The 144179-nt window shown below is 41.8% G+C and overlaps 2 protein-coding genes across 2 annotated transcripts in view; both read left to right on the plus strand.

The window, feature by feature from the left end:
* The first annotated feature begins 26908 nt into the window (after positions 1 to 26908).
* Positions 26909 to 72248, plus strand: LOC139219238 (regulator of G-protein signaling 3-like). Its single transcript, XM_070851047.1, has 11 exons — positions 26909 to 26987; positions 34861 to 34911; positions 36995 to 37053; positions 37157 to 37251; positions 37623 to 37691; positions 40835 to 40895; positions 44255 to 44345; positions 65736 to 65995; positions 69013 to 69094; positions 69897 to 70002; positions 70503 to 72248. Exons 1-11 carry the CDS (start codon positions 26909 to 26911, stop codon positions 71059 to 71061), a joined length of 1512 nt encoding a protein of 503 aa, XP_070707148.1. The 3' UTR covers positions 71062 to 72248.
* Positions 72249 to 143747: 71499 nt separating this feature from the next.
* rgs3a (regulator of G protein signaling 3a) overlaps positions 143748 to 144179 on the plus strand; it is a 15255-nt gene continuing 14823 nt past the window's right edge. Inside the window, exon 1 of the mRNA XM_070850038.1 lies at positions 143748 to 144179. This exon is cut by the window's right edge and continues 26 nt beyond it. Coding sequence (XP_070706139.1) covers positions 144099 to 144179 — 81 coding nt within the window. The 5' untranslated portion in view covers positions 143748 to 144098.

A 144179-nucleotide genomic window follows, 5' to 3' on the forward strand; every position in this document is an offset into this window, starting at 1 on the left:
AGTTGAGAAGATATACACTTTATTTATCAAGAATAAATCACATTATCAGGTAAAAGGTAAGAGGTAAAAAACATTTTATTCCAACATTATGGGCAACAGTGTATATAACAGGCCTAGATGTCATATTGTAGAAGGATTTGAAGAAAAGCTGATGTGAATATTCATTTAGATCCTCTGAAATGGCTAAAAGAGATTTTATTTTTCTCATCAGTAGAATTAATCCAAGAGAAATTCAAACATTCATTCATTAAACATTATAGCCTGTATTTTAAGCAAAATATCTTGAAAATAAATGTGACAAAGGGAAGATTAGGTCTATTTTCTAGCACATATTCACAAATGAAATTGAGATGCAGACACAGGTGCAGATTTACAACTTCCATTCTATCTTTCATGTGTTTTTGTGCTGGTTTTCACTCACGCTGTGAAATCAATTGACCCATTTTGCTGTTTTTCTGCATCTCCCTTTCTTTTCAAATGTTTCTATGTTGTTTTCAAAAACTGTCAAATTTAAAATTGCTCTGCTGGTAAAAGAGAAATCTTTATGGAGCTTATTACAACTTCCATGTGTTGTTCTGCTGGTTTTCACTCACGCTGTGATATGAACGGTCATGTTTTGCTGTTTCTCTGCGTCTCAGTCTTTTCAAGTTACTTCATTTTTGTAAAAAAAAAAAATGCCAGATTTAAAATTGGTTTATTGCCAGGACTGTATTTCACAGATGTACACCTGGCTTTTTCTTCTAGAGTTGAATTTATGTCTCATCTCTGATCTCTGAGATTCCTGTCAGCGTGTAATGATCAGCCTGTCTGCAATGACACGACTGCAGTTACTGTATTCTAGTTACTGTATTTTAGCACTTAATACCTCTACCTAGGTACCTATATTTTATTCTATATATTTATTGTGGCTTAAACTGGGACCTGAGAGCGTAACTTCGTACCACCCCATGTGTAAATGTTTGTTGGTATGACAAAGTTCCTTGAATCCTTGACTCCTTCTTCCACTAAAGGTCTAATAATAAGTTCTTTCATTATCACTGTTGCTATAATGTGTTATTTTAATAAAACATGTAGGTTGTGACTGTATTTCAGAGATGTGTACATGGCTGATTTTACACCTTATTCTGTTCAATGCTTTGGTTTAACACAAGTTACCAAAAAGCAGAAAGAAGCTGTGACAAGTCAAAATGTCTGCCGCGAATACAGCATACGGGGCTGGAATCTATCCTCCCCAACATGATGTTGATGTTTCACTTGAGCCAAAACCTCAGAACCCACGTGAAAAAAAGCACAAAAACTGAAAATCTAACAGCGTTAAAATAGTTAGATGATGTGCAATCATATATCAATAATAAGCAATCAATAAATATCATTTAGTAGTAGTAGTAGTGTTAGTAATAGTCACAGTGTTAGTAATAGTAGTAGTTGTAGTGTTAGTAGTAGTATAAGTAGTAGTAGTTTTAAGTAATGGTAAGTCATATGAACTGTGATTTTTGTTTAAATCTGTAAATATTGTCACTCATAACAAACTCTCTCCTCAGACTCCACCACCAGCCAGGACACCTCTGAATGACCACCTTGAGCACCATCTTCCCCCATCCACCACCTTCACCACCACCTATTTCCTCTCTCACTCTGTTGCAGATTCAAATGTGACCACCAGCCTGCAGCAGCCACCCACTGTTTCCAGCTTCTGCCAGCAGTTTTTACCATCCACCTGCTGCCCCTCGCTCCACCTGCAGAACCTGGAAGACATCTATAGACACAACTCACCCTCCGTCAAGACCATCTTACAGCCACCTTCACACCACAGCAGCTGTCTGCTGATCTAGCCTCCACCTGCAGACAGCAGACAGCTGCAGACAAGTACCCTGCAACCTCCTCCACTAAACCTCATCCTCCAAGTCACATCCTCCACCTGCAAACGAGAGCCTCCACCTACAACTTCAGCCACCCACCACCGATTTCCTGTCAATCTGCTGCAAATTGAAACACCAAAAGCCTCCACCTGCAGAATCTGACAGAAAGTTGCAGCTTAAACCCCCACCTAGCTTCTGCAAGAACAGTCACATCCTCCACCTGCAAACGAGAGCCTCCACCTACAACTTCAGCCACCCACCACCGATTTCCTGTCAATCTGCTGCAAATTGAAACACCAAAAGCCTCCACCTGCAGAATCTGACAGAAAGTTGCAACTTAAACCTCCACCTATAACCTCTGCCGGGCACATGCAGCCACAGCCTCCAACTGCAGAATCTGACAGAAGGTTGCAGCTTAAACCTCCACCTGTAACCTCTGCCCGACATCTGCAACCACAGCCTCCACCTGCAGAATCTGACAGAAAGTTGCAGCTTAAACCCCCACCTGTAACCTCAGACAGACACCTGCAGCCACAGCCTCCACCTGCAGAATCTGAAAGAAAGTTGCAGCTTAAACCTCCACCTGCAACCTCTGCCCGACATCTGCAACCACAGCCTCCACCTGCAGAATCTGACAGAGAGTTGCAGCTTAAACCTCCACCTGTAACCTCTGCCCGACATCTGCAGCCACAGCCTCCACCTGCAGAATCTGACAGAAAGTTGCAGCTTAAACCCCCACCTAGCTTCTGCAAGAACAGTCACATCCTCCACCTGCAAACGAGAGCCTCCACCTACAACTTCAGCCACCCACCACCGATTTCCTGTCAATCTGCTGCAAATTGAAACACCAAAAGCCTCCACCTGTAACCTCTGCCCGACATCTGCAGCCATAGCCTCCACCTGCAGAATCTGACAGAAAGTTGCAGCTTAAACCCCCACCTGCAACCTCAGACAGACACCTGCAGCCACAGCCTCCACCTGTAACTTCTGCCCAAAAAACATGAAGCCACAGCCTCCACCTGCAGAATCTGACAGAAAGTTGCAGCTTAAACCTCCACCTGTAACTTCTGCCCGACATCTGCAACCACAGCCTCCACCTGCAGAATCTGACAGAACGTTGCAACTTAAGCCCCCACCTGTAACCTCAAACAGACTCCTGCAGCCACAGCCTCCACCTGCAGAATCTGATAGAAAGTTGCAGCTTAAACCTCCACCTGTAACCTCAGACAGAAACATGCAGCCACAGCCTCCACCTGCAGAATCTGACAGAAGGTTGCAGCCACAGCCCCCACCTGTAACCTCAGACAGACTCCTGAAGCCACAGCCTCCACCTGCAGAATCTGACAGAAAGTTGCAGCTTAAACCCCCACCTGTAACCTCAGACAGACACCTGCAGCCACAGCCTCCACCTGCAGAATCTGAAAGAAAGTTGCAGCTTAAACCTCCACCTGCAACCTCTGCCCGACATCTGCAGCCACAGCCTCCACCTGCAGAATCTGACAGAAGGTTGCAGCTAAAGCCCCCACCTGTAACCTCAGACAGACTCCTGCAGCCACAGCCTCCACCTGCAGAATCTGACAGAAAGTTGCAGCTTAAACCTCCACCTGTAACCTCTGCCCGACATCTGCAGCCACAGCCTCCACCTGCAGAATCTGACAGAAAGTTGCAGCTTAAACCCCCACCTAGCTTCTGCAAGAACAGTCACATCCTCCACCTGCAAACGAGAGCCTCCACCTACAACTTCAGCCACCCACCACCGATTTCCTGTCAAACTGCTGCAAATTGAAACACCAAAAGCCTCCACCTGTAACCTCTGCCCGACATCTGCAGCCACAGCCTCCAACTGCAGAATCTGACAGGAGGTTGCAGCTTAAACCCCCACCTGTAACCTCAGAAAGACACCTGCAGCCACAGCCTTCACCTGTAACTTCTGCCAAAAAAACATGCAGCCACAGCCTCCAACTGCAGAATCTGACAGAAAGTTGCAGCTTAAACCTCCACCTGTAACCTCAGACAGACTCCTGCAGCCACAGCCTCCACCTGCAGAATCTGACAGAAGGTTGCAGCTTAAACCTCCACCTGTAACATCAGACAGAAACATGCAGCCACAGCCTCCACCTGCAGAATCTGACAGGAGGTTGCAGCTTAAACCCCCACCTGTAACCTCAGAAAGACACCTGCAGCCACAGCCTTCACCTGCAGAATCTGACAGAAAGTTGCAGCTTAAACCTCCACCTGTAACCTCAGACAGACTCCTGCAGCCACAGCCTCCACCTGCAGAATCTGACAGAAAGTTGCAGCTTAAACCTCCACCTATAACCTCTGCCCGACATCTGCAGCCACAGCCTCCACCTGCAGAATCTGACAGAAAGTTGCAGCTTAAACCCCCACCTAGCTTCTGCAAGAACAGTCACATCCTCCACCGGCAAACGAGAGCCTCCACCTACAACTTCAGCCACCCACCACCGATTTCCTGTCAATCTGCTGCAAATTGAAACACCAAAAGCCTCCACCTGTAACCTCTGCCCGACATCTGCAGCCACAGCCTCCACCTGCAGAATCTGACAGAAAGTTGCAGCTTAAACCTCCACCTATAACCTCTGCCAGGCACATGCAGCCACAGCCTCCAACTGCAGAATCTGACAGAAGGTTGCAGCTTAAACCCCCACCTGCAACCTCAGACAGACACCTGCAGCCACAGCCTCCACCTGTAACTTCTGCCCAAAAAACATGCAGCCACAGCCTCCACCTGCAGAATCTGATAGAAAGTTGTAGCTTAAACCTCCAGCTGTAACATCAGACAGAAACATGCAGCCACAGCCTCCACCTGCAGAATCTGACAGAAGGTTGCAGCTTAAACCCCCACCTGTAACCTGAAACAGACTCCTGCAGCCACAGCCTCCACCTGCAGAATCTGACAGGAGGTTGCAGCTTAAACCCCCACCTGTAACCTCAGAAAGACACCTGCAGCCACAGCCTCCACCTGCAGAATCTGACAGAAAGTTGCAGCTTAAACCTCCACCTGTAACCTCAGACAGACTCCTGCAGCCACAGCCTCCACCTGCAGAATCTGAAAGAAAGTTGCAGCTTAAACCTCCACCTGTAACCTCAGACAGACTCCTGCAGCCACAGCCTCCACCTGCAGAATCTGACAGAAGGTTGCAGCTTAAGCCCCCACCTGTAACCTCAGACAGACTCCTGAAGCCACAGCCTCCACCTGCAGAATCTGACAGAAAGTTGCACATTAAACCTCCACCTATAACCTCTGCCCGACATCTGCAGCCACAGCCTCCACCTGCAGAATCTGACAGAAAGTTGCAGCTTAAACCCCCACCTAGCTTCTGCAAGAACAGTCACATCCTCCACCTGCAAACGAGAGCCTCCACCTACAACTTCAGCCACCCACCACCGATTTCCTGTCAATCTGCTGCAAGTTGAAACACCAAAAGCCTCCACCTGTAACCTCTGCCCGACATCTGCAGCCACAGCCTCCACCTGCAGAATCTGACAGAAAGTTGCAGCTTAAACCTCCACCTATAACCTTTGCCGGGCACATGCAGCCACAGCCTCCAACTGCAGAATCTGACAGAAGGTTGCAGCTTAAACCCCCACCTGTAACCTCAGACAGACACCTGCAGCCACAGCCTCCACCTGCAGAATCTGAAAGAAGGTTACAGCTTAAGCCCCCACCTGTAACCTCAGACAGACACCTGCAGCCACAGCCTCCACCTGCAGAATCTGAAAGAAAGTTGCAGCTTAAACCTCCACCTGTAACCTCTGCCCGACATCTGCAGCCACAGCCTCCACCTGCAGAATCTGACAGAAAGTTGCAGCTTAAACCCCCACCTAGCTTCTGCAAGAACAGTCACATCCTCCACCTGCAAACGAGAGCCTCCACCTACAACTTCAGCCACCCACCACCGATTTCCTGTCAATCTGCTGCAAATTGAAACACCAAAAGCCTCCACCTGTAACCTCTGCCCGACATCTGCAGCCACAGCCTCCACCTGCAGAATCTGACAGAAAGTTGCAGCTTAAACCTCCACCTAGCTTCTGCAAGAACAGTCACATCCTCCACCTGCAAACGAGAGCCTCCACCTACAACTTCAGCCACCCACCACCGATTTCCTGTCAATTTGCTGCAAATTGAAACACCAAAAGCCTCCACCTGTAACCTCTGCCCGACATCTGCAGCCACAGCCTCCACCTGCAGAATCTGACAGAAAGTTGCAGCTTAAACCTCCACCTATAACCTCTGCCCGACATCTGCAGCCACAGCCTCCACCTGCAGAATCTGACAGAAAGTTGCAGCTTAAACCTCCACCTATAACCTCTGCCAGACACATGCAGCCACAGCCTCCAACTGCAGAATCTGACAGAAGGTTGCAGCTCAAACCCCCACCTGCAACCTCAGACAGACACCTGCAGCCACAGCCTCCACCTGTAACTTCTGCCCAAAAAACATGCAGCCACAGCCTCCACCTGCAGAATCTGATAGAAAGTTGCAGCTTAAACCTCCAGCTGTAACATCAGACAGAAACATGCAGCCACAGCCTCCACCTGCAGAATCTGACAGGTTGCAGCTTAAGCCCCCACCTGTAACCTCAGACAGACTCCTGAAGCCACAGCCTCCACCTGCAGAATCTGACAGAAAGTTGCAGCTTAAACCCCCACCTAGCTTCTGCAAGAACAGTCACATCCTCTACCTGCAAACGAGAGCCTCCACCTACAACTTCAGCCACCCACCACCGATTTCCTGTCAATCTGCTGCAAATTGAAACACCAAAAGCCTCCACCTGTAACCTCTGCCCGACATCTGCAGCCACAGCCTCCACCTGCAGAATCTGACAGAAAGTTGCAGCTTAAACCCCCACCTGTAACCTCAGACAGACACCTGCAGCCACAGCCTCCACCTGCAGAATCTGAAAGAAAGTTGCAGCTTAAACCTCCACCTGTAACCTCTGCCCGACATCTGCAGCGAGAGCCTCCACCTGCAGAATCTGACAGAAGGTTGCAGCTAAAGCCCCCACCTGTAACCTCTGCCGGGCACATGCAGCCACAGCCTCCACCTGCAGAATCTGACAGAAAGTTGCGGCTTAAACCTCCACCTATAACCTCTGCCGGGCACATGCAGCCACAGCCTCCACCTGCAGAATCTGACAGAAAGTTGCAGCTTAAACCTCCACCTATAACCTCTGCCGGGCACATGCAGCCACAGCCTTCAACTGCAGAATCTGACAGAAGGTTGCAGCTTAAACCCCCACCTGTAACCTCAGGCAGACACCTGCAGCCACAGCCTCCACCTGCAGAATCTGAAAGAAAGTTGCAGCTTAAACCTCCACCTGTAACCTCTGCCCGACATCTGAAGCCACAGCCTCCACCTGCAGAATCTGACAGAAAGTTGCAGCTTAAACCCCCACCTAGCTTCTGCAAGAACAGTCACATCCTCCACCTGCAAACGAGAGCCTCCACCTACAACTTCAGCCACCCACCACCAATTTCCTGTCAATCTGCTGCAAATTGAAACACCAAAAGCCTCCACCTATAACCTCTGCCAGGCACATGTAGCCACAGCCTCCAACTGCAGAATCTGACAGAAGGTTGCAGCTTAAACCCCCACCTGCAACCTCAGACAGACACCTGCAGCCACAGCCTCCACCTGTAACTTCTGCCCAAAAAACATGCAGCCACAGCCTCCACCTGCAGAATCTGATAGAAAGTTGCAGCTTAAACCTCCAGCTGTAACATCAGACAGAAACATGCAGCCACAGCCTCCACCTGCAGAATCTGACAGGTTGCAGCTTAAGCCCCCACCTGTAACCTCAGACAGACTCCTGAAGCCACAGCCTCCACCTGCAGAATCTGACAGAAAGTTGCAGATTAAACCCCCACCTAGCTTCTGCAAGAACAGTCACATCCTCTACCTGCAAACGAGAGCCTCCACCTACAACTTCAGCCACCCACCACCGATTTCCTGTCAATCTGCTGCAAATTGAAACACCAAAAGCCTCCACCTGTAACCTCTGCCCGACATCTGCAGCCACAGCCTCCACCTGCAGAATCTGACAGAAAGTTGCAGCTTAAACCCCCACCTGTAACCTCAGACAGACACCTGCAGCCACAGCCTCCACCTGCAGAATCTGACAGAAAGTTGCAGCTTAAACCCCCACCTATAACCTCTGCCGGGCACATGCAGCCACAGCCTCCAACTGCAGAATCTGACAGAAGGTTGCAGCTTAAACCCCCACCTGCAACCTCAGACAGACACCTGCAGCCACAGCCTCCACCTGTAACTTCTGCCCAAAAAACATGCAGCCACAGCCTCCACCTGCAGAATCTGATAGAAAGTTGCAGCTTAAACCTCCAGCTGTAACATCAGACAGAAACATGCAGCCACAGCCTCCACCTGCAGAATCTGACAGAAGGTTGCAGCTTAAGCCCCCACCTGTAACCTCAGACAGACTCCTGAAGCCACAGCCTCCACCTGCAGAATCTGACAGAAAGTTGCAGCTTAAACCCCCACCTAGCTTCTGCAAGAACAGTCACATCCTCCACCTGCAAACGAGAGCCTCCACCTACAACTTCAGCCACCCACCACCGATTTCCTGTCAATCTGCTGCAAATTGAAACACCAAAAGCCTCCACCTGTAACCTCTGCCCGACATCTGCAGCCACAGCCTCCACCTGCAGAATCTGACAGAAAGTTGCAGCTTAAACCCCCACCTATAACCTCTGCCGGGCACATGCAGCCACAGCCTCCAACTGCAGAATCTGACAGAAGGTTGCAGCTTAAACCCCCACCTGCAACCTCAGACAGACACCTGCAGCCACAGCCTCCACCTGTAACTTCTGCCCAATAAACATGCAGCCACAGCCTCCACCTGCAGAATCTGATAGAAAGTTGCAGCTTAAACCTCCAGCTGTAACATCAGACAGAAACATGCAGCCACAGCCTCCACCTGCAGAATCTGACAGAAGGTTGCAGCTTAAGCCTCCACCTGTAACCTCAGACAGACTCCTGAAGCCACAGCCTCCACCTGCAGAATCTGACAGAAAGTTGCAGCTTAAACCCCCACCTAGCTTCTGCAAGAACAGTCACATCCTCCACCTGCAAACGAGAGCCTCCACCTACAACTTCAGCCACCCACCACCGATTTCCTGTCAATCTGCTGCAAATTGAAACACCAAAAGCCTCCACCTATAACCTCTGCCAGGCACATGCAGCCACAGCCTCCACCTGCAGAATCTGATAGAAAGTTGCAGCTTAAACCTCCAGCTGTAACATCAGACAGAAACATGCAGCCACAGCCTCCACCTGCAGAATCTGACAGAAGGTTGCAGCTTAAGCCCCCACCTGTAACCTCAGACAGACTCCTGAAGCCACAGCCTCCACCTGCAGAATCTGACAGAGGGTTGCAGCTTAAACCTCCACCTGTAACCTCTGCCCGACCAGCTTAAACCCCCACCTAGCTTCTGCAAGAACAGTCACATCCTCCACCTGCAAACGAGAGCCTCCACCTACAACTTCAGCCACCCACCACCGATTTCCTGTCAATCTGCTGCAAATTGAAACACCAAAAGCCTCCACCTGTAACCTCTGCCCGACATCTGCAGCCACAGCCTCCACCTGCAGAATCTGACAGAAGGTTGCAGCTTAAACCCCCACCTGCAACCTCAGACAGACACCTGCAGCCACAGCCTCCACCTGTAACTTCTGCCCAAAAAACATGCAGCCACAGCCTCCACCTGCAGAATCTGATAGAAAGTTGCAGCTTAAACCTCCAGCTGTAACATCAGACAGAAACATGCAGCCACAGCCTCCACCTGCAGAATCTGAGAGAAGGTTGCAGCTTAAGCCCCCACCTGTAACCTCAGACAGACTCCTGAAGCCACAGCCTCCACCTGCAGAATCTGACAGAAAGTTGCAGCTTAAACCTCCACCTGTAACCTCTGCCCGACATCTGCAGCCACAGCCTCCACCTGCAGAATCTGACAGAAAGTTGCAGCTTAAACCCCCACCTAGCTTCTGCAAGAACAGTCACATCCTCCACCTGCAAACGAGAGCCTCCACCTACAACTTCAGCCACCCACCACCGATTTCCTGTCAATCTGCTGCAAATTGAAACACCAAAAGCCTCCACCTATAACCTCTGCCAGGCACATGCAGCCACAGCCTCCAACTGCAGAATCTGACAGAAGGTTGCAGCTTAAACCCCCACCTGCAACCTCAGACAGACACCTGCAGCCACAGCCTCCACCTGTAACTTCTGCCCAAAAAACATGCAGCCACAGCCTCCACCTGCAGAATCTGATAGAAAGTTGCAGCTTAAACCTCCAGCTGTAACATCAGACAGAAACATGCAGCCACAGCCTCCACCTGCAGAATCTGACAGAAGGTTGCAGCTTAAGCCCCCACCTGTAACCTCAGACAGACTCCTGAAGCCACAGCCTCCACCTGCAGAATCTGACAGAAAGTTGCAGCTTAAACCTCCACCTGTAACCTCTGCCCGACATCTGCAGCCACAGCCTCCACCTGCAGAATCTGACAGAAAGTTGCATCTTAAACCCCCACCTAGCTTCTGCAAGAACAGTCACATCCTCCACCTGCAAACGAGAGCCTCCACCTACAACTTCAGCCACCCACCACCGATTTCCTGTCAATCTGCTGCAAATTGAAACACCAAAAGCCTCCACCTATAACCTCTGCCAGGCACATGCAGCCACAGCCTCCAACTGCAGAATCTGACAGAAGGTTGCAGCTTAAACCCCCACCTGCAACCTCAGACAGACACCTGCAGCCACAGCCTCCACCTGTAACTTCTGCCCAAAAAACATGCAGCCACAGCCTCCACCTGCAGAATCTGATAGAAAGTTGCAGCTTAAACCTCCAGCTGTAACATCAGACAGAAACATGCAGCCACAGCCTCCACCTGCAGAATCTGACAGAAAGTTGCAGCTTAAACCCCCACCTAGCTTCTGCAAGAACAGTCACATCCTCTACCTGCAAACGAGAGCCTCCACCTACAACTTCAGCCACCCACCACCGATTTCCTGTCAATCTACTGCAAATTGAAACACCAAAAGCCTCCACCTGTAACCTCTGCCCGACATCTGCAGCCACAGCCTCCACCTGCAGAATCTGACAGAAAGTTGCAGCTTAAACCCCCACCTAGCTTCTGCAAGAACAGTCACATCCTCCACCTGCAAACGAGAGCCTCCACCTACAACTTCAGCCACCCACCACCGATTTCCTGTCAATCTGCTGCAAATTGAAACACCAAAAGCCTCCACCTGTAACCTCTGCCCGACATCTGCAGCCACAGCCTCCACCTGCAGAATCTGACAGAAAGTTGCAGCTTAAACCTCCACCTGTAACCTCTGCCCGACATCTGCAGCCACAGCCTCCACCTGCAGAATCTGACAGAAAGTTGCACCTTAAACCTCCACCTAGCTTCTGCAAGAACAGTCACATCCTCCACCTGCAAACGAGAGCCTCCACCTACAACTTCAGCCACCCACCACCGATTTCCTGTCAATCTGCTGCAAATTGAAACACCAAAAGCCTCCACCTGTAACCTCTGCCCGACATCTGCAGCCACAGCCTCCACCTGCAGAATCTGACAGAAAGTTGCAGCTTAAACCCCCACCTGTAACCTCAGACAGACACCTGCAGCCACAGCCTCCACCTGCAGAATCTGAAAGAAAGTTGCAGCTTAAACCTCCACCTGTAACCTCTGCCCGACATCTGCAGCGAGAGCCTCCACCTGCAGAATCTGACAGAAGGTTGCAGCTAAAGCCCCCACCTGTAACCTCTGCCGGGCACATGCAGCCACAGCCTCCACCTGCAGAATCTGACAGAAAGTTGCAGCTTAAACCTCCACCTATAACCTCTGCCGGGCACATGCAGCCACAGCCTCCAACTGCAGAATCTGACAGAAGGTTGCAGCTTAAACCCCCACCTGTAACCTCAGACAGACACCTGCAGCCACAGCCTCCACCTGCAGAATCTGAAAGAAAGTTGCAGCTTAAACCTCCACCTGTAACCTCTGCCCGACATCTGCAGCCACAGCCTCCACCTGCAGAATCTGACAGAAAGTTGCAGCTTAAACCCCCACCTAGCTTCTGCAAGAACAGTCACATCCTCCACCTGCAAACGAGAGCCTCCACCTACAACTTCAGCCACCCACCACCGATTTCCTGTCAATCTGCTGCAAATTGAAACACCAAAAGCCTCCACCTGTAACCTCTGCCCGACATCTGTAGCCACAGCCTCCACCTGCAGAATCTGACAGAAAGTTGCAGCTTAAACCCCCACCTAGCTTCTGCAAGAACAGTCACATCCTCCACCTGCAAACGAGAGCCTCCACCTACAACTTCAGCCACCCACCACCGATTTCCTGTCAATCTGCTGCAAATTGAAACACCAAAAGCCTCCACCTATAACCTCTGCCAGGCACATGCAGCCACAGCCTCCAACTGCAGAATCTGACAGAAGGTAGCAGCTTAAACCCCCACCTGCAACCTCAGACAGACACCTGCAGCCACAGCCTCCACCTGTAACTTCTGCCCAAAAAACATGCAGCCACAGCCTCCACCTGCAGAATCTGATAGAAAGTTGCAGCTTAAACCTCCAGCTGTAACATCAGACAGAAACATGCAGCCACAGCCTCCACCTGCAGAATCTGACAGAAGGTTGCAGCTTAAGCCCCCACCTGTAACCTCAGACAGACTCCTGAAGCCACAGCCTCCACCTGCAGAATCTGACAGAAGGTTGCAGCTTAAACCTCCACCTGTAACCTCTGCCCGACCATCTTAAACCCCCACCTAGCTTCTGCAAGAACAGTCACATCCTCCACCTGCAAACGAGAGCCTCCACCTACAACTTCAGCCACCCACCACCGATTTCCTGTCAATCTGCTGCAAATTGAAACACCAAAAGCCTCCACCTGTAACCTCTGCCCGACATCTGCAGCCACAGCCTCCACCTGCAGAATCTGACAGAAAGTTGCAGCTTAAACCCCCACCTGTAACCTCAGACAGACACCTGCAGCCACAGCCTCCACCTGCAGAATCTGAAAGAAAGTTGCAGCTTAAACCTCCACCTGTAACCTCTGCCCGACATCTGCAGCGAGAGCCTCCACCTGCAGAATCTGACAGAAGGTTGCAGCTAAAGCCCCCACCTGTAACCTCAGACAGACTCCTGCAGCCACAGCCTCCACCTGCAGAATCTGACAGAAAGTTGCAGCTTAAACCTCCACCTATAACCTCTGCCGGGCACATGCAGCCACAGCCTCCAAATGCAGAATCTGACAGAAGGTTGCAGCTTAAACCCCCACCTGTAACCTCAGACAGACACCTGCAGCCACAGCCTCCACCTGCAGAATCTGAAAGAAAGTTGCAGCTTAAACCTCCACCTGTAACCTCTGCCCGACATCTGCAGCCACAGCCTCCACCTGCAGAATCTGACAGAAAGTTGCAGCTTAAACCCCCACCTAGCTTCTGCAAGAACAGTCACATCCTCCACCTGCAAACGAGAGCCTCCACCTACAACTTCAGCCACCCACCACCGATTTCCTGTCAATCTGCTGCAAATTGAAACAGCAAAAGCCTCCACCTGTAACCTCTGCCCGACATCTGCAGCCACAGCCTCCAACTGCAGAATCTGACAGAAAGTTGCAGCTTAAACCCCCACCTGTAACCTCAGACAGACACCTGCAGCCACAGCCTCCACCTGCAGAATCTGAAAGAAAGTTGCAGCTTAAACCTCCACCTGTAACCTCTGCCCGACATCTGCAGCCACAGCCTCCACCTGCAGAATCTGACAGAAAGTTGCAGCTTAAACCCCCACCTAGCTTCTGCAAGAACAGTCACATCCTCCACCTGCAAACGAGAGCCTCCACCTACAACTTCAGCCACCCACCACCGATTTCCTGTCAATCTGCTGCAAATTGAAACACCAAAAGCCTCCACCTGTAACCTCTGCCCGACATCTGCAGCCACAGCCTCCACCTGCAGAATCTGACAGAAAGTTGCAGCTTAAACCCCCACCTAGCTTCTGCAAGAACAGTCACATCCTCCACCTGCAAACGAGAGCCTCCAGCTACAACTTCAGCCACCCACCACCGATTTCCTGTCAATCTGCTGCAAATTGAAACACCAAAAGCCTCCACCTATAACCTCTGCCAGGCACATGCAGCCACAGCCTCCAACTGCAGAATCTGACAGAAGGTTGCAGCTTAAACCCCCACCTGCAACCTCAGACAGACACCTGCAGCCACAGCCTCCACCTGTAACTTCTGCCCACAAAACATGCAGCCACAGCCTCCACCTGCAGAATCTGACAGAAGGTTGCAGCTTAAGCCCCCACCTCTAACCTCAGACAGACTCCTGAAGCCACAGCCTCCACCTGCAGAATCTGACAGAAAGTTGCAGCTTAAACATCAGACAGAAACATGCAGCCACAGCCTCCACCTGCAGAATCTGACAGAAGGTTGCAGCTTAAGCCCCCACCTCTAACCTCAGACAGACTCCTGAAGCCACAGCCTCCACCTGCAGAATCTGACAGAAAGTTGCAGCTTAAACATCAGACAGAAATATGCAGCCACAGCCTCCACCTGCAGAATCTGACAGAAGGTTGCAGCTTAAGCCCCCACCTCTAACCTCAGACAGACTCCTGAAGCCACAGCCTCCACCTGCAGAATCTGACAGAAAGTTGCAGCTTAAACCCCCACCTAGCTTCTGCAAGAACAGTCACATCCTCCACCTGCAAACGAGAGCCTCCAGCTACAACTTCAGCCACCCACCACCGATTTCCTGTCAATCTGCTGCAAATTGAAACACCAAAAGCCTCCACCTATAACCTCTGCCAGGCACATGCAGCCACAGCCTCCAACTGCAGAATCTGACAGAAGGTTGCAGCTTAAACCCCCACCTGCAACCTCAGACAGACACCTGCAGCCACAGCCTCCACCTGTAACTTCTGCCCACAAAACATGCAGCCACAGCCTCCACCTGCAGAATCTGATAGAAAGTTGCAGCTTAAACATCAGACAGAAACATGCAGCCACAGCCTCCACCTGCAGAATCTGACAGAAAGTTGCAGCTTAAACCCCCACCTAGCTTCTGCAAGAACAGTCACATCCTCCACCTGCAAACGAGAGCCTCCACCTACAACTTCAGCCACCCACCACCGATTTCCTGTCAATCTGCTGCAAATTGAAACACCAAAAGCCTCCACCTGTAACCTCTGCCCGACATCTGCAGCCACAGCCTCCACCTGCAGAATCTGACAGAAAGTTGCAGCTTAAACCCCCACCTGTAACCTCAGACAGACACCTGCAGCCACAGCCTCCACCTGCAGAATCTGAAAGAAAGTTGCATCTTAAACCTCCATCTGTAACCTCTGCCCGACATCTGCAGCGAGAGCCTCCACCTGCAGAATCTGACAGAAGGTTGCAGCTTAAGCCCCCACCTGTAACCTCAGACAGACTCCTGAAGCCACAGCCTCCACCTGCAGAATCTGACAGAAAGTTGCAGCTTAAACCTCCACCTGTAACCTCTGCCCGACATCTGCAGCCACAGCCTCCACCTGCAGAATCTGACAGAAAGTTGCAGCTTAAACCCCCACCTAGCTTCTGCAAGAACAGTCACATCCTCCACCTGCAAACGAGAGCGTCCACCTACAACTTCAGCCACCCACCACCGATTTCCTGTCAATCTGCTGCAAATTGAAACACCAAAAGCCTCCACCTATAACCTCTGCCAGGCACATGCAGCCACAGCCTCCAACTGCAGAATCTGACAGAAGGTTGCAGCTTAAACCCCCACCTGCAACCTCAGACAGACACCTGCAGCCACAGCCTCCACCTGTAACTTCTGCCCAAAAAACATGCAGCCACAGCCTCCACCTGCAGAATCTGATAGAAAGTTGCAGCTTAAACCTCCAGCTGTAACATCAGACAGAAACATGCAGCCACAGCCTCCACCTGCAGAATCTGACAGAAGGTTGCAGCTTAAGCCCCCACCTGTAACCTCAGACAGACTCCTGAAGCCACAGCCTCCACCTGCAGAATCTGACAGAAAGTTGCAGCTTAAACCTCCACCTGTAACCTCTGCCCGACATCTGCAGCCACAGCCTCCACCTGCAGAATCTGACAGAAAGTTGCAGCTTAAACCCCCACCTAGCTTCTGCAAGAACAGTCACATCCTCCACCTGCAAACGAGAGCCTCCACCTACAACTTCAGCCACCCACCACCGATTTCCTGTCAATCTGCTGCAAATTGAAACACCAAAAGCCTCCACCTGTAACCTCTGCCAGGCACAAGCAGCCACAGCCTCCAACTGCAGAATCTGACAGAAGGTTGCAGCTTAAACCCCCACCTGCAACCTCAGACAGACACCTGCAGCCACAGCCTCCACCTGTAACTTCTGCCCAAAAAACATGCAGCCACAGCCTCCACCTGCAGAATCTGATAGAAAGTTGCAGCTTAAACCTCCAGCTGTAACATCAGACAGAAACATGCAGCCACAGCCTCCACCTGCAGAATCTGACAGAAGGTTGCAGCTTAAGCCCCCACCTGTAACCTCAGACAGACTCCTGAAGCCACAGCCTCCACCTGCAGAATCTGACAGAAAGTTGCAGCTTAAACCCCCACCTAGCTTCTGCAAGAACAGTCACATCCTCCACCTGCAAACGAGAGCCTCCACCTACAACTTCAGCCACCCACCACCGATTTCCTGTCAATCTGCTGCAAATTGAAACAGCAAAAGCCTCCACCTGTAACCTCTGCCCGACATCTGCAGCCACAGCCTCCACCTGCAGAATCTGACAGAAAGTTGCAGCTTAAACCCCCACCTAGCTTCTGCAAGAACAGTCACATCCTCCACCTGCAAACGAGAGCCTCCACCTACAACTTCAGCCACCCACCACCGATTTCCTGTCAATCTGCTGCAAATTGAAACACCAAAAGCCTCCACCTATAACCTCTGCCAGACACATGCAGCCACAGCCTCCAACTGCAGAATCTGACAGAAGGTTGCAGCTTAAACCCCCACCTGCAACCTCAGACAGACACCTGCAGCCACAGCCTCCACCTGTAACTTCTGCCCAAAAAACATGCAGCCACAGCCTCCACCTGCAGAATCTGATAGAAAGTTGCAGCTTAAACCTCCAGCTGTAACCTCTGCCCGACATCTGCAGCCACAGCCTCCACCTGCAGAATCTGACAGAAAGTTGCAGCTTAAACCTCCACCTGTAACCTCTGCCCGACATCTGCAGCCACAGCCTCCACCTGCAGAATCTGACAGAAAGTTGCAGCTTAAACCCCCACCTAGCTTCTGCAAGAACAGTCACATCCTCCACCTGCAAACGAGAGCGTCCACCTACAACTTCAGCCACCCACCACCGATTTCCTGTCAATCTGCTGCAAATTGAAACACCAAAAGCCTCCACCTATAACCTCTGCCAGGCACATGCAGCCACAGCCTCCAACTGCAGAATCTGACAGAAGGTTGCAGCTTAAACCCCCACCTGCAACCTCAGACAGACACCTGCAGCCACAGCCTCCACCTGTAACTTCTGCCCAAAAAACATGCAGCCACAGCCTCCACCTGCAGAATCTGATAGAAAGTTGCAGCTTAAACCTCCAGCTGTAACATCAGACAGAAACATGCAGCCACAGCCTCCACCTGCAGAATCTGACAGAAGGTTGCAGCTTAAGCCCCCACCTGTAACCTCAGACAGACTCCTGAAGCCACAGCCTCCAACTGCAGAATCTGACAGAAAGTTGCAGCTTAAACCTCCACCTGTAACCTCTGCCCGACATCTGCAGCCACAGCCTCCACCTACAGAATCTGACAGAAAGTTGCAGCTTAAACCCCCACCTAGCTTCTGCAAGAACAGTCACATCCTCCACCTGCAAACGAGAGCCTCCACCTACAACTTCAGCCACCCACCACCGATTTCCTGTCAATCTGCTGCAAATTGAAACACCAAAAGCCTCCACCTGTAACCTCTGCCAGGCACATGCAGCCACAGCCTCCACCTGCAGAATCTGACAGAAGGTTGCAGCTTAAGCCCCCACCTGTAACCTCAGACAGACTCCTGAAGCCACAGCCTCCACCTGCAGAATCTGACAGAAAGTTGCAGCTTAAACCCCCACCTAGCTTCTGCAAGAACAGTCACATCCTCCACCTGCAAACGAGAGCCTCCACCTACAACTTCAGCCACCCACCACCGATTTCCTGTCAATCTGCTGCAAATTGAAACAGCAAAAGCCTCCACCTGTAACCTCTGCCCGACATCTGCAGCCACAGCCTCCACCTGCAGAATCTGACAGAAAGTTGCAGCTTAAACCTCCACCTGTAACCTCTGCCCGACATCTGCAGTCACAGCCTCCACCTGCAGAATCTGACAGAAAGTTGCAGCTTAAACCCCCACCTAGCTTCTGCAAGAACAGTCACATCCTCCACCTGCAAACGAGAGCCTCCACCTACAACTTCAGCCACCCACCACCGATTTCCTGTCAATCTGCTGCAAATTGAAACACCAAAAGCCTCCACCTATAACCTCTGCCAGACACATGCAGCCACAGCCTCCAACTGCAGAATCTGACAGAAGGTTGCAGCTTAAACCCCCACCTGCAACCTCAGACAGACACCTGCAGCCACAGCCTCCACCTGTAACTTCTGCCCAAAAAACATGCAGCCACAGCCTCCACCTGCAGAATCTGATAGAAAGTTGCAGCTTAAACCTCCAGCTGTAACATCAGACAGAAACATGCAGCCACAGCCTCCACCTGCAGAATCTGACAGAAGGTTGCAGCTTAAGCCCCCACCTGTAACCTCAGACAGACACCTGCAGCCACAGCCTCCACCTGCAGAATCTGAAAGAAAGTTGCAGCTTAAACCTCCACCTGTAACCTCTGCCCGACATCTGCAGCCACAGCCTCCACCTACAGAATCTGACAGAAAGTTGCAGCTTAAACCTCCACCTGTAACCTCTGCCCGACATCTGCAGCCACAGCCTCCACCTGCATAATCTGACAGAAAGTTGCAGCTTAAACCTCCACCTGTAACCTCTGCCCGACATCTGCAGCCACAGCCTCCACCTGCAGAATCTGACAGAAGGTTGCAGCTTAAACCCCCACCTGCAACCTCAGACAGACACCTGCAGCCACAGCCTCCACCTGTAACTTCTGCCCAAAAAACATGCAGCCACAGCCTCCACCTGCAGAATCTGATAGAAAGTTGCAGCTTAAACCTCCAGCTGTAACATCAGACAGAAACATGCAGCCACAGCCTCCACCTGCAGAATCTGACAGAAGGTTGCAGCTTAAGCCCCCACCTGTAACCTCAGACAGACTCCTGAAGCCACAGCCTCCACCTGCAGAATCTGAAAGAAAGTTGCAGCTTAAACCTCCACCTGTAACCTCTGCCCGACATCTGCAGCCACAGCCTCCACCTGCAGAATCTGACAGAAAGTTGCAGCTTAAACCCCCACCTAGCTTCTGCAAGAACAGTCACATCCTCCACCTGCAAACGAGAGCCTCCACCTACAACTTCAGCCACCCACCACCGATTTCCTGTCAATCTGCTGCAAATTGAAACACCTAAAGCCTCCACCTGTAACCTTTGCCCGACATCTGCAGCCACAGCCTCCACCTGCAGAATCTGACAGAAAGTTGCAGCTTAAACCTCCACCTGTAACCTCAGACAGAAACATGCAGCCACAGCCTCCACCTGCAGAATCTGACAGAAAGTTGCAGCTTAAACCTCCACCTGTAACCTCTGCTAGACACCTGCAGCCACAGCCTCCACCTGCAGGATCTGACAGAAAGTTGCAGCTTAAACCTCCACCTGTAACTTCTGTCAGACACATGCAGCCACAGCCTCCACCTTCTGAATTTACCATAGAACTGCAGCCCAAACTCCAGCAACCTACACCTCTGCCTCCCCTTAGAGAGCATGGCAGCATCACCCTGAGCACCCACCTCTGCCTCTGATAGCTAGGTGAAAACTTCACCTGCAACCCCTGGCATCGTCCCCTTGTAGGTAAGTACAGTTCCATTCCTGTCTTCCTGCCTACATTAGGCATGTTTTACTCTAGCAGCCTCTGCCTGCAGCCTGCAGCCCCTTTCATTCACTTCTCCATTCTGCCAGGTAGCTGCAAACAACAGTTCCTGTCCAGAGACACGACGTCAGCCGCCATCCATCAACTCCAGCACCAGCCTAAAACTCTAGCTCCTGCCAGATGTCCTGCAACCTCCAGACTTTTAAACATGTTTTTATTTTTTATTTTATTTTATTTCTTTCTTTTTATTGCTTTTATTTATGCTGTGTGAGCTGTGCTTGTTCTATTAACCATTTGCTATTGGTTAATAAATCCCTTTCTGCTGCTGTCAGATGAGTCATGAGTACATCATATATGATAAGTGTATTAGTATATAAGAGATACCTTAAAGGTCCCCTATTTTGCTTATTTTCAGGTTCATACTTGTATTTGGAGGTCCTCCTAAAAACAGGTTTACATGGTTTAATGTTCAGAAAGCATTTGATGTGCACGATGCAGTGTGTAGGATTTAATTTAATCTTGTGGTAAAGTTGCAGATTGCAACCATGGTTTATGGTGATTATACATTACTGAGAACATGATTATGAATTATATTACATTTCATTCCCAATAGACCTCTCAAATCCTGCATACTAAACCTTTAATATTTGAGATTCTCATGAATTTATATAATTTTGAACTTTTTGCTAGCAGAGATAACTCATCATCTAACTGTCTTATCTAATTGCGTATTAATACTCATGTGTCTCGAGGAATCATGAGAAAGTTTGATTTTAGACCTTTCTTTTCTGAACAGTGAAAATGTAAAGTACCTTAGAAATGGCCACATGGTGGTGCTGCATGCTCTGAACCAGGGCTGGGCAATTCATTTCTACAGGGGGCCACATGAAAAACCTGAACTGTTTTGGAGGGCCGAACCAACGATAACTTGAACTTAATTCTGCTCAATATTAATTTTCTCCCATTGTAAAAGGCAGTAAATTATATACTTTGATTAGCTGCTACTGGTAATCAGAAGTATAAGAACATTCTGTAAATATTTATGTAAATTTATGAATTGTGGAGTAGGTCGAAGAGGAAAACAATCCTATAAAAGTATTAAACAGTTTAAAACAAAAACAATCATTACATCACTGTTTCATTCTATTTGTAACTTGTTAATCTTCACAAATACTGAAAAGGTGTTTTGCAGTATGTTAAAGATAAGCAACTGATCAACTTCATACAAAAAGCAATAAGGGCCTTTGATGTTTTCAGTTCAGTTTACTTGTTCAATGAGAAAAATCCAGTCTGTCTTGGGCTTGAACAAGTGCATTGAAATCTGACTGAATGTCTGAATGTTTGTCCCATTTCAGTCGATTTACCTCCGTTAAGAAATCACTCCCTGTTGTTGTCCCTTTCATTGACTGCATGGCTGCCAGCTCCTCCGTGATTTTGAAGTCTGTAGTTGAAGTCTGTATGACAGTAATATTCAAATTCATGATTTTTTTCTATAGCTTCAATGTTATGTAATAGGCTGACTTCAGAGTGAATTTGAGAAACACACACACACACTCATCGGCCACTTTATTAGGTACACCTGTTCAACTGCTCATTAATGCAAATATCTAATCAGCCAATCACATGGCAGAAACTCAATGCATTTAGGCATGTAGACATGGTCAAGACGACCTGCTGAAGTTCAAACCGAGCATCAGAATGGGTAAGAAAGGTGATTTAAGTGACTTTGAACATGGCATGGTTGTTGGTGCCAGACGGGCTGGTCTGAGTATTTCAGAAACTGCTGATCTACTGGGATTTTCCCACACAACCATCTCCAGGGTTTACAGAGGATGGTCCAAAAAAAGAGAAAATATACAGTGATATATATATATATTTTTTTTTCTTTCAATAGCTTCCAGGTAGCGTGAAGCAGTTGCTCTAAATCAACATCAAAAGTGTACCATTAAACTGGACAGATAGAGCACAGCTTCTCATACTAGATTCCAGTGCTTCTTCCATAATTTATAAATATGTTTATGGAAAATTCATGAGCCTTTTTTTTAATAGCTTCCATACAATGTGAGGTAGAGACTCCGAATCAGTACCAGAAAGGATTATGACACAGGCCACATAGGACACAGCTCTTCATATTGTATTTTAGTGCTTCTTCTTTTTTATATTAACACTGTATTTACATAATGTGAGACAGGACTGTTGTGATTCAGGTTGACTGAAATCCTGAGTAACAGTGGGTGGCGATTACGCACCTGAAGTTGGAAGAAGAGAAGGGAGATAGAAGATGTTTCGCAGAAATGGCACGTGGGGAAGCAGCCTGTGGTTTACAGTGTATTGCTAAGGTACAGCAGAACCTTTAGTTGTGTAGGCTAAACCTGTCAAATCATAGAGATAACAGCGCTCACACAGTCCTGCTTGTGAATATGTTTTACAGGGCAGTCTCAGTGTCTCTAAATGACACTGACCATAACCCACGTAACCAGTGAACTTTGTGTTAAAGATACAATACTGTGCAAAGTGCAGAGGATGACATGGTCGTAAAACAGTGGCCCACATCAACTCTTCAGTGCATATATACTCAAAGGGACTACAGCTGTGTTGCGGTGGAGTATTGGGTGTAGTTGTGGCATCTTGTGGTTACATGTAGACATTGCAGAAATGGCAGTCCTAAACATTTTCCAGAAAAGCACACCTAACAGGATAGGCCTTTACCAGTGATGTAAAAAAAACCCTGACATACATTTTTAGCAGTTCTATAATCCATCTGAAATATAAAATGCATTATCCATTCATAGAATGCATCAGAAATAGATGATAGACGTGCACATTGCTGCATTTGAAATAAGCCAGCATTTAAAATTCATGCATCTAATGCATTTTATTTCTAGTTATGAGGGAATGTAAATGTAAAAGTGTTTTCTCTCCACGAGGGACTACAATTGGGAGGTATATTTCTCTAAGAAGGTAGGGGATGATAATTTGCTGAGCATTTTGCTGGCAACACACACTAAATTGCATTTCATAACATGCCCAATAGGTTGTGCCATTGTCCTTTTTGTTAAAACTTAATATTTTGTACTAAATGTTGGTTGAACTGCAACAGGCTGAACATACAGGCCGTATGTTTCAGTTTACGATCTATCAGCACAACATGCAGCACAAATGTCACATGTCACATGTGACATTTCACACACACAATGTCACACACACAATGCACATCATTACTAATAATCCAGCAATGGATTATTAGTAATGATGTATCTAAATATTAGCATTTTAATGTTGTGGCAGGTCAAATGTGAGCTTATGTCATATTTTATAAGGTAATCACAGTTTTTGTCTATAAAATCTTAATTTGCAACGTAACCTGCGACTATAGAAGTAAAATAAATGCATTGGAATAGAAAATGTTGTCCTATGAAATGTGGTGGAATAGAGCTACTACAATGTACCTGAGAGGTATTTAAGGATAGTATCTGCATGTGAAATAAACAGAACAGGAAAACCACATGCTAAAGGAAATAAAATACTGCTTAAAGAAATGTTGGTGTCAAAAGGCCATGATGAATACTTACCTTCAATATAACATTATTTATATGGTAGACTCTGCCAACTGGATTCTGCAAGTTATTATTTTGATTCGTTAATCATTTAGTTTCTTAAATATCCAAAAATAGCAAAAAAGACCTGCCAAAAAGGAGCCCTAGGTCACATCTTCTGATTACTTCGTAATCTTTGTGTGATAATTGACTTAAACATATATCGATTTTAAAAAAAAAAAAAAAAAAATCATAATTAAGCATTTGCTCTGCATCCAGTCTGTCATTGGCTCACATCCTGATCTTTATTGATTGTCACTAGCTTAACTGATTAAGCAATCATGTTCGCCAGTCTTCTACCACCAGGTGCTCAGCTGATCCCTGTGGTAATCTGGACATCTCTGTGCAGAGCCTTCCCTGTGCTCCTTCCATAGTTCACCTCCAGTCAAAACTGCACAGTCATCTCCAATCTTCCAGCGCAAATTGAAAATTCATGTCTTCGAGGAACATGTCCTGCTCTCTTATCTCTACTATCTTAATTAAGTCTCCCTCTCCTCTACCTTCCTCGTACAGTTGCACCTGATGTTGCCTCTTCCCCACACGTCCCTGCTTTGCACAAACCGTATGCCTTTACCGAGCATGTCCTTATCATGTCTGAGTCTATTAGGGACAATATTTGCTGTATACATCTCTTCAGAGCAGTGTGGTTTTGATACTCCAGCAAAACTGCTTGTGGTGGCCCCTTGGGCCAAATATAGATGTCCAACAAAGATGTAGATTTGCTTCTTTTTTTTTTTTTTTAATAAATCAACTGTTGATAAGATAAATACAAGGTTCATGTGAATGTAATAATCATTGCCCATGTGGAATTAAACTGGGAGACCACTGGGCAGATCAGAGACTCAAATACAGAGAAAGACTCAGGACAGAAGGTGAAGTTCAAAAGGGAAAGTGTTTTGCCAGGCAGTCATACAGTCTGACACAAGCAAATAAACCCAGGCAGGGAGTAGCAAAAATCCAAAAACCAAAGAGCAAGGCTAAGTCAAAAATCAAATAGGCAAACAATAGGAGTAATGCTGTAAGGGGACGAACATACTATGGTGAACAAAGACAGTCTGGCAGGCGAACAAAGGAGGTGGAGGTGTAAGTAGAGAATGACTGATTAGGAGACTGAAAGGCAGGTGAGTGATAGAGAGAAGGTGTAGAGGAGCGGGAGGCACATGAGGGTGGGAAATGAAACGACAAGACATGTTAGCATTTCAAAATAAAACAGGAAACACCGCAGGCAATGGTTCATGGGACGTTACAGAAAGAGGCAGCAACTGTTCCCCATCATGCACTGGGCTGTTACTTGCCAGATGAATAACAGAACATGTGTGGATAACTTCATTAACTTCAATTAATTCAATCGCAAGTGTTGAGGTGCAACGCAGCACTTTTAAATAAATAAGTTGCCAAAATGTTCCAAGTGTTAACATAGGTTGCTTTAACTTATTTGGCCCAAACTAATCAGTGGAAATTCCATCTAACAATCTATTCTATATTTTCCAAGACATGCTGAGAAGATGGGCATGCATTGTCCCCGTGCTTCCAAAATGACTCCCCAATGAGCAATGCTGAAAAAGCTTGTCTGTAGTCGAGCCTATGTGCAACACCACTACACTGCTGCTAAGTGTAAACGTAGAATGGCATATTGGAGAGGAGCAGTGTGGCAAAAACCTTGTCCAAAATGTGTGTATTTAGAGTCTCTGCGTGGGTGACTGACATGTGGAAGTCCAGTTCTGTCCCCTAACACAGACCATGCCGTGCCACAGTAGCATTATCTGCCCAATTTCCCCTTCAGGGAAGCGGAGCACGAGTTTCAGAGAACTCCTTTGTTTTCCCTTCACTGTAACTGATAAGGACCAAATGAATCGGGTGCTTTTTGTGGAGAGATAGAATGAAAGGAAAATGATTATTACTGTTTAAATTTCTGAGGAAGGGACAAGAGGCACACACACAGCAAGAGATAAATGAAGATATATTTTTTTGACAGCTCAAAATAGTTTCCGCGAGCGCGTGCTATTGTTGTGAGCATGCTGTGTGTACACTACTCACTGATTTGAATTAGGATTTTCTTTCCCATCTCCCTTTAAATAAAGCTTGATTCGGGAGCCTCCATGGTGGGTGGGTGGTTTGATAATCAGGATTAGCAGTGAAGTTCATCTCTGGGTTACTGGTACACTGCCACTGGGCAATATGTCAAAATAATGTGCCGCTGCTATTGCTGTTGTGCCACATTTCACCCAGAGGTGTGTTAAGTCATGCTGTAAAGTAATCTGGATTATTGCCACACAGCCATAACACCATTTTAATTATATTCTACAGCTCACAATCAGATGATTTAATCTGTGTATTAAAAACATCTTTTAATTCTTTTATTTTGTTGTTTGCTCTGGAGGCAACTGTAGTCTGAATGATAAGAATGTCTTTAATATTTCATAAAAAAAATGTTACCACTTAATTAATGAATAACAAATAAATGGCCTTTAAAATAATGGTGAAATAGTTTATTTTTCTCTGGAAACCACCAGATAAAATCTTGGAAACCGAGCAGGCATTGTTAAGTTAACCTTGGGCTCTCACATGTTATTAATACTCTTGTCTGTGGACATTTGTCAAATGACTGCAAATTCATCTGACAGCTGCCAAGTACAGTTGTAAACAGCGTATTGAATGTAGACCATATTGTTTTTTGGTCGGCTCCAAATGGTGCTAAACCAACCAGCCCATAGAAAACCAGGAAACTGCTGTATATAATAGAAAGCAGTCTTTTCTGCAACAATATAATACAGAACAGTTTGACCTCAAATTCAAAGCCATATCTCACCAGTAGGTGGCTCATCACTAACAACAAACAACAAGCAGAATGAACAGAATTAATCAAAATATTCAAATAAAACCCGCAAAACAGACCTTTGTGCAGCTATGATTCATTTAATAATGAGCTTTTTGCTGCTCAATGGATGGAGCTGCACTCAGTGGCGTCACTATTACTGTATGTCCCTTACAAGCTACGTTTCTGAACAAAGTGTTTAGAATATGATTATTGGGCACACGCACATTCACATTTATGGGTGACAGAATATATCTGTGATCTCAAATCAGTGTGATCTAGCGTTGACCCCTAGATATCAACGGGATGCTTGGAAAACAAAAAAGTTGAGCCCTGTAAAAAGGGTGACCTGAAAAACTTCAAAGATATACCCAGAACATTTTTAGCTTTTTAAAAAAAATCTCTTCTCTTTCTGTTACCTTTCTCTGACGTTAACTGCAGACACACACACACACACACACACACACACACACACACACACACAAACAAGCATCAAGTTTCGTTTCTCCTCTCTGTAGTTCCTGAAACCTTCTCGTCTGCAGTGGCTGTGAGCATGTTCTCTCCAAGATGACCTGTCTTAGAGTCTACCTGCGGAAGCCCCCTGCCAACTCCCCTGAGGCGTCGTCCTTCCCCCTCAGCACCCACGGTGAGATTGACTCCTTTTCACTTTTTGCTGAGGAAAACATTTTTAGACTGCAGTGCGTGATACTTTTACAAGCATGCATCCGTAACAGCATCAACTGCAAAGTACAAAAGAGTGTCTGTCTGTGTGTCCGTCTGTTTTAATCCATCATGGTGACAGTAAAGGAATTTTTCTATGTTGTATAAAGGGCCGTGTCGCATAGGTCTACCAGTACAGACATTTAATCTTGCAGCGTGTCTAACATGAGAAGCATATTATCCACAGCAACAAGAGGGCTCAGATGTTGCAACAAGTCCTTTAGTCTGGTAATGAGGCTGCTCCTCCTTATCTGGTGACACCCTGAATCATTTATGGAAGGTAGTAGCCAGACTGGAGGAGGGCGGACCTGCACTGTTTACTGTCAGACTAAAGCCTCATCCATTATCCAGCAGTTACCTGTTCACACAAACGAATATAGATAAGGTATTACAGGGGTGCGGTTACAGTTGTTGGGGTAGCTTTTGTATTTTATGCATGCGTGGGTGTGTCAGGATGAGCTTGGAGGGTGGGGTGGGAGTTCTGACTGTGGCTGACTTTAAAGGCTTATTCAGAGGATTAATTTCCACACAGCTTTGTAGTTAAACATCAGTGAAATATATATTTATATTGTGAAATTGCCATGTTGTTCCAGCACAAACAAGAATAGCTTTAATATGCAAGAAAACTGATATTTCAAATGAATGGACGATAGCAAGCTCTCCTAATTTGTTTCTGTTGCTAACTGTAGTGTCATAATGTTGTGGTTTCTCAACATATCCCATCGCTTTTATGGAAATACAAAACAGGTGTTTATGGAGGTACCCAGAGTAGCCAAGGAAATCTTGGGAGCTTGCTTCGGCTACACCCAGATCTGACCCATATGGCACAGTTAAGCCTCTTGGGTTCAGCTCCACAATTTGCTCAGCCACACTTCTTCCCTCTCATGTCGTAGACCACAGTCGTATGCCTGACCCCTTCGGTCCTCACATATGATATTTAGCTTTTGGAGACTGGTCAAAATGAGAGATCACACTCTTTCCTCTGTGGACCATTCTGATTGATTTGTGATGTCTGTGTGCGTGGTCCATTTTAACTGCGTGGCATCTGGCATTCCATCTAAAACAATGAAGTTCCACTTGATGACTCACTGAGTTCATTCTGATGACGTGCCTTTTGGGAACTAGGTCAAACGTTGCCATGAGCTTGACTTCTTCCAGAGAGCTTCTATTGTTTGGTGGAGTGTGTCTCCACCAAAACTTCCCCTCAGGCATTTGTGTCTTACCTACAATTGTCCCTTCTGCAAATCAAATCTGCAGGTCTTTGCATGATACGGTATGCGTAGAGTGTTGTGGAGTGTTCCTGTGCTTAGAGTATCTGACTGCAGTTTTATTTTCCTCACTGACTTTCTACACATATTGCACTGTAAATCTGCAGGTGGTTGCAATTTCTACCACCCTTTTCCACCAATTATTCTTATGAGTGGTCGCTCAGTAAGACAAAAACACCAGCAACAAGCCAATCAACAAAAAAAGGCATCTAAACAACTTGCACACACTGAGGCTAATGGGAACTGGGACACAAGTCTATGTTTTCAGCTGCCAAACAGTAACAGAAAATGTCCCAGTTTGCTGCTTGGAAAATCTTAAAGTGACTCAAGTTTTGACTTGAGTGGTTTGAGCTAAGTTTTTTCTCTGTTCAGCTTTTGTGCCTTCCACTACCTTTTCTTTGACAGTCAAACTCACACTGTAGAGGTGATTACTGCACCACTGACTGGAGATTGAGGCTATGCCTGAGTCAGGCAAAGATGGGATGAGACAGGGAAAAGTAACAAATGAAGGGTGGAAGGGGAGAGAAGAGAGGAATGAGAGAAAACACATTGGAGAGCAGATAGAGAGACACTGAAAGATGACATGCCATCTTTTTAAAAGCTTTTAAGGGATATTGATTTGAGACCAGCCTCATTTAAGGAATTACTGTACTTTATTCTTACTTGTCTTTCTTGTCAGTCTTTATCAGGAATATTAATGATTGTCCAACCCAGAAATCACAGAACCAGGTCTCAAATTTGCAATGAAGATGAGAGTTTCTACAGAAAATGAGAAAGAAGGTACATCTCTCCTCTCCTCCTCCTCTTTTTTGAGGTAACATCATTATCTCTAAATTAGCTCTCAGAAATAACAATGTGACCAAAAGAGCAAAGATCATTTGGTTATAAAGTATCAAACACTATGTGGATCTCAAAATCTTTTCATCGTTTAATGGCTCCAGACTTCACATTTTGAGAGGCAATTTCATATTCTTTAATGTTATTCCAATTTAATGGGGGGGAAATGGTAAAAATGCTGAATGGCAAGTTTGCAAGTCAAGCTGAGTAACAACAAACAAAACAAATGGAACAAATGAATCGTTTGTCAGTGTCCAAGATGTAAGTCTGCTTTTTTACATTCACGTTTGTCAGAGATGGATGTTTTTTACATGATCACAACACATTTCTCTGACTGTTTAAGTAAACTACTGAACCCATCAGCTACTATGTATGTCAGCATTTTACCAGTAAAATGGATCAGGTCTCTGTGTTTACCATATTTGTATTATTATTCCATGTTGTTCCTTGAGTATGGAGCATGTATATCTCTAGTCATCCTCAGAATGGATAAGCCTGCCAATGATTATGTGTAACTGATGGAAGTTCCTTATCATCATGATTAAAGTGCACAGAGTATTTCAGATGATTGAATATTACACACAGGCTAAGGCCTTTTAGAGATATGAAATGTGCAGCCTTGCAGAGACCGAATTCTCCCAGACCTTTCTCTTTAAAGCCATCATATAATGCCCTACTGTTCAGTAGTCTGTCAAAGCATATTGGCATCTGCCATATAGGTGTCTCCCTCTATGAATTCAATGGACACAATAAGTTTGATCTACTCCTCCGATTAGCGCTCCCTCTCACAGGTTTTGGCAGCTAACACGGAAGAAGATGGGTTTTGGGAGGTTATATAACAAGCCTGTTAAAAGAAATTTAACAAGGAAAAGAGAGGACACCTTCTGTGGCTCTCATCAAATCTGCTCTTTGTTCCCCCTTTGGATCAAATAGGATGAATTGGCATTCGCCCCAAATGAAAACTTTGAATCCTATACACAGCAGTTTCCCAACTTTTCAAAACCCTCCCATTCTCACAGAAAATGTTACAGCACACAGATTAACTCCAGTCTCTCTTCCTGCTCCTTTCTGCTGATAATGGCTACTTTAACTGTCACATAAAGACCAACAGTGTCCCCTGGCTTGGCCTTATTGGATGCTGGTGGGGCTCGGGTTTTCAAATGTTAATGTGACAAATAAGCAGCAAAGCCCATTAAAGCAGAGAGAGGAGGAATGGGAGGTACAGGATAACGAAAGAGCCACAACCACACAGATGCTCTACATAACCTTCTCAGCGAGAGTATGGCCTTCTCTCCCTTTTTTTTGGTAATTTAATTGAAGATGTATTTTGGGGTCACATTCTCTACTTTTGAGAGAATATCTTTCATTCCATTGCTGAATTGATTGCTTCTATGAGTGGAAGAACTGCAAATAGGCCTTAAGAAAGAAGAAGACATGACCTATTTGTCCTCTTTAGTTATGGCCCCGAGTTAGTATCAGCACTGAATCAGGACTAAAGCCTTGCTGTATAACAGCATTCTCTTGAGTGACAGCATCAGTGGCAGGGCCATTGTTGCCCTGACAAAGTAGGACAACATCTTAAACATGTTGTTGTCAGGCAGAATGTGGCAAAAATGGATGCTGTTATTTTCATTTCTCAACATAAAGTAAAGTTCACCCTTAATATCTGACATATGCCATGACAGCATGTTTGATTTCTCTTATAATAAGTACAGTATGCTGTCATATATGTATGTTTATATGTACCGTGTGCTTGTGCCAGCTTGGGTGCTTTGCTGTGTGTAAGGTTTGCATTAAAAATCACATTAATGCTATCTGAACCTGTACAAAATTCATGGTAGATTAGTGCTGACTTGGCTCTACTTCATGTCCAGTTACTGCACAGGTAACAACACTTTGTAGCCTAATTGAAATGGCAAGCACAGGCCCAGCATCAGGGAGGGAGGTGCATATCTTTCAGTCTCTTTCTCCTTGTCTCATTAGTATGCTCTACAATATTTTGCAAGTCCAGTGTAAAATGTAGGTTGTTCAATTTTTGTACTTATACCTATGAAAAGTAATGTGCTAAAATTCCTATATAACCCATGTAATTGTGAATGGCGGATGTTCCTTTTATACATTACTTTTAAGATTTTAAGGCTTTCTAGTGAGGAATGTGCATTTTGTTTTCATAAATTTGGTTCAGTATATGCGTGTGATCTTTAGTTTGCTGCTGTTATTAAGAGAATTCTGCAATTTTTCTATCGTTGCTACGGTGGTTGCTATGTATGCTGCTATCGCTGAAAAAACGAAGCTTGCATGTTGTTTAAATCACATCATTAACGCTTCTCGACACAAAAACTTGGACGCGTTCCTGTCAACTCAACAATGCAACACGACACGCGAATACATTGCGTAATGCCATGCATTTGTTTTGTTTTTGTTTTTTTTCCCTGCATACAATTTCCCAAATTTCTTATGAACGGTGTAGTTTGAAGTCTTTTGATTGAGACAGGATTTAATGACTTGATTTCACAGTCACTTTTGATTTCACAGTCACTTCTCTGAAATTAAGTCTGAAGTAAACAGACAAACCAAACAGAAGAGGAAAATTGCTCATGCATACAAAGGAGGAATGAACACAGACCATCCAGGGAAATGGCGACACGGAGAAAAGGAAATGAAACAAGTATGAATCTGCTTTATGTTGGAGTTTGAGGACAATAACATGCTTAATTAGGATTTTAACTTTGTTCATTCACAACAACATCAATAACACATCTGTGCTGTTTTTATGACACCTACATGAAAACTGAAGGTTATTGCTTTAGTCCAAGTCTGCCAAGTCAGGCACCAGTCACAGCTGAGACCAATTATATTTGCAAAGTGACGGTGGAGACTGGTGACAATGTTTTTATCGTTTGAATGGAAGTGGAGCAAATAATAGGAGCTGCACAAGGATTCAAAGGAAGTTATCTTTCCATGTACTGTACATGGAAGGTGTTTGCAGCTTTGTGACTCTTCCCAAACACTAGAAAATTAAATTGTGCTTTGTCCTTTGGAGTCAGAGTTATTAATTTAATTCAAAATATAAGCACCAAAGTTGAATGCATCCTTTTTAATGTTTTCTGTGTTTCAGTACAACCTGTTTGCCAAAGTGCAGTATACTCTTGTTGTTGGGGGGGACTCATAATTTTTTTTTTACTGCTGCTATAAAAAGTCTCATTGTAGACCTTTTACCATGCTGTTCATTTTGATTATACACTCTGTCTTATAGTCTCTTTCTTTCTGTAAAGGTTTTAAGGTTTGTGTCTTACTAACATGAAGGCTTGTTTGCCCTTGACCTTCTTGCATCTGGACAAACCTTGCATTTTGAATTCTCTCCTGCTCTGCCATACACATCAGTTTGATTTAATAAGTTCTTATCATATCTGAACTTTAGTCCTTGATGTATCTGATTAGAGTAGATCATCAGGCAAGTAAGTGAGTAATTAGCTACACAGAGTTGCAAAATTAGTTTTGAAAGTTGTATTTTTTTTAATTTGGGATGGAGACAACTTAGATGTGAGATGTCTGATCAAACTAATGTGAATCTAAGCGGCTGCACTTTGTGTACACGTGAACATGAAATGTTCAGCTATTTTGTATTAGCCAATACTTTTTTGAAGGAATAGTAGTTGCTCTCTAGATGACCTTTACTGTAGGAAGCAGAGTAACATTCAAATAACAAGGAAAAAATGAGTAGGGCCTGGGTTGTGGTGGAAAGTGTGGTTTACAAAGCACGATATTAGCAGTGGAAACAGTGCTTCTGGTTTTGAAGCACGGGACATATTTAGTGAGGCAAGCTTGGCTCCATGGCAAGAACTGTCCCTTCTAAACCTCAACCTGTGTTTTAAAAATGCATTTTTCCTCCTTGGCCTTCAGCCCAATTTGAGAATTGCGTGGTCCCTGGTTTTATTTATTGTTCCTTATTTTTATTCTGCAGCACTTTGGTAACCTTGTGTTTTTTGGATTGGGTACTCCAGTATCATAAAATACAACATTTTTGTATATGAACATAATTTGTTGGAGATAGGGATTAGTTTGATGGCTGCACAGTAGACATATATCCATACTGTAGTTGTGCTGGAGTGTGTTTGCATGTGTGTTGATGCGTTGCGGGTGTGTTTTCATTTGTGCATGTATTGACCCACACTGCTGTCTCGTCTGCCATGCCCTATTAATTCACTCCTACTCTCGCAGGCTGTAACCTCTGCTTTCCACAACATCGGTGTTCCACTCTTACAAGGCCATCTGCTCTCTTCTCTTTTGTGCCTCCGTCTCCGTCTCCTTCCCTTCATCTCTTGTCTTTGGATGTTTATCTTCCATCATTACAACCTGATATTTATCCCATTCTAGCCCATTGTTCTTTTGAAAGGCATAGCCTCTTACAGTGCTTTACTGCGATGTCATTCTATTGGTCCTGGGGAGCACAACTGGTGTTTGAGAACATGACATGTATTTCTAAACTGCAAAACCAGGAAGGACAGTAACACTTATCTATATGACAGCCTGTCGGTGTCTGATCAGATTTGCTTTTACTGTTCTATCTTCTGCATAAAATGTACCACACTGTATGTTAGAATAGTATGGAACTTTCCTATAGTGTTGGATTGACTGCACAGGAGGCAGTATTCACTTTTGTTGTCTCCATTGCATTTCTAAAGCCGGTTTGTCAGTCTGTTTTTACCGTTATCCATCTGGTTTGTCTCACACCTGCAGTGTGACTGTGTTTGGTATTCTTGAGACTGCTCCATAACTACTTTCAGGTTCAGACGTACCAGGAAGATATTTCAAACAGTGTTTTCGCTTTGTTCTTCTACCTCGGCCAGCAGCACAAAACCATGCCAAGTTCAGTGTGGGAACGACAAACATCCCTTGTACCCAAGCTCTGAAGTGCCAACAGCGTTATCACACAACGAGGCTCCCACATTTTAGCTTTAGACTGTGCTCTTATGAGCAGGATTAATTTAGGGTAGCACAAAGCCAATGTTAGCAGTGGCCATGTCAACACGGCTAACAAGTGCTAGGAGACTTACAGGAGAGGAGAGAAAGGGAGAAAACGGCAGTGGTGTGTTTAAGGGATAGAAAAAGTGACAGATGATAGACAGTAGACAAAGACACACACACACAGGCGACCGACCCTAGAGGCTATTTGACCTTTTTTGGGTTGCACTTTAAAAACTGTTAACTTGTGTTTCCTCTTCTCCCGATTCTTTAAATGTGTCAAATTCAATTTCAGTTGTTTTGATTTTTAAAAGTGGAACGAGATGTAGTCAAAATATTAAGTCTGAAAGCCGAGTTTACGTTAATGCAACTATGCCCTATTATCAAATGTGACGAGGGAATAGTTTGACATTTTGGGGAATATGATTCGCTTCCGTGTTGAGAGTTGGATGAGAAGACTGATACCTCTCTCATACAGTATCTGTCAAATATGAAGCTACAGCCAGGAGATGGCTATTTTAGCGTAGCATAAATACTGGAAACAGGTGGAAACTGCCAGCCTGACTGGTAGCTTCACATTTTGCGGACAGACATGACACGATGGATTTCACAAGAAATCAAAAAACTGCTTTTCCCTCACGTCAAATCATTCCTTAACGATAAAATAATATGTTTACTATTACAATACATGTCGCCCTGTCGTAATCTTCCCTCTGTTGTTCCCAATAGGTCAACTGAAGCTGTCAATCTTCCAAGAGCATGAAGTGCTTGTCGTAAGCGGTGAGTCCTGTCATCCAGAGAAACACTGCTGTGGAGAAACATTTTGGTCCGTGTTCATTTTAATGAGCGCTACATAATATGTGCTAGCATGAGGCTGGTGGAGTATTGATAAAATGTGTAAAATATTGAAAAATTACATAGCATGGCAACTTCATCTGTATAGCACATATGACTTGTAATATATGACGTAAAGTGTTAAACGGCACAATGCAGATCACCTCTCAAACCACGACAGGCGACCACTAATACATGAGAGGAACAGAATATTAAAAGTACCACGCAACTAAGTACAACACCATCATTAACTATGTCCTCAAAAACTACTGTAGAGTTTGATCAACAGAAGTGTGGTAAGGAAACTGGGAAGTAGTGTAGTAGTGTATTTATTTCAGGGACAGCGGCTGATGTTTGCTCATATAAAGATCCGTGTGTGAAACCAACACCCAATGTTGTATTTATGTTTCATCCATTTTTTGTCACCATGGAAAAAAAAATTCATGGGATTTTGCATTTGTCATCAGGTGTTATTGAAGAGTCTGAGGTCACTAGGTGTAATGGTGGCTTATTACAGAAAATAAAGAATTCTTGGACATTGGGAGATGGACATTCTTTATATTTCTCACAGAATCACAAACCATACTATACACCATGTGGTTAAACAAGATAGCTTTAGTGATTTTAGTCTTGTGTGTTGTAATATCACGAGAAAGGTATGGAGATCAAAGCATTGCACTCGGTCTAGCTCCCTGTCTCGTGGGGAGCAGCATGGGGAAGCTTGTAAAGCCCTGTCATGCATTTTCTTCGCCAAGCAAACACATGTAGGATGGAATCTCATTCGATTGCTCTGTGTCAGGGACCAAACAGCAAAGGCAGGGACACAAGAGTAAATTTCCAACAAATAGGCTTTATTTTGCCAAAACAAAAGGAAAATCAATATTGCAAACTGATTTAAAATACATAAACAAGAAAAAGTATCAACCAAATATTTAACTAAGGGCCCTTTAAAGAAACTGAGGTCAACAAACCCATAATACAACAGAAATCCAAAATGAACAAACCTGACCTGACGAGAGACTGGAGAAAGGGGTATATATACAGAGATGGGCTAGCCGACAGACAAACGAGGGGGGAAGTTCCAACTTACAATTAACACCTCAAAATAAACCCAACTGCCATCTAAATACATAACACAAATAATACCAATATACATACCTAAACTAACCAAAACCCAAAGAAACACTAACCACTACATAATACAACATGTTAGTAATAGAATTCTGCAACTCTGAGCACCCCTGCCCAGCACTGGGAGTTGAGACTGTCCCGTTCCTGGTTCCAGCATAAAAGGGCACCTTAAATGCCGCCTCCCCCTTTTCCAGGAACTCAGGCACATGTGAGGAAAGAAAGAGAAGGTAATATTAACTCAAACTAACTTGATAACCTTATGATAAATGTTAACCAAAATGCGTGCACTCAAATTGGAAACTAATATCATAATGCAAATCAAGGAAAATAAACTCTTAAACCAAAAATGTGTTGTGATTATTTGCAAACAAACTTTACCGCATGGCGTTAACTGTTGATGAGTCCATCACACTCTGCTAGGGCACAGCATGAAACGCCCCAAAGTACAATATACGGTATACAGATTTCCCTTTTGGGGTTTTCAGTCACTGGAAATACTTCTTGCAAGGCTTCTTACAAATCATTTTCACAACTTGTTATTTCAGTATCAAACATGGCAGCCTATTTTTTTTTTTTTTTTTTTTTTTTTTTTACCACCAAAAGCAGTTTGCCCATATCTGATGTGCTCCTACATTTTATACTCTCTGGACTCAAAACACATTCACACATCATCTACATGAGCAAACCTGATTGATTTTTTTTTTTTGTAGCAACAATGTGTTCTTTCAGAAATATTGTACAGATACAGAGCAGGAGCCACACTAAGCTTTACAGTGGAGCACAGCATTTGTAAGTTATGGTAATATTTTGACCCAGCACCTGAAAATGATGTGCATATACATAATGAATGTGACTCCAAAATCATGTTTTATTCAGTTCTATTTGCATGTGTTCACAGTTTTGGAGGCAAGGGCCACGGTGGAAGAGTGCCAGGGGCCATGTGACTCCTATGTTAAGGTATGTACCACTGAACAGAAGTATGCAAAAAAGCCCTTGTTGGAACTATAAAACAATGATGGAGACTAGATTGTCTGATTGTTTGTTTTGCTCTCCTCCTCAGGTTGGCATGTTCCCAGACAGCGATCCTAGAAACAGACAGAAGACTCGAATGGTTCCTCAATGTCGGAACCCCATCTTCTTACAAACCTTTTACTTGTGAGCATTCAATCAGTTTCTACCACAATTACGTTTCCCATAAATGTGGCATGCTATTTGTTTTGAAAGTAATTATTTGGCATAGTTTCATGTAACTCTAAGTTGAGACCTTAGAGTACCACAATTTTGCTTAACCCAGATTTTATGTTTCCTTCCCAGTCCCTCATTTTCACCTGACATTATGTGCAGTAAAGATAAGCACGAACATGTCAATAAACGCATACCTACTTTAGCATTACACATACACTCTTTTGACTCTCGTCCTATTTGATGTTTGTGCAAAGTTTCAGTTGGAGCAGTTCATGTTAGTTGCTAGTTGCAAATACTATAGAGTGAGACCAGTTGACTTATTTTCTTGTCTTCGTTTTCAGTAGTGTCAGTGAGGGAGACTTTCACAAGAGACTGCTCTTCACAATGTGGAACTCTGACTCCACAAAAAGGTACCTACTGGGAATGCTGATGATGTTGTTGGTGAAGGTGATGATAATCGTGACAACAAAGAAAATCATTTAATGAGGATTTAATTTTAAATGAAATTCCTATTTAAAGCCTGCTAGGGCAGTGAATACCGTTTTATAAGCGGTGCCTCTGCATGCTGCTGCGTGTTTTGTTTATGTGTGTGTCTGTTTCTTTGTATGGCTTTTTCTGAATCTGGCAGCGTGAATGTGTTACTCTCGCCTCCCTGCCTCACCAGACTTAGGCTGAAACAGGGTCATTTGCTGGGGATGGAAGACATATGGTCGAATGAGTCACAATGTTTTCTGCTATGCTGTAATGAGAGTACAGATGAAAAGCATTGCTACTGTATGTGCAAGAAATACTGAAGAACGCGATGTTAAACATGTTCATATGCGTTAAAGCTCTTTGCCTTTAACACGGAGCGCTGTGATTTTCTTTGAATGATCGTTCTCTGTTGATTAGAGACAAAATATCACATACGGTTTGTATTTGAAGCAATGTATACAGATGTACTGTATACAGGGACAGGCTTACATGAGTGGTTGATGGAATGATTATGAAGATAAAGCCCTTTTGGGCCAGTTTCTGGGACACAGATTAAGAGCGATTTACTCATCTTTGGCAAGCAATTAAGCCTCATTCACACCAAATATCCCCTGGTATTAATTGAGAAAAGCCAGTAGGAACAAATGTTTCCAATAATAATGATAAACATTCGATAAAGCAACATTCTTCTATTTGCTAGATACAGTGTATGCCTCTTTGTTTGATAATTAGTTTGGTCCCTTTATTTTGCTGATAAAATTCCCAGCGTAGCTTGTCCAAGAACCTGATTTATTGGAAGCTTTGGGCACTCTGCTCTTCTTCTGGCAAGAAGTATCAATTAACAACAAGACGAAAGAGGTAGACTCTCCCCTGCTCCCATTTTCCTTGTGCAGAAAAGTTATGGTGCATAGTTGTATGTAGCAGGCTTTGTTCACGTTCTTTAAATCCACACAGAGCCTTTTCACACATAGCCATGGATTCTCTTAATGCTCTGTAAAGCAAGGACAATATTTGCAGTCTTCTACAATAAACCAGGGCAGCATCTGTTCAGCACTCCCAGTCTGTTACTTCAGACCAACTCCATCCACAGCTTTGTTGTGGAGTTGCTCAGGGAAAATACCTTGAAATCTCAACCTGTTGAATAAGTCCACTCTCATACACCTAAGGACACGTTCATAGCCTTCAAAGCAATGTTCACATTGTTGCAACATGAAATGACTGTGCTGAATAGCTGTGAATCTCTGTCTTATTTGTAAAACTGTGAATCTGCTATCCCAGAGAGAAAAGGGAGTAAGAGGAAAGAACAGCACGGAAAAATTTGGGCATCTTGGAACTTTTAGGACATCTATCACAATTCAAGTAACCCTGAATGTCCACTGTGAGATAGAACTGCCAAGTCTGTTAATAGTTAGGTGGAGACCAGACACTGGACGAGGATTTTGCTCTGAAGACAAAATTTTAATTTAATTTTACTGCCAACATGGAAACACCACAGCCAGCAACTGAAACAGTGGCATCTGCGGGGGTGATCTTTACCCCTGTGCCACCCATGTTTTTCTCCAAAGCTAAAATATACATGCAGTATTTACTTAAACAGTCAGACATTGGGCACACAAATTATTACTTATGTTTGGAGTTTGGGATTGATGATGAGACCAACACTACATTTAAATGAACACTGCCCCCCTGCACCACCACCACCACCACCAACAATAATAAACTTTATTTGTGTATCACTTTTAATACACAAAATGCAGAAGCGCTTCACATAAAACAGACAAAATTAACATAAAAACTAATTAGAATAGAAAATGGTCTGTGCTTGTATATCATCTTTCTAGTCTTTGGAGTTAGCAATGTAGCTTGGTCCTAGCCTAACTCTGTATACGAGCAGCAGGACCTTGAAGTCAATCCTGAATGTTACAGGAAGCCAGTGCAGGGCAGCTGAGACTGGACTAATGTACTCTTTCTTCTTGGTTTTGGTCACTAGCCAAGTTGCAGAGTTTTGAATGAGCTGTTTTTTGTTTGTTTTGTTTTTTTGATCCATAGAAGATCATACTTTGGTGATGTTATTAAGACTTGTAACCACACATTTAATCGCCAGATTACTAAACAGCGTTTCTCTTTTTGTTTTGGACTGACTAGTGGGATTTTAGCTTTGTCCTCATTTAAATATAAGAAATTATTGCTCATCCATTTATCTATTGCCAAAAGACAGGAAGTCATGGGTGTAAGAAGCATCGAAAATGTGGGTAGGACAATTTAACGGGGGGGTGCCCCCCACAACGTTTTTAAAGAAAAGATAATCTTTAAAAGAAGCAGTTGTCCTCTCCTGTGGTGGTCATGTTTACCGAACCTCCTGTTGTGTTCTGTTGTGATGCACATAAACACTGTTGGCTGACTAATCTGGTGGAAAAACTTTCACTGAGCTGAGTCTGGATTCACAGGAGGTTCTCGCAGAGCGGGCTAATATTAATTCAACATGGTCTTCACGATATTCTGTCAATGCAGCCGAGCTTTTTTCGGTCACTGAGCCAAGACACATTTCAGGTGTTCATTTTTGCTGACGGCCAGTTTGCCCTCAAAACAGCATCAGCAGCTGCATTAGTCCTGTCCAGCTGGGAGGTTGTCGAGAACCGTTTTTCTCATGTATGCGTAATTAAATACCCCCACTCCCTCTGCCGCCGCCACACACAGACTCCCATAACTGATAATAATTTTACTGCTTTAAACTTTTTATTGTTTTGTTTATTTTCATTATGGTTAATTTTGCCTCTAACAACACAGATTTCACCCACAGCATCAACCATATCTTTATTGTAAGAAGTAATAACTCTGAGTGGTATTGTGGGACAGGGTTATGTTTGACAAAATCTGACACCAAGTAGGAAAACACATAAACCATCATTGCACTGCTTAATTCGCATTTGTAGTTAGGTTTGTCAGATTTAATGGATAAAAAACACATTTCAGATGTCAGACCTGAGTTAGATGACACATCGGCTTTACTCAGGGGTATTAATTGATTTTTATGCTACTCACTTATTATCTCTGTCTGTCTGTCTCTCTGTATTAACAGGATGAGTGTGCTGCTAGGTTGCATGAGCTTTGGTGTGTGCTCCCTTATGGACCCAGACAAGGTACGTTTTAACAGAGAGATTATAAGTATAAAGACATTCTGTAAAACATGTCCTTAGTTCCCTTTTCAACTTTGACTCTTTCTATTCGTGTGTGTGTGTGTGCATCCATTAGACCATGAACCTAAGAGTTTAGTTCAGTGTGAATGAATTCCAGTGACCTCGATAGTTCAGAAGAAACACTTTGGGGTTACCAGTGTTACAGCGCAGCAATGTTGCCTCCAGATACTGGAGTAAAACCGAGTTTGAGTCACTCTCTCTACTGAAATGTTAAGGGTAACACACATAAGCATGCATGTGTCCCTTATTCAAGTCTCACAGAATCTCATGTCTTGCTTGTACTGAATTAAGGTTAAATTGAGGATGATGCAGATCATGTTGCATATTGAGACTTTTGGAATGCAACATTACATACTGTAAATCTTTAATGAAATAAAAGTGAATCTTTTTTTAAAGGTTGTGTACCCTATGGTCAAAATATGAACAACAAGTGCGCCTCATTAGAAAATCTTATCTCGGGAGACTTTTGATATCACTGGTAGTGCAATTACACTCAGACCCACTTGGTTGTTTTCTGTCACAAGACAACAAAGCCCAGAGTCGATTCCTTTTGTCAGCCTGTGCTTGAGCTGTCAAAACCACAGCACACCCTGTTCTCATCACACATCATGTACCGAGTGCTGGTCTGGCCTCTGTGCTTGGCTGGCTAGCTAGAAACCAGTAAGAGTCTACAGCTGTTTTAGAGGCTCACCCATAATGCTTACCATGTTCACTGTCGTAGTTAGGATTGGCTAACTTAGCACTAAACAGACAGGACAACTGAGGTTGCTGGGAATGTCATTAGTTTTGCAAGTATTTAGCCATAAAGCAAAATATTAGTAAAATAAAAAAAATATATATGGTGGTGATGGATTAAAAGGTAAGGGATCACCAAAGTGATTACAATTTAGGTGGACATGAATGTCTGTGCAGACTTTCGTGGCAGTCTATCCAACAGTTGTTGAGATGTTCAGTCTGGAGTGTGGAGCGACTAACTGGCAGGCTACTAACATGGCTGAAACACAGCAGACAGACCATACAAGGTGAAACTAGCTAAAAGCGGAGACGAAACATTCTTTGCAAGATGAAGCATTTCAGATTCAGACCCTTATACCTGACTACTTGCCAGGCAATGTGGAGAGGACAACTACTCAAAGAAAACATGACGGCTAGCACCACTTCATCTCACATACCTACAGTACGTCATAGTATTGAAGAACACCGGCCTTTAGGCTGTCTTCCCAAACTGTCCCAGGTGATGGCAGATAAATGTGAGGTCCAAGAGTTCAGCGTTGCTCTCTCGCTTAGAATAGGTTCTCCTCAGCTGTACAGTATATCCCCATAACTGCTTTTCTTAGCTATTCCCCTTCACTGTTTAATTATTCAACTCTAATTTATCCACCTGTCTTTCTTCTGCCTTTGCAGATGTTCATATTTTCTTCCTGCAGCATCCCACACACTCACATTTAAAGAAGAAACTCCATGTTTTAGTGGTTAGTGCAGCAACACCTGTAAATGTCTGGTATGTAATGCATCAGCACTTTCTGTTGTTACATTTAGTATGCATTTATGTGCCACATAAGGTGATGGGTGATCACCTATAGTAAAATTAAACCTTCTCTCTTGGCCTCTGTTTTGACTGTAATACCAGTTAGATGAAAAAAAAAAAAAGCTTCTTGTGTTGGACATCATCAGTAGGCTACTTGCCTTTAATGTCGACTGTTTGACCCAAGCCTTAAAATAACCCTGTAAGACACTAAAGCTAAATTTGCTAGTTATAATGACACAGAAGATGTTTGCGGCATTCACTAAAAATGCCTTAAATTAGTTGGCATTTTTATTACCACTTTAATTATTGTTGTTTTCTCTCAGGCTGACTGAGAAGTCGACATAAAACTTCTAATTTGGTGTGTAGAAATAAAACGAGGAAAACAAGCTTGAACACAGCTGCAAATTTAAAACCTCGTGCTTGCTCTTAAACTCACCCCAGTAATCCTTTTTTTTGTAGTTTCAATTAACATCAGCACGGAAAACAAACAGCGGAAAGAAATTATGTTTTAGTCAGGCTTGTGGCTTCCTTCCTCTAACATTTATACCTATGAATATTTAATTGGCTTAATATGCTAATGAAGGAGATTTAGCTTTGAGTCTCACAGAGTTACGGCTCTTCATCCCCCCGACCACATCCGTTATTCTCTTGTTGTTGTTTTTTTTTTTCATTCAATCTTTTAAACCCACCCCTTTCGGTTTCCCTCCACTGTGTTCTTGTTTTAGTTCAGAAGCTTTTGGAGCTCATCAGTGTTCACTGTTATTTTTGCTACCTGCTTTGCTTGCCTGTCACATCTCGTCAATTGTTTGCGCCCTTTTGCCACTTTGTGCTTTTTACTCCTCTCCGTCTCCTGCTTTCTCTTTTCATCTTTCTCATCTGTCTCCCCTCTGACTAACTGCTCTCTCTGCACGACTCTTCCCCCCCTTTGTCACATGTGCAGGGTAATATTGAATGATGGCGTAAATCCCTCCCTGACTTTCAGGACATATGCCCTCCCCTCCCCCATCTTCTATACAAGTCCCCCGCCTGTCCTCCCCCCTTGTCCCACAGCCCGCAGAAATCTGTCCACTCAGATAAGATGCTTTTAAAACGGAGATTATTGTCACTGTCCATGGCATCACAGTATTTAGTACAAAAGGGGAGGCTGGCACTCTGTGTGTGTGTGTGTGTGTGTGTGTGCTGTAATAAATGTGTGACATAGAGGAAAATAATGGCACAGCTTACAACAGTGTTGTCATGCCCCTGTTTGGAAGACTGTGTCCACATCATCAGGATTACAAATCAGGCCCTCTCTGCCACAGCCTGCATGGCTTTATGTAACGCATATACAGTAGTTGTAAACACATAACACACATGTACACACATACATACATACACACACACATATACATCTACACACACACCATCTGGCTCACAAAGCAGAAGTGCACATGTGGGGGCATCAGCTGCTGGAATAAGCTAAAGCATTGTGAGTGGTGAGTTTGTGTGTTCAGTGTTTGCAAGCCTGCAGGAGCAAGCAAATTGAGTCTGAGTGTGTGTGTGTGTGTGTGTGTGTGTGTGTGTGTGTGTGTGTGTGTGTGTGTGTGTGTGTGTGCGCGTGCGTGCGTGCGTGCGCGCGTTTCTGTACAGCATGTTTATGCTCTCAAATAGGGAATTCATTTTAAATTTAGTTCTCATTAGTTGAATCCTCAAGCTTGAAGTCATGCATGCACGTACATGAACTTGACACACACATACAGTACACCCAGTCATTCTGTGTGTGTACTGCTTGCAGGAGGTTCAAGGATGGTACTACCTACTTGGCGAAGAGCTGGGGAGGAAGAAGCATCTTAAAGTGCCAACACAACACAACTACCACTCCACTGGTAAGGCAACTTAATCATTAATGATTGTTGATTTATCATTCAGCACACTAATTTGATCTGAAATGATCTGAAATGTCGTAATGAATACGGAAATGTGTGCAGTATTGAAAACTGGCTTTGAGTACTTGGTCAGATTCTGAAGCCTGTTTGCTTGTTCTTTGATCAGATTTTTCCTCATTTAACAAAGAATGTATTATTTTGGTACTGATATCAAATGGCACCCAGTCCTATTGAATTTAGATAGACATGGTTTCCCATGTCTATGTCTATGATGAAAATAAAAACTACAAAGGACATAAAACAGTTAATAAAGGAATTAAATAACATTTGCATAAAAAGGTAAAAGGGCACTGAAATAAAAATAGTAATCTTATGGCCAATCAGTGTCCTACGTACTGGAAGTACATGCTATCTACATATTCTCAAATGTTTTTCTGTGCCTGGAGCGTGCCAGGTTTGCATCTCTAAATCTTCATCAGTCTTTGAGTCGGGAGGTCGGGGGACTGGGGAAGTCAGGGATTAAGAGAGGGAAAGAGAGAGGGATTGGGAGAGTGAATGAGGGAAAGACAGAGAGAGTGGGAGGGAGGGGTCTGGATGAAGCCCTGACACGTCACAGTTGCCAGAGAGAGACGGAGAGAGAGAGACACAGAGCTCTCCCATTCCGTTCACTGCTGGAGTGGATCTCCCCTCACACAGACACACACCCACCCAACTCACACACATACACACACACACACACACACACACCCCCCGCACACACTCAGACACATTTGTTGGGAAATCTATTTTTTCTTCTCTGCACCTCCGAGGGCTCCTCTTCTTCCTACTTATGTTTGCACTCACTCGTAGTTTCATGTTGGTGGTGGTGGTGTGTGTTTGTTGGAGTTATGCTACTCTGTGCCAGCCATAAGGGCAGCCTAGACTAGGTGAGTACTGTGTTTGCATTATCATACTTGACGGTGCTCACTGCACATGGGTATATTTTGGAAGTTGCATGTTGCATTGCAAAGCAGCTAATTTGCAACTCAGAAGTGGTTTGTTTCCTTTTGAGGATGCTGATGCTGCTTGAATGATTCCGTTTTGTCTGTTGCACTCTGCTTCTCCACTGTTTCACCTTTATTTCTTTCCCTCTTGTTGCTTCTTTCTCCTCCCCTATCTTCATCTGTCTGCATATTTCTCATCAGTGTGCTTTTATCATTGCTGACATTACTTTAACTCCCTCATTGTCACTCTGTGTGTGCTGCTAATCAGCTAATTCTCATCTAATTTTCTCTTGCTGAGCTAAATTGGTCACAATTACTTTGCATGGAAGACCCCTGAAGCTAACCCTTTCAGTGGATTACTTACAGTATGAAGCCATCTTGTCTTGTTATGCCTTTGCACAAACGTTTCACATCAGCACACAGTGACATGCACATCTTCCCCCCTCCACTTTTTTTACACCCTCCACAACCCCAACTCTCCCCATGCTCAGTGCCATCGACTTTTCTTCGCTCACTCACATTGTTCCATTCTGGGCTAGGAGACTGACGGTGACATCATAGGACGTTAGCTAACCCATCCCAATTTACACTGCTTGGCTGAACTAGGCTAATCTGCCTCATGCAACTTTAAAATTAGTTTTATGCTTCTGTGGATGGAAGTGGGACAGGGGTATCAGATTGGACTCGAGACTCAGCCAGCAGGAAACCATTACAGTACTCGCATGAGGGAATCCTGACTTATAATCAAGGGTTACATAGGCAAGCACTTGTTTTAGCTGTGAGCTGATTGGCTGAAAGGTGTTTGACTGCAACGCACATTTAATAATTTTAGCCACAGTTGCAGAGAAAGCGCAATAAAAGAAGTTTTAGGATCATTAATTTCACAGGATGTCACAGCATGCTTGGCTGTATTAATGGATGTAGAATGTTTTCATCTTTCCCAGTGGCAATACTGCCCCACTACTGTCTCATCTGATCCATGCGTGTGTGTGTGTGTGTGTGTGTGTGGGGTGGTGCATACTCATGCATGTACTTGTGTGTTGCCAGCTGGCAGAATGTAGGCCATGGAGGCTGCACCATGACATGCACTAACATGGAAATGACCAAAATCCCATTCATTACGATATCACTGTGTGTGCCCATCATCTCTCTCTCTCTCTCTCTTTATGTGTATTTGTCTGACAGTCCCTTTATATTTTGTGGAAATCTTCCATACTGATGTGTTTGCCTTTTCCGTGTCTTTTCCATTTCACGCCTCCTCCTCTCACCTGCATTTTTATTTATATTCACTCCCCTGTCTCTGTTTTCTCAGACATCACTGTTTCTTATTGGCTTTGGCATCTTTGTCATTTGCCTGTTAGTCCTCTTATATAATCTAGCACTTTTGCAGAATGCAAAACGGCTTTTACCAAATAAAATAGTTTGATGTAACACTAGCTGATGGCTTGGAGAAGTCCATGATTTGCAATATGTACAGTATATCATTAAGGGAAATCACCATGGTCTTGTAATGCTTCAAGTTCAAGTTGCTCCATAAATGAACAAGCATATGATGAGAAAAGTCTACTACTATGTTTTAAGTGAGTTGAAAGTTGAGTGTGTTTGCTAGTTATTATGATTATAACTACGTTTTTCTCGCAAAAAATTATAATTTCTATATTTTCTTTGCTGCAAAACATTAGGTGACTGCAAAGAGTTGTGCTCAGGAGGAGCTGCCCATGCATGTTTGTTGGTTGGTTGGTTTGTTTGTGTTTTCGGTTTTTATGCAGCACTTAAGGGATTTATGGTATGTGCTGTTTAGGCAGAAACTCAGAGCTCTGGGTGAAGCATGCATTCTTTCACCAGGCAAGCACAGTAGATGTTATGCAAGGGTGAGACTACTAAATCCAATAACATGAACCCAGAAATGATCACCAATAATGTATTGTACATGCAAACTATGTAAATATTTTATTTGCAGAGGCACACATGAAAGATTTATATTATATTCATTATTTATTAGTTAATCCTGAGAAACCATTACCCAAGTGTTAAGTTTAAGAAAGTGAAGGTTTAGGATTTAATAGTTGAACGTGCTGTCATGTGGTAATGAGATCATTTTGATTTTAATTACTTCAGCTTCAACTTCAGCTAAAACTTCCAAGCATTGCTCACAGTCAACAACATTCATGAGTTTAGCTCAACTTGAGCCATCTTGGAAAACAAGAAAAAATCCCCATCTCCACGCTTTACTTTCCACTTTACAACTAATTGCTACGGTACCTATTTATAATGAGCCTTTATGTAATTCTTCTGCAATGGGAAAATGTACACACAAAGAGCATGTACTACCTTTTATATTTGCATTGTAAGACGGGATTTTCTTTTCATGTAAGATTAACAAACCGGGCTGATACTGCTACTGTTTGAATAATCTATCTGACCAGAATAAAAAATAATGGCAGCTTTTGCTGACCTTGAAGACGATGAATGTGAGCAGTCAAATGGCTTTAATCCTATGATGTCATTTGCACCTTGAAAGAAAGCCTAACTTTATAATCCTACATCATCTGTTGAAACTAGTCTTTTACTGGTCTGCTAGATGAAGCCATGTTAACGTGCACAGACTCTCACCAGAGATGCGCTATTTGGATCAGTGTGTCTGACTAATCCTCACTCAGAGACCTGTGCTAGTTTAGAGCCAGGTGCCTGACCAAAAACCCTGGGGACAGAACTATGTTAGACTGTGAAGCAAGCAGCACATCTGTACATGATGTAGTGCCATCCGTACCTAATGGTTGCCTTGGGACATTCAGTATTTACAAAGACAACAATCTGATGGAAATTCTAATATGAACACGGCAGAATGAAATGCAAAACATCTACAGAACCATTAAATGTATTTTGGCCAGAGCAGCAGATACATTCACAAACAAAAATGCACTTGTACAAATGAGGCAGGATACATTCAAGGAAATCACATATGCAGAGCGCAACGAGAAAAATGAAGTCTAAATATCAGATTGCCCTTGAAGTCATGCCTCTCTTAATGAAGTTATTCCCTCTCTTGTACTGTTGTAGCTCAGACAGACTTTCCTCTTGCACTGCTCAAACTCTTTGCTTCCATAACAAAACCAAATCTGCTGAGCGTTGACAGCTAATTACACTGTAGGGCCACAATAAAAAGGCTGCCATCAAAACTTTGCTTAACACGAGTTGAGAGACTGAAACGGAAAGGCTGTGCATGAGTGGCAGCCAAACAAACTATCGCAGATATGGAGTGACAGGGCAATTAATGTTGATTTTCAGGACAGATTTTTGCATTATACAGTGGTAGAAGCTTTTTTTAAACTACAGTTATATTGTGTACAGTTCTTTAAATGCAGTTCTGCCAGTAGTAATGCTAAAAATACAGGATATAGATATAGATATATATAGATAGATATAGATATGTGTAGACTGTTAAAATAGAAATAATAAGAAGAGAAATTGCCTCAAATGTTTCAAGCAGCAGAAGAAATCTGTTTGGACAAACAGTGCTTAGTCTTGTGATTAATTAATTACATATCAGTGGTGATTAAAAAGTGATTCAGGATTAATTTCTAAATAACTAATTAGTCTAGATGGACCCAGTGGGGTTGGTGGGATATTTTTTGGAGATTAGGTATTTTATTGTCCATCTGTGCTTGCTTGTGCATAAGCAAATGCGTATTTTTTCTAAGTCTGTGCATTTATCACTGATGGGGGAAAAAAAAACATGTTTGAGAAACTCCCTCAGCTCTGCTTTTTTGGCATGTGTAGTGTGTCAGTGGAGACAACTGACCCACAGTGACATGTACGTGTGTGTGTTTTTGACCATGGCTAATGCATTTCCCTCCAACAAGCTTCCAATGTGGGTCAGGTGGTTTGTATATGCGTGAAAGCAGAAATAGCAGCGCATCCACTGCTCTTGTGCTTAAAAAGTGTGTCATCTGAATTGTAGAGACACATTTCACCTTTCCTAATAGGTGAGTATCGTCCAGACATACTGTACTCGCACACATACACGTTGCCAGACTTTTCCAGATGACAAGCTACGCCTTTAAATCAGCAGATTAAAATGTCCACTATGTGATTAACTTATATGGAAGCAGTTGGACGTGGACATTGAGGTGGGAGGGGTTGTTTTTATATAATTGTTTTTCTGGCTGTGCATTTGTGCGTGTGAGTTAGTGATTATGTGAGATAATGTGTTGATGAGTATGTATCTGACATGCCATGCTTCTGATACTTTGACCCCAGGCTCATATCCACTTGACCTGACGTGAAACGTTTGACCCGGCAGCTTACACTGTCAGCTCCGTGCTACTGTGTTGCACTTTGGCTTCGACATTGACCTTTGACATTGTCAGCTACGCAAATTTGACATCTTATGACAAAAATACACACACCTGGATAACATTATTTGCAGTATTTGAAACAACAGTACATTTTGTATGAAAATCATTGTCACAGAATTCACCAGTTCTGCTGCTTAGGGGGACACTGGGCAAGCTATTAAGGGAATTGCATAATCTCTCATACTCTTTGTCTTATTTGGGCATAATAAGTCTAAATACATGTGAGTGTATTATGGGTGTGTGCAACCTTTAAAGAAGTGCTGGTGGACCTTATGTTTCATGTCATTAACAGAATAAAATTGCAACTGCATACAAATGAATGACATGAATGCAGACTGAGACCAAGCTCAGCTTATTAGGAACAAGAAGTAGTAAATTGTAAATGTATCTGTTGATAGTTTCTGCAGTAAACTCTTAACATAAAATAAGAAACAAAAAACAATGTATCAGCGTGTCGCTGTGAATGCTCAAAATACGTAGGAAATATTTCACTGGTTATTCGGGATGACCTGAACAAGAAGGTGGTGGCAGACAGCAGGGACATTCTTACCACTTGAGGGTCGGGGGTGAAGGCAAGGGGGGGGATGCTGCTACCTCTACGAGCCAAACTCACCACCACAAGCATGAATCTCTGCAGGCTGCAAAACTCTGAGCAGCATAGTCTTTAATCTCCAGTAGGCGGACACTGCCATGTGTTAGGGTCAGAGGCAATGAACCTAGACGGCTGAAAGTCGCTATGGACACGAAGTAAATTAGATTTAATTTCCTGATGGGCAGACACGTAGAGCCTGCAGAAGGTAGGCGGAACTAAGTGGGCACGACTGGAGGGAGTGTGACTGCCAATAAGGGGCCCACTCATGGAGAACAAACATGTTCCCATCCTGCCCATTTCAAGCATCTGTGCTCTGCAGATACATTATATTCTCATCATGTGTCACAGCACATGCTGACAGTTCTGGGCTGGATGACACATCATTCTCACGTCAAGAACATAGGCTGAGCACCGTAGTAAATCTTATTTTTATACTTTCATACTAGGGTATTCTACCATAATCAAATTGTCACTGTTATTTAAAGTTACATTCAGGTTTAACATTGATGATTATGTGAAATGATGATTGTGATTTCTTAGTCTGTTGGTTTAAAATAAAGCTGCACCAGATGCATAATATTGCAGCTATTTCTGCTGTTTTTATCAAATGATGAACCTGATGAAGTAGTGGTGGTTGAAGTTGATGATTTAATGGATCTGAGGTTCAGGTTGGATATGAAATTTCATCCCACTCTGAGCATTTCTGTGTGTTTGTTCTCTTAAAATCCTTTTTACAAATTTTTATCAGGGACAATCATTCAGCACTTTGAGTCACAGACAGCAGACATAATCCTCTCTGGCTGTTCTGTCTTGCTCAGGACAGAAGCAGGAAATGAAATGCGTCAGTCACAACTGTCTTGCTATCCAGAGTGGCCAAAAGTCATCACATTGTCTTGTTACATGTGACATCGTGCAATATAATGAAACCGTCACTAAACGTTGCCGAGGTCAGTTGGAACCAGGGCCTAAAACGTCTCACTTACTTATTCTGTATTGTAAATTTGAATGCCAGTCTTGTGTCATATTTGAAATGTATTCAGTGTTGGGCTGGTAGTGTGCAGATAACTCATACATGAACAAAACGCATTCCTTTTCGGGATCAACTTGTGTGCGGAACACGTACAGTACCTGTGCATCCATTTACAAGCCAGATGTTTGTTTCAGAATATGCATGCATGTCCTACAGTCCCGCTCTTCTTTTCATCACATCGAAGAGATGGACAAAACAAAAGGAACACCTCATAATACAAAGAGTAACTGTTGAATAAAAACTACCTAACTGATGCTTATGATATTCAGGTTTTTGTTGAGACTGTGTCAGAGCTTTGTTGATTCATCTACAGTAATTGAGGCTGTAGATTGTGGTAGTGTTGGAATTAGATTGTAATATGTATATGATATATATATATATATATAGAGCTGTGGTGAGTTCCTCTAAAACAGAAGAAACAACAGGAGACATTTGTAAGGGATGAGCATCATTCCCAGTGTTTCTCACTGGACATTTGTGGACATTACTTGAAATATGGCAAAATGGCAACATAGGATTTAATAAACATGTCAACAAATCTTAAAAATGGTTCATTGGTAGTTTTATTGCAACTACTGATTGGTTGGCATGGTGGATTTAGCGGATTATTCTGAAGGCCTACAAGGATCATCTTCATCCTCCAGTATTTCCATGAAGCAAACAAACGTTGTGGAGTTTGACCTCTGAGAATAGATGAAAAATAGATTAGCACTGTGGTCGCCACACAGTTATCCCGATGGAATAGTGGAGCTCTGAGATGATCCCCATAGAACATTTAGAACACATGAAATATGTTCTAAATGTGAGGCAGCGTTCAAAAAAATCCCCTCTGGAGATGAAATGCACAGATGTCACCCAGTTAAATGAAATGAACAAAATTCAAATGGAATCAAGGTGATGACGGAACAGGATGTGTCCACAAATTGTTATAGAAATAGCCTGCAGACATACGTTTTCTCCAGTCCAACAGTTTTGACACAAAACATAATTGTAACACACTGCACAATAATGGCCAACATGATCAAAGAAAATATATAAAAGACCTGAGCTGGATTCAACATTTTACGCTGCAATACCCATTTCTTACCTTTTCTTTTCTTTAAGATCAATTTTTTCATTGACCCACAAAAACACCCTCAGGCACAAGACTGCATTCAATCTTTCAGCCTAGTGACGAGCCTTTCATTTACTGATATATTTTTATTTTTCAAAAACACCTACAAGGCTAAAGATTTTGCCAACTGTAAAAGTACTCTTGTTGTTCATACTGAAGTATTAATGTGTTCGCTCATACAGAACATCAGAAGAGCAATACTCGGATACTGCTGTCTAGCTCAGATCGCTGTCCGCACGATTGTAAAACAATCCAAAAAACAATATTAAGAAATTTTAGATGTTTGCCACAGACTGTAGAAAAACACAGAGGTAACATTTTTAAATCATAAAACATCCATTTCTTTTGAAAGCCTAATTTCTGTGTTACCACTTTATTTTTTGCCAAATTTGGGTAAATGGGTGGATACTCAGCAAGCAGTAATCACAAAAGCTGAATGGTAGTCTGAGACACCTATCCACCAACAATCAAGGCACCACACTTATCTCTTAAAAGACCTTAATATCTCAATAAAGGAGTAATACAATACAAAAAAGTGTCACCATACCACAAGTTAATGCTGCTGAGCTTGGATACGACTAACTATGTGGTTAATTTATTTAGGCAGCGGTAGCCCAGTAAACTCCTGTGTTCTGCGAGGTAAAATGACTGTTTTGGCAATAGAGTCTGGTGGCCTTGGAGTGACCAAAGACAAATATGTGCTGTTTGATATTGGTTGTTTTAGGTGGGCCTTTATTTAGCAGACTAAAATATAGTTTTCTACACCCTGGTAGTATATAGTTTTCTGATTACCCCCCCATACATTGCTTTTACATCTGTGCTGGGACTCCTGTCTGCTCCTTGAAACTGGGGATGTCCTGACCACAATCTATTGTAGGTAATGCACTAACTACGAATAAGTGCCTCATACAGCCCCACTTCAAAAATCTGAACTATCTCTTTAAGCCCAGTTCAAAGATTTGCCCCGAGTCGAAACTCCTTGCAACTACTTGCCACTAGTCAACGTGGTGGTCCATAGCAACGACTCTGTACTTCCATTCCAACAACTGACATTTTGAGCTTTTTTTGTAGCTGTGTGTATTTTATAATGCCTTAGAATATGAGCGAGGATAGTGATAGTGAGTTACTTACAAAAGTTCTATTTCTAGTATTGATGAAATGGTGAAAATGAGAAGTTAGAGAATTTGGAGCTGTCCATGGGCGCTTCAACGTAATACCCAGGGGGTTTATGCAAATTGCTGCCGTGCACTTAAGATTGGTGATCTCCCCTCTTTTGTCAGTTCGTCCATTCTATTCCCGGAGCCGTACCGTTGTTTCTGGGAATTTTCCTCCTTCCAAAAACCCAAGCTGATTTTGCTAAGAGCCAATTGGTTGTTGAAACAGGTGACCTTCCTTATGTTCGAAAACCAACCGCTGGGGATTTTGAAAGCTAATTCCCAGGCAATGCCATCAGCCAGCTTGAGTTGAGCTGAGACGGGCCAGTTTACTTCACTACAACTTTCCCTAAGACATTCTAAAACAGTTTCGTTTCGCTTTGCAGATGTTCAGTCATGCCGCATTATTCAGACCTCCAGTGGTTCGTTCGTGTGTACCTGTTCGGTCTCTGTTACTCTGATCTCTGCATCAACTCCTCTGTTGTGTTCGTCTGATCGTAGGTCTGCTTGTGCACCACCCTGTTTTCAAACCTTTCCACTCTAGTTGTTCAATGAATCGAAGCCTTTGTGCAGGCATTGCCAAAAACCTCTCTAATTGCCTGTATAACTTTCTAAACGAATCAGTGAGTGGTCAAAAGAGATACAGCAGCTAGAGTAGTAGGACCTCTGACTCACACCACATACCTTAAATACCACAAAATTTCATGTTTAAAACAGGATCTAGAGATATTTTTTATTGAGAAAAACTGGAGTAATTATTTACATTCAGTTTTTGAATATACTTTTTACTTGCAATTTTTTTTTTTTAGTAATTCAGCTACTTCAGTGAGATTTTACCGAATTATGCTGCTTTGCTAAATCTCATTCATTACTAAATACCAATGTTGTCAGCTCAAATTAAGCATAAACAACTTTGGAGAAGAGTAATACGGCTTTATTTTGTGTGTTCATGGCAATCTGTCATCCAGTCATTGTGTTGGTGTCACAGACACTGTCAGTGTCACCGCCATCTTGGACTAGGCAAAACTGGCCTGCAAACACATACAATTAAACAGTGGCGCTACAGTTTTTCTGCAATAAAAGCCCATACAATTTAGATTTCCCAACAGATGTCAGTGAATCATTTTTAAATTTAAGGGTTTATGATTCATGCGAAATAGCAATAAAAATGAATTATCTATAATCTACAAACTATAATTTATAGTGCATATTTACTGCTAGATGCTCATTACAGGAGTGTGGATCAACGTTAGGGTTACTGAATTACTTAATGTGACATAATGGAAAATAATTTATTGTCATAATATACTGATACAACACCTTAAGTTCAAATGGTGGGGAATTGGACAGAAAAAGTAATTTCCACATTATAAAATCCTTTCTGCACATTTCATATACTTCTACGTCTCCACAGCTACTACTATAAGGCCAATCCCTGGTTGACAAATGTGAGTTCTCACAATTTTGTATGAAAATAGATTATTTTCCCACCATCCTGATGCTAAGTGATTCAGTTCATGTAAGCTTAATGTTGATACACACTCCTCTCTTGAGTGTCTGGAAGTGATTATAGCTTAACTATCGAGATTTTAAGTGAGTTGAATAATTTTTTTCCCTTCTCCACCTACATCACAAGTCATTGCATGTAAAAATAACTCATTGAAATTGGCTGAGAAATGTAAATGTTAAAGTGCATCTCACCCGTTTACTGTTACTGGTTCACATTCTGTCTTGCCCGGTCCAAAATGGTTGATATATGCCAACAATGGGCCGAAGCAATCGATTCAGTCTGACGCAGGCTACGTCTGCACGCCGTTGGTACCTGTGTTAGTTCTTGATGTTACCAATTAAAACAATAAATTCTTGATGCTTGACGTGATCTTAAGAGACCCAAACAGTGAAGTAGGGCAATCTCCTCCCATCTTGGCTTTTCCACTCTCTCCATCAAGTGTTTATTTGTTTGTAGGTGACAAGAGGTGAAAGAGGGTGTCAAGTGAGCGAATGGTGCAATGAAGGACTTGGGCAGAGTCAAGGGCTTTCTATGTTCTGGCAGATCTGAGACTGGCTGACTCAACTGCACTAGACTGCTAACGCCTTTTGATTTCCTTTCTTTACTCTTGCCGTTTGCATGTTTTCATTTTCCAGCGCTCTTTGTTTTTCCATATCTAGTTTCATTGTCCACGGTTAATCTTCTCAGTTTCTTGCTCTCTTATTCTAACTTCATTTCCTTTTGTTCATTCCCTGATTTTCTCTTATGTAGACTTTTCCCACTGTCCACTATTCCTGTCTGTTGTCTGTCTTTCTTTCCCCTACTTTCATGTCAGTCATGCTGGATGTTTCTCGTTGCCAGCTGCCCCATGCTTCTCCCCTCATATGCCCTGTGTCACTGTCTTACTAGCACAAAAGCCTTCTCTCCTGGGCTTGACGCCAGACAGGTTAGCCCCTCTGTCTGTCTGGACCCCTGGAGGTTTCAGATTCACAAGTGACAGAATCACTCTTTTTTTTTAAAGAAGCCTCTGGGTTAGCATGGCAACTGCAACTACGGGACTGGACCCTTCACTCCGGGGTTAAACTGTCAGATTACAGAGGGAAGTAGAGACGGTGTCCAAAGTGTTGACAGATGCTTAATTTTCTTTTTTGCTTGGGGAGTGTCTTTAGTAAATTACAGATGTATTCTAAAGTCCCCATCCTACCCTCTGGGATGTTTTCACATTCAAATCTGAGGTGAGGAGCACATCCACATACAGGATTTTGTGACATGACAGCTAGTTTGGAAGCCAACAATGATTGGCAGTGGTGGCTATGTTGATGATGGGGAACCTTTTTCATATGGTTACAATATAATTTCATGGTTAAGGTTGATCTTGGTCATGGTTAAAAGAAACTAAAGTTGACTGCAGCTTTGAAACAGGAAATAAACAACAGTCTCTCCTGTGGCTCTCTTGTAACATCACCCAACTTCCTCCTTTGTGCCCAATGGACAAGAGACAAGAATCATAATTACTATGGCTGCTAGAGGACTTTGTTACTTGAGTGTAAACTTCTATTACTTTTGGGCATTTGTGAAATGACTGATGCTGCTCTGTCAACTACAAATGCACATTGTACTATCAAGCTGCTACTGAAAAGATTAATATATTTTTGCATGACAGAGCTTCCATTTCAGGCAGCGATAAAGTCATAGTAGATGGTGTCTGGGATTTACTTTATATCTTTACTCAGATTATTTATATATATATATATATATATATATATATATATATATATATATATATAGATATATATATATATCTATATATATAGATATATATATATATCTATATATATATATATATAAAACTATACTTTTGCTTACTTTAAAGCTACGTAAATGGACATTTCAAGGTTTCTGTAATGCGATTATTCCAACTTTTCATGAGACTAACAGAAAGGTTCTTATCCACTTACACTCTTTGACTTGTGTTGGGACTGTTTCAACTTGGTTGCCGGTGTTTGGAAAATAACATTTCACAGTCTGGAGTAGGATAATTTCTTTCCTCTGGTGATGGAGGTTGGGGTGTGATGGAAGAGTATAGAAAAGGGGATAAAAGGAAGGATGGAAACACCAGACAGAAGAAAGGGGTACCAGTTGGAGAGGGGACAGCGGGTAGCTGCGTGTGAAGTTTGAGAGCCAGAGAAGAAGGGCAGAAAATGGGAGGGAAAGATGTATATATTAAATAAAAGATATAGGCAGATGTAAGCAGAGGGAACTGTAGAAAGAAAGAAAGAGACAGAGAGAGAGAGAAAGAGAGAGGGAGATCTGCATTGTGGCCCAAAGCTGAATGCCGCCTTTATGAGCAATAGTTAAAGGGACACTGAGGCGTGAGTCCCTGTAACCATAGCAACCTCCCAGGAGCCCTGTGACGAACGGATAATAGAGTGAGAGAGGAGTTCCTTTTCTCTTCTTCACCCCTCCCTCCTTCCCTCCCTCTCACTTGTTCTCACTTCCACTCCTCTCTTGGGCAGTTTGTTGGATCCTTGCATCTTACGGGATTTTCCTTGACTCGACTGGCCTGTTTTTTGCCTTTTATGTGCGCTCTGAAGTTTGAATCCCAGCCCAGCGAAGGCTGCTCCAGACAACTGTTGCCATAATTGCTTGTTGTTATCTTTCTGAGTCACTTTTATGGACTCTCAGAACTATTTGAGGACTTTATTTTTGTGCATCCAGAAGGCTGTTTTGCGTTGGCACAGAGAGAAATGTGCTCCAAAGGCACTGTCTCAGCCCGTGATTCCTTTGTCTACATTTCAGAGGCTGTGCTGTCAAACCATGGTGCTGCCCCCGAGTCCAATCGCCCCGAGAATATGCAATGCTTAACAGTAAGTATGATCAAACCTTTTTTACTTTCTGTGTGGACTTCTGCATGTAAATCTTGCTTACATCTTTGGATTTGTCACCTTAATGTGCATGTGAACTTCAGCAACAGAAATATTTTGGATGTATGTGGATGTGTGAATGTACAATAAATATCTATTAACTATCACTGTAATTGTTAGATGGAAGTTTTAGTGAGTATTTTTCTGTGCAGGTACAGAACTTATTCATTTCTTTTTTTGGTAGCTTATGGTTTTATTTATTGCTTTTGTATTTGCGTGCATAATGAATGGATAGGCCTGTTTGATATATACAAAGTAGTTGACCCGTGACATTGCACCATGTCCAACAAACTCATCATGCATAAACATGCCTTCAAAGAGATATTTATTGCATGCATTCCATGTTACACATTCTCAGCAACCATAGCAACTAATTGAATCATGCGTTTGAGCTTCGAGCAGTGAATGAAGCAAGATGTCATTTCTTGAAAGACAATATTTGTCAAAAAGCTCACTTGCGTGTGAGTCACATATGGAGCAGAATGATGGTTTGTCATGAGAAAGGGGGAAAGAGAACTGTCCACATTGTTGGTGGAAGCATCGTAGCCAAGGATTAATTAAGAATGAATGAGAAAGACCACTTAAACTGTTTTAGAAGACACTGGAGCATGACTGATGATACTTTTACCTGGTTTACAACTGGGGAATAGTAAAAGATTATTTAAGTCAGTGCTTGGAAACAGTAGCAATAATGACAGCAACAACAGAAACCAAGACATATTTAAATGTGAAGACCTCAGTGGCCAACTGTATTAATGTATGGTTTTGACCACATAATTGACCCACAGATGGACAAAATGAATATGTTTTTATTGTTTGTGGACTTTTTTTTTTTTTTTTTGTCCTGTTTGGATTGCTCAATCCCCAATACACCGCAGTCCTTATCTCTGCTTACTGTACTACTGGCCGTGGGACAGGTACAGACAATCACGTGCTACCTTCTTAACACATGGTTTTGCAAGCAGTTTCTTTGCTCTCGCTACTTACGTAGAGATTCTTTTTTTTGTGATAAATCCAATCAAAACAGTTCATATACAGCAAAGGCTGTAGAAAGTCCATTGAGGAAAAGTGCACTCACTAACACCGTTTTGCAGGCTACATAGCTATTTACCAAATTAGCTCTAGCTATTTGAACAGCGTAATGTTTTACTTTGATGCATAATGGTGGTATCATTCTTCTATCTGTATCTTAGCTCTTAAGCTAAGCTAAGCTAGTTGATAGAGCATGATGCTTGTAATCACATCACTGTCCCCCTGCCAGCAATACAAACCCTCACAAGGCCCTGAAAGACTTGAAAGCTAAACAAGTCTTCTTGAAACATGTCGAATGCATTTTTGCTTCTTCTTTCTTGAAATTAAGTTTTGAATTCTAGACATTAGCTTCTTTTCTCATCAGTATGATTTTTAAAGTGGTGTACTTGCTGAAATGCAAAGTGGCACTACCACAATATTGTTAAGGTCACACACAGAAGAACATGTCTTGATACTCACTTATTACTGCTGGCAGAGGAGCGCCTCCGTCTTTGTTCCCTGAGTCATTTGACCCTTCCTCCAGAGTCACACCAGAGATAGGATTGCCTTGCTGGCTGTGAATGCTGCATCTTTTTTGCATACTTTTGTTCACGCTACAGCTGTGGAGGGAGATTAATTCCATCATGGCTTACTAATCTTAGTGGGCCCTGAGTTGGCAAATTTCCAGAGTGACTTTCGTGGAAAATTGACTCTGGCTCCTTTTCCCACACGATGCTAACATAGATAATACTTTAGCAAATTCACTTTTACTAGTCATGATACATGTGCGACAGTGGCTATATTTAGATGGGTCATCCTTTATTGAAAATCAGAGGGGAAAAGTTAACTGCAACAGATACAATAAGTCATATAGTATCTTCTGTTCATGGGCCGTTCTGTGATGCATCACCTGTCTGTAACGCCACGTATTTGCAATAGATGGTACTTTAGTGAAGGTGCTATAATCTAAGGAGGCCATATGAATGTGAAAAAAAGACTACGCAAGCACTCGATAGGAAGGGTAAAAGGTTTTTGATCCAAATACACACTATGCAGCTATTTTTCTACGGCTTATTGTCAGGAAACAGCACAGCATTTCAGCACACACAGGAGACTAATTAAACATACTGACAAACCAAAAGCATAGAGACAGTGGAAACCACAACCACACATGGCCTGGCCTTCTGCTTTAAGACCAGTGCCCCCAGTCTGCTCCAAATATGCTCACCAAAGAAATCACATTCACTCAACCAAAACCTTCAACTTCTAATCATACCAACTGCTTACAAGACAAAAATCCAGCAAAACAGGTACAGACGTGGTTAACCATTAAAAACAAATTTGGTATGAAATGCTTTAACAAAAGCTTAATTTAACGTTTTGTCAGTAGCGTGGTCTGTTTCACAATTATGGTTTGTTGAAAAATTTGTGATGGTGGCACAGAGGCAGGGGAAACTTTACCTTGAGTACTGCCAATTGTCAGAATTCCCCAACAGACAGGCCATCATGTGCACATAATCTTTGACTGAAAAAAAACAACTGATAGTGTTATTTGTCTTTGGTGTCCTTATTTTCTAATTCACTGTTGTTTCCAGCATTGCTGGAACAGTGCAGCTGGGTCATGTTCAAGTTTTTTTTCAAGTGAATGAAGCACTACAATGCTACAACTCAAAGAGGGCGTAGGGTGCAAAGGGCAGGACCCTTGCACTGGTGTCTGGGACTACCTGAGTCCTGTCTGTGCTTAGGTTTGTGCAACAGAAGCACTTTGGTCAAGGTTAAAACAGTTAAATAGTGCTGTAGTTGCAAGTAGAACAATAAAATAATTTCAGGGCTGCCTCAGTGGAGCCTCTATCAGTGCAACCTGAATAAGAAGTTTCTCCACACAAAATTATAACTGACATTATAACCTACTTTAGAATTACCCAACCATTAAAAACTATAGAGCTTTTAGAAGTTCTAGTTTTAATCTTCGGTTTGATCGTAAAAAAAATCAGATCAGTAAGTGAAATATATCCATGCTGCTTTTTTAAGGCACTCCAGGATGTGAAGTCTGTGGAAAGCTGTGATCCACACAGTGGAGCTACCTATGCTAACTTGCCTGGACAGGATTACAGAGAGAAGATCTCTTTATTTTTTACATTTCATATGCTCTTTCTCTATCCACACATAATGTTGTACACACAGAAACATACGCGGCGTTAGGGGCGTTAGGGATTTCTCAGAAAGTTCTTGCTCTGTGTGCCTGTCATACTGTACATGACAAGGTGTATCACATGTAAAATGTTACATCTCATTACAATTCTTACATTGCCAGCGGAATAACAACCCTGCATCCAATATGTCAAGAGTATGAGAAGCTTGCGAAGCCACATGGAAGGTGAAGAGGGCAGTAATGATGTGGTGCAGCATCAAGACGGAAAAGTTATACGTCCGTGTTTGCGAATGCTCCTTTCCTCTCCCCTTCCTCTCCCCTCCCTCCCCTCTCCTTCTTGTTCTCTCTCTTCCTCTTTATCTCCGGGTGAATCAGAGTAACAGATGATTGTGCGGTTTGTGTGGGACAGTCTCAGGGGAGAGTTAAGGGAGGGGGGAAAGCACATTCACAGACTAAATTAGCGGAGAATGGAAAACCTTTTAGACTTTCTCTTCTTTTCTGTACCGGTTTTCTGTTGCCTTGTCCTTGCTCCTTTCCAGACCGCTGCGTATTTCCTCCTTTACTGTTGTGGCCTCCTACACCTCCGCCTCCTCCTCCTTTCTTTTCCCTCTCTTTTCTCCCTCTGTCACCCCATGGCCATAACCCCGACTACACAAAGAGCTCTGTGGTATCATTAACTGCCCACTCTTTACCTACTCAAACATTTTTCAGTGTTTGATGATGGCCTTACACATGAATAATTTCAGTGATTTACACAGAGCTCATTTACGGCTTTGGACACTTGAGATGTCGGTGAAGATAATACTTGATATCCACAAAGGAATGTCCCTCAGAAAACCACAAGGCTATTTCAAGAACATTTTCCTATCCACTGACTATACTTTTACAACTTTCCCTTGCATTTTCACTTAAAGTGATTGTTCCTTTATGTATTTAGATAATTACCACAAGTTTGGGAGAAATATTGCTTTAAAATGTCACACCAATGCAGTTCTATTATTTACTTGTCCTGACTCACTTTGGGCTAAACATCTCTTCAATTTATCCCAAAAATCTGATGGATTGCTTTTTAAGATAATGAAGACAGCAATTATTGGCATTTGGGAGTGAAAATTTGTGATGCATTGAACAGCTTTCAATCAGTGCGATATTTAGGAAAACTCTTAAAAATAACTCGAGTGCAAGGCCTTTTTGATAGAATTAAAGGACTGCTGTTGTGTGTGCTCCTTTAATTTATAGGCATTTGAAGTATACAGTAGGTTCACTATGCCTGTTAGAGTTAGTTACCTGTTAGAGCAAACACAGATAGGTTAGACTGTGAGGAAACATCATGGAATGTTTGAGTATCTCCCAAATGTGAGTATAAGAAAATGGAAAAAAATGCTTTTTCACTTCATAACAATGATTTCCTGAACCAGAGATTAAGGACTTGCCATGCAGCATAGCAAGAATCCATCTCCTCAATTGCCACCTCTGCAGTTACCAATTATGTTTACAGGCAAAAAAAAAAAAAGCTATTTGCTCATGTCACTGGCAGAGGGCAGAGAATTCATGAATGTAAACAATAGTTACGCTCCGGACAATGTGTCCCCCTGCATCACTCTGCTTGTCAGCTAGCATTAGCTCCTGAACTGTCTCTGTGAAAATGGGTCTGACGGGAAAGATGGGAAGGAAGGGTGAGGTGAGCTGAAGAGAGGACAGAGAGGTTAGATTTTCTGGCCGGCGTCTCAGAATAAATGAAGAATGGTTAGTTTTATTGCCAGAACATATTCCTTTGTGCGTATTTTAGGCCCAGGGCCTTCACTGCTCCTAACCCTTGAGTGTTCTCTGCTAACTGGAGGATGTATGAGTGTTTATCATTGGCCATAGCTGTTCTGCACTATTTTTTTTTTATATGAAAGCAGTTAAAAATCAAACCACATTAGACGGCATACACGTAACTACAGTAGTGTTTATTGCAGACACATAACCCAAAATTGCTCCAGATGGCCAGCACCGTGCATGGCCGGTCTGCTGCCGTTAGTGTGTTAGTGTGTGTATACATGGGCGAATGAGAGGCTTGAGAAAGACCTTTGTCCTATGCAGGTTGAAAACTACTAGTGGCAAGTCTCTATAGATGGCAATGTTGGTCTGTCTGTTCCAACATTTTGGACAGAAATATTATAATAACTACTTAATGTATGTTTTTTGTAGATGTTTAATGTCTCCACAGGTCACTTTGGTGATCTTCGTACTTTTCATCTAGTGCCATCATAAGTTCTAAATTTGCCATTTGTCCATACTTTTTTGACCAAATACCTGGTGAACACTGTGTTATTGTCAGTGATGTATAAAGTACTTTCAAGTGAACTAACCAGTGCATTACAAAGTTAAACTGATCTAAACTTAATTTAGATTTATAGAAGTCTGGCCCAAGCAGTCTAAGGTTGAAACCACAGGGCTACTCTGTTAGGTTTGTAGTCGTCTCATTGCCTCATATTACGCTCAATATCACCTTCAAAATGTTCTAACTGTAATGTAATTAGGATATGCTGAGCTTCCAAAGTGGATAGTGGATGTTAAGTATAACCAGAGATGTGACCCAGAACGTGGTCTTAGACCCATCTTGTGTGTTCACCGGCTTGAAAGACGTGTCTCCTCCTTTGATAGCTGTGTATTCAGCTCAGAAAGAGAGGGAGAGGCAGAGGGCAAGCAATGGGGGGAGAGAGAGAGATCCCACACTACTAAACACCAGATTGGCCTCGTCTGGCTCCTAGACAAGCTTTTCAAACTCTTCTTTCACTCCTCTCCCTAAGACATGCTTTCTTCTCCCCGTTTCTTCTCTCCCTCTAATCCGTCCTTCTGCCTATTTAGAGGTGAACAGCGCAGCATGAAAGAGAGAGAAAGTGTTTTTTGTGTGCTTGACGGGTAACCCTCGCCCTTTTGAAAAGGCAAACAGGGAAAAGCTGCCATTACTACTGGCATGAAGGGATCTTAAGACAACGGCCTTTTCTGCCACTTTATTAGCATAGTAGAGAGTAGTGCAGCATCGCTCCTCTTTCACCCCTCCGTCATTTCTCTGTCCATGTCCATCCAGACATCCAAACGATAAAAAGGGACAGGGAATTAATGGGGTTGCTAGGGGTTAGATTGGCCACTGTTTAAGCCTTAATTTAATAGCCTTTTTCCTGCTCTGTTGCTGAACTGTTTGTTGCTTTTTTTTGTGTGTTTTTTTTTTTTTACTGATTAATACCTCTTTCCCAGGCATATTGATATTGACAGCAAGAATGTGATAACTGGAAGGGGGGGGGCATTGTCAGAGGTTGCAGGCCTGTGAATTTCCGTACTGTGTGTTTTGGGGAAAGGAAAAGCGGAGGAAATATGGAAGTTCAAAACATAACAAACAAGCATAATGTCTGGGCGGAGATTGGGGAGTAAGGGAGCTAAGGTGGAAAGAGTCTGATGAGGTGTGAAGCTTGCCTGAGGTGTGTGGTTTGTGTGTGTGTATGTGTGTGTGTGCGTGTTTGGGTCTGAGTGAGAGTTAAGTATGTGCCAAACAATACTGCTGTCATTCCCTTTTGTTGGGAAATGCGGTCATTAAAAGTTGTTCGACCCAAAAGTCATAAGCAATCAGAAACATTTCCGTTTACAGTGCAAGTATAGCGTGGAGCCTAAGTCCACTGTTACAAGTGCAAACTCCGACCTGGCTGACTACTTCTATTAAAAATCCTGCCTTTCCCACTTGTGCCACCTCTATTAGTCACTACAGTGTATATTTGCAAATGACTGAGAGCTATAGCACCTCTCACAGTCTCATAGTGTGGACTCAGGAAGCAAACTGGCCTTATCGGGGGCAGACACACAAAACTGTCCTGGCTGTGGGATGGCGAGGTATGTGTAAGTACATGTGTGTGTATGTGTGTGGAGCGGGGTGGCGGTGGCGGTGGGAGGCACTTCCTCCTATTCTTCTGCTGTTGAAGAGTTCCCATGAGCGCCCCTGCCAGGAGCTACAGTGTGGCCTGAGCAGGCCGAGCCAGCGCCAGTCTCGCCTACATGACGCCGCCACACACTCTCACACAGCCGATCTCAGGAGCTACTGCGACTGCTGCTGTTCAGGCCACAGAGCAAGAAGCTGGACAATTACACCGCAGGATGGATCAAATGCAAGAAGAGAAGAGAGCGAATGAAAGTTAAAGGAAAGAGGATGGCCAAGAGGATGACATGAAGCTGTGGATGAAATGACATATACAGACTCGGAGAACTTGCACACAGGAATGTGTATTGATGACTGGAGTCGTTACTAACAAGCCCTGAATGGATCACAGTGCAGCTGGAGGTCAGTGGCGGAGTGACGTCAATTTTGCAGAAAGAACTTTAACCAAAAAAAATTGAATCTAGACTAATTTGGGGAAAGTTGATGCAGCGTGAAGGCCAGTAGAAAAAAGTCTCTAAGGACACAGTTTTGTTATACTGGACAAATTCCTGCCTGTTTTTGCAAGGACAGACACAATATTATCTAGAACTGCCTCAACTGGACTGGCAATTGGAAATCTGACATTTTGAACACCGCAAGACTCAAGTCACCTCAGTCACTCTTTGAGCAGCTGTCACTGTTGAGATGATTCATAACACACTGAAGTCCCCCCAGCCATCGGAGCACAGCCCCAGGAGCACACACTCAGCCGCACAAAGGAGGCTGTGGAGATACTCGGGCTGCCGAGGGGCCGGCCAGGTGGAAAGTCACCGACGCAGCGTGTGTGTGCTGGCTGCAGACTTGAACGCTGGAGTAGGAGGAGGAGGTGGAGGTGTGATGCACACTATCCACGGGCTGTGCCACCTCTGCATCGGCTGTAGGCTGCCTCAGGTGTGTTTGTGCTATAGATAGCAAGGTCTCCCATATCAGCGCTTTCATAATTATTTTGCTAAAGATAAATCCGTTTCCACAATTTTTTTTTGCAACACCGCAGTTAGCTGTCAAACTGTCTAATACAAATGCAGTACATAAAAAAACTGACATGGTAATATCTTTGTTTGCACACTGTTGGATCCCGATATTGCCGATAGTGTACAGAAGAAAATGCACTTTCAACTGCATGTTCAGCACATCCGGAAAGGAATAATTGGGTGTTGAGGAGAGCGAGCTTTCTGTCCTCTACATTATTTATCCCTCTTAAAGTGAGAGAAAGATAGCAGAAGTGGCTTTGCTATGATATGAACCAATGCCACTACATGAGTCACTTTGTACGTACCTGAATTGCACATTAGAACAAATAGCAAAATCAAATGTGATGAAACAGAATATCAAAATATGTGTATATTTTGAAGAGATGAAAAATCAGCCTGAGAATATTTGTAGCACAGGCTTTATTTGACAAAAACACAGTGTGACAGTTAAGTCATATGTGTGTCTGTGGGTGGCGTGCTGCCCTAGTCTCTGAACATACTCACCTAGATATCATTGCCTCACCACGTACCTATATTATGTGTTATTGGTAGATTTGATATAATTCATGCAAACCTGTCTGCAATTTATATTACATCTGCTGTGCTGTTGGAAAGCTGGCAAAACATGCACTGTAATCATCAGATGGAGGTTGGCAGGATTTCTGCTCCTAGCTTCATGCAGTCATGTCTGAGAGGATGGTGGAGCACTGAGGCATGAATGTAAAAAGGGGAAAAGCTCTGTCACACATGCATGAACACATACTGTACACACACGGGCCACAGGGTTTTCTTCCTTTGGGTGTGTCGAAATCCATGACTAGAAAGTTACAATATTAACATTTTAGTCGACTCAGTCCATCCACAGTCCCTTTGATTGTACTATTAAATCATCAATAAGACCCTGCTCATATAATTTGAATGTTTAATGCACGCTGGGAACTTTTTCCATTAGTTTATCTTCATTAATTTTCAGTACTGTGTCTGGTGATACAGTGATACAAATATACACACTTTAAAGACCATTCATACAGATTTTTCCCCTGATATTCCCAGGCTAGTCGCCTCTTTTCCGTTCCAGTTTGCTTCAGTCTGCTTTCATTTCGGAGTGGAAAAGGGGCATGGGACTGCTTCTCTTCTGGACCCGACCTTGCTTACAAATTGAATTAACGTTGTAAAGGCTCTGCAGTTTGGCCAAATCAGCCCGAATTAGGCAGCTCTGAGAGTTCCCTGAAAAAGGACACAATGTCTGAAACAGCTTTTGATAAAAAAGGCACAGATGGATAGGCAGATAGACGAGGTGTGAGAAGTCTTTCACTTTTGTTCATTTTCAGTCACATTATTTGCTTTTCAATATTTCCTTCAAAATGCTCTGACTGTTTGTTGTCTTCCTTAATTCCAGTGTGTTTTTTTTTTCCATACCATCTGTTCCTCTATTTGTCTGTGTCATCTGCTCCGTCTCTGTCACTTTTCAAAGCCCCACTGCCCTCTTTTTCCACTATTTAATCTACCTTTCATCTGCTCTAACCCCGCTTATCATCTTTTCATTTTTCTCTACCTACAGTCAGTTTCTCAGTTTTTTTCCTGCATTTCTCCATTTTTATCACATAGCCAGACTTGAGGATGTTTTCGTTTATGTCTATGTGCATCATACATATAAAATATGTCCAGGGCAACAATATATTTCAATTATTTTACTGTCCGGGTTTGCCACTGTCTTGAATGAACATTAAGAACTCATATGCACGCTCATGTGTGTGTATTAGTGCTTCTTCAGCCTCAGAGGTGGAATGTCAACCTCTTGAAGGTTTCTAATTATACAGTATACTGGTGCGTCTGCAGCCGGTGTGTGTATGCAATGACCAGTAATGCTCTGAGCAACAAGAATTATACAGACAACATCACATTAGCTTTATCTCATGAGACGGTGAATCAAGTTTCGGACACGTCAAAGACGGTTCGTGCGTACAAAAATAGATGACAATCCCAAATTTTTTCGGACAGCAGGTTACAAAGTCGGCTGTCTTTCTCTATGGCATGACATTTATTATTCTAGGCGTGTGTCAGTTGGAGATAGACTGAGAGAGAATTTGAGGGATGAAGGGTAGAGAAATATGGTAAACAAATCGTGGCCCCAAACATTGTGACACAGGGCACATAAAATCAGTGGAGTATGAGAAACCACAATAGTACCCGACATTTTAGGGTCATTGCAAGCTTCAGGCCCCTGAATAATCACTTTATTTCTACAAGTCACTGCATCTTGCTCATGGGTAGACTGTAATTCAGCAGCGTGTACGTGTAGTTTTCCTCTGTGAGAGTCACAAAGGGAGGGGTGGGGGTTGTCTGTGTGTTTTGGGCCCCTGGTTGTCAGCAGATGAGATGGAAAGTGAGATGTTTTGGATGGCACTGTGTTGACTTTGGCTCAGACATTTGGGCACAGGTACTGAATGTTTGAATGTAGGGTCAGAGAGAAAGAGAGACAATGGGACAGAGCCATCAGCATTGTCTGGATCTTGTGTTTTTGAGCAGATAAACAATGTGTCTTCATGTAGTATTCTAAAATAATACAATGGTGAGATTTTCCTGTAGCAAAAGAACAAATGTGAATAAATAGGCATTTTTCTTTCGGTGGATTCAGTATATACAATCACTCCCTGACGACTCGCCAGAGAATGCCCTCCCTTCATCTCTTGGAGTTGTTTTTCCCACTAACTCAGCTAATTGGGTTCACCGGGAAACTGCTGTCAAGACAGTTTTAACAGGAAGTAGAAGCATAATACAAATCTACTTAATCGTCCTACAGGAAGGAAGTCAATTTTTTTTTGCCAGCATGCTAGTTTTGGTTCCTCAGGTAGTGGAGGAGAGAGAGAGACAGACAGAGAGAGCGGTCATATCTTCCTATCACAAAATGACTTTGTGTGTGTGTGTGTTTTGCAGGTGACCATCCTTCGAGGAAAGGATGGATATGGCTTCACTATCTGCTCAGATTCCCCCGTGAGGGTGCAGGCTGTTGATCCAGGCAAGTTTTGTGAGCACGTCTGTGTAAATAAAACTCAACTCTCCTAGACAAAGGTTGTTTAAATGTATGTCCCCTCTGTTCTGCACTGTCACTAACCTAAATTGCTTGAAGACAGAGCAATCTTTCTTTGATTTGTACCTGTAGCATTTCTAATTTTACTAATACTAACTAATGCTAATACTGTCTAACTATAAGCAATACATTTCTAGTTTTAATGATATTCATGGCATGAACTTGACTTCAGACTGCACACTATGACATAACGTATAAGGTGTCAGTGTGGATGGCTGGACCGCTTTTAAATCATTCCACTTCATTCCACATTAGACTATGTATTTTTGCATTTAATGAATGCACCTTACATCATGAAAGTTTCATGGCACCTGTGGATGATTAATATTTTATTTCACTGCTTGTAGCTTGGAGAGTTACATTAGCATCGGCTCAGTCAGCATGGTGTTGCAGTTAATAGGGAGCCTGTCTGTCAAATGCCCAACTTGGAGTCGGGCCCCAGTGTTGGCGGGCATCCACCCTGCTGCTATGTCTTTGAAGAAGATTCTGTATCTTGGGCTTATCACATCCTTACTTTCCCTGTGGGGGCTGAGGAGGGATGCACACAGAATTTCAGCAGGACTTCCGAGCATCTTGACAGCATGCTTTTATTGTTTCACGTGTACAGTAATTTGGCCGTCCTGTACCTACCAATACTGAAGGAATGAAGGAGTTATAGCCCTGGGTAGCATGAATGGCACCTGAGAATGTGTAATGATCTGAACCTTTTTCTGTCTTTTCTCTCTCGTAGGGGGTCCAGCAGATCAGGCAGGTCTACAGCAGTTAGACACTCTCCTGCAGCTAAACGGTCAGCCAGTGGAGCAGTGGAAATGCGTGGACTTAGCCCATGCTATCAGGTAATCATGCCAACAAAGCAGAGGATTATGGGCTGTTATATACCGAAATGTTGGAGAAACTTTTTCATAGGCCTATTCAGGACTCAGAACCAGTGATTTGTAATGATTATCTGATAGATTGAGAGGTTTTTGGAGTTAATGTTGCTATTACGATTGACCTACAGACAAGTCTGAGCCATTCTGATGTATATGATTGCCTGAACAAGACCTGTGGTGTATAAACATCATTCATTTTAGAGAGTGGACATGGCCTGCAGCCTATAAGAATTCAGTTTACAGTAAGATGATGTGGGAATTATTGTATGATCTGGTGTGATGTCAGTGATTTATCATTAACATAACCTTAGTTATATTGCTAAGTGTTTGATACCCTGTTCTTCGAATATGTACTTTCATTATTCAATTCATTTTTGATAATAACATTTCTTTCTGTCTTCTTCTTTCTTATCTGATAGATGTGGAAATACAATGATTAACAATAATTGTCTTTCTCATTGTAGAAACAGCTCTAATGAAATCACCGTGGTGGTGTGGCGCACAGGCCCCTCTGCTAAGCCCAACTTTGAGGGCCTTATCCACAGGCCCTCCTACAAGCCCTCCACCTCAAACTATGATGCCCCCTCACCCCCTACTCGCAGGCGTGTACCAGACGTCGGCACCAGCAAAACCCCCCCAGCTGTTCCACCTCTTCCAGCCCACCACCGTGCCACCGCTTCTCGCAGGCTGCTGGTCAATGGCTCCGAAGCTGGACATAGCAGTGGCATTGGCGTAGGGACCCTGGGGTGGGGGGCCCAGGGAGGGTCGGCCGAGGAGCTGGATGGGAAACCGCGACACCTCCACCACCCTCACACTGCCACACTCAAGGGCACCAGGGTGAAGGCATCCAACGGGGACAACTACATCATCCTGGCCCCCATCAACCCTGGAAGCCAGGTACCGCAAACTGGTGGTGGGCTGCATCTTCATCATCTCCTTCGTCCTCCCCATCCTCACCATGGTCATATGGTGGCTCATCCTAGATATGTCTCCTTACCTTACATCCCCGGTGCTGATAGATAGATGGACTGTAGATACAGTATGTCTAGGCCATTTGGGTTACTGCCGTTTCAATGATTTTTTTTTTTAAGACATGTTTTGAACACACTGCATACACTACATACAGTTCAGTGTTATGTAGATATGTTGTCATAGACAAGAGGACACAATAGCATATAATATGTAGCTGTTAATAATATATTGTATGCCTTTACTATGTGAAGCTTTAGCAATATTTCTTTCATTACATTATACCAGCTAAGTACAGTTCTGTATGGAGCTCCTTAGGCAACATGGTGGAGAAAAAAAAACACAGGGGAAAAAAAATATAGATGGAAAAATAAATTTAATACTTTTGTCTTCCCCTGAGAAATGTTTGCATTCTCATTCTAAATGTGTGCATTCCCCTGAGGTCAATATACTTGATGAAATAGTGCCATGTCTTTGTGGACACCCTACTGTAATGTATAACCTACATTTACATTTGCTCAGAATGACATGCAATGGTGTGCTGGCCATCTGGCATACTGAGGCAAACCCCGGTGGGCTGCCGCCTCACTGTCCATCTCTTTACAGGCCCCCTCTGCATGCCTGTCATCTAGGGTGTGCATGAGAGTGTGTGCTGTGTGTTTGTTTCTGGACCTCACCGACCTGCTCCAAACACCAAGCACACATCCTTTCTCCTCACATGTAGCCCATGTTCTCTACATTGTACATCCACTGGTACCTGTGAAGCTGTGGTGCCGAGGTCCATGAACACGCACGCGGCACGTTCTCACGGGCACCCTAAATGCCAGGCACACAAAGGAAGCCTTAAAGAGAACAACACCAAAAGCTGCTGCCCAGTCCACTGGGGGCCACAGAAGCAGAGGGCCAAAGGGATTTGCCCTGGCGTGCCAGATGGCCAGTACACCCCTGCACGTCTTTTGTCGCATTACTGTAGGATGTGTATGAAAATATGGGAATATTTTCATCTGCTGAAGTATATTGGCCAGAATGAAAAGTTATAACAGAGAACACAAAACGGGAGAATGCAAATTTCTTTATTTTTTTTGCCTCATGTCTTCTATGAGGCTCCGTAGTTCAGACATCTAAAAAAAGACAAAGAACTAAAAAAAAAACAGTACTTTAATGCATATTTCATGAAAATTCACATATTCCAAATATGCACAATATTCAGTTTCAGTTTAACATGCATGTACATGCACAGTATGACATGAATATGACATTTTATACAGCATGTACTATTTTTTTCATCCAGTGCCATCATGTATATGAGGTAAAAGCTTTGATCACAAAAACTAAATAAAGCAAACTCATTAAATCCAAAAGACTGAACTGAATTCCTCAGCTAACACAACTGTAACAATACGATACTAACCCATTAACCAACATGTTGGACTTAAAGTTGTGTTTGAGACTTTCCCTGGAGCACTGCTGGCAATCAAAGTTCAGCCTACAGTGTCCAAATCAATCCAAAACTGGTCAAACTAACAAAATCCTTTCATTTATACATAGTTAAATTGTCTTATTTCCTTATCTCTTCCTCTGTGTTTGATTGCTAGTAAGTCTGTCTGGAACTTGGAGCTGTGTGTGAATGTGTTTGTCTGTGTCTCATGTAGTGTCCATCTTCATCTGTGAGTGCTCATCTGGTTGAAGTTCAGATAAGGGACATTGTAGTGCAAAATTATTGAAAGAAAGTGTTGCAGTTAGCCCCTGGAAATATTATAGAAATGCATGGCAACATAGTGGACAAACATTCCCCTTTAAACGGCCTCCACTTTTATCCAAAACAAAAAAGGAGGCAGGGATTTAGTGAGATTCTGTGGTGGCCATCACAGGCTAAATATACTGAAAGCCCTGTGGAAATGGGTCATGTTGGTGACATATCACACAGACACAATACTCTAGTTCACAAACAAAGAGCTTTGAAAGCCCGCACTACAGAAAATATTCGTGATGGCAGAAAAGCATGCTAATGATATACCTTAAACATTTTGTGACTCTCCAACTCGTAGCTCACCTACTGAATGAATGTGAACAACATGTGATGTGGTGGCAGTTTTCTGTCTTTACTCCCGTACTTGACTGTAATTTGTGATGACACGTAGGAACCATCGCTGCCTCACTGAGTCTAGAGCAATTCAAATGGGCTGAGCTGAGTCCTGAGCACTAAATTCAGTGTCATGCAAAAAACTAAACATGATAATGTCCAGCTTGACCCCTAAACATAAACACAGGACATAGCAACATATAAGTGTATTTAATGAGGAGCATATTATATGCTAAAAGGACAGCTTGCTTAATAAATCATATAATTTGATATTTTATAATTTAATACAGTGTTTCTCATGTTAACCCCCGTCCTATCCAGATATCTTGATGATCAATATCATAGACAGATAAAATTACATTTTGTAATGAAACATTGACATATTGTATGTTATGTCATTGGGTTTAATGTCTTTTGGTTTAGATGTTGTTTAGATGTCAATTTCATTGTGCTGAAACAAGCCTCTTAAATATTAATGTCATTTAATGTTATTCTGCTTTCAGATCTTGAGACCTGTTTACCAAGACAACCAGGGAACATTAGGTAAGACATGTACAGGATTTTATTTTCATACTCATGCAATGCTTTGTTAAAGGCTACAGTGAACTCTGTTGGGTATTTTGGCTGAAAGCCTTTGTTTAAGTTGGCTTTGGTGCCATTACTATTTTGGATGTAGCCCAATGTTCATTTAATTCTTGACTTCACATTTCAAGCTATTGTTATTTTAATTAATATGATTAGATTCATTTAACGCTTGGCACCCTGCAATATTCCTAAATGAATCTGACCTTGGAGATACAGTGAATGCAAAATGCCTGTGATGCTCACAGTTTAAATCCTGTTTTCCTGAATGACCTCCCACAAACGTTTTACTGCTTTGTTAGTGATTCTGAAAAAAAGAACACAATTTCAGCTAGTAGCCAATGTAACAGCTTAAAATAATAAATATGTATCTTCTGTCTTGTCCAACACTATGGAGCATTGTAAGGGAGGGCACAAACAGAGCAAAGGATTCTACCTTGGTGACAGAGTGACCCTGAGAAAACTTTTTTATCAATACTTGCTGTAATCTAATGGTCAGTCAATAGTGCACCAGCTGCAATCAAAGTAAAAAATAATCATCTTGTCCTTGCAGTTATCTGGTCAAGTTAACACAATAAACAAGAAGAAAAGGAAATACACTATTCAGATCAGGGTCACAAAAGATTGATTGACTTTCTTAGCCCCAAATTTAATGACTACACGGCTAATCTTGTGTAGATAGAGGAGGGGTCTGGAGAAATTTAAAGCTCAACATTTTAAGAAATATGCTTCATTGCTTTTTCTCCACCTTGCAAAAAGGAGGAAACGTCTTGTTTAATCCTAAAGTAGCAAAATCTGCCCAAAATATAAAGCCATGGATTAACCGAACCAAAAAGATATAACATTTTAATTAGTGAGCTGTGATGGTGGTGATAGGTTGATTTAGTTACTGTTCGACAGAGCCAGGCTAGCTGTTTCCCCCTATGCTAAACTAAGCTCGGCTAAACATCTCGTGGATGAAAGCAAATAAGCATTTTTCTCAAAATATGAGTTTAATGACAGTGATCACAGTACACCATGGTCACTGACACGCCATACATGTCTCTAGGAAGTCTATATAACCTGCGTCTGTTGCCTCACCTGCTTCGCCTTCCTCTTTTTGCTCCACAGCTGCCAGGTTATACCCCACACGGCAGGCCTCTGTTCCACAGCCCCAGGGTGGGGGTGGTTTTTCTGGAAGCACGAGTGGTGGTGGTGGTGGTGGTGGTGGTGGCGCTGGTGGAGGAGTTGGGGGTCTCTCCAGTCGCACTGGCTTCCTGCGCCGGTCTAACAATTCCAAGACATCGAAGACGTCGTCCACCTCCACTAATGCTGGTGTGCCCAACTACCAACAGCAGAATGCCAACTTTGCCAATTACCAGAACTGTACCATTGTCCGCTCGCACACTCCACATGCAAACTATGGATATGTCAAAGTGGCACCTAAGATCCTTATTTTCCCCATCTTTGTGCAGGTAAGTTTTAAAGCCAGTCTTCCTTTTTAGTAGGATCAGTAGGCAGTAAGAAGGGGTTAGGGGCTTTGGGGAACTTTGGCGGTTACGTGGTATGCATCTGAGACCACTAGGCTACCATACTCTGAAAAACAGTCTTCTGGGGTCAAACAGGGAAAACCATATATAATGATGCAGTAGATGATATCGTTCTACTGCAGATATGATGGATTTCCCCAACACATTTAGGTCAAAAGGAAATAGACATTTGAGTTTTGAAATATGTTGACCTTTCTGTCTGAGCAGTGTCTAAAGTGCAAGTCATGAAGGCTCTATTTTCATACACAACACATTGCGTATGCAGTTTGTTTTTTTTAGTTTTTTTTATTTCTGCCTTTAGGCTACAGCACTTGACAGTCAGAGAAACAGGAAAATGTGGTGTGTTAGAATGCACCTAGGAGGTCAGTGTTACAAACTGAGCAGATAGAATGGTTATTTTCTTAAGTTATCTTTAAGATGCAGTAGGCTACAAGAAAAGTAGGATCTGCATTGATCAAATTGAAGAGCTAATTTAAAAGAAATTAATATTCTGAATGATCTGTCCTACATATATCTCTAAGGCATGGAATACAAAATCCTCATAATATGAAAGATTGTGTTTTTCTAAAGGTGGAATATCCCAAATTAGTGAAGAAAAGGCAAGTTAAGTCATGTGTCATTGCAAAATAAATGCTCTCATTGCTGCATACAATTTACAGTTGTCATAATGAATATGGAAATTTGTGATTAAATAACCAAAGAATGATGAGTGTGAGATGAGATACCTCTGATATTTGCACCTACTGCAACCTTTTAAAATACTGTTGGCATCTCGGGGCTCATTTAGACATTTACGCTTACGCTTTCCTGTTACTCTGACCCTACTTCACACACTGTGTAAATGTAACACGTACACACATATTTAAATTGGCCCTCTGTCACACCATGGGCTTCAGAGGAAGTCCCCTCCTCCCACGTAGATGCACTAATTCATTTTAAGTGTGAGTGTCTTGTCATACACAGACCACACACAGCGCTTCAAAGTCGTCGCTCACTTTCTGTCCTCACAGTCAGTTTCAGCTGTGTTTCCCACAGTCAAGAAAAGGCTTGTTGTTTGCAGCAGATCGTTTGGATTTGAAAATGGATTTGGTACTGCAACCTCATGTTTTATTCTACTAATGCATAACATAAGTACTATTATATTCTAGATTTTTATCTTTAGAAACGTTAAAGATATATTCATGATTTTGACAGAAAACAGAATAATGAATAATACGAGTCACTGATAAATATCTCACTGAAGATCAGTGAATAAGCCTCTCAGTTATGACCAGCCATATTGTGTCCTTATCTGTTTGTGTAATCTGTTGTTGCTCAGCCTCTTGACCTGTGCAGCCGAGCTCTTATCATATCTGAGGAGATGATACTACATGAAAGCAAGCACCACTCTCTCAAGGTATGTGGCATCATTGCGTTCGTGATGTTAGTATGAGTGTATATCTTTGTACGTGCATGTGAGGCGAGTACTAGCATGCATGGTCATTTCAATACATATCAAACATTTGTGTGTGTGTGTTTGCTACGTGTTTGCTTTGTGTAAAAAGCTCCTCCTTCAGTTTAGTATTCTGCACTGGTTTTTCTGTTGTTGTTGTTGATCAAGGAGCGTCCAAAAGCTTATGCAGGATCTAATCTAAAACTAATCTAAGGAAAACCCCAAAACTGCGTCAATTTGAATCCTGTTTGAGAGTTATGCTTGTATATAGAAAGGGGGAACAAGGAGAGAGGAACGTGACAAGTGGAGGAATAGAAGAGATGTTGGGACATCTCTGAAGAATTTGTACCTACTCTTGAACTATTCAGTCCCCAACAGTCAAGGAAAATAAATGATTGATTAAAAAGGAAAAGAGTGCCAAGAGTGACAGAAATTCTGTATCAAATAGTGATTCATCTTTTGGTATTTACTTTGCAAATATTTGCATCACTGTATCCTGACAAGCGTGCAGGTACATGTTGCCTTGCATTTTCCTTATATGTTTTGCCGGAAGAAGTAATTGCAGCCAATGATCCACATCACCAGATGCAACGGCCTTAAAAATGGTTACTCACACTCAAAATTAAATGATAGGTGGATTTGTTTGTGAAATGTGAGGCTGAGGGAATCCGTGTTTCAAATGAGGGAATCCTGCCTGAAGTCTGAAATTGAAAAGAAGGAAGAAAGAATATTGTTTCATTGAATTAAGCTCTCGCTGCAGTTCATTAATTTGCCCCGTCAGATAATCTTTGCTGTGTGGTGCAGTCAAGTGCAGTGACTGCTGGCATGGAAGGTAATTCTGGCTTCACTCTGGGGTCAATCATAAAACAAATATGTAACAGCCAGTATTTGTCAGGAGGGAGTTTCTCTCCACTGTGCCGCTTTGTGCAGGCTGTTTTTAATGATCAGTCTGTGTTGTTCCAGCTTTTACTCTTTCCTCACCAGAGTTTTGCAAGTCTGCCCGGGAGGCAAACACACAAACTCTATTGTTCATCTGGCTGAACAGGCACCACTTTCATCATAATGTCTGAACACAAATATTAAGCACAACATTGCACTAATTTAATTTATAACAGATATATTAAGTGTCATGTGGATACTTAATAAACTTAATGTGAAAGATCAAGTTAATTTTACTTCTAGTTACCAAGTAATTAAATCAGGGTCTAAATATACTTTCAGCAAAGTCATAAATCACACACTGATGCTTCGTGAGCCTGCTATGATATTGCTGCTTAACACAGGCTTCACAAATTTGGAATGATGAGTCTGAAATATGATATTATCTTTGTTTTTGAAATAAATGTTCTATGTTGAATATAAAGCCAAACAAAATACAATATCATTCATTAATTGAAGTATTTAGAGATAGCTGTGGCTAATTTGACATTTTAAAATGGTATATCGGGAACAGGATCCATACAGTAATTATTCAAATATCATATTTGTGCCTTTTCAGATGCAAAACACGACCATGTTCACTTACATGTATCCTGTTATTATTTAAAACTTATTGGTCTCAGTTAGACGAATTGTTCATTATGTGACTTGACAAGCTTAGTATCTACTTCAGGATGACCATAGAATTGTTGAAATGAAAAGCGTGAGGATCACTGAGAGAGACAGAGTGGGGATTTAAAGACTGAGTGTTTATGCAGCCTTTTGCGCTTGTTTGAACAGTATTAGTGTGTGTATGTGTGAAAACTGTCTGCTGCTCTCCTCTCATATGCTTCGTCCTTGTTCTTTTCACTCTTACTTACATCCTCTTCCACCCACCCACACACACACACTAACCACATACTGGCTACATTTGAAATACCCCCTCTGCTATCTCACCCTTCAGAGGAAGCCACCAAAGCAAACTCATTGTCTTCAAACAGTGCCCATCTACATTACTTGCATGCTGCATGAAGGCACAAACTTGCATAAACAACTTTCATAAGGATACACCAAAGCTGTTTTGTTATCTACTCTCTCTACTTCTCTTTTTCTCATTTTAATACTTCTCTGGCCTGACTTCTCTCACTTAACCACGACAGAAGCATAAAGCCAGTCATTATGACATGTTGCTCAGATCCCCCAAGTAAAAATCTTAAGTTTGTGTGTGACGAGTTTGGGAGTTTGTCTGTAATTAGGCTTGGACTGCAGGACCATTAATTAAACACATCTAACCATTTTTTCCCACATGAGCAATAAATTAATCATTGATGACTTTGGGTACAACAAATGAGCTAAATGTCCTGAGTTTGGAAGAAGTGTGGTAAAATACAGTTTCACCAAGGCGACGAGGCAGGCAAACATTACATTATCCAAATGAAAGTTATAACAGCCAGCCATGAATTTCAGAATTTCAAGCCAAGAAGTATTGTCAGACATTCATGAAAGTAAAGTGAGTTTGAGGTACTACTGCATATAAACGTTCTGTGTGCTATAACTGAGTGAATGAAAGGAGCTTTGTTCCAAGGACTCACAGTATAATGAAATGGATACGCCGTTTCACAGTGATATTACTAAAAAGCCAGTGAATTCCTTGAGATGAGACATGGCAGATAAGTATAATAGTTTTCTGCAGACTCTGGGCCATAGCGTAGACATGCTTTTGAACACAGCCTAATTAGAAACTTGACAGTGATAGATGAATATCAATTTTAATGCGTTAGACAGAGAATTAAGGGAAAGACAGTAAAAGCTCCAAAATTAAGCAGAGGGGTAACATTCAATGGCTAAAAAGCAAGATGCGGGTAGATGTATGTTTATGGCCATAATTATGTAAGTGTCAACAGCATTTCCTGTGCTAGGAGGTGGGGGGGGGGGCTTTTTTATAGGTGAGACTGATGGTGTTAGGTTGTGTTTTGTGCCTCTCACCAGATTGCGACGTCAGTCTTTTTCCTCTCTCTCCTCCCCTTGTCTTCCTTGAAACTTCACCCCCTCTTCTGATTTATCCTTTTTTAAACTACCTGTGCCTCTCTCTTCGATCCTCCCTCTCCATCCCCGACCGTCTGATCTTGTAGGTTACAGTGTTTGTGTACAGTGACCTGATGCTGGTGACAAGAGAAGATGAGCCAGGCAGGTGTAACGTCCTTCAGAGTCCCCTGTACCTCCGACAGCTGAGGCTCCAGGATGGTATGTAACACACCTGTCACCTGTCTGTCTGTCTGTCAAACTTTATGTAAATGCCAAACATGCAGGACAAGAGGGGGGGTTCATCATTTGCTTTCTGACTTTGCAGACATCAGGGCACTTGAATCAGTCCTGAATCAAAAGATCACAGATTTAATTAGGACCAACAATAATTTCTCCTGCTGAACTCCTAATAATAATTCTTCACCGTCAGTAAAGGACTGTCAGAGGTGTCACAGTCTTTGTCATCAGTAAGTGTGGTGTGTTTTTCATTCAGCACCTCCTTTTTCAATGCATGTTGTCATGTTAAAAAATGTTTGACCTTTTACAGTCCAGAATAAAAAGGGAAATATGACACTACTACAACTAGAAATAAACACATACAGTACTATGATTACAGTGATATTTTCAGTTCAGCTTAACCACAGGATATTTAGGGAAAGGCTGACCAAGTTCCTGTTGCTTTGTCTTTTTATTTCACCTTGGTGTAAACAACCATCTCCTCCAGCATTACGGAGAGAATAGTCTGGCCGTCAGGGCCGCGCAGAGCCCAGGCAAGTCAAATAAATAGGGCTCACTGTAAATATCTGTGTTTACAGTGGCAGACGGAGACGGGGGCAAAGTTTGTAGTCATGCTTGGGACAAGGCCAGGGTAGAGGCGGTACACTTAGACCCATAATGCTGAAAATTGATGAGTGCAATGGGTAAGACACAACGATGAGTGACTGTCCCATCCAGCTGACTGTCATGCTGGGTGTCAGGTCAGTTGATTATGATGCTGAGCATGGAGCAGGATATAAACTAGACAAGTGTCATGTAGTCCATAATGTGTGGTGCATGAGTGTCAAAAGCTGAGTGACAATAAACATGACTTAACATGAGGGGTCAGGATTATGGGATTGATTTAACAGGATAACAGGTGTTAAAGGGATGATGTTGAGAGGGGATTGTGCGTTCCCAGAATAATGACTTTAATGGAAGCATTGTGACCAGAGTTAGTGTGATTATGGGTGGGGGCCACGACTGTGGCTCTGAGATCACAGATTGGTTTCAAATTTGATTCTTTTAGCTGAGGGCTGGACCTGACCCTCAACAGATAAAGCCTACAGGTGTCAGTGTAGCCTCACAAAGCCTTATTTCCCAGGCTGCACCATTGCAGGAGATATGTGTGCCAGAGCCCTTGATGTTTTAATGTAAATATATATTAGTTTTATTAACATTTTAGTCATTTTTGCGAATATTGGAGTGCATGCCTGCCTATTGCACTTTCCTGTTTAATTTCCAGTGAGACTTGGGATGCATTTTGTTCATTAATCTGTTCCCAACAAGGCTTCTTAAGATCATCTAAAGTTACTGGCAGAATTGTAATGTTACTGAAATCTAAGCTGCTTATTAACACAACAGGTTAAGCTGCTAAAATCAACTTCTATCAAAGAGAGAGAGAGAGAGCCTAGTTTTGGACTGCAGACTGTATTAATTAGTGTTAATTATTTGTCTTGCACATTTTCCTTACTTTTTATTCGTTGGATCTTTCATCAAAGTTTTTGTCCTCATAGACTGTCTTATTGTGGAAAAGGGTTTATTTTCTACATGACTAAATCTGTACTTACACATACATATTTACAAGGTTTTGTCAAAGTTCAGCATTATTAGTATATGTGGCTCGAAAGCAGACCGTATCTGCTGAGTCAGACTGGGACCAGTAGGGCCAGATACATGTATTTTGCCTAATAAGAATCCATAGAAATGTCAAATGCTGAAGGGTTATTAATCGCAACAGATATATGGGAAAAAAGAAAAAGAAAAAAGCCATTCATTTTGCAGCTAAGGCTGACACAGTGAAGAATTGGGTTGAGAGGAACATCCAGTTAATACTTCTGCACAAGTATTTCTGAATTCAAAACATAGCGGCCTGATACAGAGTGGCCTGAGCTGCTCTACCCTTCACCCAAACAATTGGAGATCACCAGGGTGGGGATTCAGTAGGGTTTGCATGTCTGAGAGGACACACACTCACACCCACACACACACGGACACACACACATGGACACGCACAGACAGACACACATCTCCACCCTGCTGCCTGTCATTGTTATTTCGCTTCGACAGCGTCACTCAGGAAGGAGGCGCCGGGGGATTGTGTTTGTTTCAGCTAGGGTGTGTTTGCGTGCGTGCATGTGTGTGTGCGTGTAATGACACAGTACAAGTTCAATACAAGGGCTTTCCGGTGTTCCTGTCACCGATACTAGTCTGAGGAGCGTGGGAACCACTGAGAGTGGCATTAAACACACATAAAACCAAACTCACCATCGGTCAATTCAAACAAAATCAGCATTCTAATCAGAGTAAGATCCACCAGGCTATCTGCTTGATTCTTGATCCTTCTGACAACTTCTGCACCTTTGTTACAGGTAAAAAAAAGACTTAACAGTCAAATCTGTGATATGAAATAAGGGAGAGCTCAATCAATAATATAAGATTTATGCAAACATGCTTTTTCTTCTCTTTTCTGTGTTGTCCTTCAGTGGAATAGGAAGTGAATTTCAGTGACAGCAAATCGCTGAAATTACTGCACCCTTGACATATCAGTAGGTCACTGCTGTCAGGCGAAATCACTTACATCTGAGGTTACAACAAATATGTCAGTATCTTTTAAGTATGGAATTGGTTTTGTTATTTTTCTCAACCCATAGATAATAGTACCAGTCATTAATTTAGACTAAGAGTATTGACATGGTAAAATATGTGCATTACAAGGTTTTCACACAACCTCATTGTGCATCTTATACAGTAATAGGCTTTGTGACAGCGCTCAATGGGGGTATGACAACATAAGATATCCAACAGTGACCTCTGCTGTTGGTCAAAAGGAACACATTTTTTATAAACTGGTAAAATGGAGCACTTCAAATGGCCCTGTTTCTACACTAAACCCTAATCATGACCACCAAACGTACTTAACGTAGCGTTGGTCTCTCTTCTGTTCAAACTGTGGGCTGCATTCGTTTACAAACCTCAGGGAGACATTCATAGAATACAGCTGGGACCAGCCCCAGAGCTGCTTGTCTGCTGTCAGCATTCACGATGAAGAGGTACAGGCTGGATTCATACATGCTCTTGAGGGGGTAAGACACATTCTATAAAAGAAAAGAAAAAAGCAGACCGTGTTACTCCCTGAAGAGGTCCTTTAATGTGTCCGACAGGTGTTTTCTCCATGTCTATTTAGCAGTACACTCTTCTTTGCTGTGCTGTTGAGCCACAGCCAAGGCTGATGAAGCTTACAGGATCACCACGCTGGCCAAGAAGGCTACCTTTGTCATGAGACTGGGCCTGGGGAGTCTCGATTCAGTAAATGAAGAAGGGACGAGGGTGAAGACTTAAAGATAACAGACACAACATCAATTATTTCATTGCATTTGAAGGAACTCGCGCACAAGGGTTGAGTTATTTTAGGAAAAAAAAACCATTTTGTACGACATGCGGTTTGACCTTGAAAGAATTCAAAAGTGTTTATAGCAGCCACATCCTAAGGCAAAGTGAAAAGCAGGCCATCGTACAGTAGAGAAGTGGGAGACAAGATATTGTTGCACATTTACTCTCTTGCAAGTTCAAACCCTGCTTTACTTTCACGGCAGGAGGGGTGTGTGTGGGGGGGGTTCCAATGCTATTTGACCATCTGACAAGCACTTCTATGGAAGCATACTGGCAGCCTAACCTGACCCTAACACTGCATCCAGTGCAATCAGGGACCAGCAACCCTAACAGCCTTAATAGATTTAGTCAGTATCTGAATGCTCTACCGTAGATATTTATTATAGTATCTGAATGCTCTACCGTAGATATTTAACTACTGTATCAACTAACACGATGTGATTTAAATTGGTCTTTGTAGTTTGCCCAATCAGACTTTCAGAGTTGCAGCAGGATCGAAAACTTATTTTCCCAATCAGCCTCTCGCTGTGAGCGATCAAGTCCTGCATGAGCTCACAGCTGTCTGCAAAAGTTGAAACACTTTTGGTTATTTCACATGACAGATTTCTGTCTGTTCTCTTCTAACTGGAAATCCACATTTTTATGGACTTACATAGATGATAGATAGACAGACGGACAGATAGATGCTCTTCTCTACCAATGTACGATAAAAGGAAGGATAGAGAATGGTATGTAGGTTTGAATGAATGACCTCTGTCTTTCTAGCTCATTTAATCATTTTAAATCTCACCACAGGGCCAAACCATTACTCATTGTCAGGTATATCTATGTTGTCACCACAACATATATACAATAGATTGTACGGGTGTATGGTTGAGTGTGTGTGTGTCGGGGAGGGGGGTCACTCAATTAAAACCATCTGTCTTAACTCCAGCCACACAGGCCTGTTTCACAGAGCTCTGCTTTTGTCAATAATGGGTGGATGTCTATGAGGCTGACCTAAAGTGTAAGCCATCAGTAAAAATATTTCAACTAAATCATAATCGGAAATAACAAATGCTACTTTAAGCACAATAACGCAGGAAGGTGGTGAGTGAAAATGAAACAGGGGAAAGACAATTGGCTAACTGTCAGAGGGGAGGAAGAATTAAAATGAATCTCTTCGTTGCTTTGTCTTACAGATTATGCTGAAGAGCTGAGATTCTACCTGATTCACATGACCGAGGTAAGAGAATGCATTTTGTATGTTTGTGTCTGTTTGAAAGAGAAGGGTTAATGTGAACAGCCTATTTTGTCCGAGAGCCAGAGGGACAATTGACTCTGGTGGAAATCACATTACAGGGAAAACACAAGGATTAGCAGAAAGCTCTAATGAGAATGTCTTTTCTCTGTGCGTCGCAGTACTGACTCCATCTCAGACCTGTTTCTGTCACACAAACAACATGCATTAGTTTTTGATATCACAACACGTATTGCAAAGATTTTTTTTAAGGACCTTGTTGCATCATCAATCCTTTTTATGGTTTAAAACATTTGGGTTTGGCGCATAAATTGTACTACTTTTCGACTGAAAAGTAAGAAACAAAACTATGGCGCCCAGGGATAGTAGTATTCAGTGTTAAACAATATAAATAGGTTCAAATATGATGCACCTATCTATTTACATTGGGATTTGTATTGTTCAGACAGTCATAGTTAAGAAGATAAAAGGAAAAGGCACAATTATTAATATTTAATTGCTATGCTGATCAGTTTTGCTACACTTTGTAACTGAAATGGCGGTTGAAAGGCTAATATTCTCCTCTTCACCAGCAGTTCACGAACAGCAAAAACACTTTAAGACGCAGCCTTTAAGATGTCAAAACCAATAGAACATGATATCTACCAAAACGTTGTTTGATATGTAAATTAGGCATTAATTCTGTGAAGTCTTCTGTTGCAAAATCACAATTCTCTCTTTCCGTTTTTTGGGACTGAAATTTCCATCTAGGTCAATTCCTTACTTCAGTGCAGCTCTACATAATTAGTTTTACTCAAAATATCAGTGGGGCTCTGCATCACTGTCTGCCCTCCCAGTAGCCCTTACAATGTTTAGACTGCAGCGTTCAGATATGAAATCCAAATCATTTGCACTAAAACAGAGCAGGAGGGAGGAGACAGGAAGCATGAAAGTGGAAGAAAGCAGAAACAAGGAGGAAGTGATAGTTATCTGACAGATACTGTGATAGGATTTGATAGTTTTGGAGCCTGTTTTCCTGCCTTGAAATGTTCTTTTCTCCTGGCAGCTCTGCTGTAGTTAATGAGCATGTTTGCAGGTGGTGGTAGCCGATCATCCCCTCTCTGACTCTTCGTCTGCCCCTGCCTCTCCACTATTGCTTTCCATGCCCATTTGATTGCATCTTTTTTAAAACTCAGGAAGTGTGCATCGTCCCTTTCCTCATCTTGCACACAAATCTCAAGATGATGTTTGTATCCAGATGTAACAGCCAGCCGCGATCTCTCTGGAGCCGCCTCGCTCATTTTTACCCCAAACTCATTATGTTAATGTGTAGAAGACATGTAAGAAAAAAATTTACATTAAATGTTTCACTATGTTCTGTGTCTAAAGCCCTCACCAGCAACACCTCCAGATGGATTTATCCAGATGTGAAACATGTCATCTAGCTGAGCATGAAAGTGTGCTGCAAACTGCTTAAAGGCAGGGTCAGCAACTTATTTTAGAAGCACTTTTTGCTTGCGGCTTGCGACAGGCAGTCATGTACAGTAGATACATGGTTCGTGTACTATGTGTGGCAAAGAGTAGGGTAGGAGTTCAACAGTGTTTTATCCCACTTTAGCCCACTTATAGAATCTGAATCTTTTGGAATCTTTTACCAAATAGAGTTTAACTTTCAATAGCTCAGTGTTTATTTTAACTGATTAATATTGGCAACCAGTAGCTACAGCCTGAAAGTGAGATGAGGAACGTACAGTGCCTACTTAACTATTTTGCTCACACTTCTTGTGCCAAATTTGACGAATGTTAATTAGCGAAAGTGTCAGTTAGCACCGGACTGAACATAAGAAGCTGCTTCTGTTTTCTAAATTCCTCTTTTTACTAAGATTGAGAGACCTGATCTGAAATGGAACCCAGCCCTGATCTTGAAATACAGGCTACTGACACAAATGCTTTAAACTGTCTGAAATGAACAGGCTGAATTTTTGGTTCTTTAAAGAGTAAGTTAGCATTTTTATCAAAAAATAAATAATAATTTGTCCAAAATTGCTTTGATGGAGGAAGAAATCCACTGTCCACGCACATTTGTTTTATTTTGCGCAACAACAGCTCCCAAAGTTTAGCCCAAGCATCTACGGCACTTCAGCAGTGGTAGTTATATAAATCAAGTAGATATCAGGGCAAATACTGTTCTGTAGCCTCATTGATACTTGACAATGAAAGCTGCAATCATGAACCGTCCAGTTTGCTCAAAATACATATCCTGTAAGTCTATAGAAGATGGCTCATTCATTTCTTAAAAGACAATCCGTGTTTTCGGTCTTTGGGAAACCATTTTTATAAAACTGGAGCTTTTCAACACTTCATTAAACCGAAGATTAAATGTTACAGAAGTGTTAAAATATATAAAGCTGCAGAGGCTGGAGAGCTAAATTGGACTATTTCCTTTTTTTAAAAAAAAAAATCCAGTCAGCCACTATGACTCACCTGCAATTTGTTGCGGCTGCATATGTCTGCTCATATGGATAATCTTTTCGCTGAGCAACTATATAAACCCCAACGGCATATGTGCGCACGCACATTTATCGTCACACTATTTTTTTTTGCTTTGAAATGTGCTGCATAACCTCATTAGCAGCTTATGAATCTTTTAAAGGGCCTTTTTTCATAAATTCCAGACAGAACGAGAGGGGTCTGTTATCTGTCCCACAGGCTGGAAAAGAGGAAGGAAAAGGCTCCAATATTATTCAGTCTATCCAATTAGGCAACATATATAAATAGAAACTCTTACGTAAGACGGCATGAGAGCAAGAGAGAGAGAGTTTGAGTGAGAAGGCAGATTTTGGATTTTATACATTTTCTACACATTAAACAGGTCTACTAGAATGGTTGCATCCGCTCATGGGGTGCAGCAACTTTTGTGCTGCGCTGTGCATTGTGTTATCATATTTCTTCTCTCTCCAATGTTGTACCGTTTTTTTTTTTTTAAACGAATCGTTTATGTAGCACAGTTATCGCCTCTGTTTTTTCTGGGTTTTCTTTCTCTGTAGCTTCCTTGTAGTTTAACAGATATCTTAAAAATGCCACACGTAAACAAATGAATCTCACATTTACCGATCACACTCATAGCTGCGGGGTTCGCCGACAGTTTGACACCTTAGGCTTGAAGAGGCCTATTGATTCTCTAGCAAAGCACTCAGATGAGGAAGCCTTGCACGGATGCCCTCAAAATACCAAACTAGTGCAGCATATATGGCAGAAAGACAGAGGAGCGGTGATGAGATTGTGCGCGCCTGTGTCCAGTTAAGATTTACTCGGCTCAGCCTCTCTCTCTATATTCCCGTCAGACTCATTTGTCCACCCGTCCTGTCAGGTGCCCCCTGCACAGTCGCACACACACCTACACAAAATGTGCCGTCATCTATTATAGTTGATACACCTGTCAGCAGTTCATTTCATACCTCAGGGAGCAAACAGTACCCGCAGTGAAACACAGCATTCCGTTCGCTCTCACTATGGCTCTTGTCTCTCATAGCTGTTTTAAAACATACTTTTATGTCTATATCAGTGATTTGTCTTAAACCACCAAAATATGCTGATAAATTAACAAACAATAATTGGAGGCACTCTCTTCTCTTCTCTTCTCTTCTCTTCTCCTCTCCTCTCCTCCCTAATTCAGCTACAGTCAGGTTCGAATGATCAGCCGCCAAAACCGCTGTAGCGCTAATTTACCTTTAAGCGATGACAGAGTCTTTACAGAGTGGTTGACCTTCTGGTCCTCCTGGTGTATGGAGTGGAGGAACATGTGAGGTGGAGGGAGAGAGGGAAGGATATCAAAAGAGACTGGTAGAGAATGGCTACTTGAGTAGCTAGACGACTAAGCTCTCCGGATCAGAGAACATATGTTTGAAGTGTCTGAGTGACCGTGACCCTCACTGCTGCTGTGTGTGTGCTTGTTTATGCTTACTCAAACGGGAGATGTGTATTATGTGATAGACTCAAATTGAATTGCTCTTTCTGGCCTGTCTGAGCAAAGGTCACACACATAAACACATACAAAGAGAGAGAGAGAGAGAGAGATTTAGGACACCATCTTCTTGCTCACTGCATGTTTTTAGTCAAGCATTTGCCTGGAAGACTTATACGTTTTACCCATAATGAAAACTAAACTAACCAGTGTGTTGAACATAATACTCATCTTTATTTGACATATTGCTTTAGAGGTGATTAGTAGGCATATTACCCATTCCATACCAGTTTATCTGTAGGGTAAATGCATGTTTGCTTCTCTGTATGTTACATGAGTGAGTCTATACCTGAAATCTGAGGTCATATCTAGTCACAGAAAAAGCTGGACATGCCTAAAAGTACACTGTATTTATCTTATATTTATACTTCTATGGATAACATAACATGTGGTGGTTTACTAAATACGAAAAAGAATGTTCTTCGCAGAACATACGCTGTATGTATATAAATACATTAAGACATGCACAGATGCAGACACAAACCCAAAGTCAAGTAGACCGAAATTGTAAATTTGCACTGATTCACAAGAGACCACACATTAACATATGGGACTCCTACATATCACCGTATGAATTTATTCCCGACTGACTCACTCATCATCATGCAGCAGACCTCTCCGCGAATCATGTCAAAATCATGTCTCATCCATGTGAATTTCTTCAAGATTTTCTGCCGTCCACCGTGTTGTGTGCTCATTTTAAAGGAGGCATCCATCTTTGAAACTGTTTCTTTCCACAATAGATTTTTTTTTTAGCATAAATTGAGATGAAATAGAATTTTCATTCTACAGAAGTAAGCCAAGCTCTCCGTTAGTTTGGAAGTTAAGAGCAATTATACAGTTTCAGTCTTCTCCTCCATTTCTGACACCATCACAGTCCTCTCTCCTCCGTTTGTCTACTCCTGCCCTTCTCCCTCCATCACTGGAGGTCATCCTATTTTAGCAGTTGCTGAAAACGGAACTGATCTAACCCAGATTTAAGGAAAGTATGTGTGTGTATATGTTCATGTGTGCGTGTGTGTGCGTGTGTGTGTGTGTGTGCGCATGTGTGTGTGTAAGAGGGGGGTGGTTGGCAGCTCTGTCTCTGGAAAGTCAAGTGTGTGTCGGGTGTGTGTAAGTGTGTCAGTGACGCAGGAGGAGAGGAAGCAAGAAAGCGCTGTGTAGGTAAATGAAGAATACAGAGGGAAAGCAGAGAGAGACTGCATGAGATTATTGACCAGCGGAGTGCATCAGGGTCATCACAGAGTCATCATGGGCAACTTGGCCGACCGGGTCGGGCCTAAGAAGAGGTTCACCAGGGAGGCAAGCTCTCTTCAGAAGCACCTGCTGTCTGACTCTGGAGATGTAAGTGCTAGTGATTGATGGGACTGCTCAGGGAGTAGATGAAAAGGTTTAGAGAGGGAGATTTGTATTATTCTCTGTGTGTAGCTGAACCGCATAAAAGAACAGAAATTGTGCCTTTTTTTTTTTTTTTTTTGAAAATTTGGCAAGCATAGGAAATATACAGTTTTTTTTATTGCTACTTTCTCTGACTTAAATGTAACTTTTCACAGTCTTGAGTAAGTTACATAGGTAACCGCTTGCATGAAGTTAGAGAACAATTAACTTATTATACTGTTTGCACAACCTAATAGATTTAGAGCTTGGTTGCGATTACAAGAATTGTTTGTGTTGTCTCAAATAGAACAGCCATGTGACTTTGATGGTGATGCAACTTTGCATTGGACTATGTGGTGACTGAGGTGACTATGAGGACAGTTTCATTACATCGTATGTTTAACTGTGCTGTTCCTGGTGTGGCAGACTGTGGGAAATGTGGTTCTGGTAATGCAGGCTGGTGTGTGTGAAGATTCCACAAATGAAAGCTGAGAATTCCATTAAGTGCATGGTCACTCATTCACCACCATTTCCCCTAAATTGCCACTGTAGCTATTAGTATCTAATTGGCACAATGTAGTTGTCACTAATGACCATGAAATCACGAATAATCTCCACTTAGCAAAGCACAGCAGCAACAATGACTACAACTACTTACCATATCTTAACATAGTCTGCATATATTTATATTACCAGATTTGCACTTCTTCATTTGTTATAACCATCTCAACCTTGAACCATGCATACAAATCATATTTCATTCGGACTTTGCAGTAATTGGTTTTGTACACTTGAAACCGTGGAGGGAATGTGGTGATTGAGAGGAGATGAGCGCCAAAGTAGGTGAAATCACAGTATGATGGCTTGCGTGCAGGCCGTTGAACAGCAAGGGAGCTCTGTGATCAGACTAACAAAGCACAGAGTTGTGCATACAAATAGGATTTTGCAAGATGTGTGTACTGTAAAAGGTCACAGCATTCTTGGTTTATTCTGCGCAGGGTGACGTTCATGTGATGTTTGTGGACATAGTAAATAGTTGTGCAGTTTTGATTAGATTACTTGACGTAAAGACTCACTGTGTGTCTGCTATATGTTGCATGTCCAGAACAGAGTGTCTTTTTATGCAGCTCTGTATATATATGCATTGCCCCGTTCTTTTTAGGCGCATCATGGACCGCATGACATACAGGCTTTCACTTGCAGTCTGAAGGTAGGATGTGAATGATATGTACCCAGGGGCTCTTGTCAGCAAAAATACCTTCTTTATGGTAGCCATTCATAACATGGTCAGGGCAGGGCCAGTCTCTCAGGGGTCTTATTGAACCGAGCCACAATTTAAAGCGTACTTTTATTTTTTTCTGATTCAATATTCCAGCACAGACTGGCAGGACTGCAGTGACATTGGCAACACATCGACGTATAATCACTTAAAGACCTCCATCTAAGCAATTTGCTTGCATTGTGATCATCAACCACCAACACCATACCCAGCAACATTGGTTTCAGTGATGAATGTATTCTCCTGAGCTGTGCTGAATTGCTCTCCCTGTTCCATCATTTTCCAAATTACTAATTGACCTCTCATTTTCATAGGTATGTGCGTACGAGCAGCATTTAACAGTGATTTTTACAATGAAAAATTCAAATTCATGGCCATTAAATTTATATGATGATCAGTGATGTATTTATCGTGCATATGCCTAGCCAAATATCAAAATCCCATTGAATGTAAAAAAATTTTCATTGACCTGAATACAATCAAAACAATCATGTGAAAAGGCAAAAAAAAAAAAGACAAATGGTCAATGAAGTTGCTCACAGGGTAATGATCATGACGAAAGAAAACAAGCATAACTACTGTTGCTAAAAAAAGATGCAAAAACTAACACAAAACTCTGTAAACAGTACATCATTTCAGAAAACTACCCCGAGGCCCTGTCATGTGCTTATCATCCTCTCTGGTGGCTTTGGGAAGGACCTCAGGCTAAGGAATCCAGTTTACATGCTTTTTTCATGGGTGCTATGTCAAGGGAAACCACAGAAAAACTCTGAGCTGGAAACCAGGAAAACAAACCAGAAATAGATAAGAGTGTGGAAAAACCACTGTGATGAGAGGAAATTACCTCCTATGTTTTTTTTGTGAAATATAAAACATGCATTTCTTTGTACGGCGCAATATATGATAGCAACTCGAAGCCATGGACTATTTTTAATGTTTTTTTATTTATTAGATTTGCACTATAGTGTGCAGTGCTGTTATAGTGTGCACTGGCCTTCAATTATATAGACTCCCAGGCTCAGGAATTACTTTTTTGGCCATCCATCAGCTGCAGGTTGTATAAAAGCCACAGTGACGTCACCCATTGGTTTATGGACTGATGTTTTGCAGCCTTGAGTTTGGTATCTTATACGTACTTACTTTGATATTGAAACCAGAAGTAACGTTCATTCCGTGAAGACCCCCCGAGTCTGATTGGTTAGGTTTTGGTATGACCCACGTCTCATTGGAAAGTCACGAGGTAGTCCTTCTCTAAAGCATGCCCTGCTTTTACATTAAGTGGACTCTTTAAGACTATAAGATAAGATATAAGATATTTATTTATTGATCCCTCAGTGGGGAAACTTTGCTGTTACAGCAGCTCAAAGGGACAGACAAAAAAAATAAAAGCACACAGTTAAGAATTAGAAAATTAAATAGCAGAATATAATATAATATATACAGTGGTAAAGACCTATGTACACAAAAAAATGTAATTACAGAGACAACAACAACAGGGTGAAGTGAAGTGGGGTGAGAATTATTGTACAGTTTATGTTATAGTAAAGTGCACAGGTGGTGGTGGTGGTATAAACTCATTAGGAAAGTGTTTACTGGGGTAATAAATCAACTGAGGAATAGGATTGTTTCCTCATAGACTTCCATATCACCAGTCTTCTTTTTGCAACCAGCGGAGTCATCCCCTGCTGGTCAGTATTCATGTTTACAGCACTTTCGCAATCTGTTTTGCCGGAAGGTACATCACCTTCTTTCATACAGTCTTTGTGTTCAGTGCAGTCAGGGGACAGTCTCCAGATTCCACTACCTTACCTTGACCTGACCAGACCTTTGGATGTAGTTGGATGTAATCTCTTGCTGCATACAAGGAAACAATGAAAATGTAAAATGCACGAAAAGCTTTACATTTGCTTAATAATGCTTAATTGCTGGCTCCTCCCCACATTTCATGACAATACATGCAATAGCCGTTGAGAGACTTTACTAAAAAATTAAATCAACAGGCCTCACCTTCTGGGTATATTTTTTTTTTTGTCATGGAGTGCATCCAATGGAAGCTGAGATGTTGTGATAATAGACCAACCATCCATATGAGGTGATACAGAAAATAACAGGGAAAAAGAGTGGAAGTTGCTTCCACAGCCCGTGACATTAGTGAGGATATGTTGTACAAAGAGTCTGCTAGCTACATAAGCATCATTAGCTCTTATGTACATGTCATTTAATTGGAAGCTGTAAAATGTTGTAAATGTTACATTTGCAAAGCCTCACGGGTTAGAACTCTATTGCCCACTGCAAAGAAAATGAAGGTTTTGTCTAATGGTTTTAGACATAGGAGTAATGGCTATAGTAGTGTACTCATTATTAAGTAGGACTATGAGGATGACATGCTGGTAGTTTTATCTATAACTGAACTCAGTTGTGATGGAATGACAAGTCACGCTACCGTGTTCAGCACCAGTTTATCTGCTGTGACTAATAGGGTATGATGCTGCTAAGTGTTACAGTATATAGACTATAGAGACCGGAAAAATCCTTTCATTTCTGAAGAGCATGGTTATGATAAGACCACTTGACATAACAGGCACTTTGCATTTTATTTATTTCACCATTCCCGCTACTGTGTCTGGCAAGTATCTGAAAAGCCATCATAGAGATTTACAGTATCACAAAAACAAAACATACACTACAGTTTTCTCACTATCATCATCATAATCTTATCGTAGCAAGTGCATTTTGTGGCATTATGTCTTCATTTGGACCAGTGTTACTGCCTCACAGAGATTACCATTGTCACATTAAGGATATTTGGTCTCAATTTAGTGCACTGGTCTTCCAGTGGTGTGTACATTAGATAGAGAAGATTCCACTTTCTTCTTACTTTTTAACTGTATGTTTACAATGTCCTTTCAAAAGTGAGCCAGTCTGCCTTCAGTGTGTACATTCAAAACACTTACATGTGTACCTGAATGAACTCCAGACAGGGGTCTGGCATACTGAAGGCCATGCCATGTAGATATGAGTTCAATAGAAGTGGCACCAAAGTCTGGCACCAAGCAGAGGATCCGAATATTGGTATGATGATGTTGTGACAAGGAACTCCCTGCTCCTGCTGAAGAAACATTCCGGCATATAACTGCGTCTTTCACACAAGTACAGCCAAACTAAACTAGACTTTTCTGTCTTTTCATCTAACTCTCAGCATGAAAGCGGATAAGTATATTTCCCAAAGTGCCAAAACATTGATAACATGGATAATATCTATGTGATTTTTGCCACATGAGAGAAAAACATTACAATTAGACCATTATTACTCAGCAGTAATAATAATAGTGAAAAAAAAAAGATTCTTAAATCTGTGCCAATTCAATAGTACATATGTACATTAGGTATCACTGAAACCATGCTAACCTGTGCTGAAGCAGCCAAGGTGAGGTGTGTTGACAGCAGTCCAGTGACACACTGAGAACTCATCTGCCAGATGGCTCAGGGGGAGGGCTTTAACCAGGGAGCACTTTAATCAATCTGATTAAGGGGAAATGCTGCCTGTATTTTTAGCCACTCCATGGCAGGCCAGTGGCCATTCATTGAATTTTGTTTCATTAGCTTTCATGTTTATCTCTCGGAAGGGTGGATTTATAAACAGGGTTGAACTAAAGTGGGAGCTAGAGTAAGGGAGCTATTAGCTGCTTTAGCTAATACAGTTTTTGGGTAAATCATTTTATGAATAAGATACAATAAGATTCAAATTTGTCTTGGAAAAGGCTAACTTATTGTTTCTTGGTCTGCAGCCTGGGTCACTGACCGGACATGCCAAGACGCTGCATGAGCTTAACATGAAAATCCCCAGAGACCTGCTTCCACAGAGTTAGGGAGATTCCAGTAAATTCCCTTCATACTTCAAACAGTCCAAATGTTGAGGGCGATTCGGTCCCAACATGAATATGCTGTTTAATGAATTGTGATTTTAAAGTTACTGATATGAAAACGAAAACAAAAAAACCCAAACATTTCGTACGCATCAAAAAAGTGAAATAGCACTAAAATCTGGTTTAAACACAGAGACAGCTATTCTGTGAATAACATTGTAGAAAGCTCCAGCTGGCTCCAGACGATTCTTGCCTAAAACATGTGGTCCGTGACCAGCTGTCAACAGTTTACTCATTTGCTGGCGTGACTGATTATTTTAACTGATGTAATGCAATGATGTGCAAGTCACTGTCAGGAAAACAATCCCAGATAGATGCAATAACGCACAGTTAAACGGCACAGCACAAAAATGTGTAATAATGGTAAACAAGAATAAACAAAAGAAATGGAAATTGATTGCTGGAATTATCAGCTCGAGACAAATAAATCATCATTAGCAGTCCCCTGGCAGAGCATAGTTCATTTTGAAGATATGATGCAAAAGGAAATGCACTTCTGTGTGTGCTATATTATTCATAATCAGAGTGACCTCTATGTTATTCTACATCTGACGCCATCTGTTATTTCCCCTTCTCCTCCTTTTACCCAAGACAAAATATGCGTGATGTCAGTAAGTGGTTTGCATTATAGTATGCACTGCCTCATATTTTCACACCAACACTATGTAAACACACACTCTTTGACAGATCAGGATGTAAACCCTTATGCAGCTCTGAGACCCGTGCTTTGCTATGAGTCACATGAGTCCCAGCTGGTTGCTTTTTTTGTTTTTATTTTTGAAACATTGTGTGTTGTAGATACATAGCTTCAGTAAGCCTGTATAGTAAGAGTTCAAACTGGTACTGTGTACAGATTTTAAAGATGGGTTAGTGTGTGTGTGCGGATGCAGGTGCTTACATGCCTCTGGGACCTTGAACTGCTCCATTGCAGATGTGTTTTCTCTAATGCTGGACAGTGGGGAGTTGCCTGGAATAACCTGGCCATATGAGGCAATGTTTTTCAGGGATGCCTGAGCATTTGCGCTATTTTTACAGAGAAAAAGAGGAATCTTAATCAGAGTACATTCACTCTGTGGACATTCTAATTGCATTATTGGCAAATGTCTGCGTGGAAGATTTTGTTACATTTCTGGAATTAACAGGTGTCTTTAGCATTACATGACTGAAGGTTAGTGAGCTTGGGGTGTAATCATGTGTCATTTTGGAGAAAATTGCACACTGCTCCATCTTAATTTAGTGCATGGATAAGAAGTTGTGCTTTGCTGTCTCTGGGCAATCATGAAATCAAGTGATGTCAATTACTCAGCAAGTTAAAGGCATTAGCTAAAGAAGAAGAATAACTTTCATTTCAGTTTTCATAATCCAAGCCATCCAGTTGATGCTATTTGTTGATATTCCCTAGATACTACGGCTGCAATAAGTTATTTTCATTGTTGATTAACCAGTCGATTACTTTCTAGATTAAATGATTGTGTTTTTCAAGGCCCAAGATGACCTCCTCAAATGTCGTGTTTTGTCAAGAACCCAAAGATATTCAGTGCACCTTTTTTGTGAAAAAAAATGACATGATAAACTGATAAATGTCTCTGATAAACCGATTACGAAAATAGTTGGCGATAGATTTAATAGTTGGCGACTAATCGTTGCAGCTCCATTAGATTAACCCCACTAAGAAGTTTACATCCATTTCTTTACATTGGTTTGTTTACATAAATAAAAAACTTAAAAACATGAAAAAATGTAAAAAAAAAAACATGACAAGTTTTAATATTTTCAATTTTGGGAGTGCAGGTCACTTCTTTAAAACAAGAACAAGAGTATGGCTACGATAGGGGCCCTGTGAGGCAGTACATTACGTTGCTTTGAGGTAAATGGAAATGTCATCATGCTAACGTGCTCACAATGACAAAGCTAATATGCTTAAACATGTTTATCATGGTCACCAATCAACGTTAAGAAAATGCCTACACTTGCTAATTGCCAAATACAAAATACGACCATAGCTGAAGGGAATATCATAAATGTTGTAGGCATTTGACCATAAAGGGAAGTATTGGATAAATTAAAAGTTTGGCCTGATTTGACTGGCTGGTGATGCTGGAGGATGATCAGTCACTTTGATTCATCCTCTGGGCACCATCTATGTCTCTACAAAAGTTTATGGCAATCCTTACATTAGTTGTTGAAATAATTCAGTTTGGACCAAAGATAGAATTATGGGATTTTCACTTACAGCATTATTATAGTGGTTTGCCAGGGGTCACTTGTTTACATTGAAGTCTGCATGCGAGTGTGTGTGTGCATGTGTTCCAAGTATTATGGCATCTGCCTCACCCTTATAGACACAGATTCAGTCCAAATGATGGATATCAGAGAACATCAACATTGATTTCTGTCCGCTCTGAAAAAGCAGCTATTTCATCATCGCGTGGTGCAATTGAAAACAGTCATAAATGCTTTTGCTGTCTAACCTGCTTCTCTGTCTGGTGCTTAACTTGTTAGTTCTCCACTTTTGACTTGGTCTTTATTCTTTATGTCTTACTGTAGCTTATGTGTTTTTCTTTTATCTTGCCTCCCTCCTTGATTTTTTTTTTTCTGGTTTAGCAGCAAAACATTCTGTTGCTCTGCTGCTTAATATTTAACACTTTAACACTGTGATGTAAAGGCAAAACAGTCTTAATACTTCTGCCATCAATGAAGCCTTTAAATGGCTATTTACCCTGCGTTGGCATCAGCAACAATGACGATGACTTTAGTCAGCAAACACTTTGTACCATTTAGACCCTACAACAGCAGCAAGCACATCTTCAACAAGACATTGAGTGACAGTGAAAGTGACAGATAGTCTAAGAGATAGCAACACACCAGGTCATGCAAAAGCCTATGCAGCCAGGAAACAGGCAAATAAACTGGCATCATGATTCACCAAGGACCAGGGCAGTGAGCATCAAGAAAAGCCCAGAGGACTTCAGTCAATCTCTGACTTGCACAAAATGGAAGAATCCTATTTATAGCCTGAACCATGCCCAAAAATGTCAGGACACCAATGTTTTTTCCCCGACACCGCCGGAAGCAGAATAACCGAGGTAGATGGAAATGATCGAATTGGAAAGAGGAGGAATAGAAAAACAATTGTGCTTGAGCACAATAGGTTCTTTTCATGTTGGACTTAAATCTAGATATACCCATTATGATAGCAAAGGTGGATGAGAGCAGCTGATGTGAGATGTGTGTATGGGTGTGTGAGTGCACAAACAGCTGAATAGTGATGAGAGATGCTATCCTGAGAACTAGGGTCAGGCCAAAGGCTGACAGAGTTGCCCATTATCTAATGAAATTACGTGATCCTTTAATTGGGGTATAACCATGGATTGTCATGTCTGAAATGTGCCGAAGACCACCTACGTGTACTGAATTATGAGTCTTCAAAAGGAGGTATTTACTACGTTCAGTATCTCCAGCGAAGCCCAAACAATGCTTTGTTGTCATTGTAAAAGGTATGTCAGGTTATAAAGTAGTTTCAATAAGGTGAGCGTGCTATAATAATGCCAATCAAAAAGGAATTATTTATTTTTAAAAGCAATTGCCGCAAAATATGCAAACATTGATGCCACTGGAAACAGATATAAACTTGTCATCTGTACACAAAATATAAATTCAGAACTTTTTTTCCCTGAAATAAAGTGTGTAAGTGTCCTTGATATAATACTCCTGTCTGCTCGGAAGCCGAAAACCAGCTAGAAGCAAAGATTAACATAAATGAGTTTCTTTTATTATATCAAACATTATTATTCTTTTGTACAAGGTCTGTCTTTTATCAATCATGACCAAGAAAAAACCAAGGGGCCATCAAACTATTAGAGATTTAATCTGGACATCAAACACAGATTCTGGATGTCTTGGAGGGTTTTTTTTTTTTGAGTGAAAAGCTATCTGACCAAACTCTGGCAATTCTGACTTAACCACTGGTTATCAATTATTTATTCTCATGTATTTCCCGGCAGGGATGTATTGATTTGTACTCTTTTAGGAATACCATTGTGCCTTTGGTCACGTAATCATTTTGTCAGCATATCAAATTCTGCCTAAAGTGGATACTTGCCATTATCTAATTTCACTAATGCCAGCGTTTTGCTACCCAATGGGCTTATGCCACTTTGCAGTCTGTGGTGTCATGAAAACGTTAAAAGTTCAGAACACAACTGAATGTGCAAAAAAAAAAAAGTCTGAGATGAGACACGCAGACAATGACGGCACATACTGTACCAGTAGGGCCAGTGTCAGTTGTGGATATCGTGTGCACACACATGTGAACATGCGCATATACACACAATGGTACGACACCTCTGATACTGTGCTTGTGATGGATTAAGCTCTTTTGTTAGTCATTATCCTCTCTCATCACGCATACACACACACACACACACTACACACACAGGTACCCCTAGTCTTAAGATGTCATTAAAAAGAGCCCATGAGACAAGAAAAAACTCTTGCTTTTTTAAATTAATTTCTATTGTAATCCTCTAATTTGTTCTCTCTATCCATCTTTTACCAACCAAACACCAGGATTCACTTCGTCTCCACTTCACTGACAGTGGATGCCTAATTGCCCGCTGTCTTTTCCTCCACCCCTCTCGCTCCTCTCCTCTCTCTTTCTCTCTCTCCCTCTCTCCCCTTCTCTCTCTCTCTCTCTGTGTTTGTAGAAGTGTGACTGCCTGCTCAGCCTGGAAGCCTATTCAGCAGACCAGAAGCGCCGCGTGTGTCAGTGCCTGAAGGACAACATTGACAAGCAGCTCCAGCTTCACAGGAGGGAGCCTCCCGTTCAGCATTTTGAACAGGTACGGGACATAGAGATAGACATCTAGGGGCATTTGCAATTTCATTTGAGGCCAAAGATTAATCAGTAATCACATGAACGGATGGGAATGCATATATTTGTGCACACCCCAAACAACACACACTCCCAAGCATACACACTCAGTCAGAAACATATAATGCCTTCCCTGCATCTCACATTCCCATCATTACGATTTTCCACTTAGCTCTTAGATTTCTATGGGTAAGTTTAATGCTGCCTCTTTTCTGGCTCCTTTAGTGGAGTGTCAACTATGTGCAATTTAAGCCAAGCTTGATTCTGTTCAATTATGCCAAAGGATGATATTTGCTGTATATATATATATATATATATATATATATATGTGTTAACTGAGTTTTCTGGTTGACAAAATTACACTGTTGACAGTTGTTGGAAATTGTATTTGTTTTCAGAATTTGTTGTCTATACTAGAATTGAGTCCTGAGCAGGTAGCCAGATGTTTTGTCAGTCTGCCATTTGACCTGTGGTGTGGTAATAACGGTTCTGTGCGATTAGAGGCCCAAAAGCCAGCTGCTCTGTTTTGTCTTTTCATTGTCATATTTGTGTTTCCATTCACAATACAGTAAAGTACTGGGCAGTTGTTGTTTACATCGATGTATTTTTGACCCAAAAAAGTTACCTGTAATATGCTAACGTGTGTTGCCACGCACAGTGAAAACAAGTTGCCGACACAACACTGACATGTTATCCTATTTTAAATTCATCTGGCTATGGTGTCAGAAGTAGCAGCTGCTTATTTACACATATGGAGCAACGTTAGCATTCAATTGGAGTCCAATATTCACTCTCTTTTAGCTCTGTTTTTGGTCTCCACCAGAACTGGAGGGACATGTCTGGCTCTTTAGCTGTTAAATGCTCCATAGAGCATGATGGTGGTGCAGGGTGCTGTTAAAGATGTACTGTAACTGATCTTTAAGTGTGCCTGATTAAGAGGGCTGCTGCTGCTGGGTAGCTGTAAATTTGGATTTCAGTGGCCCAGTCTGGTCTTTTCAAGCGTTACCAGGGAAATCTCCAAATATATATTTTTTTCCTTTTCTTGTCAGGTTCTCTAATTGCTAGTTGAGAGAACTTTTGTGAAAGCTATGGCAATCAGGCTTAAGTTGGGCCAATAGTACATTCGTGTACCGTGGAATAGTATTCTGGGATCATATCACATTCACATCATGAATTTAAATCCATTCCGACCCAGTTCATTTGAGTTTCACTGAAAGGTGATTAAAAGGGATAAATAGCCTTGTGTGGCGATATCACACCTGTTGTGCATTAGAGCTTCATTTCATCGGCACATGAAAGACAGAAAGAGAGAGGGACAAGCCGACAGTCTTTCATCCCTTTCTCTCTCTGCATGTGTGTGTATATTCATCTGTGTCCCTGTACATGTGTGTGTGTATTTTTGCCCATATGGCTCATCTGAAAAGATCCAGGATGAGACATGATTACCCAGAAGTATAAATGACCCAGAACTTGGCCCGCATATTCTTCAATATTTGAACTACTTTAGGCTGAACTTTGCCCAGGAATTCAACAGATTGAAACATTTAAAACTTGTTTCAGAGGAGATGGATGTAATGTATCTTTGAGAGCTCTCTGATAAGCCTCCAAACAATGTTATACTGCTACAGTGCAGTGCCTGCAGGAATGTGTGTACACATATAGTAGTGTTCCACAGAAACACAATGGGCATTGTGCATGCTGCTTTCCTTGTCTTTTTCCTGCCACGATCAAATGAATGTATGAACACATTTACACACTGCAGTGTTCAATATGTTCAATAAGGAAGCAGCTTGGAAAGCATGCTAAGTCATGTAAGTCAATGCCATTTACCCAAAGCAGTGTATTGATCACTATATGCATGGCTAAGAAACCGTCACCATTCATTATTTTTCCAGTTTGTATTTACGTAATGCATTGATCCTTCTTGGATATTTCCTTGGCCCACATGATAAAGCTTTTTGTAGCTTTTGAAACTTATGATTCTTCAAGCTTCAGAAAAATAACCCCTCTAGAGTGCAAACTGGGGTGACCTCCATCTACACCTCCCTTACATGTGGTGTATCATGGGATGAGGCATCAATGAACAAATCAGATCATAAGCACACTGATTCGTTGAAGACGAGTCATCGCAATGTTGAAAATGCTTCTGATGAGACAAATGAACAATGAATACAGAACAATGAATTCAGGGACACAGATTTCATTGATATATCAACCTTGAATACCTCAGTTTTGCTGTTTGTTGCCCAAAATAAGATGAACAGATTTTGACATTTTAGACATCTTTACAAGAGCAACCTCAAAATTCTTATGTGGGACACATGTCACTCTCACACATAAACTTAGGGTGGGCATGGTTTCGGACACACACACAATCACACAAATTCCGTTGTCCAGAGATGGTACCATGAAATTATGCATGCGAGTGTGCACTCGTTTCCTGCCCCGTAGAATCATTCTTGTATACCTTCTTTGTGTAGTTATTAGAACCTTTTGCTGTAATCTCTTATTAAATGGAAATCTGAATGGTGTCCCGAAGGCAAAGGAATACATGCTTAATCATGACATTTTACATCTTGACAAATTAGTTCACTTTTGATTGCATTTCTCCTACCTTAGAGGCAAATAGTTTGTATTTAGTCAACTCCAAATGTGTTTAAGTATATGCAAATCAGCTTTCTAAAGTACAAGTGATGTGAGGATAATGCCCTTGTAGTATCCTATCTATTCCACAGTGTCAAGTGTATTTTACTTGGCATCTTAGGAAGTATTCTTTGGGTAATTTCATGATGGCAAAACCTATACTATATGATATAATGATGAGGACCTTGATTTAGCAAGGACCAAACCCAAATATTGTGTTCAAAACATCTCAGAGATTGTTCCAGTTATTTGACACTGGAATAATATTCCTTTGCTAGTGATTATATAACTCCATTTCTGCCGCATTGTTACTGCTGAGTCAACTCCAGAACTTATTTTGTAAACTGAATAGCGTGTATCTCTGATGCGTTGTGTGTATTCCTGCCAGTGAGTAAGAATCGCAGCGAAGGAGCTTTAGAAAATCACCCATTGAATCACACACTTTCCCTTGTGTCAGAAACAGCGTTTGTCCTCTCAAGCACAAAGCCAAGTAAATCCACACTTAGCTGAAGCATGCACTTTACTCGAGAGTTATGTTCAAGTGTGCAGAGAGAGCAGAATCCACTTCAAAGGGGAAACACACATACGGTAAAAAGCCATTCTATCTATTTATGTTACTTGGGTCATTCATGTTTTTCCAGCAAATGGAGTTACTCCGTCACAGTGTTGATGTCAGCAGCAGCCTTAGTTCCTCCTGCCCCTGAGCGCTTTGAAAGCTTCCCTTTGGAAACATTTGGACATGAGCCCTCTTTCACTTGGAGAATCTCTAATCCTCCAGTCCCCCTGTGAGTGGGGCATGAAGAGAGTTTGCCAGTTTCTATTTTGTGTGCAGCTTCATTTAAAGTCAGGGATGTGTGTTTATGATGACTAACTTGAATAAGTGATGCTTCTCTTTCTCTCTGACTTGGACGGGAGGCGGTTAGGAGGGTGTTTTAGCTAGAGCTGGGCGAGATAATATTTTGCGGTCTGGTGATGTTGCACAGTCAGGTGTTATAACCGAGGGTTAGCGAGGGACAGACCCTGATGCAGCTGCCGGGCTGCTGGGATGAGCAAATTGTCCAAGAAACCCCTGAACTGAACGTTTCTCCTTATCAAAATATGCCAATAATTTCAACAAATCTAACACCGTCACAATGTTTTATACAATATTACACCACCAGACTGCAAACTACAGCCTCTCTCATATACTTTACAGTTTGTGATCACTTTGTTCAATATTAATTTCACATCACATCCTTTACAGGGGCCTTCAATGTAACATTTAAAATGTTGTTGTAGCAACTGCAGTATTAGGAAACTGAATTTTGATTATCAAGGATCCCTAATCAGATACAACCAACATGCTTAGTATACATTATATAAACTAATAATTCATAATCTAAATTTAACTGTGTTATTTGTTTATTGTACAGAAACACACACTTTCCCTTGTGGCCCCGAATCTCAAAGCCATTATAAGTCTGTGAGCTCTTTCCTTGGAAAGCTTCCGGTATGTTCTTGTCTGGGCAGCATTAGCTACTAAGCTTCTGGACAAATACGTTTGTTCAGCTGCACACACAAACACACACAGATACACACAGAGATACACACACATGCCCTGAAATAGGAATTAAAGCAGGACTGGCCATTTTGAAAATGACAGCCGCACTTCATCACACACAGTTAGCATTTGATGAGCAATGCTGGCACTCCCTCTGTGAGTCAGAAAGCAAGAAAGCAAACTATCTGCAGTAGAAGTCGCATAAATTTTCTACATGAGAGCATGAGCAGTGAAAAGAAGATGGCTGCTGCTAATGAACAAAGTGTTTCTGTTGAGCTTTGGAGGCAGTTTGTTCTGTTCTTTTTCTCTGGCTGTCTCATTCCACATTTATGAGAGTCTGTTTTAGCTGAAGTGGTTATAATACAGCATTTATGTTGGAGGAAGCAAGTGACGCACTATGACAAGGACCGAGTCTCCTTCCCCCTCTGTTTCACTCTTTCTCTCAACTCCACATGCTGTTTATTCATGATGAAATTAAAGAAAGCGGCGTTCTCGTTCCTTCTCAGTCTTCCTGCTCTAACTTGTCCCTCCACCCTGGGCAAACATGTACGTACTCAATCAATGATACATACAAGTTCTAGACTGATAGGAAGCGTCAGTGAGTATGCAGCATATCTCACTGTAAGTACACACTGAATCTTAAGCAGCAACACAAAATAGCAAACAGAAAATAAGCTGACTGGTCCGCTTCAGTTCAGGCTTTATCAGAAAAATGATGGATTCATTTCTCTCCATTTTTCCCATTTTGTCTGTAGAGACTTCCAAGGCCCAAACACACACCGGCACCATCTGTGCTGTGTTTCCTGCATTGTATATTAAACAAAGTCTTCAAGCATAAAAGACACTTCTTAAAAATCCACTAACTCTTCTATGCAGAGTAGAATGATATAGATGACTAAGGCGTGAGGCACTTTGAGTTTACTTTGAGTAACACCTAAACTGAACACCAGCACTATTCTTATGACAGATCTACAGAAGAAATGAATGATATAGAGTGGATCTGTACTAGTCTCACAGAGGCCTTCCACAAAAAGGGGATTGTCAGGAAGACAGTGATGGTAGCAGACGAAGAATATTAGAAGCGATGGTGTCTGAAGTCCGGTGAAGGACGTCATGTTGAGGTAGCGACAGATATAGTTGTAGGTTTTTTGTAAGTTGAAGAGAAGGACGGCTTCACTGGGTTCCAATAGGAGGCAGCGAGTGACTGCGAGACAGGTGAATGCGAGGTGAAAGCTAACAAGTGCAAGAAGGTGTGAGTTTAGTTTTGTTGGGTTTCCAAGGAGGAGAGGAGTGAGCAGGGAGAGAGGCTGCTACACGCCTGCCATCTCACCATATCAACAGTGTAAAAACAAATATTTACATGGTGCATGTCAGATATAAGGAACTTGAAGAAAGTATTCTTGCACCCTTCTTGCAACATCACCTCTCAATCTCAAGTCTGAAAGCAAGATTGTAAATGTAAAGTATCTAAACATAAAGTCAAATGTGGACAACATCTATAATGGAACATGTTCACGTGATCAACAATTCTCATGCTCTCTTTGTTTCTCAGCGACAGACACACACTTTCCCCTTCATTGTCTCCAATTAGACATGGATGAATACCATTTGTCTTGTCTGTGCTCGTCTCTTTTCTTCACACACACATGTGCGCGCACACACAACACACAAACAGCACACTGCGTGCTATTTTTGGGATGTGTTGCCTTTCGAAGTGTGACAACCAAATTTAGAACTTATTCAAATGGAACAGACATGAGGAGCCAAGTCGAAACACTTCAGTCATATCACTTCGTAGCTATGACGTAGTTTTTCCATCTCACTGTTATTTTATGAGATTTGTGCTTCTGAAAAGATGCTCCTAAAAGGATTTAACAGCAGCAGGGTGCTCCTCTGGTTAGAAAGATAATCTTTCAAGAAGCTTAAATTCAGGCCAACATTTATACCCTTCTGGTCTGTCAGCATGTTGCAACGGCAACATTTTTGTTAACTTTTCATTGTTTATCAAAAACTTCAATCCAAAATCGGCATTGCTCGCGCTTAAGTTCAAGTCGGACTTTCTCCGAGAGAATTCTGAAGATTTGGGATGACGTATTGCTTTCAAAATGTTCTCCACAGCACCTTTTGAGTGCAGAGTTTTTCTCCATGCTGTCATCAAGTAGATGTGTCCATGGGAGCTGCCACTGTACTTTTTTAATTTTGCGTGTGTGAATGACTGAGGATAAAATAACAGCACCATCTCAAGCCTTCCTCCATTTGTACAAATTAGATTAGAGACCACTTGTGAAACTTTACAAATAATACTACTCCTACATATATGCATGTGTAACTTTAGAGTATTTCTTATTTCTGGTGCACTTCCTTCACTCACGCTTTTCTCACTCTATCATCACTGTTTATGTCTTCCTCTGCTGTCTACCTTTCTGTCAGTCATGCACACACACACACACACACACACACACACACACACACACACACACACACACACACACACACACACACACACACACACACACACACACACACACACACACAGCTCAGCTCAGCTCAGCTCAGCTCAGCTATGTTATTCATTGTGGCCTGTAGTGTAGGATTAATTCCCTTTCTCTCTTTAAACATTAATGATTTCCCTTTGATGGAGTGGTGTTGGCTTTATTTTAGCTCACCTTTAACTATTCATAACTGTGTTATATAATGGCAATTATGCATCAGCACAGCAGCCAGTACAGATAAGAGCCTCACGGACTCAGTCCTAAGAAGGTACAGCAGAGCATGCAATCCATTCACTGTCTGTTTTCATTACGCACATTCTTTACTCTGAAAAATGACTTTGGCTCCACTGAACGTGCAATGGAGCCAGGATAATAGTTTAATTTGCAAATAACGGGGCTCTTTTTGATTCAGGAGGACATTTCTTATTAGTACAAGTGTTTGATGAGAGTTGTGACACTGAAGACTGAAAAAAACATCCTGCCACCAGTTAACTGGAGGAAGCAGAAAAGGAGAACAGCGCTGGTAACGGAAGAAACCGGCAAACATTGAAGACTACTTTGCCTTAAGTTGACATTCTACTAAATGTCAATCATTACTTAATCTGGAAATGTTTCTTTGAGAATACCTCAAGCCAGAGATGGTGAGGGAGACAGCGGCCTGTGCAATGTAATTGACAGTGTATAAAATAGGTATTTGAAAAGCCCATTATTTATTAGCGCATGATATGATTAGATGAGGCCTGATGAATAGCTTACATGGCTCCCTTCAGGTCTGATGCAGACACATGGTCATTGTAACAGGCAGGGCTGTGTGTGTGTGTGTGTGTGTGTGTATGTGTGTGTCTTATTAGGTGTGAAAGACATGCCCCTTAACATCCTGCTCTTTGATAGGTTTTGATTCAGTGCTTTGATTTGCGACAGAGCAACTTCTAAAAATAGCATGCAGAGGAAGAGAGGGAGAAGAGGGAGAGAACGAAGGACACTGACTGCTTTGGTCTCCAGAGAGTTAGTTGCATTTGATCTTTTCATAACCATCCCTCCCTCTATGTTTTTAATACATCGCATTTTCACAATTCCTCCCCTTCACTCTCACACCTCTATCTCTTCCCGATTCCATCTGTCTTCATTTCCCCTCCTTCATCAAATCCCTCTTCACCCCCTCTGCCTCCCCCCCCACCACCCCACCACACACACACACACACACACACACACACACACACACACACACACACACACACACACACACACACACACACACACACACACACACACACACACACACACCCCTCCCCTGTCTCTCCCCTCTCTATCGCACACACGTTGGCACGCACGTTATTACAGAGCTGGGGGAGAAGCTGGGACCGCAGCAGCAACACAGACAAGAAAACAGAACAAGGAGGAGAAAAGAAGCAGTGACACATCCAGAAAAAGGGACTGGAAAAATAATCACATACGGTCACATTGGATTAGCAGCCTGTGTCTCTTCAAGCTGCACGTGCTCTCTGAGTGTTTGTGTGTGTGTGTGTGTGTATGTGTGTATGTCCGGATGAACAGTTCCATTCTTTGCTTTACTCTGGGACACACACTCACAGTAACACACTTCCACACTACGCGTCCAGATGCCTGTGTCTAAGGTACGTATGTTATCTTTTGTACTGGTGCGAAGGTCACGCTGAGAGCTCTTTCTGGAGACTTGAGGTGATAGTTGAGATTAGGGACTATTGTTTTTGTGAGTGCTTGCTCATCACTGTAAATGCGGTGTTGATATCTGAGTGTGTGTGAATGTAACTGTGTTTAGATTGTGCTGTCCTTGGTGAAGTTACAACTGTTTTACGAAAATATTTTACACTCATCTCTTGATATTAGCTAGAGGTTTTTGTTTTATTATTATTATTATTATTTTTGCTTCTAATTCGAATGGACATTTGCTTGTTATATATTCAAGTATTTATCACTCAAAAATGGTGTTTGTTGTTTTACTATTGTCATATGTGTTCAGTGATGTCCCAAGAGTTTTTGCTAATTAATGCCACATTGAGAACGTGGGAACAGAGACTGAGACAGACGTATGGCAGAAAACTATCAAATGGCTCTGGTGTGATTCACTGTACAGTTAGCTTATGCAGGTTCACGGCAGGGAACTTGAACACTTCACTATCTGTGGGTGCCATATTTTTTGCCATCCGTTTATACATAGAATTATATTATTGGAGACTCAGTATCAATGTAATTGCGGTAAGATCTCTTCTTGTGTTGGATTTTTACCTCTTGAAAGGTAATGTCAAGGGTGAACACTTGTTTACCTGAGCAACCATGTAGAAAGACAGCAGGTGTGTCTGTTCTTTCAATGTCAAATGTTCCTTGTCACACTGAGGAGATAAAAAAAAAACCTTTCTCCTGAGTAGCATTGAGAGGCTCTTGAGATAACAGAGTGAGCGAAAGATGAGACACTAGAGCAGGGGTGTCAAACTCAATCAAAGAAAGGGCCAAAATTTAAAACACGGTCTAAGTCGCGGGCCAAACGGGCTCAACATTTAGTGAAGACTCTAATAGTGACTCTTTTATTATAGTATATAATATAATAATAATAATAATAATAATAATATATATATATATATAGGGCTGCTGCACGGTTCCAGACTAGCACGGCAGCTGCTCAGTGCATTGTGGGATTTGTAGTATTAGAGGTGGGAGTGCTGTTTACCGACGGCCATTCTTAATAGTCACATGAAATTATTTCACGGGCCGTATATAATTGTATCGCAGGCCGGATGTGGCCCGCGGGCCTCGAGTTTGACATATGTGCACTAGAGAGAGGAGAGAGAGAGTGACTGGGTGAATAAAACACACCGGCCAGGTTTCCATTCAAATATAGTGCAAATGTTTACAGAACTTTTACTTTTATCGTTAAAAGGAAATACTGTTAGTTACAGGAGTTGGTCCATCAAGATAAACAGTTGGTGACGCTAGTTCTCAGATGAGTTGCCAGTAAAACGTTGCAGAAGAAGAGGGTGCAATGAGATGACCCAATTAAAAGTGCCAAGCCTAAAATTGGGGCTAAAATTTTTGTCTCTTCAGTGGACTGGAAGCATTAGTTTCCACATTAATCAAGCGTAAAAAAGGTGGGTGTAGCCTTTTCTGTTTTCTTTTCTGTATATATGATTAAAAGTGCAGCCACATTTTTTAGTGAGCTGTTGAGGACACACACTTTGAACTAGGTATTCTTGGAAATAGTACGAGCAAAATGTGTCTGAAGAGTTTTAATGAGTCAAATATTAAAGAAGTTGGCATTAAGCTCTCGGTCAGATTATAACTCTTGTTTACTTATTCTTTGAAGGGATTTCCTTGTCTAAATTATAACTTATTTCTATACTTAGCCAAAGTTCAGTTGTACTGCTGCCTGTGAAAAGGCAAAAATATGATGATGGTCTGGCGAGAAAGGTTTTTGTTTAAAAAAAAGAAAGTATTGTATTGAGAAAGTGGCTCAGAGCTGTGAAATTAGCAGTTGTGTTTGATCAAGCATGGTGCCAGTGGTGCAGCAGTTTCTGACAGATTCACATGTATATGCATTATACGATGTCTTCTTATTAGTTATTTTCATGACAGTAACAACCGTAAATGTAATTGCCTTTGTGGTACAACAGCACAGCCCAGCCCTGGCCTGGCTTAGTTGAAAGTGGGCTTTATCTGCTCTCTTGCAGGTTCCATGAGGTCCATGCAGGTCTCTGCCTTGTTGAGGCATTGTTTGAACAGAAATGGTGCATTGATGTCATCCAAGTCAAGGATATAGTGACAGGCTATGACTCAAGTTATAGATGCAGTTATAGAGTGCAAACATGTCCTTCATATCATACCTCTTGATATAAATATTATGTGCCAGACTTAGAATGTTAAAGTTTATAACATTTAGAGGACGAATCTAAGAACTGTATTTAGAAATGTGTTTACAAAACCAGTTATTGACAAACCCTTTGCAGCACACCTTCACCACATACTGTAGATGACCTCTCAGTTTTATGGATGCTGAATCATGGATAAACGGGTTTTAAAATTGTTTCCGTTTAAGAATGGACATGTTAACAACATGCCATGGGTCCTGCTTCATATGGCTACTCCATTGTGTGTGTCAGAAACATGTATGTGTGCTAAGACTTGTGCTTCACGTGTTTGTGTGTGTGTGTGTGTGTGTGTGTGTGTGTTTACAATGGATATGTGTCCATTGTGTGCTTTGTGCATCCTGTGGGACCTGCCTGTAGTGCCTTAATGTCTTTCACAAAGAAATGAAGGGCGGGGGTGTTGTGTGGGCACAAATGGACACGATGTATGTACACATGCATTGTGTCAGACAATATTTGCAGATACGCACATAGCTGCAATCATGGAGACCAGTTAGTATGTTCAGTGGACACACTGCACACATGCATATGCTTTTCTCTGAGCTCTCACTGCTCATTTGTCTCTTCTCGTTATCGCTGTCTCCTCCCTCTTCTTCTTTCCTTCTCACTTGTTTGTGCAGCTTTGGAGTCTACCTTCTTAGCCTCTTGGGCATTCTCTCTCTCTCTTTCTCTCTCTCTCTCTCTCTCTCTCTCTCTCCTCTCTCGTCTTTCTCTCTCTCTGTATGCACAGTTCACTTAGCCTAGCCCACACTGAAAGAATCACACGCGCCAACCCCGCTAGCCAGCCACAAACACTCACACACCAGTCTGACGGAGGAAGTAGGCCACTTTAATGGGGATGTGTGGAGTGGCCGTATCTGCTTTAAGTGGGTTGTAACCTGGAACTGCTTCCTCTTGCCAGGTAGGTTCATAAACCATCATTTTATTTGTCATTTATACAGGGCATCCTTTTTTGTGGCTAATCGGGGGGAAAAAAAAGAAAAAAAAGTGCCATGCGAATGGCTTGAGTATTCATGCAGTTAGTTTGAGTTGCTGATATTGTTGTGCTGCTGTAGGGCAGGGAGCGGTTTGGTCATACGGAGACAGAAAGAAGACACAGATGGGAGGAAAGATAGGAAAAAGCAATAAAGGCTTATTTATCAGTAGGCATCCTCATATGAGGAGTTGGGTGTTTCTACCTGCTTCTGTTTGTTGGATTGTTTTTTTGTTTGCTGTCCATTGTCTTTCTCGCTTTCTGCCGTAGTTTTATTCTTTCTATCTAGTGTCAGTCCATCCACTCCTCCTTCCTTCTCCTCATAACTTTAATAGCTCTCTTTAACACAACAGCCCCTGTGATATTACCTCCACCTTAACAAACAAGAGTTGTGTACAGTATTTTCTGAGCAACAGATTGTTTATATCCCCCATTTGGCGCTTTTATTTTCAGTCATTCCTGCTCTGGTTGTGTGCTAGTTGCATGATGAAGCCCTCCACATGGCTGGGGGAGTTCTAGGGTGAGAAACAGGGCTACTGAAAGAGAGAGGAAAGGCAGAGAGGCAGCCATCAAGGAGACATGCAGCAAACCATGTCGGAGCCAAGCAGAAAGTCTTAGAGACAAGAGGAGAGCGCTAACAGAGGGACCGGAGGGGGAAGAAACAACAGGAAGCACACTGGGGAAAGTTGTTTTTCTCTTATCCTCATTAGGGGAATTGTGGGGTTACTTTCTGCTCAGAGGGGGAAAGAAAGAAAAATAATTTGTGTTGTTTGTGGTAGTTTGTGCCTGTTGATACACAAATAGAGAGACGATGAATAATATACTGTTTGAGCAAATGATAGCTCGGGTTTGAATGAATTTTTCACTACGGCGGCGTTAGCGTATTGTGCGTGCTCCCCTCAATCTTTCCCATGTCCTTGATCAATAGTGGGCAGCAGCAGGCATCCCTCTGCTGCCAAACATGCAAGCGCACACACACACACACACACACACACACACACACACACACACACACACACACACACACACACACAAAACTATATGTGATTTATCAGTTGGTCTTACACAGCCAGGCCCAGCTCGACCACATGAGAGATTTGTTGTTTGTTATAACCTGGGAAAATGATCTTACACACATCACAGCCCCTTGTTTGTCTCTCTCTCTCTCACTTACACACACACACACACACACACACACACACACACACAAAATGAAATTCTAACAGAACAAAAGATAAATGCATCTTCTCTCACTATCCTCTTACTCACACACACACACACACACACAACCCTGCCACTAATACCACGCACACACACACACACACACACACACACACACACACACCCATTCACTCACACAAACATCTCTCTCTGCTCTTTCTATAAAGGCCCTTTCCAGTCTTTTTCAGTGGTCACATTGTCTTCAGCTGCCTGGCGTCACGGGGCAAGTTACGTCAATGACATTTTCTCTCTGAACCCTCAGCTTCTATCAATAATGCCTTCGCATCTCTGGATGTGACACTCACACAGCCCCAAAAAAAAAACCCCAACCCCCATCCCATTCCTCCCCTCTCCCGCTGTCATGAACTGTGCCTGGTTTCTGCGAGAGAATGAGTCTTGAATCTTCCAAAGGTTTTTGCAGGAGTGGGAGTGTGCTATGTTATTCTTAAAAAATGAGTTTAATCGCAATGTAATGACTAAAACACACACAGGCACATACACAAAGACTACGTCATCAGCTCCCAGTTTAAGCTGAAATATTAATGAGGATAGACTTCATGCTAATAAATTGCAGTTTACATCTCCAAGCTGTTTAACTCACTGCCAAGTATTCCTGTGAGATATTGAACCCCTGCTGTTGTGGTTCAATGAATGTTACTGACATACAGAATACTTCTGCCGCCCTGCACTACTTTAAATATATGATGAATCCAGTTTTATTTCTTACTTCACATAGTGGCCAAAAGGATCAGTTAAAACAAATATGTAGACCTTTTTTTTTTTCATGATTCAGTTAAATAAATGCATTTTATTTTCCCAGCAGTCACCCTACATCTCGCCCTCCTGGGTTTCTTTGATCTACAGATGTTTTTTCACTTGTTCCCTTACTCCATTTCCCATTTTCTCTTTCTCTCTCAGCCTGATCACAATGATGGGGTCTGACAGATAAGCGACTATTACCCTCTCAGTGAAATCGACAGCAAAATAAGCCGGTGCGTTGCGGTGCATATAATGAGGCCATTCAGAGATTGATCATCTATATGGTCTGGTTCCCTAACGAGTTATTGGTCACACAAAGCAATAATGGCTCTTAAATCTTCAGACCGCAGTACATGTCCAAACATGCCTAATATATATTTAGCTGGTGCAGACATGCACAGATAGATATACATGCAAACCTGTAGGCTACCTTTCTACCAGTCACACACGTGCTCCTTTTCAAATAACCAACAGACATCAGGTTGATTATCATATAAGATAATTGCATTGCAACCGTATCAAAATATTCTCCTCCTCCAAATTAGCGAAAAAACACGTGTTTTTTCTGTAGTCTTTTGTAACATCTGGCCTGTGATCGCTGGAACGTAGAAAATGAATCGTGTGTGCGTAAATGTTTGTGAGTTTATGTAACTACCTATGACGTGGGTTGGAGCAAATGATATCACTTACGGCGAATAAACAGCTCAGGCTATGTGCGTATGAAAAGGAGTCAGTGGAAAATAATGTGGTTTATAAGTTACTGTAGAAAACAAGTTTGCTATGGCCGCTGAGGGAGATAACAAACAGAACCACATCCCCGAAGAGACACAAAGAGTCTCGAAATGAGAATTTTACACGGGAACATAAGTAGCATACGCTGATTTTTGGTTGAATGTCTTCTTTTGTGCTTTACACCTTGTATTTATTGTGTTCCTTTCGCCGCCTTTGTCCTTCTTCCTCTCTCTTTTTTTAAGATAGATTCAGAAGATTTTTATCTTCTAATCTGTTTTCTCTATAATATTTTGAGACTCCCTTTTAATTGAATTGGCTTCACCCTCACTTTCTGAGAAATGCCAGTGTGTGAAAGTTAAGTTCTTAATAGTAGTGTACTACTTTATACTTATAGACCACCACCTTTCAGAAGCAAATATTATACTTTTTGCCCCACATTTATCTGACTGCTATAGATACTAGTTACTTTGCAGATTTGAACTAGATTTAGTTTTAGAAGCGTTTAGTATACATACTAAATTGCTACTAACATGTATCATCAAGCATCAATAGTACTGTGTAATGCATAATAATGTATCATATTTTAACTCAGACAGCGTCATTCTGCTGCATAAGTTCATAAGTTTTTGATTCTTTAAGTACTTTTTAGTGAAAATGTTTCTATATTCTTACTTGAATAAAATTTTAAACGCAGAACTTGTAACTCAATATTTTTACAGTGTAGTGTTTCTGCTTTTACTTTGAGTAAAGGATTTGAATTCTGCACAAGATCATGCTGTCGCCAGTTTTAATTCTCAATTTTTATTCGGGTATGCGGGTTTTGCCTTCCGGGGGCAAGCAGCTTTCATGTAGGTGAAAAGCATCTGTTGGTGTTGGTGAAGGAGATGCAATAAAAATACAATAAAAAGTGTAAGTGAAAGGAGGACATGCATGAAAGTGCCCAGTTCCATTTCCTGTTCTCACTATGTCTATTTAATGTTTTGTCTTTGTACTGTATGTAAGCGGGACATGTTGTCTAGACTTCACTGGCCTTACATATCCTTTGAAGAAATCAATGGAATAATTTATTGAGCAAAGGAAACTAAAGAGCTGAACCGTAAACAAGAGTAATGCAGACTGATTGGGTGGAGTAACATCACTTAGACATCCTGCCAGCCAACTAGCTGCCATACACCGCTGAGTTAGTGGGGGAAGAGAGTGGAGACGGAGAGAGTGGCAAGAAGGAAGAGAAGAGAAAACATGTCCGTTTGTTTGGCAGTGTACGACATTTTTAACAGCATTGCTGATTGAATTGAGCTGGATTTATTGAGGATGCAGATGGAATTGGCAAGTGTAATGGTGGAAACATTAACAACAAGCATCTTTAACAACCATTAAAGACTCAGGAGATAACTTTGATAGAAACAGCTTTCTGTCATATTTGCTGAAACTGTTTTTCTCCTGGCAGTAGTACATGGGACATCTGTGAAAAAAATCTGGTACCTTTTGCTTCTCCTACACAGGACACACAGGAGATGGAAGCGCAGCAAAGCGCTGTGATGTGTTGATTCTCAGACGAGTAGTTACAGTACCTGGCTGTTCTTACCAGTGTGTATTCCTCAGTGCTAGTCAGCAAGTGATTCAGCTCCTCTGCTCTTTTCTAATCACACATAAAGCTGATCTTTATCAGTAAGCTGATGAATTTTTAATTCAAAGCACCTTCCTCATCTCTCTCTCCCTCTCTCTCTCTGCATCTCTGTCTATCTGGTTGTAGCTGGATGTGTATGTGTGTGTGTCTCCGACTCACTCTCCCTGTTTAGACCCAACTGACAAATTTGTAGAATGAATATGTAATTTAAGAGACAACAACCAATGGCAGTAATACACGCCTATTTCTAATAAAGCAGTGGATTGGCTTTTTCAGTTTCACCATACGGGGGGGGAAAAAAATCAGGGGAATTGAGAACAGTGGGGAGCACCACGGCTCCTGCCCATCGCCTGGAGCTCTGCGGCTGACTCCATCCATCTCCCACCATCTGCAGTGCTAGCGTTATTTACTGTTGTGTACGTCATTGTATTCCTGGGGGAGGAGCTTTGAAGGCATAACTGAAGCGTGCCGGAGAGGGAAGGGGAGGGTCCTTTAAGTTGTACTCTTTCAAATTCTGAAGCTAAGACCACTCTCTTCTCAGTGCTACGGAGCAGCTTTCTTATTAGACTAAGTAGGAAAGAAGCAGGGGAAGATGTAATGCTCTTGAATGTAATGTCTTACTTAAAACAGCCAGAACGCAGAGAATCAAATCGAGGAAGTGGAAGGCAAGAGAGGGAAGGAAAGAGATAAAGATGAAAGACGGCACCTTGAAACTGAGAAGCAGGAGGGGTCAGGGGAAACTGATGACAGAGTTCATAGGTGCATCTTTAGCTTTTGGAAAATGCAGAGCACAGCTGCTCCCCTGGGGTAGGTCTGTCATTGCCATGGTAACTATGAGTCCGAGTTCAGAGGACTGTTTCTGGGTGAATGTCCACAAATGTGTGTGTGTGTGTGTATGTGTGCGTCATTGTAGTTCTATCTTGATTTTGACCTTCAGAGTAAGAATATTTTTTTTTGCAAACAGAGGTCGCCCGTTTTCATTTCTTCATGGAGAGAGAGATGTTTTGGGCTTTAGAGGTATTCACTGCTCTCATCCAGGTTTCTTCTGTTTCTTTTCCACCAAGCCAACGCAGATACACCGAGCACGAGTCATGAATGAGTTAATTTGGCAGGTGACACTAGAGGGTGTAACTTCTTGTCGTAACAGATAATGTTAAAGAGGGTAAACTTTTTGTAGAATCACAAAATCAGTTGGAGTAGGATCATTAGACAACACAACATGTCAACATATTCCTCCTATCAGTGCTGCATGCAGGTAAATGCATTAATATAATTCAGAATCAGAATTACTTTAGTAATCCCCAGGGGGAAGTTGCTATTTGTTACACACAGCTCCAAAAGAATAAGAATTAGAATACACTTCAAACACAAAGTAAAATATAAATATATAAAAGTATGAATAAAAAAAAAGATGGATTAAAAATTATTACTACAAATTATTACACAGAGGTAAATTACTGCACCAGGTGAGTCCAGAGTCTTATAATAATAATAATAACAATAATACCACTACTAATAATACTAATAATAATACTACTAATAAAAATATATAACAACATGCACAATCATCAATCATAGTAAGGCGCTGTACTATATAATACCAATAATACTACTACCAAGGTGCGATATGTGTAGAAATGTATGCTTAGATACAATTTGTAATGTTTAATGTAAAATAAAACACAGTGTGGGTGTCTTAAATTTAGAAAATTCACAAGATGCAGAAAACAAAGGCATTTTGGGACTCCCACGGTTACTAAGCATGCATATGTATTTGGCATCCATGTTTGTGGAATGTGATTTGTGTGTCACTTGTCACTGTTTTGTCTATTTACCATATAGCCTACAGTGATTATGCAACAACAGAGGGGGCAGATTTGCATATATGTCATTTAAGTTTTCAAGTGATTTTTCCTTTTTTAAATCTTTTGAAGTTTAGAATTCAGCTCAAATGAAGTCCAGGGAAGTGGGACTGAACAGACCCTAATTTAGGAAAAGCAGTTTTGTTTTATGCCCAACTTTTAAGGCTGCTTGTGGCTGTTACCTTATGAAGCTCCTAACTGATCCATCATGCAACTACACTACCTGCTCTGTGATGCTGTAATGCTCATTGTAAAAAAAATCCTGGTCCTGGTGGGTGGATCAGGCAATCACCAAAGTCAGTAGGATCCATCCTCTGGAGACCATGAATGCCTGTATAGAATATCACGGTAATCCATCAGTCTGTTGAGATATTTCTGCCTGAACTGAAGTTGTGGACTGATAGACCAACTGGCATTGTAATCTGTACAACTAATCCCCTAGTGAGGTAGACAGTAGAGAGCTGAAAGGAAAGGAGGAGCTGGGGTATGACATACAGTAAAGGTCCCCTGTGTTCTGCATAATGCACACAAAGAATTACATCAAATATGTAAAAGAACCTAAATGCACTGGGGCAGAAAAACATCAGTAGCCAGTGTGGCTGCCTCCTGGCCTTAAACACACATAAATGGACACAATCTCTGACATCATCACAGCGGGGTTAGTTAAATCACATCTTCTCAACGAGCTGAATCAAGCCCTTCATAGCCAAGATGAACAAAACACAATCAATTTGAAAAATTAGGTTTGGAAATTCATATTTGCACAATTTGTTTATTATTCTTGGTAGCTTATTTTGTGTTGTATCTTTTTGTAATTAAGAACAACGTTGCTTGCCAGGGTTGGTGTTGGGCACTCATTCGCTAGTTAGGTCATTGTAAGATCGGTAATGCTGCTGGTCCATCTACATTAGAAAAAAACAAAATGGATATCTTCGAAGATCTCCTCTCCTCTCCTTTCCTCTCCTCTCCTCTCCTCTCCTCCCCTCCCCTCCTCTCTGCCCTCTACCACTTACTCATCTCATTTCTGTGTCATTACCATTCACTGACTTCCCTCTTCCCTTCTGCTTGTCTTATCCACTTTGTCTCCTCCATCTATTCACTCTTTTTCTCTGCACCCTTCTCTCTGCCTTTTAGCGCTGGTTTTGTTTCCTTGCTTAATTGAGGAAATTGTGTTGAATCATTGATGACTTTGAGCCACATTTGAGGACACATTTAGTACTGCCCATTAGCTTGTGTCTTTTTATTTATCTTTAAAAGCAGGCTCATTGAAAAGAGAATATTAAAGAGTGCGGGTAATGTGTTAAATATCATAATTGTAAATCATCTTAAAGTTGAACAAGTTTTTTAATATGCTTGTTCTTTTAATCCCCTCATACAGGAAGACAGACCTGAAAGTCACTGTTATTTGCAGCTGCTTGATTTTGTGTTTCCATGTTTGTGTTTCCATCGGTGTGTCCAATATGGAGAGTGTGAGAAAGAACAAGTGTATCTGACAGGACAGGTGGCTCCATTGTGTCTCAAGCTATATCTCCAGCAGTCAGGGGTTTGTGTATGTAAGACAGGGAAAGAAAGATTGGGGTCAGCCAGGTTTAGAAGGTGAGAGACAAACTGTCTGTGTAAATCTCAGATCTAAATATATGATGGATAGATAGAAGACCAAATGTTTATCCCATGATGTTTCAAAACGTCTATACCATGACAGACCAAATCAAATTCAGAATTTGTCTGACAGTGACTCATTATTCTGACTTCAACCACCATGAGCAAAGAAAGAACAGGAAATGGAGGGGCAGAAAGGGTTAAAGACAGAAGCTTTACTCCATGGGTGCTTTTATGAAAGTGCATTTCATTCTAAAAATACCTCTCATACACCCAGGGCTTCAGTAAGAAGCCTTGATGTCTTGGTTGTAACACGACTATGAACCATTTAGATAGGACCACAGGGAGGTTAAATGGGAATTACAAGGAAAAATGAGAGGTCTGGATCACCTTGGGCCAGTTGTATATATCCATGAACATCAAGACAAGTCAAGTTTATATTTATAGCCCTGAGTCACTGCTGTGGTCTCAGAGGGCTTCACTGTGCGCACATTCAGAAAATGGTAAATGAAACCGACACCATCCAAACAAACAAACAAGCAAGTCTGATAAACCCTGGGTTGTGCTTCTAGGAGAAATACGCCATGCTAGAATGATAATGCACCATAAAAAATCAAATAGAGCTAGGGTGGGACCAAGGGGCAGTTTTTCAGCTGCTTGTATCCACCATCTCATTCTTTAGGTCCCTACCCAAAGCGTGTTACCATAGGTGTGGACTGGAATGTAGGTCAACTGGTATTACTGCTGATGCTACAACAATCTGCCCGCCAACCTTATGCCCTGTTTCCCATTTTAACTGCATTGTTGAACAGCACCACAAAATAATTGATATCCTTTGCTTGAGGCTACAACTAATTCCCAACCCAGAGGCAGCAATCCTCTGCTCTTCTAAGAGCCATGGCCTCAGACTTGAAGGTGCTGACTGTCATCCTGACCACTTCACATTTAACCTGCAAAGTGCCCCAGTGTGTGCTGGAGGTTACGGTCTGATGAGGCCAACAGAACCACATCATCTGCAAAGAGGAGAGAAGAGATTCTGAGGCCAAACCCAACACCCATTTATGCAATGCTTTATTGGAAGCCAGACTATTAGCCAATTTAGTATACCTAAACATCATTAAAATCATGAACGTGACCATTCACATTATCATTAGCTGACTGTTGTGAAACAAACAGACGTGTTTGACAGATTAAGTCATAAGTCATAAATTGAATCTGCAGTCAAAGTCAGCACCTGTGCTCCCTGATTAAAGGAACCAAGTTTCTATCAAAACCTTTCAAAAGAACAGTGGAAAATAAAAACTGAAGTTTTGATGGAGAAGGGTTTCCTATACGATTATTGGCCAACGCCAGCAGTTGTGTCATTTTGCAACAAAACTGTTATCATAACTTGTGGTTGTTAATTACAAATTTCCATCTGTTATATTCATCCACTATGTTGCTTGACTTCATTTCAGAACCAAGCCCTATCCTATAAGATAAGTATTAAATAGACACATGACAAGGCACAGTCATGGTTTCTTCTCCACATGAGAGTATGAGTTATGCGATGGTAGATAAATGTCATTTTCACCGAGGTTTAATTAAGTTAGACATATTATTGCTCTGTGTACAGTAAAATTCTGAAACATTTTTTGATATAGAAACAGCTTTTGATATTGCCCAGTATGGGAAAATGTCAGATGTCATTAGCCTTTTAACAAAGATAATACACCTGACTAACACATTCAAACCTTGGTGTAATATCCGAGTCTGGTACGAGACTTTAGAGGTAAAGGTTTGCAAAGGATTATTCAGTTACACGGGTCAGTATAATACATAGTAGAAGGTTTTTAAGTGTCAGATTTGCTGATAGTTGCAGTGAGTGATTATGTGAAAGAGAAGAAAAGAAACTGGCTCAGAACAAAGCCTTGAGGTTCTCCACAGCCCACATTACAAAAATACGAGGTCATTTCATTGCAGGAGACACAATGACCCTAATTTTAGACCTCAGTGTCCTGTATTCAGACATGCTGTTAGATACATGATACAGGATTGTACACGTACAGATAAAAGTTCACGCCACTAGAAATACAAATATCCTGCCACATCACTTCTGCTTCCACTGCTGTAATGCTACTGCAAATGCAGTACAGACTGATCTCTCTTCTTGGCACACTCACTCTTATACAGTATTTATATGAGCTACAATTTCAGGCAGTGTGAATAACATTAGTTTTAGGACTGTTTTATTGGGTTGATCATGATTGAGAGTGCTTAAAGCTCTTTGCAGAGTTCATGAATACAGGTCAAAAGTTTAGAGGCTAGTACAACCAGGGCAAGAGTATCTTGGGAAACTAAGTTGAGCTGCAAAGAGACACAAACAGCTTGTGAAATATCATGAGAGCTGTCTGAGAGGAGGCAGCATTATCTCCAATTAGAGCAGAGCATCTTGTGACTGCAGCTTGTCATCATGGGTTAAGTTGACCAGCACAATGACGCCCTTCACAAGCCATTCTGCAGACTGAAAGAAGTTAGAATTTGTTTTACTTGTTGTAATACTTTATTAAAGTTATAGTCATGCTTATTTTATTTAGGAAAAAAACGGCTCTGTTGCCTGCGTCATTAAAGTCACATAACTTTATTAACATTTCCTCAATTCAGCTTGACATATTCGGTATCTCTGAAAACTTTGTGATCTTTAGTTGAATTTAAAATACAATTCTGTGGTTTTGAGCGATGTTGGCCCACTCAAAATGCATTTTAATGATCCTCCTACCTACAGCTCTGTGAGCTGGAAGAGGTTAAAGCGGCATTCAAAACCAGTATATTTTAGGAAGCAGCTAATGCAGATAGTTAGCGAAAGGCTGGGGGTGAGGATACACAGTGTGTGTGTGTGTGTGTGTGTGTGTGTGTGGTCATTTTGGCTAGAGAGAAATTTACAGTATATTGAAATAATAGAAACATATAAGAGAGAAAGGTGGATTGATGAACAGATGGGTGGCTGGTGATAACACTTTTTGCGGTAAGCTTCAATTTCTGCAAGAGGTTTGGCTTTATTCTACTGTTATTCTGTGTCTCTATGGGCACAGTACCAATTAGCTTGACTGAATCAGCGCAGCAGTTTCCAGTGTCGTTCAGCCTTTTTCCGTTTTATGCACAGTTTGTTGTTTTATTCCATGTAGAAAAATACAACCCACCCACCATCTAGGATGTTTCATGAGGCCTCAGTGGAAAGACAAGCACGTCATTACTGTAATGCTGTCATTCGCTTAGTTTGAAAACATCTACGATGAGCTATGTGATCCCATGGCTGTAGACATTCCAGATTCAGGAAGTCCACCTCTGTCCCCTCCTGTTTGAGCTCATGGGTCATAAAAGACTGAACGTTCTCTCCAGGGTTCATTATGTAGACCATCTCTTGGGCAAGTCATGGCAGCGTCACACCAACATCTACCATGACAAAGTTATTTCCAAACCAATTTCAATGACTGCTAATGAAATAGTTGTTTTAAGTGGATTTGCTCAAGGCAATGAGGTAAATCTCAATCATGCTCTGAGTTAAACATGTGAGATTTACATATATAGGCAGTGCATTCGTTTCCCAAACTGATTCAACTAACAGTTTTCTCCCTCTCTCTCTCCTTGTTCCCTCTTCTAGATGTTGGAGCCTAAGGTGGATGCCCCTTCATGTGAGCTGGCCGGAGTGGGAGGAGATCGAGGAGGTGTGTGCCTCCACCTGCCCCCCCGCGGCTCCGAGGGTGAAGAAAGTAGCCTGTATCCATCGAGTCCCTCAGAGCCCCCAACCCTGGGCAGTCCTCACCCCTCAGAGCCTCTCACCCCTTTGGATGAGATCTACATGCCCTTTGGGGGTCTGCTGGGATCCGAGGAGCCACATAAGGTGCCTCCCACGCCACCTCCTTCCACCGAGGGGGAGGACTGCAAGAGCATGGAGGGGAATGAGATGGAGATGTGGAGAAAAGTGAGGGATGAGGGCAGGAGAGGGGAAGACGAGGAGGAGGAGGATGAGGAGGAGGATGGGGCCAGCAGAAAGAGTCCAGGGAGCGAGGGAGAAGAGAAAGAGGAAGGAGAGGACGAGGAGGGAGAGAGAAATGAAGAGGAAGTCAACCTAAACCTTGTGGCGTCAAACACGGATGAAGACAACGCCTCAGAGCCACCCGACACCAACGCTCCCCCCTCCTCATCCTCATCCTCATTTGTCATCCCTGAGCTGCGCCTTGATCGCTCCTTTAGTGCCGACGCCCTCTCCTCACCCAACACTGATGAAGAAGAGTACGACGAAGATGAAGACGAGGAGTCTGAGGAGGAGGAGGATGACGAAGACGACAGCGACGACGCCTACCTGCAGCGCACTGACAGCAAGCGGCGCAGCATGGTGGAGGGCGCCACCTGTGAGAAGCACGGAGGAGGGGGGCTCAGTGTGCAGAACTCGCTCCGCAGGCGCACCCACAGTGAAGGGAGCTTGCTGCAGGACCCCCGCACGCCTTGTTTCACCTCCGACAACGCCATCAACTGCCTGGAGGTGGGGGGAGCACACCACAAGGGTGGCTGGACACTTCCATCACCTAAAACCCTGAAGAAAGAGCTCACCAAAAATGGAGGCTCCATGCACCAGCTGTGTATGCTGTTCTCTGGGAGAAAGGTAGGCATAAGAGATAATAATAATGTACACAGAGTCACACAGGAATAAAGATATAGAAAGACAGTACATAGAAATGAGAGAAAACATTTTCTGTACTTGGACAACACTTATTATGATGTCATTTACAACAGAGGATTTGAAAAACCCACAGATAATAAAATACACACACACCAACAGAAAAGCAAACTCCAATACCGGGATTTTGTCTCTAATACAGAATATTTATATTTATAGAATAAGATGTAAACTCTAGCTCTATGTCTGTGTGACTTCTAACTATTGCATCAACAGCCCTCGAGTGATCACCCATCATGCCAAAGTTTCAGTTCACTGGTTTCTGTAGAAAGGGCGACACCAAGTGGTAAGATAGAGCAAGTACAGGAACCCTGTGGTCACAGGGTTGTCGAAGTCTGACAAGTCGGAAATGTTTAACATCAAATTTGTTATGTTTTATTACCAAGAAAGAAGGCTTATAGGTTAGACATATGGCAGTGTATTGCAATTAAAGCTGTACACCAGCTGGCATCTGATTATGCAATACTTTTATAATACAGTAAATACTATTATACCATTGCACAAAATATTGATCATTTGCTTGACATAAATGACAGAATTTGAAGATTTAAGATGCATTAAAGTCTCTAAACACTGCATGCAGGTTAATGATGTTAAAATCTGCACAAGAGAAGGCATTCAGCCCAATTTGCATTTATACAAATCCCACTTTAACTATCTATTCCACTACACAGCATAGTTACCTTGCAGAAAATGCCATCTAAACCTAATACAATCTCGCACAAGGTTTGGTCAACATAAGGGGGGGAGGGTGAAATAGGACAAATTCACCACATTCTCCTTTTTTGTTTTCCATGCTATCTTACATACTGAAGCTATAAACAAGACATACGAGAACATGAAACAAAAAGAAACTCTATTAAAAAATAGCGCCGGCCCCAAAGTAATCATGCTTACTTTGACACACTAAACTAAATTCATCAATTAAAAATGATATATTGTTTTAGTTGCACACTTATGCCATCATTTACATAAATTAGCATTTGAGGCAGAGTCAGATTATCATTAAATCATTACCATGAATTTATTGATGACTTTTATTTTCCACACATATTCTGCGTATGCCATCTGCAAGTAAGGTTAATTCGCATACAATGGGGTGTTTTGTATTAAAGGTGTTTAATTCTGGGATAAAGGTTTGCAACGTCACTTCACATCAGCAGCTGTAAGAAACTGCGGTACACGTATAGCTGGCTGTCACGAGTAAGAAGTAAATACTGCAATACAAAACTGATCATATTGTTTCAGTGTTTGATTTGCAAATAATTTCTTTTCGGCTTCTACTTTAAAAGGGGTCGTGCAGTGAGCATGCCATTAATTGTGCAGGTAGCAGTCATTCTAGTTGTCCAACAGGGGGAAGCATTTATCACAGCCCGTTAGCCCAGCAGCCACACATAAGTGTGCATCATGTCTTTCCTCACTTCACTTTGGCAGAGGTTGTATTGTGAGCAGTAAGTGAGAAATCTCAGTGTGACTCATTCTCTTGTTAGCTATAAAGTAATATGTTTATCATTCCTCTAGAATTGTTACATTTGCGCATGTAGACAGGTCAACTGTGCAACGATTTCTCCCAACTTCAGCATTTAGAGTGGCTTCCGTCATTTCCATTTTCATCAGCATGCATTTAGCAACGACTGTTACTCAAAAAAAAAAAGAGTGCAGCCAAATGCAGAGAAAATAGAAGAGAGAAATCATGACAGATATCAGAGCTTTGCAGATATCCCGCAGACTTAATGATACACAAATGACAGAAGTGATCAAGTGCTGACTCGGTGATTGTATAATATCAGACACACTGCTCCTTTTTATCCATCCCTCCTTCCGCAAGGCTGTCAGCACACTCGGTAGCCTTAAATGGCAGTGTGTGAGCTGAGCGGAGGAGGAATGCAGCAGACAGGGCTGGAGCCTATTGGTCTTGGCAGATTCAAGGGTAATTTTACTACCTATTGGCGTCATGGACACAGTTCCTTTGAGGCTTTGTGTTTCCATTATCTAAAAATGATCTGCCCCCTCAATCCATATATCTTGTGACATCTCTAGGTTGCCGAACGTGAGTGTGTGATGGTGTGTGTCCAACGTCTGACCAAGAGAACTTTATGGGACAACTTAAAATTGATAATATTGATTCATGAGTCTGCATGCACATGCTGCCTTTATTTTATTACGTTTTCAGTTTTACAGAGTTTGAGTAAGGAGACATCTGGATATAATCAGTTCTTACGTCCCACTAATGGGACGGGATAACAAGTTGTCTCAGGGGTAAAAATGTGAAAAGGCACAATTTTTGGAGAGTAAATGCTAAATGACAATTAGTTGAAATTGTATTGACGTGCATTCTTATAGGTGGTTTACATTTTGTCTGGAGAATTTTCTTTATTTATTACAACACACACACATTGTTTGCAATCAGCAACATGGAAACTGAAAAAAAAAAAAAATCTGCAAACCAATTTTGATTTTAGTCTCTTTTGGTTTGTCTGCAATTCATTTCAGTGACTGAAGTCCTTTTATTACCACCATTGGAATGACTTAGTAATGAAATAGTAATAACAGTTTGCCATTGTTTTTTATTTATTTATTCAGGATCCATTAAATATAAGACATTTTACAGTGACTTAAACACTTACACTTGTGTTCACTTGAAGCTTCTGCATGAAAATGAGTGGGGAATCAAGAATTGCATAGTCCCATATGTGCGGAGCATATAGTGTATGTGTATATGCATTACAGAGAGAGAAGTGTGACGGAGGATCAGATACAATGCAAGTCCACTGTCTCTCGTTTCATAACGTGAAGCTCCCGCCTCCCCTTCTCCATCTCTCTCTGTCTGTCACCCCTCTTTTCTCTTGCCAGGCAGTGTTTACTTGCTCTTTAACGAGCACCGACTCCCTGTCCTGTCTTTTTTTCCGCTCTGCATCTTTTCCTCTTGCTTGATGTCTTTAATTCAGTTTGTCTGACCGGGAGATTTTTCTTAACTACCTCTTAAAAGAAACCTTCCTGCCACTGGCTGCTGAAAAATGTTGTACAAACCTGCTAATTCAAACTCAGTTTATTTGTCACTTTTGAAAACAAAGCCATAAAGTCATTCATTAACCAAAAGTAAACTAAAATATTTGGTGTGGCTTATCTATGAAACCTATATCTGTCACACAGATATTTCGATTGGGTGCGTTCTAACAATAAAGTTACAACAAAAGTACCTTTAACTAAAAACTGTAAAAGATATCGCTAATAGGTTTTGCTGCTGCATGGCGCAAATCATTCAGGACCAAGAGGAAAGAACTCACTTTGCGGTTCACCACATGAGTATTTAGTCCCATGAACCAGTCAAAGTCATCAGTTTACATAGGAAAATGTCTCTTCACATTTGATAAGCCACAGCTACCAATGCTAACACTTGGCTCAGTCTGATAAGGATAACACGGTCTGCCCAGCAAATGGTGAACAAACACAGAACACTCAGCTGCACTGACATTTTGCAGGATATCAGTTGCCACCTTTTTGTGGACAGTTTCAAATATGCTGTTAATGGTCTGTGTAAAACCTCTTCCAAATGCCATAGAGACCATCACTGGTTAAAGAAAGCTACTAGAACTATGCCTGGATTACAAAGGTCAACAAAGACGGTTTGCTTCTACAGTGAAGGCACCATAATAACACCATTAAAATATTTAGTAAAACAAAAGTGGAAATTAAAAGGAATGAGAGTCCAGAAGTAATGAAAATAATTTGCTGTAAAACAGTTCACACACTGAAGAATGATTTCCATCACAAGGGGACGAGCAGCATGTTGTAAATACCTTACACTGCATGTTTTTTTTTTTTCCAATCGGACCGATGAATTAGACTCTCATCTCGCTGTCCAAACCCTCAAATCTTCCCTCTTTTTCCAGACATCACTCTATCCATCATCAGTTTGTGAATGCGTTGCGTCCACAAATGTGTGGATGCGAGCCCAGTCCTTTTGCCTTAAGCAGGCCGCACATTTTGTTTATGGGGTCTGAATGTTTGTTTGAAATCAGGATAAATATCGGCTGTCTTTCCAGACGTTGGGGAGAAACAATTTTAATGTGTTTACTGACGGTTGTGTGGTGGCTTACATTCCTGCGTTGTGTCAAGGATACACAGAGGTGCATAGTATAGAGTGAAAATAGGTTAGCATGCGTTCATACTTGAAAACAGGTGTGCTAATGGGTGGTGCTGCCTTTGCTTGCACACACAGACACAAACACACTCCAGCACAAATATAGTTGGAATGTTGAAATGGACACCTACAGGGTGAATCAAAATGGTTTGAAGAATAGGCTGGTGGCCAACATTACCGCAAAATGATTTGCGATTCTCAGGAAGAAAATGAAACAGAACTGTTAATCAGACAGAGGAACGCTGGCTGTCATTTATCATATTTGCATCTTAATTCTATCTAGACGTAAACCAGTAAAAACAATAGTTCATTAATAACATTTTTAGCGGTAATAACAGCGGTAACAAGAGCGAGATGAAATCTTTTCTTTGGCTCGACCAACATTCGACCCTCAAGCAGGCAATTTCTATTAATGTTGGTGCAGCCCACACACAATCAGCCCATCTATTATGTCTGTCTGAAACAAACCTGTAGGCTACCGCACAACTAAATTAATCTAATGCAAATTAAGTATTGGCGCTCTAGCCCGGTCATAAAACAAGAGTGAAACAGAGAAAATCGAAATAAATGATTTAGGCGTCTGTCAGACTTACAGGAGCCATATTATGCTACATTTTTAGGCTGAAACAAGCAGGCCCAGCACATCTAAGCGACTCACCTCTATCCTTTGGGGCCAAATTTAACAAAGACAATATTGACCGCTGCTTGCTGCATTGTCTCCCTTATTACATGGCTTCATACATATAAAGGAATCAACAATTTGACACTTAAATGTTAAACATTCACCACTAAATGTCCTCTGCACTTTGATAAGCAGGATAAACAGGAACCTAAACATGTTGCTTTAGGACCACGTAGAAAAATATTTGTAAACTTTGTGTACTGTGAAGTAATCCTCAAGTACCTCAGTTACATGTACAGGCTCGCTGCAGCTTTCCAAGGCAAAGCTATTAGCGCTGACCAGTGTGCATGTTCCTTATCGTTTAGGTAATCTTAGCTCAAAGGTTATAGTGTGAGTGAGGCAAAGCACTTGTTGATATCAAGATTGTGATGTGTACTTCACATGGGTCAGTGTGTGTGTGTGTGTGTGTGTGTGACCACAGCTAATAATAGGATGTTTTTCACTAAATGAACTGCACGAGAGGTTCACGGAAACAATTTAGAAATACTAGGTAATGATGAGTGCCAGTCTCAACTGTTCAAGTGTTGTTTTGTCCAAATATGAAACAAAATAGATTCCACAGGTAAATTGCCCGGGTCCTGTTGTACAGCACATGCTCCATGACAACGCAGTGACTAACTAAATGCATAGTATTGTGGGCAAACAAGAGGGTGTTTTTTTTGTTTGAGTAGGTGGCCTGGAAGGGACAAAGGGTGTCCGGGGGTTCAAATCCATGTGAGACACAGCCAGCCTGGATATGTCCAGTGAGATGCTAAATGAGTAACATGTAAATATTTACTGAGCAGACTGAACAAACTTTCAGGACAGTCAACAAAGTGTCCAGTCACTCAAGTATCTATTGACGAAAAATGTGAATGAACTGAGGGTGATGTTTTTCAGTTTTATGGTGTTTCGTCACCATCCGCCCATATTGCGGCAGGCGATGTACTATATGTGAGATGGCCTCAAAAGGAAGTGCTTAAATAAGATACAACAGCTGGAATCCTATGCAAGTTCTGTTCTCAGACATAACTAAGATACATTACACAACCACACACAACCAAATGGTCCTCTCATATTCACTTTCCATTATTCCACCCAAAAGGTGGAGTAAGGTCTCTCCATTATTGTTATTTACACTGGCTTAAACAGGTTTGACTTTTGACATTGAAATTATGGCACTTTTATACCACACACACACACACACACACACACATATGTTTAGCATTGGCTCCACTTATTGCATGATACGTCGTTAGATAAATCAAAGAAATCGATCTTAGGCTAAGTGATCTTATCCATAGTTACTGTTGCTATGCCTGTCAAGTTTTCAAATCCAGCACATCACACATGCAGTTTATTTGCATTTTATTTGCATTTTCATTAAACACAGAGGCAAACAACAGATGTAGCTGGTTAACTAGCATTAGTTAATTAGCAAGCTGACATTTTAATGTTTTTAAATACGAAAACCCACATGGTGGCTAATAAGGATAATGCTTAAAGACTGAGGGTGAAGCTATTAGTTCCAGACAAAAAGTCAGAGTCCTCACCTGTTGATCATTAGAATAGAATAGAATAGAATATCTCTATTGTCCACCATCTTGGAAAGAACCAACAGCATAAAAAAAAACAACAGCAGCATTTACTGTTTATTTGCTTTAAGTAGTGGAAGTTTTCTAACATAATCTATAGTCCAACAAAATAATGCAGTATTCTCCTTGGCTTTGGAGAAAACACAAGGGCACTGCTCACATTAGAGCAGATAAACACATTGTCCTTGTTATGGTTGCTAAGCTATCATTGGATATTTGCTGTATACGAGAGGGAGAGAGAGGCTTTTTTTTGCATCTTGTTTACCAAATATACACATCTTTCTGAGATGGTGTCTTATGACAGACTAATACAAATACATAGGATACACTCTGGCTTCAGAGATAGCCAGTCACACTGACAGGAAGAGGAAAATCCATTACCAGTTGAGCAACTGTGATAACAAAAAAAGAGTCTTCTGGGAGGAGTATCACTTTCACTCCATCCTCATGGAGACATTTTATTGTGACTTGGACTGTCAAATGACTTCTTATTATATAAATTTTTCCCATCTGCTTCTTACATTTCTTTCTTCCCTGCCAAAATTCAGGCTCAAGTTAAATTCGGGAACATGTGTTTTCACTATAATTCTCAAATTTTCAAAATATTTGTGTGTAAATGAGTCTTTATTTCTGTAGTCTTAAATTTCCATTATATTCAAATTTTTGATTCAAAATAGAAGAAAACAGGCACATCAAAAACAAATGACACCTTTAATTTTACAACTGAAAGAAACATTTAGGCTTTTATTAAATGGTTTAAAACTCACAGTGCTAGTAGGCAGAAGTATTTGCACCACAACACCTGGAGGATTATTTAAGAGCATTTTTAAACACAAAGTAATGCACTTTTGTTCCCTGAAATGAAACCTATTTCTCTTCGTCACAAACTTAGTCAGTCCTTGTGATCTCATGAGAGTTCAGAGCTTCCCACGCTAATCCTCCTTTGCCAGGGAAGCTCCTACATGACCAATAGCTCAGCTTGGATACCTGTATTTTTTCTCTCTCGCTCTCTCTCTCTCTGCACTACAACTAAAACACTCAGTAGGCTCTACATTGACTCACAAATCCCCACCATAAATTCTAAGCCAGCATTGCTTTTGTTAATTTGTTAGCAGTTGTTTAACTGTTTGTGATTACTGTGTGGTTTTAAAGGGCTACCCGTATAGTTACTGACATGAACTGTGTGTGAAGGAGTGCTTTTTCCATCCATTGCTTTAATACAATGTGAATCGGGGAATATAATAGCTCCCTTTGAAACTCATTCCCAAAGATTATGAACAGAAAGACATGAGCAAAATAGAACAAGACAAACATTGAATGTCAGCACACAGAGGTCTCTGGTAACTCTATCCACATAGTAACGCATTGATTCTATGCATGACAGTACTGACATTTGACAAAATTAGTAAGAAAAATAAAAAGAGGAATACAAGGGAACATGAACACCTTAGAATAAAATCCAGTCTGAGATGGAGAGATAGATTATTGTTTCAGTTAGCATCAGCCGGGTTGACTGAGCAAGTAAAGATGATGACAGTGAACATGACTAATGCAACGTAGGATTATACGGTAACCAACTGAGGGGAATATCCAACTGTTACTATGAGCAATCCCCATTTCCTTAGTGGCCTCTAAATTGAAACACCGTTCGCAGCTTTGACGGAAGAGGTGATGGCTTGATGTCATGGCGCTCGTTAACTGGATCAATCTCAGCAGACCCATGCTTTCAGCCCACCTCAGTGCCCTACAGAGTATGCACTTTGGATGCTGTCACTGGTACAACAAAGCCCTCTCTTGACGTTCACCTAATCCAAGAGAGGATCCAGAAGGCCCCTTGTTTCATAGTTGTGTTTTGTGTGTGCTTGAGTAGAGGTGTTTACAGCGCCCGTTGCCATAGCGTCGTTTCGCTTGAATCAGGAATGGGTTACATAAATGTCAATGGATGGTTTCTCGCATATACATGCGCACATGCACACACACAAATGTGCACAAAGTCACAGCCCGTAGTCTTCACATCACAAATGATGGAAGATATTGAGTAAAGCTGATCTGACGATAGATGACTTTAAACTTGCTCTATACTCAAGTTTTATCAGATGAAATCTGAACATGGAAATTAATGATCTTTGTGCAAACAATAGATAAATATAACCACTAGAGATTTTTTAAGAATGTAATTATGTCGTTCACTATTTGCGTGTTCTAAATCAGCAAAAGTGTTAGAATGATATTATTATTTGACATAGCAATAATACTTGAGAGGATGGTTTTTTTTTTACAAAGTATTAATGCAAAATTGTGTCCTCTTAAACAGATATTTGACATTGTGTCATCTTCCTGAGAAGGAACTACTTTTACAGTCACCCAAAATGAAAATTGTATGTAAATTTCTAAAAACATTGTGTTAAATCAGAATTTATAAATCCCTGCAGGACCATAAATCAGCAATTGCAGCTTTAAAAGCTCAACCACTTCCATTTTAGGAGGCACTTGTGTTGTCATGTGTGTAGGATCCACAACCTTTTGTCCCAGTGCGTTCTGTCTCTGCCGTAAAATGGTACATACAGTGAGATGATAAGAACATGGTGTGCTTTCAGTACGTAGCCCTCGCTACATTAGAGTTTTAGATACATGAAACCGTGCATGCAGACACACACACACACACACACACACACACACACACACACACACACACACACACAATCGCTCACACTCCCCAGGAGGCAGGAGTCAGGGTGAACAATGCTGGTGGGATGATGGGAGCACACATGCTGTCCTAACAGGATGGGGAACAGGGTCAAGGGAACAGTCAGTCCTGGAGGTACAGAGAGGGAAATCAAAGTTCACTCCTTAATGTCAGAATCAGACGTGCACTATAAAATGCAACATTTAATTGCGTTGAATAGGCATGTATTTTAATTTCTCACAATTTATGGAAGAAATAGCAATAGCAGGATAGACCTGCTGTGTGTATACTGTGTAAAAATAACTCATTGGCTACTCTGAGGAAATTATTCTCATTGTTGGGGTTTTGTTTGGGACATTTTGTTCACTAAACAATTGATAATATACAAGCACACAAACTGTGTTTTTCAGAAATCTGAATTGATTAAGCTTGATTGAGCTTGATTTTTGGTTTTGTTTAGTTTTCTTTCACAACAATCATTTCTATTAGTGATGGCTAAAGTCTATAGTTTGTCTGTAGAAGGCTCTGACGAGCACTAAAGCAGTTCATAACTTATAACCAGTGATGTATAATTCATTCAATAATTCAGCCCTCTTATTATTTCTACATTAATTTAGATTTTAATGGATTCTTTCAACATGGAAATAAATGATGTTATGACAACAAAATGCACCTTTTTAAAGATTTTGCATTCTATAACATATTCAATGAGGCTTGGTGACTCCAGCTTCACTTAAAAAACATTTGCCTTGTATGCCATTCCACAAATAGAGACCAAAAGTAAAGTCAGATATTCCATGACTGTAATGTGTTGTTTACTTCCATTGGGAGGTGAAGCACGACCTTTACATGAGTGTGTGTGTGACCCACATCATTCCCCGGCTGTCGGAATCTCATTCGCAGCATTCCTCCCTTCCCTAAAGACTGCCATACAACTAATCTAGACATGCAGCCTTCCAAGAACTCGTTTTGCTTGTCTGGAAACCAGCTCTTCTTTTTGGCTGCGAAAAGAATTACTGAAGCTAATAATTTCACCTGGTAGCACCTGTATGCTGCAACACTTTTTTTTATCCTTAAGCTGATATTACAGTTATCTTTCTCAAGGTAATGCCACATTGAGCTGCATGCTGCAGACTTGGCAGAGGCTGAAATGGAGTGGAATTTATAGAGGGATCGGCAACCAGCCCCATGTTGCAACGTCAAGACAGTGTGACAGTGGGATGGACGTCACTGACATAAATGTTCAAACACAGTGCTGCCATTAATCATAAGGAATGCATTTACAGTGATCAGTGATGCAATGCCCTTTCAGTACATTAACACCTAGTAATACCTGGATAAAGATAATCAAAGGTTGGCTACGAATGTCTGACGATCCTGGGAGGTGGATCTCTCGTCTGTTGCTGTAACTGAGATTTCCTCCATTTTTTCCCATTAAATGGTTTTTCAGAGGGAGTTTTCCCTCATCCGAATGGAGGCTGTTGTCTGCTGTTTGTTGTACAGATTGTAAAGCCCCTTGAGGCAAATTCTGATTTTTGATTTTGGCCTCTATTTAAGCATATTAAATCCAACTTCAACACTGTAGCAGTTATTAAGTGTAAGACATTGATAGAGTACAGAAATTGCTTTATGAACAATGGCTGTGCAGCTGTAATAATTAGGCTAAGATATATAGATTCTCCAGTGAAGCTCCCAGCCTAATTTCTCAAACCAAATGCAATGAAACAAATCATGCTCAGAAAAGACTGTCTGACCATACAAGGTCAGCATATTATTTTTCTGTTATCTTTTTGAGCTAGCAAGAGAGATGGAAATATTACTAGACAGGGCCTGAGATGTTTTCATGCACCTGGTGTTCATAAAGTGGGTTTCATATCCAGAAATGACGAAATCTGGCCAGTGTTACTGACCTTAGGGACATATGTTACTAATATTTTCTTATTATTGCCTCATAAGAGTGTCTCTGGCTACATCAGTTGGCAGGCTTTGGTAAAAAATTCAAGCTACTGAAAAAAATGATAATAAATGTAGCATAATAAGAAAATATATATTCATGGTTTACCCCATTGTGGCTGCAGCCAACTGGGAATCATTGGCCCATTGGTGCTCCTGATGGCCAGGCTGTGCATAACTGCCAGCTTTGGAAAGAACTGTAAGGCTGCAGCCATTAAAATTCCAGGCAGAAAGGTCATGCACTGGTCAGAAAATGTCAATAACATTTTAATAGTTAGCACCATTTCCAGGACTGAGTAACCTGACAGCTTTTCAGAACGGCTCAGAGAAGTGACGTTGTACAAGCATTGTTCATTAACATCCTGTGACATGGGAAGTACTTCTGCAGGAAACAGCCATCTCCTGAGAGGTGCTGAATAACAGGAGGCAGGGGAGAGTCAGATCAAACACACACATGTATGTTGAAATCACACACACACACGCACACACACATGCACACACACATGCACACAGACAATGCACCTTTTGTATTTGCTTTCATTATATAGTTTGAGCAGGAATGAGTCAGTATCCTGTCTGTGGGTCACTGGGTTTATTTTCAGATATTACTGAATATTGTGCTTGTGCCATTGTACTGTATGTGTGTGCTTTGCGTGTTAGTGTGTATTAGCAACTGCCATCCAATTACACAAGCTCACATGCTCCCACAGAAACACGCACACGCGCACACAAAATCATACTCCCTTGGCTACAACTACAAGTTTATTTTACTCTAAAATTTCCTTTTATTTGTAAGGGAAGTTGGAAAAATATTTCCTGTGACAGAAATTGAAACAATGAAAAAACAAAACATGACATTAAAGCAGTTATGTAATTGCACATCAGAGAGGCAGAGCCCATAATTTTTTCAAGGCTTTTATAAAACAAAGACCTGTGAGAAAAAAAACTGTTTTGAAAACCCTGAAAGTACATCTTTATGAATACATTTTGTAAAACCTAGTCTTAACTTAGCCTAATGAAAACTTCAGGGGAGTTCAGCTTCATATATGGTTTAGATTGCTTGATAATCATGAAAACTCCCCCACAGAGTTTAACATTTGGTTTTGTGATCTTTCTCCCATGTTTCTTTATTTAAACATGAGTTTGTGCTTTTATTCAGTCTTTTTTCTCTATATCTTGTTGTATTTTCTGGCTCCCATAAAGGCTCTGTTGTTTCCCCTGTGCTCCTTGGAGAGAGAAAGAACCCAGTCTTCTGTTTTCTGTCTCCCTTTTCTTATTTTCTTTCATCTCTCTGGCCAAGACCTATGAGGAAGTGCAGACACCTATCAGGGGCAAGAAATGGCTAAGCTTATCATCAAACAAGCAGGCTGCATCCAGTTATTTACTTTGTTTACTAAAACATGTTATGCAACTTTAATATAACTTTATAATTGCACAACTGACTTTGACTTCGGCTTCAGCGTGCATGCATACAGCAACATGCAGATGACACACAACTCTATGTAACAGTGTTTCCACATGACTACAGTCCCTTACATTTACTAAATAAATGCATGAAAGACATCAATGAGTAGATGTGCCAGAATTTCTTACACCTAAACACAGATAAAACTGAAATAATTGTTTTTGGCCCCAAATACGAAAGACTAAAAGTCAGTGCTCATTTTGACTCCATGACATTAAAGCCCACTGATCAGCCCAGAAATCTTTAATCTTTAATAGACTCAGACCTAAATTTCAGTTCCCACATAAAAACAATCATCAGATCAGCTAATTAAATATTAAATGATATATTAAAAATATAGCCAGAATTAAAAGATGTTTGTCTAAACAAGATACAGAAAAACTCATTCAGGCATTTATCTTCAGCTGGCTGGATTATTGCAATAGTGTTTTCACAGGTCTTAATAAAAAATCAATTAGACAACTGGAGCTTGTCCTGAATGCAGCGGCCAGAGTCCTCACTAACACCAAGAAAGTGGAGCACATCACATTGGTTCTTAAATCCCTCCACTGGCTTCCAATGTGCCAAAGGATATATTTTAAAATCCTATTTCTTGCTTACAAAGCAATGAATGGTCTTGAGTTCAAATACATCACTAAATTACATATAAGGTATGAGTCGTCCAGATCCTTCAGGTCATCTAGTGCAGGTCTACTCAGCATTCCCAGAATCAGACCCAGGCAAGCAGTTTTTAGTTTCTCCGCTCCCCACCTATGGAGCAAGCTGCCCCAACACCTAACGTCTGCTAAAACTGTCAGCGCATTTAAATCAAGTCTTAAAACCTTACTGTTTACTGTGGCCTTTCAATAAAAGAGCTACATATCTTTCTTTTAATTTGTAACTGTTTATCCACATGCTTTTATTGTCTTTTAATGCATCTTTTCTCAACCTTTAACTATTCATTTGCTTGTGCTTTTATTACATGCAACATGCAATTCTAATATTTCTGTGTCTTGTTTTTATTGTGTTTCCCTGTAAAGCTCTTTGGATTGCTTTGTGTCTGAAAGGTGCGATATAAATAAATTTGCCTTGCCTTGCCTTACAGCTTGAGAGTTAGCTTCACTTTTGTCATGGGGTGAGGGTTCAGATTTGAGATTGATTAACAACCTTTAGAGCAGTAAAATGTACAGAATTACATCATCTTGTAATTTCTTGTAGTGTGCATTCAACACATTCAAAAGACTGGCAGGCTACTCTAAATTAGAATTAGACAGATATACCATAGGTTTTTAACTAGCACCATTCATTACTTTTTAGTGAGGACGCCTTTTCATTGTTTAATTTAGACAGCATGAAGGATTATTTATGCATAACCTATATATCTTGAAGCTGATTTATGTAGTGCACAGGGCTCAGTTCTGTAAAAGGAGGAACTATTTTAAGTCAATTGGGTTTTTACATGTCGTTGTCTGCCCGTTCTTGCTTCTTACACTTAGGGACCTCTCCTGAGTAGATAAATGTATTTTTCTCAGTGAAAAGGGTTCATGACTTATACATGTGTCACTCTGATCATTTTGGTACAGTTACAACTGATTTCATCCTCTGACAAGGCCTAAAACTGAACTGACTTAAATTTCTTCATTGTCATATAAAACAATCTGCTATTTTGGATGCTTCATCCTAACAAGTTGTTAACACATGCTCACACCAACCAGCAAGTGATAACTGACTGTGATTCACATCTCATCCTGTGCCAAACTGACCTACTGTTGTCTATCGACTATTTGCAGTCAGATTATTGAAGACAGAGAAGCTACTATTCTAAGTGAGGATGAATAAGCAGGAATTACATGACATTCAAATTCAGAAATGGAAAACGATATATCATTACCAATGCAGAAATGGTCAAGCCAGTGTCCTCACAAATCCACAGCTGATGTTATGATTCACAGCTTTCATGACTCCATATAAATGTGCAAGTGGGAATTTCAACCATCTTTCGTATACAAAATAGCTGGTGTAGCCACTGAATTTAAATAGTGCAGTCTGGTTTGAAAAGTCACATGGAGACAGTCATGGGAATAACTGCCTCTAGTATATGTGGTGTAGCATGAGACCTGGTCTCTTGTGGATTCTCCCAGCACTCAATGACCACTAGACCGTCGTTATAAGCACGAATCCTTTTATTTCGGGCAAACACCAAACAAGTCTATTCTCCAGGGCGGTATCCTGCCGTTGCTGCTGACCCAGCGTTCAGTTCGCCACCCTTGGCCGTGTGTCTCACTCCCTTCCAGGTCCCGGCATGCTACTGCTTAAATAGGGAGAGAGGCAATTTACTGCACCTGTTCCCAGGTGCGTTGGTGGTATTTACCTCTCTCCCGCGCCATCTCCTGGGCCAGTCCTGCAACTCTCCCTGCTGCAGCTGAGCTCAAAACCAGCCCACACCTCCACAGTGGACTTTATAGGTTCTATATCCTGACAAACATATAACTTTGGTTAAGTCTGTCAAACACACATTTTTCATTCTTTAATAGTAGAAAATGAAAGTAGAGACAAACAGAATATTAGCTTCACAATATTAGTTGCTACATTTACTTTAAATTCAACCCAGTGGAGCTAAAAATGCTAAATTTTTTAAAAAAGATTTTGTTTTAATTAGACACCTTAGGAACAGTAAATGCAACCATTCATAAGCAGAATTTATTGTTATGCTCATGATACTAAAATATTTTATGAGCTGTTTAGTAATCCTGTAGTTGCTGTTAAAACCTGTCTTCATATCTGAGAGCATCACCATTGGAGCTGCTTTAATATCCAGGCCACAGGCAGGGTCATGACGCCAGGTTGGGTGACGTTACTACGCCAATCTGAAAGGGCTGTAAAGCACACACACGCGCACACACACACACACACAGAGTAGAGCCACACAATGTCAGGAAACTAGGGTCAAACACGTAGCACCAATCCAAGGCTGCACTAAATGGAATGGGAGATTGTCTGGGTCCCCATAACATTGTTCAGACGCCAGCTTGTCAATTTGTTTTCAAATAAAAGAAGAAATGAAATAAAAAGGAAGGAAGCAGCCCGAGGGAAGTCTGATGAGGAAAAGAAGCAGGGGCTGAACTGGTGAGAAGAAGTTTAAGTACACAAAGGCCAAGATTAATTTCTTCACCTCTGGGGTTTTAGGTTGTTGGAGGATTTGGGGTCTGGGTTGACTTGGTCAAGAATGTGTCAGAGCTGTGTTGAGAATATTGTTCCTACAACATGTTTGTTAGTGCAGAGCACAACTGAAGAATGTTCAGTTTGTTGAGACAAATTTTTGCCTAGTCCTGTTAGAGAATAGCAGCCCATAGGTGTTCCAAGCGACTTCTCCACACACACACACACACGTCACCAGGTCATATGCAAGTGTAAATGTGTAGACTTTCATTAATGTTTTTGAACTGCCAGAAACGTGTTTTCCCATATGTTTGCCTCCACACGTGCATGCATGTATAAGCACTGTAAAACTGGCCACAAAGACACATGTGCAGCACACATGCAGCCAGGTTAGACCTTTATCTCTGTATCTGCACAGCAATCCTTCAACCCTTAACAGCGCGTCAACATTTGCATCCCATGCCTCAGGGGGCCACATTGTTGTGTGGTCTTTGGCAGATTCTGTGTTTTCTTACTGTCTTCATTGAGGTATGCGAGCAGACTATACACATAAGCAGGCACACACAAACACACATCAGGGTTATTTTTAGAAGAGAGTCAGACTTTTTTATGCTCCGCTGACCATTGCCAGGCAGGGTGTGTGTGTGTCTAAATCGCTTGTGTCGGGCCTAGGTGGGGTCTTGCTGCCACAAAGAATACAGACAAAAAGAGAGAAGCATAGAAACCTAAGAACGAGCCCGTAATATCGTGATCTTAAAGTTAGTTGTACATGACACCAATCAAAGACATCTTTGTTTATTATGCATACTGTTCCTGAGTGTACGCTATGCATCAAGCCCTTTGTGTCCTAAATTAATGGCTGTTAGAGGATGGCATTCAGCGTTAGGCAGGTAGTGATTGGCTGACTCCACTCAAGCATAATTGAACCATTGTGTTCTTGAAGATTTCGCCTCGCTATAGATGGGAATTAAAAGGGAAGCTGGAGGGCGATTTCTGTATGAAATCATGATGTTGTAATTTGACGCCACTTTTTATTTCCTTTTAATGGACTTCCCACTGACAAGATGCAGTCATGTGTCTTGATTTGTGGTTCTGCTGTCGGACTTAGATAGGAGATTTGGCACTCTGTGTGTGTGTGCATTTATGACAAGAGGGGAAAAGTTAATGCCACTTACATTTCCTTAAGTTATTAAGTTATATTCTGTTTTATGATCTGTCTTTGGCCATAGCTTACTCTCCACTCCAGCTTTGATGCCATACACATTGTTCCTTTGTTCTTATAGTACCTCTGCAGATGTAGTTAGTAGTGGGTTTGTGTAGATTGCAGAACAGTATGCATGCTTTACATTACGATTCTAAAAGTGCATTCAATTAGACACTCGCTGATGTGAGCTGTAGCTGGAAAGCAGACACATTTCACTGTGTGTGCCTGGATGGTGGATCTCATTTAGCTGGAACATAGCAGTGTAGTGTGAATGAGTGTCCAGTCCTTACATGCAGGCAGCTAGTTGAACAAAGGCTGACCCAACAAATGGACAAACCCCCTCTGATCTTCATTGGCTACACAGTGTAACTTGTTCTCCTGATACCCCTGAGTAATCCTGTCCTGGGGTTGGTACATTAGAATAGGGCTACATCAAGGACAAATGTCCCTGGAACGGGCGAAGTTTTTCCAATCGCTTTCTGCGGTTTCAGGAGACCGCCCTAACGACGGCACAGAAGGGACTGGAATTCCCCTGTTGTGCTGCTCCTTCTGAGATTACTGATTAGATTTTGATGTCTCTCATGACTCTCAATGACTTAATCTACTCATGCAACCTAAAATAAACTGTATTTGGAGCTGTTTTTGGAAAGATGGTTCAGTTACTTCTAGAGCTGGAGGAATTACATCAAATGTGTTATCGTGGTGTGAGGATATATCATTAAGCTTTTGGTTATAGCACTGTAAATGGAACTGGTGATAGATTATCACAAATATATATATATATACATCACTTTTATCCAAGAAATACAATATAAGCAAGCTTTTTTTTAAGTCACTGTAAAGTTCAACATGGCTCGTGCCCATCAAACAGCAGCTCTAAAAATATTTTGTTCCTGCTCTTAACTTGTACTTATTTTTAGACAGCTTCTACATAACACACACTCATTCACCTTTCACAGTCAACTGTGGCTTTTGTCGGAAAGTGTTGAGTGCATCTGTGCACACTTCCTATAATGACCATCTCAATCTCAGTTGGAGGGAGGAGTTTTGAAAGGGCAGGATGTGGCAGGGAGATGCTGTACTGTAATCCAGAAGTGTGAGCAGACAAATCCATTCACAGACACCAGGAACTATTTTTATCATCAAGGAATTACAAGGTAGTTAACCTTTCATGACTCAAACAGGAGGAACCAGTAAATCTTTCAATTTCAAAAGCCACACTGAAGTAGCAGGAGCAGTAACATATTGTACTATGAGCACTGAACAAGTTCTTTCTTAGTCCTGACGTGAGGAGTTTCTGTGCTGTACTGCTGACAGAAATGTGTGGGACAGATGAATACGTCTGCTTTTTCCACAGTCATCTTTAAGACTTGTAATGAGACAACCTCCAAAACTTTATGAATGCAAGTTAATTTCAAATTTGGGCTATATTGGCTGAGGTTAGGATGATGACTGAGATGTTATTTTTAGTAGGGGCTGAATAGAAGCAATCCCAAAATATTCAGGGACGCAACCAGAGCATAAATAGAGCAGTATTAGTGATGTAATAAATATTAAGGATACAGATATGTGGCATCCTCAGAGGGATTTGTTTGGCAGAAGTTTCCACGAGTCAAATAATATTGATCAGTTCCTTTGCCTTCCAGTGACTCGATCTTGTTTTGAAAATGGTGTTAAACTTAGTCAGCATTTGAGAAGGAAAAAGGTTAAGCAGGGTCATAAGACGGTTCATACAAAATCAAATTACTGAATTACAAGAAATGAATAATCAAACAATCCACAGCCAAGGCAGAATTCATGTTTTACAATTCATGTCTTACACAGCAATTAAGTCTAATGGCTTAACATGTGTCTCCCCCTGTTTTTCCTGTGATCTTTGCAGCTGTCAGGCACTTAGATAGCTTAATATGGGTGATCTATTGACCAGGTCTGACAACAATGCAATAGTGCAACAGGATATTGTTTTGGGCAGCTGCTTTGTGTGGGGTGGCTCAGCATAGGTGGATGTTTAATGCGGGAAGTGCTTTCTCATGGGGCGTTATTGTTTAAATACAATAATAGCTGTGCGCGCACACATTGAGTGCACATGCATTTTCAGTCTAAAACTACTACGGCAACTGCAGTGCCTTAGCCTTAACTTGTGCTCAAAATTTTAGTCATATGGGGAAATATGCATATTCACTTTATTACCCAGACCTCGATGGGAAATTTGATACCACTCTTGAAGAAACGGCTATAATCAGTACACATCATCTACCTATCTAAACAAAAATCTTTTGACTCAACGCTCACCTACTGTAGGCCTGACAGGCTGTAAAAAGCTTCTAGCTTCCTCTCTGATAGAAAACAACAGCTGTGATCAGCTTGAAGTCAGTTAGTTACCATGGATTCCAGTGGTAAAAGGCAGAAAATTATGTTATCATTAGCAGAAGTTGGGACCTTTGGAGGTTTGATAGTTTTTTTTCCTCTGTGAAACTTGACAGAATTCAAGGAGAGAGAAAATTTGATAGCACACTTAAAAGCAAGTGTGTTTTAGGGTAGAGCGTCACTTTACCCTCAAAACAACACCTTGAAGAAGTGAAGGCCGGACAGAAAGCGCTCTGAAGGTTGAAACTCAAAATGGGTCCCACAAAGAAAGGAAACACACACCATGTGTTACCAGCTGTGGCCTGTATCTAGCTCAGATTCAACTGTGTGTTCCTGTAATACAATGGCTCATTATTTAGCGCCCCACACACACACACACACAATGGGGCAGCTTCAGGCCATCAGATTAGTGGAGATTGACCTTTTCCCCACCCTGAAGCAACTTCCCTTTTTCTCTTAACCAATCAAAATGGTGGGTTGGCAGAAAGTGTAATGTGAAACCAGGGGTCTTGGCTCAACACTTCAAACTCAGGGCACAGTTGGAGGCCACCAGAAACAACAGCCGCAGTCTTTCACACTCTCTCACTCTCACAGAATTTCCCCACTTTGTTACACCCAGACACATTCTGTTTACTCACACCATCTGCATACACACAGTCAGACACGCTCATTTTTTATTCCGAAACACACAGGCAAAAGAGCTCTCTGCCTTGTGGGATTTACACTGTGGACTGCTTCTGTGGATTAATCATCTTGGTGGCCCGCTGTGTGTGTCACAGACTGGGCTAGTCTCAGTCTGACCTAACTAGCCACCTTAGGTTGTCGTTGCCTGTTGGGGCTAGTCAAGGCTGGTGTCAGTATCTGCATGAGGCCACAGGGCCCTCTTTCTGTGCGGAGGGCGGATGATGCAGTGTGTGCTCTCCTTCATCTCCCCTCAGCTGAGCTCCGGATCCCCCTGTAGCTGCGAGGTCGGCCCCGAAGGG

Source organism: Pempheris klunzingeri, chromosome 19, assembly GCF_042242105.1.
Source record: "Pempheris klunzingeri isolate RE-2024b chromosome 19, fPemKlu1.hap1, whole genome shotgun sequence".
NCBI lineage: Eukaryota > Metazoa > Chordata > Actinopteri > Acropomatiformes > Pempheridae > Pempheris > Pempheris klunzingeri.

Excerpts from the sequence above, each read along its gene's own strand:
- LOC139219238 (XM_070851047.1), top strand. The coding sequence starts at position 26,909 with ATGACCTGTCTTAGAGTCTACCTGCGGAAGCCCCCTGCCAACTCCCCT. Across the intron at positions 40,896-44,254 it reads CCCTTATGGACCCAGACAAG|GAGGTTCAAGGATGGTACTA; the intron begins GTACGTTTTAAC and ends TACTGCTTGCAG. Across the intron at positions 65,996-69,012 it reads TCGGCTGTAGGCTGCCTCAG|GTGACCATCCTTCGAGGAAA; the intron begins GTGTGTTTGTGC and ends TGTGTTTTGCAG.